Raw genomic sequence first — 119,173 nt, forward strand, 5'->3', positions numbered from 1 at the left:
ATGTGATCCGCTAATGTCCGCTCCTTCCGGAGAACATGAGAGTGAAACCCGTGCTTGTCAAACATCCCATTGAGGTCATACAAGCAGAAGAAACCGTAGAAAAAGGAAAAGTTTATATAAAATAATAAAATTCCTTAGAAAAGTAATTTTTAACCAAAAATTCACATATTTCAACATTATGAGAAGATTTTCTCATTTTATTTACCTTTTGGCACACCATTAAACCACTAGGAAACTTTGCCGATTATCCTTATTTCCACCTATGTGCTGTCATTTGGAGCTTAGTTGGATTTTTATCGATCATAATGTGAAATATTACTCTAAAGATATAATGAATCAACAAAAATAATTATAGCTATACAAACTAGGTTCTAGATCCGCGTTTTTTCGGTTTCTAGTGAGGGATTACTGTGGTTACTGTAGTTATGTAGCAGGATAAAGTCAATAGTCTTTATCCATTTTTATTCGAACTTGTTCACCGTGTGATCTCTTTCGACCTTCGCAGATGTGAGAAGGGGATACCGAGTCATAAAATAGATGAAAAGGGAAGGGAATTTTTCTTTGGTCTGCTTTATTTTTTCAAATGAATCTCAGATGAGGAGGTTGAAATCCAGACATACATAAAAGGATAAAGGATAAAGTTTCTGGCATTAATCAATCCGCTTGGGATGCGTCCCCACGTTCACTTCAATTCAGAATCGTTTGAGGTTCACGAACGTGTAACTGGCCTATATAATGACTTGCGTGAGCTAGCCGATGTGTCAAGTCAGTGCTTCTATCCTCCCAGACAAGTCTGGTACCAATTTATCGACCCCAGAGGGATGAAAGGCTTGGTGAGCGCTAGGGAGGAATTGAACCTCCAATCGATCGTGCAGGAAGCGGAACCTCTAACCGCTACACCACACCCGCCCGAAGAAGAATGATTAATTGTGGAGAATTTTATGCCTAATATTATATTTCCTTGGTACAGTACATTTCTTGAATGAATGATGGACTCTTGGTCCTGTACATGTGGTGAATCTCCAGACAATTACAGTAGCATTTTAGAGGGTAAAAAGCTAAATTAAGCCGTTTTTTTAAAATTAAAACTAATGTTGTGTACAACATTGCAAAACGTCATACATACATATTTATTCACTGGAAATAAAAATCCACTTAAATCACGAGATTTTGCGACAGCCCTAAAAAAATAAATAATCAGAATTTCATCGAGTCTTAATTCTCAGGTAAATTTCTTATTATTTAAGGCCACATGTTCAATATCATTCCCATCAGATGCCTCTTTAAAGACTTCCTTCAATAAATTATTTATTTGTTTACGTTAAAGTTTAAAACAGTTGTTATTGCTGTTTTTCCAGTTCTTCACATTTTCAAGGATCACTCTGAATCTCAGAGCTTAGTTATTCTAAAAACAGCAATTAATGTTCAATTAATCCCCTCTGTGGAAATTACACCTATATGTTTGTTTACTTACCTACACACACTTTTTTTCTTTGCTCTCCAATTGAAAAATATAGAAATTATAAAAGTAAAACTATAAGAAAAAAAAACAGAAACCTATAAATAGACAGTAAATAAAAGCAAAAATAAAGCAAAATCCGGACAAAATCCGGCAAAAAACTGTTACAATTCTGGATGTTAGTCTATTATATCTACAGGTGCAGATGAAATGGTGACAGAGAAACGCAATAACTCAATATTTTTTACTACCTTTAAAATTACTATAATATATTTAAAGATCCCAGAAATTCTGGCCGATGTGGCGGCGGGTCTAATAATGAATAATATGGATCACCTTGTCCCTTTAAAATCCGCTACCGCCTCTCTCGTACCTCAAGGAAACTCGGCGTCTTTCAGGACCAGGAAGGCATCTTCATTCCTAGGAAATGAACACCTTTCAATGATGCTTATCTTATCATTAAATCCACACATCAACGCTAAGGATACGGGAAATGGTGCATTACGCCATTCCGCTCCGGATCATCGGATGCAATCGTGCGCGCCGTCGTCGTCGTCGCGCATTCGCACTCGCGAACCAATTGCACTAATCGGCCGCATACATACACCAACAGATCGACACATACCTGATGATTTTATCCACGAATTCACGAAGCGTTGTAGTGACGGACATACATATTTATTTATTTATTTATTTGTTTATTTATTATCGATTCAAGGTGTCTTAAAACCCTGGAAAAAGACAGAAAAAAGAAAGAAAGCTCGAAGAAAAAATAAAGGAATAGAAACGGATAGAGAAGATAAAAGAAAAGATAAAAAAGACGCAAGAAGGATAAAAAGAATGGAAATAGGTAGAAAAATAAAAGAAAAAAATGAAAACGAATAGAAGAGATAAAAGAAAAGATAAACGAATAGAAAAAAATAGAAAAGATAAAAGGAATAACACGGAATAAAACATAGAAGTGTTTTGAAGTTAGTTAGTACCAGTTAAAAACTATAAATAAGAAAAGTATTTGTATTAACGTCTTTATGATAGGCGCGAAAATTCGGATGGAAATCAGGCTTTTCGCTCCAATTTCAAAACTTCACACAAAGGGAGCATTAAAATTTTTATTCCATGATATGCTCTTAACAACCATGTATAAGCAACACTTCACCAACGTCCACGTAGAGAGTGGAGGCGCTCCTCGTGGAACTGACCCAGGACTGCGAGTGAAAGAAGTTGCACGGTCAAATGCACACCTCAACAGAGTTGTAGAAGTTTTTCTCTGCTCGATTGACTCGAACAATTAACATGTCCTCTTTTCAGTTTTAGAACGGTTCAATAATAAATTAATTTTTCAGTGTACATTCTATTCGAAAAAGAAATTCAATGTGTAGGACGTCTAATAAAAACCGATTCTCTTGGAATACCTCATGAGTTCAAGAACGTTATGAGGTTTTTCAGGTTTTTCTTTTCTTTTTTCAAAAACTCAAAAAAATAATTCCTCATAAGAAGGAAAAGGTAAGAAACTCCGAGCAAGAAGATATTCTTGTGTTATTCAAGAACCTCCATTATGCGGAGTCATTCCTTAAAAATGCACACGTTCAGGAGAAAAAAGACGGATGGTAAATTCCGAAACAATGGTACATTGGATAAGTATTAGAAGAAGCAATGGACGTTGTAAACAGTTGGAGAAACTGTACTTCTGGCTGAAAAAGGGCGCCCATTAAATTTTCGAAAAAATAATGCGAGTATAGCATAAGGCGCATTATTTATGGGTTTGACCAATATTTTGTTCTCTTGAACGTCCGTACATATTCGTGAATCTTTGCCTGCTTGAAATTTTTGAACTCTTACAAAAATAGGAGAGTTTTACACTATACTCTCAAGAATTTCTAGATAATTGTCAACTTTTATCTTTCAAATTTAATTAATCAAATTATTTTTTTAATTAATTTTTGCACTGTTTAATCGTGTTTAACACTGTCCAGAGGTGCTATAAAAGTTCAGAAGAGGGTAAAGATAAATAAGTTTTCATTTTTTTACCTATAAAATAAAAAAAAAATCCGAAAAAAAAATCACTTCACATGTCTTACAGTGTGTTCATAAAGGGATCTTTCTTGGATTTTCTTGGATTCTGACAATCCTTTAATGCACCAGAAACGCAGAATAAAAACGACCCTCGAGTTGTTGGTAGCGGGTAGATTGTAATCGAATTTTCCGGAATACGAGCATTATCCGGCTTTTCTGCCATAGGCAAATACATACGCACATAACAGTCGTAAAGTGGAGAATCTGTATGAAAAGCTTGGACGCAGCAGCTCAGTTCCTGGATATAATTGTAAAAGATTTTTTTCCTGGAAAGGTAAAACGGTGAATTTTCCCGCAAATGCTTTTTCAAACGATTAGAGAGGATCTTTTTTGAAACCACAAAGATTTTTTCCCGGATTTTTTCTTGTATATTTTACTTATTTTCATTTTAATGAAACCTTTCCAGCCTTATAGTTAACGTGTTGACTTCAAATTTTATTCTAAAAATATACAAACTCCATCGATCTGCAAAGAGAAATCAATTTTTGTTGCCAGGTGTCTATTATTATTATTATTATTATTATTATTATTATTATTATTATTATTATTATATTTTTTTTTTTTTTTTTTTTTTTTTTTTATTTTATTATTATTATTATTATTATTATTATATTTTATTACTATGGTAATGCTAGGTTATTTTGTAGCAAAATCAGTTTCCTGGATGGATTGTGATCAGATGAAGAACAAATTAAAAATTAATAAGATAAAGAAATTTAAGAAGAAATAAAAAAGTTAAAAATAATGTGAAATACAAATAATAGATAGGGTATATATATGCAATAATATAATTTAAAATGTAAGTAATAAAAACAGTGCAGAATTACTAAAGTGAAGCTAGTCTACATAAATCCACCAGGTCAAAAGGTCACTTCTGCCCTTTTCCTGGGTGCAGAACATTCGGATAATGATGGCAACTTATTGCAAATTATTATTATTGTAAATTATTATTAATCATAACTTATTACATATCCTACGTGAGTATCCTATCCGCGGAAAAAAAGCTCACAGGTCCGTTGAGTGAAATTCTGAGCCCGTATCCAATAAATTTCTTTCGGTTGGATAAACACGCTCTAGTGAAAAAATATGCGCTGGGTGGGAATACGATGGTATCCAGAAAAATTCGTCCACGAAAAAACGCAACGTACGCAGTGGAAATACGTTTCGTCTCGTTTTAGCATTGGAAATGTTTTTGCGAAAGGTCCCGCCACGAAGTGACGTTGTTCCCAGTTTGCGTCACCAAATAATATAGGATAACACAATTGGGAAAAGAAGATGTCGATGTGGTTTTGGTTCGGATGGTTTTTCGTATTTATCCTCCCAGGGACATTGGATACCGGGTCTGGATGCAATCACCACGACGGTGACGATGACAAATCCAAGGACTCTGCCCTCGCTTCGTTACCTCCTCATCGTTCTTCTCTCCCCCCGTATCACTGAGATCATGTGCTGTGTAGGTTTCGTTCCCCGTGATGAGAGGAAGGGAGGGAAGGATCCGAATGAACCTCGTCCGCCGGCGGTTACGGTATCGTCCGGGCGTGCTTGCTGCGTTTGCTATGTGTGTGTGTATGTGTGTATGTATGTATGTACGTGTGCGACGATGGGCGCCGAAAAGCAAACGCCCCGGTCCGAGCGACGACGCTAATATCCGTAATTGAAATGCCGGCTCACGTGTCGCTGCAATTCTATCTGACATCTACCTACCGTATCCCGGCCCGTGGTGGCGTTAGCGATGACGGTGATGATGGCTTGCTTCACGCTCGTACCCACGCCAAACGTTAGTGTGCATTTAGGCTCTAGGATATCTGCAAAAATGTGAACATCAACATAATGTGAATTTTACCTCCGTGCTATCGTATTGCACGTGCACTAATTCGGCTGTTTCCACTGTTTCAAAATGTATACAGCAGGGAAAACAACAAAAAAAACAACAAGGCGAATAGAGAGAATACGCATAGGGTCCCGACTGGATTTGTTGTCGGTTTTAGGTGGCTAAATAGGCCGAAGAACGGTGGTCTCATTGTGCGTGAAGTATATACATGTTCTTAGTTACTAATCGTACGTGTACACACTCTTTAGAGATAGCGATGAGGACTTATCCGCTACGCACACAACAACCATACCATACAACCACCTGATCATCGTCGTGTGGTTTCGATACTTTTCGCTAACGATGATATTTTGTGGGTCTTACGTGGAAGAGAATCCCCGGACGATGAGCACTGATCTATTTACATATCTTAGACGACGACGACAACGACGACCAGAAACAAAGCCTTGGAGAAGAAGTTTTTTTTTTCGTGGTGATTTTGAGAGGATAATAGAGGTGGAACAGCAATTTGAAGTGGGCTGCGCTCCTGAAATGATCTGGATCGTTCAAGTGTCGCTAAGCGACTCTCTGAAATTAGAAGGAATCCTGATCCTGAAGGTTATCAGGATTCCTATTGTGAGGATCCTAGCGGTGGCGAACCTAAAGGTTACGAGGATTTCTTCGGAGGACTGAGACGATCTGTTTTAATAGAAGTTGATTATAGGGGAGATGCTGGAATCTAAGAAAACAAAAGTCAACATTCTGGAGGATTCTTTCCAGGGCCATGAGAAGATGCTGCACTAAAGTAAGTTTGAAAATATAAAATAGAATAATAAAAAGTATAAAAATAAGTTCACACCATAGTGAAAGAATTGCTGAAGAGAGGACGAAAGCAAAATTTCCGGAAAAAAATGATCTATTATCTATTATGATCTATCGAAGACTGTGAGAGATCCAGAAAATGTTGTAAATGTATAAAGCGAAGTACGGATTTAACAAAGAAAAATGTAAACTCCATCCGCGTACCTCCGCGGAGTACTGTAGACATTTATTATCTCAATTATTTATCAATAAATAACTAAGAATTAAACGAGCAGAGCCAGCAGATCTTTATCCCAGGTTCCCAGCATAGCGTTTGAAAGACTTCGACGCAGTATTTTTTTTCTAATACAATAATACTTTCTTTTTTTTGTCAGAAGATAGAGCAACAGTGAAGGTTCATTACATATTTTATTTTTTTATTTTGTATCTTTCTAGTTCTCGATTGATTGCGAACCCATTCGAATCGATTCTATTGATTTTAGGCGGTAGAAAGATAAGCCGGATTGTGGTATCTTCATCGGGATATCTCTGATATCTTCAAGGGATTGTTTCAAATTTTAAGAAAACAAAATCTTTTTCTTTTTCTTTGAATGAGGAAAATGTTTTTTTTTTCAGGAAGGTTTTTCAGGAATAAGTGGATGGTGCTGGTGCTACAAATCAGTTCCAATTTATCTTTCAACACAACAAGAAAAAAAATCGTTTGGCATAGCACACAATATTGTATATACTTAGAAGAAAAAAAAAGAACTTATCATCATACAAATCTGTACATGGATCACAATCGAGCACGTGGAATTTCTGTGTATTATTTGGTTTATACCTAACATATATACTGAACCTGGATCATCACACACGACAGTAAACAACACATAAATTACTGTAGAATAAGCTTCACTAGGCAACTAATTGCGGTGGTTCTGCATTCGGAGCAGGAGCCGCTTCTCGTGTAGGAAGCGAAGGAGGAGGAGGAGGTTTCACTTCAGGTGAGGCGGACATCTCCTTATTGGAGCTGGACGATGTTGGTGACAAGGAATGAGGTGATGTACATTGTCTAACATCTGGTTTAAGGTCAAGAATCTCATCTATAGAGAGTTTGTTACGTTTTTGTGGCGGATGCGATGGCGGTGGTGTCGTTGGGGAACGATTCACCGGCAGAGGTAAATTGGAGAATTGTGAGGCGGCCAACTGCTGTTGCATCTGAAGAAATGCTGGATTGAAGAGGAATAGCGCCGGATTCATGGGGAACGGCGGCGGTTCCAGAAGACGATCCGTGTTGAACGACGGTCGTAGCGACAAGTCCTTCGGTTCGTCAATTGGCGACGGTGAATCGGTCATACTATCATCGAACTCATTTTCATCCTCACTATCCGATCCGTCCGATCCACAGGTCTTTTTCAGTTCGACACCGATCACATTTTGTCTGAAAATGAGATGGATAAAAACAGTATGGATACTTACTAAATAGAAAAAATTTGATTTTAAAAATATTTTCTTTCAGATCCTAAACACGGTTATTTGGGTCATTATCGATTAGGGAAATAATAATTTTTCATAATACCACCAAATTTTTCAGGCTGGTAGAACTGCTACCTACACAAAATTTTGTGTATTTAAAATATGTTCAAAATTACTCTGCAAAATCTCATTTTCTATCTTCCTTCGGTCTGTCCAAGAATTTGTAGAAAAATTTGTGCGAATTGCTTGAAATTGCTCCAAATTCTTGACTACAGTAGACAAAGAACTTAGAAAATTAAAAAATAGTGATTGAGATTTCCTCAAATTTATTTCCTTACAAAGAATCTTTAATGAAAATATATTAGTGATAGCTAAATGAAATAGACAGAACGTTACCAAGGGGTAACGAAAATTTTTGTATTGAAATAATGTAAAAATTTCAGCAAAATTTGAAATGTTCCTGTTGCTCGATGTGTCTCGATGCATCAGAAATAAAAACAGGACTGATTCGAGTCATTGCTCGTTTCATAATTTTCACTAACGTACAGTAATTTAACAAATTCTTCAAAACTCCCAAAATCTTAGTATCACACAGTTTCTACCTGGTCACGAAATCCTTTCGGTGCGCTTTTTAACGCATACATAGAGACAAAGAAACGGGGAAATTTCTTGAAAGTTCTTTTTTCTCTCGTTACTTTCTTAGAACGGTATCAGAGTAAGAATAAGTTAGTAACGAAAGCTCGGGAAATACACAGAATCAAAATTTTACAAGTTATCTGAGACGTAGGAGAAGCTCTGGTAGACTCTCAAAACGTTAATACTCCCCCATCCTACAGTAATCCATCTAGAATCTGCCTAAACGATTTATTTAGGTGAGTTGAAATCTTAAAGGCAATGGAGAGGTCTAGAACTGGTCACTAAAAACTAAATCAAATACCTCTGGATTTAAATTTGGAAAAGTTCTAGAAGAATAATCTAGTAATAACAATATTATTATTATTATTATTTTTATTTTTATTATTGCTATTATTATCATTATTATTATTATACAGTAGGAGTATTAGTGTTTTAGAGGAGGGGGAAGCAATAGAAAGGGGAGAGGTGAGGGTGGGATAAGTACTGCATAAAAATTGTATACTTTATAAGCAAAGACGGGCAAAGAGAGAGAAGAAATATTTAAACCTTTTTTTCAAACTGTATTCTTGAACAAATAAGGTCCCATCCTGCAGTAACAATTCCTACGAATGGATTTTCTATATTTTTCTAAATAGAAATTTGCTTCTACGATGGAAAAATTCTTATTACACTCCATTTTGAAGAACTTAAGGCTGCTCTCTTCTTATAAAAATTGCTCAAAATTCAAAAAAAATATAATGTCGGTCTTCTATATAACGTATATGTGTAGTCATCCCGTTGTTGGCCTATGATTGAATGTCAGTGAGACGTCGGCTCTCCGACGACGACGACACTCGGTGTTGTTTTGCTTTGATTTCGTCCGCTGACATGTTTCAATAACAAATTTCAAAGCGCGATTCATAGCCGTCCCGTTTCCGTTTCGTCGTTTTTTTTGCCGTCGTCGCCGCCTCCGTCGTCGTTGTCACCGATTCGGAAGTGACTATATTTTGTCTACGGATACACACTAGTCAAGAAGCATTTTCTTCTCTTTTTGAAGCGCGAAGCAAAACAAAAAAAACGATACACGAAAACTATTAGAGTCAAGAAAATGGAGGTATAAGCGAATACACGCGATGATATAATTTGAGGAGAAGAATGTGAAATTCCCTCAATTGCGAAAAGAATGCGAACGAGTATCATTGTGCAGCAATTTGTATGTATCACACAACTCGTCTCGACCCCTTACTAAGTCGAAAATAATAGGGTAGTAGGGACGAGAAATGCACGCAAAGTCAAGGACGTTGTTTCACTTTTGAGGAAATCACAACATTCCAGTAGAGGAAAAATCGAGAACTGGAAAATGTATTCGTTATTCTTCCTAGCACCATTAGGAAATCAGTGAGGAGAAAAAGATTGCCGAAAATTTTTTTCTTTTATTTTCAAAACTTAAAATTATTACGAAGAAGCAGATAGGGCGATTTGGGTCCTAGAAGCCCTGAAAACGTTATCAATTGAATTATTAAATAAAACAAATTCACGTCATTCGAAATTCTACAAAAAATCACCGTTCAAAGACTGAGAGGGGATATGGTAGTTGAAATTAGCACCAACCGTGAACTCCAGACTCCGTACTATACGTTACGGTTCCAGGTGCATTTAGGCGGAAGAATAAAGGGGTTGGGGATTTCCTTCTCCCTTACAAAATTCCCCATACGTGTCCAGAAAAGCTTTCCGACATATCCTTTCTTTATTTTCCACTCTATCAGCTCATTTCACGGTGAAATGAGCAGAGCACATGGAATTAATACTTAGGATATCGGCTAATGTCCCTTCTGGATGGGAGAACACTCTTAGAGCAACATCGGTAGCATAACCCTTTTGATTACAACTGAGAGCAACCCCGAAGAAAAAAAAAAGAAAAATTCAATTGAATAAATGAATGTTACGGGTATTTTGTAAAATTTGCTATCACATTTTCGCAAGAGGAAACATTCTACCGTATTTTCAAGTCACTTTTTAAATTTTTCGATATTCACTTTTATTTCATTTTATTTCTAATTATTTTGTCCTTTTTGAATGAGTAGTTTTTCAATTAATTTGGTCATTTTTTAAATTTCACTTTTATTTGTATTCACAAGTTGCTGGATTTGGAAAATGAGATTTTTAGAAGGATTAGAAACATTTAGTGTAAAATCTGAGTTATAAACCTAAATTCAAAACACTGCAGTATTTGAAAGGTAAAAAAAAATTAGGAAGTGTTTTATAAGAAGATTAGATAAAAATAAAATGGCTTAGTAGTTCAGGAAAAAAAATAGGTAGAATATGTAAGTTAAACTTTAGAAACAGATCAAAATCGTTAGAAATCCCCTAATATTTGTATGTGGAAGTTTCCGAGAAAGAGATCCTAAGATCGCTTAAGTAAACTGTGGATTTACCAGAAACATTCAAACGTTAGCACTCACTTGTTCTTCGCCGCTGCCGCACGATCTCTCTGCCGACGATTTTTGAACCAGTTTCCAACTTGCATAGCGGTTAGACCAGTGGCATTGGCTAGTTCCTTCTTTTTACTCGGATTCGGATACGGATCCTTGAGATACCACTCTCTTAACAGTGATCTGGTTCGTTCCTTAAGCACAAAAAAGAATTTAATTCCTTCATATCATTCAGATTCAGTTTCCAGTTATTCCAGTATTTATTTGTTCTGGTATTCAAATTTCGTACAGTAATGTTGCTCACCTTAAAACAATGCGTTTTCTGTTCACCGTCCCATATCGTTCTTGGCATCGGATACTTCTTACGAACACGGTATTTATCCACTGGACCAAGAGGTCTAAAACCCATAGAGTCTAATCGTAGCCATTTTTCACGGAAAACAACAGCAGTGATTCGGTGTTTGACCGAATGCCATATGTTTCTATCGATGACTTTGTGCGTGTAGGTCTTAACGCAAATTAGTAGAATCCATTAATTACAAGGTAACCGCATACGAGCTGCTAGGCGGCACCCTACACGGCCGTTACGAACACCAGACGGCATGCTGTACCCGAATTGTTGTACCCCGTAATTACCGCATATTAACTCCTTGCACTATGGCTAGCTACATAGAGCTAAGAGACATTTGTCTCGGACCGCACCCCACATCCGCGCATAGTCTCCGGTAGAAATTTGATCCAGAAAGAGAGCTAAAGAGCTGCTGCTGACCTGCCGCGTTGCTTCTCCGCTTCACGATAATGAGCTTCTTGCCACATATATTGCATTTTTTGATGACTTCCTTGAGTGAATTTATGATTCTCCAGGATACTGTACAGTTGTCGAAAATCGCCCATATGGAAACAGACCAAAGCACGAGCCTTTAGTACAACCTCATTAGAGACGACCTAAAAACATCGCTTTTTCGAACACGCCAATCTTTCCCTAAATATCCTATCCGCTACAGTTCTGGATAATCCCATACCTCTTGTGCTAAACTGGGAGGTAAACTGTACAGGAATCTTGCCAAACGATCCACATCGTCAGCTTTTTCCAATTGATCGCAGGTTTGGATAATCTGGAAATAAACAACTCATCTTCTCCAGTTATACATAGGCTACGAATGATTATTAGTATTGTTATAGAGCCTAGTTAGCCGCATCGCCGCCGTATCGCCTTCGTGTCGGCGGAGTTATCCAGAAAATCAAGACACTCAGTCTAATATAGATGCTCTAGCTCGTCTGGATAAATGTCTAGCTACATTTCTGGCTGGGATTCGTTTCAACGAGAGTGTGGACGAGATTTCCGGCTATCATTGACGAGAGCAGTGTATCCTAATCAAGTCTGCCGTGCTGACAAAGAGCTGCCGTGTAAATTTCATTTTAACGTCTTTGAAGAAGGCAGAGAGAAGGGTGTGTTGTGTTCGTGAGGAGGATATGAGACGAGTCAACGATCTAGAAATTGTCTTCATCGAGAGAATTTTGTGATTTTCAAAACCTGAAAAAGTATCCAGAAACGAAATTGCGTTCGCCACACAACTTCTGCAATCGCCTATTCAACGACTCTATGAATTGCTCTTGCACATTCACACATTTTTGTTGGTGAAATGGAGCTGTAACAATAAGCCGGCCTAACAATTGAGATTTGCAAAAATTTACGGAGAAAAAAGATAGATTAGAAGAAATTAGAGGAGAGAATTAGAAGAAAAAGAAAAAAAAGTATAGCTATGGAATAGATTGACATTTAAAGACAGCCTCTAACGCAATGTATTGAGTGGTGTGTGTTGAATGGTGGAATGGGATGAAGATGGCCTCGGAAAGGTTGCGCCAACTGACTCAGAAAGAAACGACATTCAAATACTAAAAGCATGGTCGGATCCGAGCGGAAATGAATCATTCAACGCTTGATATGGGGCATCCGTTAAGAAATTATGAATGAAGATTGGAACAATAGCGATGAAACACCTACACACATATCATCTATCAAAAATTAAACAAAAGAATTCGAATTCCATGAAGTTCTCACCTGCTCAGCAGTAAGATTTGATGTGGTAGGTGAACTAGGATTTAGTACAGGAATAGCGGCTGTGGGAATTTGTGGAAATAATCCCGGTGCTGCACTTGTAGCAGCGGCTTGTAGCGCTTGTAAACCGGCTAAATTGGCGCCCATCCCTTGTAACGCCAATTGCATCCATACTTTTTGAAGTTGTTCCGGTGTGAACATTCGAGCACAACGAAGAACGACGACGGCACGATGATGATGTCGTTGCTGATGATGTCGACGACGACGACGACGTGGGGCACAACACAGCAGCAGCGACAACCGTACCAACACAATGATCCGCCAGCTTGCTTAATGATATGGGCGGAGTGGCGGGCGCTGATTGGCCGGACACGCCCCCACACGGCGGTGATGATGGGAATAGCGGGCCCTCGGCGGCGGCGGCGGCGACGATGGCGACGATGACGACGGCGACCTCCGCGCGAAATACCTTAGCCGGCTGGAGTTAGTCAGTGAGTGAGCGCCGAGGAGTGAGTGATAGGAGGTGGAGGGTATCGCATTAAGTACGATTAACCACTGGAATTTATCTGGAAGCTAAGCCTCTCCCTACATGAGCCGGAAATCTGAGTGCTTAAAGGGTATTTCCGGTGTAATTCCCAGGGAATCGACTTCCACGGATCATCATTTCCGCTACAATTCACGATCGTAGAGATGTATGGGAAGCTCAACCGGGCTTCTCCCTGAAATTCCCCTCAGTGTGAAGGATGAAAATTTTCAAAAACGGTGAAAAGCACATTGGCTAGAGCTTTACCTGCAGCGATTGTTTGTCCGCTGCTGCTGCTGTTTCGGCTGCGGTCGTTCAGCGGCGGCGGTGGTGGTGCATTTCGGCGCCATCATCGCTCTCGGTTGCTAAAGCGCTTGTTCAGCATTCGTTCAACTTTTCTACATTCATCTTGTTATTTTTTCATCGGAATTTTTTCCGGAACACTTTGTTATCACTTTCCGGAACACTTTGTTATCTCAATATTTATTAATTTTAGCAATTTTCTTCTTCGTTGGCACTCAATTCATTTAAAAAGCTATGAATTCACTTCTTTGAGGGGTAGAAATGTTAGAAATGAGTTCCTAATCGATTTTTCTGTTTTTTTTTTGCTAACCTCGGGAGTTCCCACAGGAGTTCTTCAATGCTTTCAAACTGCTGTAGTCGTTGCTCGGGTTAAGGCCCTAGATTATACACAAGATCGATTATCTTTATTTATCGAATCCATTATCGATTTTGGACATTATTCAAGCTGAGACAACGATTTCCGCACATTTCTTTGGCAGCAATTAATACTAGTAACTTGGGTACATTAAAGGGTTGTTTGTTAAAATTTTAAACAGATGACTCATCCTGAAAAAGTGATCTCTTCTGAAGTATCATTAGATATCTAGCTTTACTGATGTAATAGAGATTTTTTTCCACGGATCTACACATCTTTAACTGTTTTCAGCACCGGAAATTCTGCAAAAAAGTTAAGTTTAACATCGAATTTGTGCCGAATTGTACAAAAATTACGTCTGACATCACATTTGGCTGAAAATTCTGTGGATTTTAAATAGAATTCGCCAATGATCACTTCAACTCCCCAGATGATTTGAATTGATTTTCTCAAAGATTTCTATAAGCGACCATATGCGAAACAATTCAAACTTCTTGACCTTTCGAGGTTTTCCAACGATTCCTAGCCCCTGTCATCAAGTTGCATCCGAATAAATGTGACATTACTTTGTTGGAGGCCGATGAGTGGAAACCTGTCCGTGTGACGGCGATCATTTATTGAACATAAGTAGTCGAGAGTGTTTTTCTACCACGGCGCCATCTATTCTCATCTCTCTGTGTGTGTGTATGTATGTATGTGTGTGTGTGTTCTCAACAACAAGTTAAGAGGGTAAAGACACTCTTCGTGGACCATTAGAACAGACAACGCTCAACGCTCGTTATTACGGTAAGTCCCCGTTCGTTGCTGATCACCTCCGGTGCTAACATCCACAAAAATCTCGAGCGGTTACATCAGATAGTGGTGTGAATAGCCGATTCTCCCCGCGGCAAAATAATCGTGTAAGTTGTTCGCACCAACCTATGCCAAAAGCATTATCCACGAGCATTTTTTAACACCAATATCCGGCTACAAATACAATATCCCTTCGGGTAATGTGATGCTGCATCCATCCAAATCCATGCCTTAATGTGCCCTTCTCTGCCGCGTTATCAATTCCTCGACGACGTCTGCAACGACGAATCGCCCCGATTTCCCCACGGAGCGCAAATTGCCATCAAGAAGAATTTGTGTATGGCGATTGTGTGCTGGTGGTGGTGCTGGTGGTGGCGATGGCGTCGGGCGATGGTGGTGCTGGTGTCTTCTCGTCATGTCGCGCTAATGGCCTGTAATGCGCTCCTCACAACGCGCTGAACACGCGCATCTTTTGCGTTACATCTCTGCGTCTCCACATTTTCAAACGCTATTTCCTCTCGTTTTCCGTACATCTACAAACGAAATGAGTGCATTCTTCCTTAAAACGTTAACCTTTTCACACCTACATCCTCATAAAAAAACACTAGGAAAATAACAATTTCCCATTACCTGCTTAATAATGAGTAATTTTTCCCGGAAAATTTCAAAAAAATTCCCCGAAAACTTTCCAAGAGGAACTCTGATGAAGAACTTAATATCCGATCCGATCGCATCATGCAATCTTACGGGGCAACTTCAGCGATCTGCCGCCGTTTTTCACACCGTAATCCTATTGCGATCATACCCGACGCCGTAGCGTCTCAATTTCTTACGAACCGTCAGCAGTTCCAGCAGTCAATCGACGGAATTCGATGTGATACCGTAACCTGTCTCTGGACTGTATAGACATATACAAAAACTACGAACACGAACTTCTCTTATCAAGGTCTCCCTTCTAGAAGACTAATGTCGAGTTAACAAAGAGAAATGATACGTGACATACGGTACGTGGTGTCTGGTGACACTGGGAGAAGTGAAGATTCTCGAAAGAATTACCCGACCGGAATTCATGCAATTTTCTTTTTGGAAAGAAATTGTTTATTTAAAAACATTGCCTAACGATATAATAGTGGAGACAGCTACATATTACACGTGTTAGTCACAAAGAAATTCCAAAAAAAAATAGAAGAATTCCAAGAAAAATAAAGAAGATTAAACGTCGAAGGTGAATTCAAAAAAAGGAGCTCACTAACGTCTTTTTTTTTGCTTCCTCAAATAAGGATGCGTTGAACCCAACTTACTCCCTTCCAACCTCCATTTTCTTGGAATTTTTCTTCTTTTTTTCAAAGTAGTTTGTGACTAACACTGCTATGTGAAGAAACAGAAAATCAATTTGGTAGTCCACGATTTTCGGAACGCTACTTTTCCCAAGTTTTAGTGACGGAGAGTCGAGAATGTTTTGTGGTAGATTCGACTACAAAATATTTCCTTGGCCTCTCAAAGCCTCTTTGTTTCCAGACTACGTTTTCTGATATCGGATCGTCGTGGGAGTCCGGTCCGAAATAAATTCACCAGCGGAAATTTTTTTCTAAATCAATGAGTGTATGGAATCGAAGTATATACACGACTTAGGAAGAAAAACTTTAGAAACACCGCTCAAGCAATTGCAAAAAAAAATGAAATTAGGAGAAATTTTCTTTCCTCAGTTATTCTGGATACGTGCAGCCATCTTATCCAGCAAAATAGGGTCATAGATGTGTGAAAAAAGAACTAGGAAGACAAAAGGTAAGAGTACAAGTAAAAAAGAAGAAAAAAGAAAAAGAAAAAAGATTGTAATTGTTTTGTAAATGCGAATAGTTTGTGAAAGAAGCTGTTTTTACCTGGACAATTCAGTTTCCGATGAAAAGGTTCGAGGGAAAGAGGAGAGTTACGAATTTTGGACTCGTTATATGTGGAGTTTAGTTCGGCATCAAGTGACCCGAGTCTTTTTTTTTCAAGACAGTATCACCAGAATTTCATTGATCTTTCGCGACGAAAAATCAATCAATCGAACTACGACAATCAAAATTTTTATGGTGAACCTTGCCTCTTACGGGGACCCAAATAAGCTTTTCTACGTACGTCCTCTTACGGTATCTGTGCAGGTAGAGGCACAGATTGTAAAGTGGTTGCATGGACAAAAATCCGCTGCTTGACCGCCACCGTTCGCCACTCATTGCTGCTGCTGCTGCTGCTGCTGCTACTGTTGGCTGCCGTTCGTCAAGATGGTTATTCTGACAATGTTTGCACTACTGGCACTCAGCGTGTAATCCGTAGAACGATTAGACGACACGCACACGCAATTAGGATAGTGTCAAGCGCGTTGCGTCATCGACGTTAGCGAATCCTCAGCCTGCTGACCACACAGATGCGCCCGAACAACCATGAAACTACACAACATACACACTAATCATTGTTGATTAGTCATTCATCGCGTTCGCATAACCGGGAAGGGGTGGCGGGGAATCATTTAGCTGGATTGATTCTCACCAACGGTGTCTATTTACTGCCGCATGTCGATAACTGTGTATGTAATCGAAGAATTTCCTGTGTCCTTAACTAATCGATGCGAGGATTACGTTCTAGGATGATGAGTGTGCGCAATCCACGGATAGGATCACGAGGATTTCTCAGATGAGGATAGCGATTCCAGTTCACTCTACTCTCTTTTACGAATGATACGATGCATTCGTCGTCGACGTCTTCGTCGTCGTAATAGGATCGGGGGGAACTTTCGGAAATATCGATCTTTTGGGGAGGAAATCGAACGTTAATGGGTGTGTGCGATCAGATTCAGGTTGAATTCGGACGAAATAGTGAGAGATATCTGCTCTGATCTTAGAAAAAAAACTTTTTTTCACAGTTACCGCATCCATTTTGGAGCATTTGTATCATTTAGGTCCGGATTAGTCTCTCGAAAGGCATAATTTTGTGTTTATTAGCAGCTAACTCACATTTTTTCCTAACATTTCTATTGGTTTTTTTCCAGAATTTTTTTGCTAGAACTAGAGATTTTTATAGGGTTCCCTCAACAGAGCTTTCATAGAAATATCGTGAGAAAAATCGCAACATTTTCCATTCATGTCCTCAACATTTCCTACCGCTGTCCTTGATAATAATCGCGTAAGCCGCTTTCAAACAGCTTAAACATCGTCACATTCGCACCCTTCGCAAATAATTGGACTAAACGCCAGCTGCTAAAAGTCGTTAGCTGAACAGGCTCTTCGTTTCGTTTCGTTTCGTTTCATGAGCTTCTCGGTGGCGCAACATTAGTCCTACGGTAGTTACAATATCCACTCATCTCCTCATGTTTGTTTATCGGATCCCCTTCTCCACTGCAGCTCAGCTCGCTCAACGCGACATGTTCCTCCTCCTCTCATTTCACGTAATCCACTCCGATGCTCAGTTTGCGTGGATAAGAGCGCCGGCAAGTAGCGTATACTGTAGGCATGTGTCTGTCTGCGCATGTATGTTGTCGTCGGGGACCCGTATCACATTACAGTACTCCTCGCCACTCGTCTTGACTCCGCCCAATTCGAAGAAGAGTCCGCGAATCAGCCGCTGTAAGAGGAGGAGGACGGAACGAGAGCAGCGTCCACGTCGTTTCCCATGGATGTGATCGGAGCTGGTGATAGGCATCGTATGTCGTCTAAGTCGTTGCTGTCAAGGACTTCGGTGCTGATCGGATTGTGGTGCGATGCGTGAGCGTAGTGAATGCGGAGTGGGGTGTGTGTGCGAACCTTGACCATACAGTAATCCTGTTAGAGCGTTTCCGACACACTGCCAATGATACGCAGCTTACGCGACTCAAGCGAGCGCTCATACAACTATTCGCGCTCATTTCAAAGACTACACCACACAAAAACCCTTGAGGAGAGGAGGAGGAGGAATGACGGAGAAGATGGGGGGGGGGAGTGTGAGTGTGAGAGAGGGAAGAAAACCGCCGCTTGTCGACAACGATGACAACGAAGCCCAAACAACCGTTGCGCGCTCTATTACAACCGGGCACGAAAGTAGCAGCAGCAGCAGCAGCACGGTATTACGTCAACATCGAGTTAATCGAGTCGACTGCCGGGGTTCTTTACGAGGCGAACAGCATTATGGATCGCATAATTAGGTGTCCTTAAGTACATTTGGAAGCCTGGCGGGATTTTCTTGCACTATAACGTGTGGAAGATCGAACGATAATGATGTGATCAAAACTGAAGAAAAATTAGTAGCACACGAGAAGAATAACAGGAAATTTCCCTTCGAAATCCCTACAATTTTGTCACGCGTTTAGGATTTGAATTATTTTCAGATTTAAACAATACTAACTAGTATTTTTTCCTTGATATTTAGAGCTGCTTTTATTCGACGAATCTCAGAACTCGAGAGGGAAAATGAAAATTCCAACCAGATTCCGTGTAGACACACCAAATGAAAGGGTTAAATCACAGTATTGAACATTTCCGTGTGTTTTTTCCCCGTAGTCTTACGGTAGAATCCACGGAAGAATCCAGGATCCAGGTAAAAAGAGACGGAAAACCGCTAGATTTTTGAAACCCTAAAAAAATTGAATAACTTTTTTCATTGCGCTCATTTTTTTTTACAAATGCATATTTGATGTACATAATTCGAAGCCCTTTAGCCCATAGTACATAAGTTTCCGAATATATTTTCTATATTTAAGGGAATTTTCCAGATTAGCTGCTGGTTTTCATATCAGCTAACCTCACTTCATTGCACCACGAATCACCCAGACACTTGTGAAGTGCTCTTCAAAGTACAAGTGCAGCATGTAAAACGTGTATTGATGCTGGAACATTTCAAACCATTAAAATCTAGTCGAATACGAACAATGCTCCGCTTCTCTTCTTTTTTTTTCGTCGGTCTCAGTGTTTTCCTCTTGTTCTACGAAGTGACGAATAGCGATGTATTGAACAGCGATATGTTAACGGTGGAAGTTGGATTCGTTCGCCTCCCCCCGTCACGGCCACACATTCATTGCTCGGAGTGGTTTCCGTTTTTTTTCTGGGAAAGGAGCATTTCCACAAGGATTTTTTTTCAAGGAACGCCGTGTGGAAATTAAATCTCGGTAAAAATAAAAAAGTTTTCTGTATAAATGAAGATAAAATACATACAGGAGAAGGGTTAGCTCAATCTAAACAAATTAATCTCTAAAATAAGGATTATTAGAAAAAATGTAGCAGTTTGTTGAAGTGTATTGAACAACGAATAGGATATTTACGTGTGGTGACACTTTGCACTTTTCATCTCTCCACTTTAATTGCTTGGACATGAATTTCAGAAAAAAACAGCCAAAAATTCAAGCTGAAAGGTGACTATTGAAATTTGTGAGGTTATTTTTGGTCTTGAAAGAACTTTAATTTTAAATCTAAGTTGTTAAGACATTTGATTCCATTTCTCATGCTAACCTTTTGTTCTCCTTCTGGATGTTGTGTTTCCCATTTTCAGCTGCGTTTTCCTTAAGAAGGCTGCTACGGCCACGCCATTTATTTCCGGTGATCTGCTCAAAATTTTGTTTGGGTGGGTACATTCCGTTAAATTAGAACTACTTTCCCGATTTTCAATTCTGTCAATTTTTAATTTAAAAAAAAACATCTAAGGTTCACCACAACTACGTTATATTTATGTATCCTTGCAAATTTGTAGTGGTTTTCTTTCGAAATGTCCAACAAAACAGCATAAATTTCTCAGAAAAGGTTTGCGTCATACGGTAAGATCCAATTAATTATTTTTTTTTTATTTTTCGACATTGCCTTAAATTTTTGATTATGCGGATCATAAGATTCTAATTTTCACCACAATATACAATGGTATATCGCTAATTGGATATCATTGGGACCCTCATGTGACTTCTCGTCGCTCTAATGAGACGTTTTGTTTGAGTCTATATTTCTCCGTTGGTCGCCTAAAAACCTCAATCAATGATGTCTAATGGATCCGTAAATGAAAGTACGGTAGTCGGAAACGTGGTCACATTCATCTAAACATACATAGCTGCTCGCGTATTTCGATACGATAGCGTAGCGTTGAGTGGAAACGAGCGCGAGAAGAGCAGCTCATCGTCGTCGCGGTGGTCGTCGTCGTGCGATGTGAGAGCCGCATAAGAAGCGGTGCATTTGTGTATGCGGCGTGTGTGTTTCGATTTGCTTCGTCGACACTTCTTTGTTTGCGTCCATTCAACGGACTAATGAGAGTCGAACTAGCACACCACCACCACCGCCACCACCACTAGCGCTTATTCGCCCTCCTCAACAATCACGAATGAGGAATGACGAGAATGAGTAACGGAGAGGATCATAAATGAGTGAGAATGAATGACTGAATGAATGAGTGCTCGAATTACTGAACTGCTACCACCACCGCCTTATCGTCTCCGGATTGCAGAATCGTATCCGAATCGGTGAGATGAACGAGCAGATGGTGGTGCAACCTGTCGCGACCTGGTGCTAGTGGCGGTGGATGCCCTTCTCGCCGTCGTCGATCCGTGTACTTTGTGAAAAGAAGCAATCACCACAACGGCGACAACGAAAAGAATTCCATTGCATTGCAGTAAAAGCACTTCCGGTAGAGTTTGTTACCATCCACTGAGACTGATTTGTCATTTTAGGACGTCTACTTTTTCATAAAACATCCGCGCTAGAAACGTTTCCGTTGTCAGAAAAACCTCCGGAACACTATTCGCGAACTCTCATTAGTCTTTGGGAATTTTCCGGAAATTTTCAAAATTAACGAAATAAACACTGTTTCAATGAGTTTATTTCAGTTAGATGAAAGGGGCGGTGGTGTTCCGCGATTCGGTCGGACTGGTGTGGTTTCGGCTCGTACGATGGGTCCACTAGGAGTGGTGCGCACGGCTACTGGTAAATGCATTTTTGCTCGATCGAAGAAAATTTCGTGGATTCACCTTCCGTATTTGTCCTCAAAGCATTTCATTATTGTATCACGTTCCCATGCGAACAAAGAAGAATGAAAAAACCACGCCGTCTCGATGACGAGCGGTAATTTCGCGATACAGTATGCGATTGGGTTGTTTGATTGGTGATTTTTAGAAAACTTTGACTTTTAATCAGTCCCTGACACAAAAGTTTGGAAGATTTAATTTTTTAAGGAGATTTGTTGACGATAAGTAGTAAGCACGATCAGAAAGCCAATCTAGGGACGAGTTTTCGTCACCGCTTGAGGTGATAATGTATTCATTTATTCACTTATTTTATTTCGTATCTTATTTTTCACTTTTACCTTGAAAAAATGTTTCGATGCACTACCTTAGATGTTCTTTCTTTGAAGAAATATATAACAGGAAACGAACAACAGAAAGTTGACAACAGTTACGGTTGAGTTTAAAAAGTTTCTGAATTAAAAAAAACAGCTCAGGCCTTTCTTAACCAGACATCGCCAGTTTTTAAAACATTCACCCGTTGAGTTCAAAATAAATATGGGTTGAAAAGAGAACAATTTATAAATCACTGATTTCATGCCCCAGCATGTCGTCTTTTTTTTTCCTTTCTGAAAAAACCAAGGGATTGCTTAGAGAAAGTAGATTAGAAGATGTCTGAAAATGACGATTGTTTAATAGAATACTATTCTTAGCTTCGAACGCAAATCGAAACTAAACAAGAACAAAAAATGCTGTTCTAAAAAAAATCAAGTACGGTGATAAAAAAAACTATCGGAATCAATGACATTGTCGTTTTCCAGAGTACGCGAAAAAAAAAATAGTACCAAGAAGTCACTATCGTTTGTTTTTCTTTCTCCGCATCTGAAGTTCTGTTCATTCTCTGACTGCTTTATTTTTATTTTAGCTTTGTTTTTTTATTCTTTTATTCAAGAAAATATGGCCGAAATTAGAGCTGTCTCTAGCAAACAACATTAACTTCCTTTAAGGACCTCGTCAACAAAATGCTTAAGGAATTTCCTTACTTTATCTACTATATATAAATGCCTTCGTGTCAGTACCATATGAGAGAATGTTAAAATTTTCTCTTGAAAAATAAATCCTGAAAGGTACCGGGATACATCAAGCGGTTAATGATCCATTGGTGGAATAATATAGTAGATATTAGGTATTCCGGGTAACACTCTTCCTTGAAGGAAATTTCTAGCAACCTATTCTCCTAGGAAACCGATTAAATGACGAATATTTCCATTCTAAGAAAAGCAGCGCTAGTCTTAAATATAGAGAATTTTTTTATTCTTTCAAATCTCCCGGAATCCGTACCGCTACTATTATTATTGAGAGTTTTACTACTGTTACTACTACTCAGTGATATTTTTCTGAATGAGCGAAGAATTTTCTCAGTCTTTTCCTCCTATTTTCTCTGTTTCTTTTCCTTTTCTTTTCAAACAACTACAACTAGCCGTCAATTCTTCAATCGTTATACAATGTGAACGATGAACGATGTGTGTGTGGGTGTGTGTGTGCTGTAAGTGGTAGTGATTTGTGGTGCTGGTGTTGGTGGTGGTGATGACGATGGTTTTGACTGGTGTCAAGGTGGTCTTCAATTACGTAGAGGAGACGCATGAGGCGAGGTTTGTATGTGCTCGATTAGCTGCACTTAATAGTCGGCTATTGTGCGTACGTGTACGTGTGTGCGTGTATGTGTGTGTAAACGCGTAGGTTACAGTATGTATGTGTAAATGACTGAATGACTCGGCTACCGGGGGCCCCATCATGACCACCCTCTTATATGGTGAGTGTAATTGCGTCCGAAACATGCTAAACGCCAGCGGGGGTTATTGAGATGGAGACATTTAGGACTATGCGTCTATTCATTGTTGAATAGACCACCTGCCGTGTGAAACACCTTCATCGATATATAGCCAGAGACCAAGTTTTGCAAAAGGAGTGAGAGTGATTTGAGGAAATAGTCGAGTATAGTATAGTGAGTGACCTTGAGGGAGCAACTCATTGCTCTCTCTCTCTCTCTGTAGAACACCACTGGATTTTTCTGGAAGAAAATTATCACAATATGGCCACTAATTTTTATAGCCTATCTGTACTTTCTTATTTTCCAAGAGTTTTAATTCCCACCCTGTCGAGTTTATGTGCTTTTTGAAATTACTAAATCGTCCCTTGCTTTACTGTTCGCGTGACTTATCCCTGCTTATTCTCATTCTACTCTTTTCTCGTTGCTGGATTTTCTATTGTTTTTTTTGTATTCATTCCTTGTCTCTTATTCTGGGCACGCCTTTGAGCGTGATAAATATATAAATAAATAAATATTTTCTATAAAAATGGGATCTATGCTTTTCTGCAGGGGGAATCTGAAGTTTTTCTTGTTTTTATCTTATTTATCTATCTTCTTCTTTACATTTGCTCGTTTTTACTATAATAATTGGTGATAAATTAGGTTTCTTCAATGATTCCCTACTTTTTCCTTTGATTTTCCTTGTAAAGACTCAAAATCCCCGGAAAAAGAAAATTTGTGGTTCTTTTAAGCCACAAGTTGCTTAGTTTTCAAAGCAAAGCTAAGGAAATTCTACGAAACCAAGATTATTAGCCACATTTTTCTTTTTCTATCAAGTCTTTTAAAGCATCAACGAACGCAAAGCGTCGCACTACCTGGAAATATCCGAGAATCCGTGTACAAGCATCGACGACAAATTTTCCCCTGAAATTTGTCGTCGATGCTAATTTTTTGTCGTCGATGCCTGGCCAGAATTTATGACCGTCTAGCAGGAATTTCTCGGTCAGGAAAGTCCTTTCTCAGTCCCAGATCAGTTTCTCTTAATAAACCAAACATTTCGAGAAAAAAAAACTAACAGAAAAAACAGATGGGACCTCAGGTAGCTCAGCAGTTCTTTTTCTTAGCTTAGTTAATTGACAAGTTAGTTTAATCGACTTTATTAGATTCCAAACTACGTAAACCTTTCATCTGGCTGAACATAGCACGCAATGTCTTGCGCAATGCGTAGATTGCGGTGCGTTTTCGGCGTTCTACATTTTTGACTCTATTGTTTTTTTTAAAATCACTCCTTATATTTTTTGGTTCTACGAAGACCAATTAGATACAGTAAGCAAGTTGTAGATGACAAGAGATAGGTTCAGTGAGTGCGTCCATACCATCTAGAACCAACAATTGCTGGAACCTCAACTCTGGGAAAAAAGTGGATGAGAAAGAAAAATTTGCAGGAAATTGCAGGAACGAATCATCGGGATTCTTGGTTTACAGCCCTAAGTTATGTAGTTTCGCTTTGGATGCTCATTTATTGGTTATTTCAATCGAAATCGAAAAAAATGATAATCAAAAGGACCGAGAAAAAAGTATAAAAAAAACGAGGTGAATCCTTTCTCCTCGATTTCTCTGAAAATTTCAAAAGTCCCTGTCAGGAAAAATATTTAATTATTTATTGCTAGAAAAATGGGTATTCGATAGAAAATTCCAGAAATGTCATCAACAACGATCTTCAATGTTTAGCATTGTTGGGTGTCCACCGCAAACCACCGTATCTTTTCCACCCATTGCACTTTGTATAATCAAAAGAGACGTATTTGCCGCCGTGTCGAGTGTTAAATTTCACACCGTTGCATCGAGACCTCAAACCCTCATTCGAATGTGTACTTTAGCGTGGTTTGAAAGTAGCAAATGAATGTTCGACGAGTTTTGATCTTTTGAACTCGGTCGCTTCAAATTTTCCTCTGCTGTTTTTCATAGAAAATACTAAATTCACATTAATTGCATTTTGATCTGATTTGTTTAGGTAAAAAAAGACAAGAATCGATAGGAGTTGGTGGCTCAAGCTGATGTAGTTGATGCACATGGATCAATAATCGATTGTCAAGACTTATTTGAATCAAGGATCGAGAGTGGGGCACATATTGTTTGCATGTAATACTATGCAACAGATGCAGATTAACAAGGTGTAGATGTTTGAAGAGATTAGCCACCATAATATGTCGATGTCGATGTCAATGACTCAAATGACCATATTTTTTCTGGAGAATGTTTGCTGAGATTTCAAACACTCCCCGGAAACAAGGAAAATTAAACCAAAAATAATAATTGGTGATAAATTAAGTTGGTGATAAGGGGAAACTTCAAATCTACAGTACGATAATGAAATTTTATCAAAGAGAATTAGTAGAAAGAATTATCTCTTCTCTTAATTGCTCTTTTCGCTCAAAGGAATCGTATATGTATGGATTACAGTACAACTACAAAAATCAATAAAAGAGTGGAAGTGAAATGAAACAAGAAAAAAAATCATGTGAAAACTTGAAAATATGTACCTCTGATAGAAGAAAAATGATCTATAAAAAATGAAATTATTTGAGAATAACATATAGAGCAAAAAATTAACTTTAGCCCGTTAGATCATAACTTTATTCGATCGATTCGATTCGATATTATTCGATTTTGTCTTATACGAACGAATAATATTCAGTGAGACAGCTTTTTTGAACAAAATTTCTCGGAATTTCCATCATTTTTCACCATCACATTTTTGTTTTTTCAATGAAACTCCCGAAATTTCAATGCACAGCAAACTTTTAAATTTTTAATGGAAAACTCCTTGAAAGCTGTACTAACACAAAGAACAAATAATACCATGTATTACTAGTGTCAATCAATATCTGATATGATATACACAGTTCTGTACAAAATCTCAAAGAATAAAATGAGGCGAAATAATCAGAACGAGTGAGAAAAAAAAGAAAAAGAAAGGAAAGTTTAGCGACTAAAAACACCAGATATAAAAAGGAAGATTACCGTGATGAGCTCATCCAGAAATCTAAAGTTTTACCAAGGACATGTTTACAAAACCACTTTACCTTAGCTTTAGCGAACAAAAATGAACAAAATTAACAGTAAATACAAAATATTTTCCTAAAATAAAGCCTAAAAAATCGGAATGTCAATCCTGAAAAAAAACAACAATCTTAGCTAGGGATTTATTGTTGGCCCTGATTTAAACGTTCTCCACTACCGCTCTGTCTCAAACATGTAATCGATGATTGTAGGTCACAAGTAGATCAAGGATAGCTCCATTTGTCCAACCGAAACCATCCTGGAATAAAGGATAATTGATGGAACAGCTCTGAGACCAGTTTCATTTTAATCGTAAATGTTTTAGTCCGCTCTAACAATGCTTTTTTGCTACGGATAAAAATGATTAAATAAGTATCAAAGAGAGATTCGTACGCATTTTTTCAGGCTGGAAAAATCTGATTAAAAAAATTGGAAAATGAATGAAATGTTCTATTCTTCAAATATTTTGAAACGGTCTGGATAATAAACAGAATTTATGAATTAATCAGGTAGAGAAGGAATAAATAAATAAAGTATTAAGTAAATAAATGGATAAATAAACAAATAAAAAATGATTTAAATAAATAAAAAGTCCAACATGCTTCAAAGTCCAAATAGGGTAATTTTGAAATTTAAAAACACTTTCACAGACGGGAAAATGTAAAGAATTCTTTCTTTTGTAGCATTACTCGATAGAAATCTTCTAATAAATCATTCGCTCGTACCTGAACATCGTATTCTCCACCTGAACCCGGGCGTGGATAGTCGCCAATTACGTTGTACTGAAAAATGACAGATAAACTCATCGAAGGCGGAAAACTCGTCCAGGAACATGTTTTTGTGCTTATTTAATTTCTTACGAATGACTTTTTCTGATGTTTACAGAATAAAAATATGGAAAGACGAGCTGAGATCACGTTTCACTGAATATTGTCTTTTCACGGTCGCTCCACATCTCTCTACTTTATCCCTTTCACTCTAAATTCACCAGCTGAAGAGGCCTGCGCCAAGCGCGGCTACGTGGGCGCGGCTGCTTGTTATTAATAATAGAGACATTAGCCGCGAGTCCTTCTGTCGTTGTGATTTATGCTAATTTCATTCGTTTTTAATGCATCGTTTACACGGCCAGCTAATTGGTAATTGAGGGCCTGCGGCTCAACGCCAAAGTGGGAACAAGTGATGGTGACGGCTGGTCCTGGGTCGAGCCACTTATGCGCGAAAAGCCCATACATAGTCATGAAGCTTATCCACAAATTACGGATGGGTGAGCTAAAGTCAGGTGAGGGACAGGAAAAGAAAAACGGGAAAGAAGGAGATTTTTTGTGGGCAACTTTTAAATTCGCGGTAAATCTCAAATATAGAAATGAAAAAAAAGAAAATGAAAATGAAAAGAAAATGAAATAGAAAACAAATGTAAGAGTGGTGGCTCCATGAAATAAAGCTTTTTCATCCAAAAATGTTTCAAATTTTCGGGGAGGATGCATCTTCATCCCTTTGGTTTTTTTAAGGAAATATTTTTTTTGAAATATGCAAGAAACAAGACAATAATGAAAGAAATAAAATAAATAAATTGAATATAGTGGCTTGCTAATAGCTCAAAAATGCATGTATGTAGCTGAAAAATAAGAATCCCACATTTCGATTATTTTGGGAACTTCAGCTTTTTTCGGAGGTACTCTGAAGCGCAAAAATCAGATAATATTAAAAACTTTCGGCAGTTTTTTAGACTGCTTCAGACTCTTCAATCTCAGCATCTTCGGAAATGGTGATGGATTTTATGTTACTGTTCAAAATTTGTTTCTTTTAATTTTCGTATGCGTGAGAATTCTTCTGTCCGTCTGAGGAAAATTTCGACGAGGTACTTATCTTTCACTGATTTAGGGTCGTTCAAAGTTCAAAAAAGCTTCTTTTCTCTGGAATTTTCCTGGGGTAAAGAAGATATCACGAGAACTACACGTTATTGACGTAAATCTCTTGAGATTCCTCGTGTGTTATGACCGTCGATCCGTGTCCTTAAAGCAGCTGTGGGTGTCTTTGTGTGTGTGAACGGTTGTAATAAATAGCGCAATCGTCCTTAACATGTCGATGTCCTTAGAAATTGTTCTTATCGACACACGCCGGCGCGCTCGCCTCTATTCATAGCGTGAATTCCTTTGCATGGGCCTCAAGTGGATGGCAGTCACTATGTGACGCTTTGCGGACGTATCAACCGGCGGTTACCTTGATACATTTTCCACATAAGTATCAAGTACCGTCATTGGACGACGACAACAATCCGTTCTCAACGGTCGAGTACGACGGAGAGCGGCGGCACGAGTGCCGTGTTGAATCACTTCCTCGCTCTCTATTCCACCCACCCGTCATCAACCCTCTCATCATCATCAAAAACCGCGAACCCGCACTTTTTGTTACCCGACGATGGATCACCTCACTTGACTTGACTTTGCCGACTCTTCAATACACTTACACCATACCGTATACGTAGAAGGTGGCACCAGGGGAAGGGGAAATTTTCAATTTCAACCCCGGGGAAGGGTAAACAGGTGGGACTGGCGTCCTTCAGTATGCAACTACTACCCATTTAATAATTATGGATCATTGGATCGACGAGCTCGCGGTGGAGTCATTTATCAGAAAAATTGTTACAGTACGACTGCTGCTCATTACGGGGATTCCGATTGTCATTACAATTTAGAATGTCTTATGTATATTATTGTATTATATTTATATTATTTTTTTCTATGTACTATGGGATTAACTTAACACAAACTATAATGTGTTGAGTTGAGAACGAAGATTTGGAAAGAAATCGCCACAATTCCCACGGAATTGCTTCAATGTGCCATGCAAAATCTCATTATTCGCTTTTGGAAATTTCCAGGAATACACACGTTCGAATTAGCATCATTTTTTTCTTTTTAAAAAGAAAGAAAATTTTCTTTTTAAAAATTGAATTTTTTTTCCTAAAACTTGCTGTTTTTTTTGTTGTTGAATTGCGTGCATTTTACTTTTTCTTAGCAGCAATAAAACTTGTGAATTTTCACGTCAAAAGAGTATCGTCGTCGAATCGAATTTTTTCGATTAATTCGAATACGACACGAATAATCGAGGATGTGCAGAGTAAGGAACAACGAACTGCAGTTAATTATTTAAGATATGATCTGAATTAACGAAATAAATCCGGGCTATTAGGCGAACACCACCGCAAGATAATATACCGTTGTGTTGTTGGCGTTGTATTAGACACGATGAACACCTGTTACCGTAGCCGATGACGTAATAAATTATTCGAGTGCATTGCAATTAGAGACATAATGCCGGCGTGTCCGTCGAACAAGGGCATTCTAACACCTATTCAAAATTATGATACACCTACGGCAGTTCTAGACTTACTAGGGGAACTAGAAGAACTTCTACAACTCCCTGTTCGTGGATTTTTTTCTGCATGGAAAATTTAGCACAGTCGTTTAGAGGCTCCGCTTCCTGCACGATCGATCGGAGGTTCGAATCCGCCCTAGTGCTCACCAAGCCTTCCATCCCTCTGCGGTCGATAAATTGGTACCAGACTTGTCTGGGAGGATAAAAACACTCACCTGACACATCGGCCAGCCCCCGCAAGTCATTGTATAGGCCAGTTACACGTTCGTAAACCTCAAACGATTCTGAATTGAAGTGAACGTGGGGTCGCATCCCAAGCGGATTCATTAACGCCACACACTTTATCCTTTACTAGTCCAATGTGCGTTATACGTATGGTCGGATCAAAACCACGTAGGTCTGAAGTCTGCAGTTGCGTAAATGGCTGTTATCGAGATGGGACACTCGTTGGCTGCGTGTAAAGAGGGTCCCTGCGGTGCTGCATTCCAAGCGGATTGATTAATACCAGGCACTTCACCCTCTATGATTTACGTAATATTTACGGAAGTTAAGACCATATAAGTTTCTTTTAAGTCTTTCCAATGAATTTAAATCATTAACAACATGATGCGAATCGTGCCTATCCACACCAGTTGTAATCAGAATCGGTCAAAAAGAATTTTTGAAAAAATATTTAACAGATCTAAAAGAAAATATGGATTTTGATTTAAATTCATCAGGAAATATATAATATCTAAATCCTGAATCGAATCGAGAATTTGAAAAGGATCGAAAAAGAAACGAGTGAAGATGTATGTATGTGGTTGAGATTTGTCGCTAAAAGGACTATCCAATAAATTCGTAGCTCACGAAAAATCCAATTGGTGTTTTTCCGATGAAAAGTTGTAAAGAATATTTTCTACACCGTTTTCCATACATACATGGCAAGCTAAAAGTGAAAGAAAAAAGCAACTCCCAGGACCAAGTGGAAATCCCCGACGGCAAAATGTCACCGAGTGTTACGTGCATGCAGCTCAAATATAAAGTATTCAGTGAAACACTAAAAATTTGAAAAAAAAACTAAAAATTAAAAATTAATTGGATCGAGAATTTGGATACCACTGCTGTGGGTGGTCCCTCAAACTACTTTAAAATTGTTTTAAAACCCGAAATATTATGTCTTGGTTGAAAAAAATTAAACTATACAGTGTTTTTGCACTGTAGTGACCATAGAATGAAGGAGCTACTATAAAATTTTCTAAAAGTACAACTGAATCCAGCTAAGCGTGGATATTCAACAGCAGCCTCCAATACGAAATTTCAATATCATTAAGGTACCCCATTTCTTCATATTTTCTTCAGTCTACGCGAACGCACCACGAAAAAACAGCGAAGTAAAGGACCAATAAAAATTTGCTAATCAGTAAATATATAATAAAGAAGAAATTGAGGAAAAATATTTATTCCACAAAAAAACTAATAAAAGTTGTGTTTAAGTACATAGTTGAGAGATGCGTTAAAAAATTAGAGGACCTCAAAAAATTGGGATTTTCTTCAAAATTTCCGAAAAATTCTGCGTTTCAACGCAGCAAAAATTTCATAAAATGTTTCAAAAATTTGTGGAAAAATTGCACTTTGGTGCAGCAAAAAAACAACAAACAAACCATTTCTAGCTACTATGATTCACTTTTCTGCATTGTTAATCACTATGTAGTCATTTCGATGAAACCCCTTGATTTTTTTAAAAGAAAAACTAGCAGAAATTTCAAAAGGATTGGAATAAAAATTCAGAGGGAAGAAAAAATTTATTTCATCTAATTCATTTCTACAATTTTTTTTCTATTTCTACTTCAAGTTATTTAATTATAATTTTTAATGTTTTAATATTTTATTTTATTTTATTATTCGTATATATTTATATGTATATTTTAATATTTAATGTTTGTTTGTTTTCTTGTAATACGATAATTCAGTAATAATAATGATTTGTAGTATTTAGTATTTTTTTTTAAAATGATTTCGCTAATATTTTGAATCTTTGTGGTTTTCGTTTCGTGTTCTAACCTCGTAAAAGCTCAACTATTTTTTCTATGGCTGCACATAGAGCGGGCATTGAAGCTGCTTCGAAGACCGAAAATCATTTTTTCGCGAGTCCTTGTCGAAATTCGGCTTCGGATGTTAAGCGATTATCATCGGCGATTTTCAGCGAAATCGAACAAACAGCACCGCATTAAACGGACGGCGGCGCGTCGAAGACAAATTTTGCCGCATTCACCTTCGTGTCGTCATCGGCGGCAACGCGTAAATCCACTTTACGCATTGTCTCAGTGTGAATGATGATGTTTTGTGATGACTACCGTTTCCCCCATCAGCACCAGCACCGCCAAATCGGTGACCGCTCGCTCGTCTAATTGGGTGCGAATCCATTATACGAAGCGTCCTTGACAGATCATACACATACACACACACACACGCCCCGTGTACTCCACATCACCAACACTCCCACCCCATCTTACTAAATACTAACACGACAACGACAGAGATTACCCGATCACAATAGGAATACACATTTGTTCGTTGATGAGAAACCTTCACGGGGGATCCAAAGGAAAATTACTTTCAGTTAATGTAAACTAGTTATCGAGGTCAGATTGTGTGATGATGTGCTAATGGTCTTATACGGTAAATCGAAAAAGAATAGCCAGGAAATTTCAAATAACCAAGTTTTCTTGGGAACATGCCGCTAGCTCCAATGCTAAAATCTGCTCCAATGCTAACTTGTGCCCCAATGCAAGTCGAAACGTCACTGACACAGAAAAAACTCTTTTAGTGACGTTTCGACTTGCATTGGGGCACATGAAAAAAAAAACTAAAGTTGAATTCGTGCGCAAGCAATAAAATAGGAGTGCATTTCATGGATTTTCTGTGGGATCGTTCCAGGACTGGGATTAGTAATGATCTAACCATCCTCCGACATCAACCGTGTCGGTTGGAACGAGATTTGGCGAGTAGAAGTAGACGGGGGTGATTTTTTTCGCAATTTTTTCATTACACTTATAATTCGTAGTTATAAATCAGGGAAATGGTACTGCACTAATGTAATGTAAGTTTGTATGACAACAGAGTATTGTATTGCTACCGTATCGGGATGTTTCTACTTCTTAATACCGTTTTCAGCGGATATCATTCCAGAAAAACGTTCTCAAGAAGTCTCATCCTCTTCCTTTATTGATTGCGAGCCCAGAAATGCAGTAGTGAACGACGAGTGGGAACAAACATGCGCACATCCTAGCTGTCATGGCTGGATGTCGGCGGCATACGGTAGCGGAGGATGAGGATAGTGTGGCGAAATTGAATTGATACCGTAATCAATCGTAGCGTGCTTCTCATGCAAAGAGGCTTCTTCCGTGCTCATTCAAATCGCCTGCTCGACTAGGAATTTATGATGCGCGATTATTCTAATGTGCTGAGAGCGGAGCGACGAGAGAGCGGATGTGAAGAGGGTTCTGCTACTTGAACGCCGTGGGGCATGAAACCGAATAAACGCCGAAAGCTTCGTCGAGGGAGCGAATTCGCGCACTTCTTAGCGAGAAAACAACTTTTTTTTAAATGATGGAGAGTTCTAGAGAAGACAACAACATAGAAGTGGTTTCTTTTCAATTTTTGTTTTGATTTTGAGCAGAGCCAACGTTGAGAAGAGATTCGCCATTCGGAGAATAACATATCAAAAATTTTCTCAACAAATGGCCGAGTCGTTTTTTTCCGACTCAAAATCTTCAAACTTTGACATCGCACTCGTTAAAAGAAATCTGGATAAGGAAAACACTGCTAAAATCCAAATTTGATGTTTTAGGAAATAGCGAGGAAGGCAAACACAGAAATCTTGAGAATTCATGCCAGTCATGTGGCACCACTACGCGGATGTTGACGTTTCACAAAAATTTCTACACCACACCTCTTCAGAAGAATTTAAACAACAGCGAAACTATGTCCAGAGAAACTTCGGACGCATTAGAAAGCGGCAAAGGCTTATCAACCACCTTATTTCCAGTATTTTTTTTTCACAGATATTCTGCTGCACAATCTTAGACATATCCATGAAACTACATATTTGACGTCTAAAAAAAACTTCAACGTTAATTTTTAGCAACTTAAAATTCAAGCTAACTAAATTCCTATCTTTTTTGGCGGAATCGAAGTACTGTAGTGTAATTCTAGTCTCATTCTATGAAAACCTAATTGATGCTTTTCACCCTCCATCCTGAAGCCCAAATGTATGTAATCAGAAAAAATCGATAACACCCATTTCATGCACGAAACACTTTCAGAAACTCAGTGAACTCCGTATTCTTGGCATCTCTAAAGAACACTGCTCTCTCACATCACTCTTCCTCCCTGCCCAAGAGGCTTTTTCCTCAGAAAGAATACAGTTTTTGAAACGCGTCCATAATTCTATCTATACACAGGAATTCTACTAGTAAAAAGTAGTTCGGTCAAACCGTCAACCTTGAAAATGTAAAACAGTTGCTTCAACGCTCAAATAATTAACAGAAATGCCTAGCGAATGTCTAAGAAACTGCCGGCGGGGACCAGTTCTCGCCTGTGTTACATATAATTGTGTGATACCACAACACATTTGTTCCCATGGTTTATCGTTGTTTAGATTTGCTCGAATTCTCTTTTTATTATCTCGAATTATGGTGATACCTTTTGCCCTCTTTTTATCATTCTTTTCATCCTGCATGACGACATCCTGACATTGTCCTATAAGCTAAAGTTCGAAAACAAACAAAAAAAAAAAACAAACAAACAAACCTTCTCCCACATATGATTCGTCTCCTTCCACACCTTAAAGTTGCCCATTATCCATTTCTTCGCTAATTGATATCCCTGAAAAAATTAAAAATGCTGGTGGAAAAAAACGAATGATTTAGAAAAAGTGAGAGTGGAAAGTTCCAGAAAATTCTCGAAAGTTTGCTGCCTGCAGCTCCACGAACTATGTAAGTGTTCTTTTATATCCCGTTCCTAAATATCCCAGCATCCTGGCTTTCACATGACACAAAGGCGGTGGTCACGTGCTACACATGAAACATCTGTGACAGAAAAAATCAATGAATGGGCTTTGCACTTTTCACTCGCGAAGAAAACGCATTTGTTCAAATTATATTAATTATTTAATCCTCCACAACAGATTAGAGATAATTTTTTATATTATTTTCGTTTGTTTGTTTATTTTATTTGTTATTATTAATTATTATAATATTATTATAATGTTATTATCAATTTCTTAATTTTAGCTTATGTTGCCATTTGTTTGCATAAGAGTAAAAAAAACTGATTCCAAAAAAAAACAACATACCGATGATCCTCGCGAAAAAAAAAGAATAAAAAAGCAAAAAAAAAAACGAAGAAGAGAACTAACAGCGTCTTGCATTTGAGCATTTTGACTCTTCCTTAATCCTTCAACGACCATATGATTCAGGGGGCTGAATCCATTCGGGAAATCCCATTGTTCCTCACTATCACTGATCATTGATGTTGGGATACCGCCCGGATAATCGAAGACGCCGATGCTCTGAGATCGAAGAAAAAACATTCGTGTGCATTCTTTTCTCACAATCACTATAATAAATGTAGTAAGATAAAAATAAGTGACTATGAAGTAATGAATAAACAATAAATGATAAATAATAAAATAAAAAAATAAATAAATACAAGATAATAATAAACAAAATTTACCTTTTCATTACTTCCCCTATGTTTTTAGGGTGCTTACAACTACTATTTACTACTCACCAGTTATTTATTTATTATTGCTTACTCACTACTTATTAATCACTATTTTATTTACTACTCGGATTAATTATGTTGCCTGTCTTTTTAGGTAAAAACAATATTAAAGTAGTCAGGCAACATTGAATAATTAATCATTTTGACTGACTCAATTTTTAATTTTTAATTACTCCAACTGAACCTAGCAAGAAAATCTGGATTCCCTAAGGATGCTCGAAATTTGTGTGAAACTTTGTTCAGATTAATAAAGTGAGTTACAATGAAGCAAAAATTCTTCATGTTTTCCAGTCAATTTATCGATTTCTTGAGAATAAAGTTTAAACCAAAATAAATCAAATACTAGATAAACTACATAAACTTAAAAATGAGGAAATAAATAATACTATAATAATAATAATAGCAATAATAGTAATATTTCCAGTTTCTAATGAAAGCACCGACTGAATTATTTGATGGAAATTAGCTATACGAATCAGTTACCTTCATGAGTGTGAATAACCGCTCAGATTTTCCCTGATTCAATGAATTGTAGCATCCGGTAAATAACGGAACAGTTATCGAAGGGTAGAAAGCTGTATTATGCGAAGCAGTACGAAGATTATAATCAAACCTAGAATAGGACAACTGTCACAAAATTCACCATTTCCGTAAACGATAACCGTACCATGAACCAGCGGTTCGATTATAGAAGACCTTGTGAACGGTGTGACGGAACTTTGCACGAGTTTCACGATAAAATTCGGATTTTACTTGATCGTCTGGAACCAAGGTTACTTTATTTGTTAAAAGAAAAAGAGATTTTTCAAAAATTTCAGGAAATCAACAATGTAACAACATCTTTTGCATATGAAATAGGTTTTTTGATGATTTTTTTCGTGCAGATCTATATGCCTATATGATATATATGATCTATATGTCGCTCTGGAAAAAGTTTTCACCAATCAAGTTTTTTGAAAGAAAAAATCGCTCTAGTTATTTTGAAGAACATAATTAATCTCCACATTTTTTTCCAACTTGTGGGGCGACTTTTGAAATCTAAAATATAAACAAATAGACACAAATTACCTATTCTCTCGAACAAATACTCCAGAATATCCAAATTCCAGCAAATAAAAGCGTTCAGATCCACGGGTAACACCTGAAAACCCGACCAAGATTATAGTTTTTCAAGGAGCAATTAATTTAAATTGAGAGCGAAATTTTGAAACTTGGAAAAATTTTATTTTATACGTATTGAAGGACCTCATCGAAAACACTGTGATTTTCTGGTAACATTTTGAATTATCTTAGAACTTCATTTTTGATTTTTTTTAAAATTTTCATCATCAAATAAGGAGCTAATTATTTTCTAAATCTACTTATTGGGTTCATTTTCGCTAATATCTTCTTAAGATTTTAGGGTGTGAACAAAATAAATAGTAACAGAGGAAAAATTTTAGAAATTTCACCAATTTACGTAAATTCTTCTAAAATAATTTTATATTCTGTCACATCTAGTAGAGAAGATTCGTTCGTCACACATCTGGCAAGAAAACATAAGCAAAGAGGATGAGCAAACGGCGGAAAACGAGTGAGTGAAGATTGGTGAGGAGGCACAGGCGATGATTGGAACACGAGAAAGTGTGTGATGACTAGAGAACACTATTCTCACATGTAGAAATGTGTCAGGAAAAAAAGCAGAAATTGCCCAGAAAAAGCGAAATGTTGAAAAAAAAGAAAAGAGAAAATCTTCATAGAAATTATCCAAGCATTATTCCAGGAAGATGCAGAAAGATTTAAAAGATTTCAAATTTAAGTTCTCTCCTAAAACTGCACTAACTCTCCTTCCTGAAAACACTCACCTAGCTGACCTGCGGGTGACATAATATTACATACAATAAAAATCTAAAATATTTAACATTATTTGTTGAATTATTATTCTTTTATTATTTTATTTAATTATATAATACTTAACATAAAATTTTTCAGATTATTAGTTCGTGTGAAAGTATTGGTTATTGAACAAATAGAATTTTGTAACTCTCAGGAACAAATATCTGGGATCTGAGTAATTTTGCCCATTTCATCTTGTTACCATTTTTTTCTGTCAGGATTTTTTTTTCACGATGAATTGCTTCAATCACTTGGACTCTTTTCAGTGTAACACTCACATTTTTTGTCTCCACTGTGTAAATCGTTTTATGATCGCTGAACCATCTTGTCGAAAAATCCCATCCAGATTCGGCAGCGCTGGCGATATCCTGGAATTGTTCCAAATACACAATAGAAAATAATTTCCTTTAAAAAAAATGAGTAAAAATGAAGAAATAAATAATAAAGCAAACAAATAAATAAATAAACAAAAATTAAACAAACAGAAAGATGGTAACCTGCCAGAACTGTGCTTTGTCCTGCACAGTTTGTGCTTTCTTTATATCCTGAGCGTAGGATTCCGGACGCGGCATATTACTCCTGGTGTTGTATCGATATACCAGGTAATCCGTACCTTTTATGGATACTGTTGTCTGGAATATCATTAGAATCACGGAAAATTTTATCTCCGATCAAAAACACCTCCGCACATTCTTACCATACGATTGTTGTTCCAGAAAGAAAGCTCTTTCTCTAGGATCGGTAGCATTTTCTGGACGAAATCCTTATCCTTTGTGACCTCGTAGTATTCGTAGAGCATTCCAGCAAGTAATGGTGGTTGGGATCGTTGTAGATAGTATACACGACCACCGTTAGGCACAAAACCGAATCTACAACCACATACCTATATTTCGCCCGGCATTTAGTGGATACTGTAGGAACAATGATGGTGCAGTTGCACAAAAAACATTCACGTACCGTTCAACAAGTGACCCGAGATTTTCTATCATTGCCTTAGTGGTGTTGTACATTTCACATGTGATAAGACCCTAAAAATAAAACGTTCTTCCAGGATTCTGGATATTTTTAGGTGTCTGGAATGCTCATGTAGATCAGAAAATTAAAAAAAATGCTTGCATATGTGCCAATTTCATGGAAAATAACCGCATTAAAGGCAGCATCTTATGGAAATGACGCTCGTAGTGAGGTCCCAATGAGTAGATGTGGCGCGTACTGAGGTGCCTAGTAGGGAAATTTGATCGTTCGGGGTTGTTTCCCACGCATTGTTTCCATGAAAGTAAAGGGGATTGCGTGTGATTGAGCTCACATTCATGAACCACATCCTTTTTTCGTTGAAGGACCCCAACATTGTTTTGCAGCATGCTTACTTCACAGAATTTCTAATAGCTCAATACTTTCATTGCTCATTACAATCTGTTCGGATTCCGCTGCAGTTCTTCACTTACGTTTCCATCTTTGTGTTCTGGAAGATTTTCCCATGCTTCTAGTAATTTCTTACTATATTTTTCCACATTTATTGATCGAAAACCCATGTAAAAGTCACCTTTATAATCCAATAAGCATCCCAGTAGTAGAATTCCCTAAATCTTCCTCCAGGCATAATAAAATTATGTGGCAGATAGATCAGCGAGTAACGAGAACTGCTGTTTTCAATGGCGGGATCGATCTAAATCGCAAATGTTGTGTTTTCCAGAATATTCCTGACAAATATGCTGCACATGGAGCAAACAACATTCATTTTCAGTAATTTTTCCTCAATGTTCTTTCTAAAAATCGATTCAAAAGAAAGAAAATCAGTTGTTCATTGGTGGATATTCACACAAGGCGGTGGATTTTCACGTGAATCAACAACGAGAACAGGCGAGAAACGAACTTTGACCGATTCTTTTTCTTTTTCTTAGCTGCACAAGGACAACAACCAGAGAATATTCTAACTTAGTGATCTGAGGTGAATACAAGAAATTTACTGACTTTTTTACAGAGACTCCTCCATATTGCGTTTAATTTCAACGCCCATTCCCTCAATTGTGGATCCACTATAGACATTAATTTAGCCGGTTGTGGATTCCAATCCTCAGGTGTACACGGTAACATTTCACTACCAGGAGGGCTAAAAAAAGAAAACTGGCCAACATATGTAGAAGAATGATCAAAAATTTTATTTCATTCTTTATATTTAATTTTTATTTTTGTAATTTACTATTACTAATTTTTTATTCAACATTTATCTTTAATTCTTGAAAACAGAAAAAAAAAGAAAATACCTAAAATAGGTATCCACGAATTGCTGAAGTTTTGTTCGGTTGATAGCCTCAACAGAGATATTTGAAAATTCTTCGTTGAACTTTTCCAACACATAATCTGCAAATAGGAATATGGAGTATTTTGCGATTAATTTTTCCAGAAAAAGTCTCTTTAAAGAAACTTTTTTTTTTACAAAAAAAAATTTTTAAGATTTTAAAACCTGCTCAGCACTTTTTTTTTGATAATTATCAACCTCACTATCTAAGATTGCAAATTATTCTTTTTTTATTTCGTTTCTCTCTTTATTTTCTTTCATATTTTACTTTTTTTTCCAACAATTTCTCCAGAATGAAACAAATATGTAGCCAGGAGAAAAACAGTTCAACCTCTAAAATCTTAGTTTCAAACTGAATAATTAACTGCGTGCAAAGTAGTAGTGCTTCTTTCTGCTGCTTAATTTTTCTCTCTACTATTCTTTTAGTGCCCTACTTTTCTGTATATATATATATATATACTCTTTTAAAAATTTACAATAAATTCGAGAAAAAAATTAGACTCATGGAAATTTCTTCAGGTTCTTGCACACGTTAGCTTAGCTTTCAAATTGTAATTGTCACTGTTTGTGAGACAACGTGCCCTCGAATCCTACTCCCTCAAATTAACAATTGCTAAAGTGTTTGTGTAAAGTCCGTCATCACTTTGTTCACTGTTCTTTTCACTTTACGTCTCAGTTCACTTTTCACTTTTTTTTTCGAACATTTCACTGATTCTTTTTTTTGCTGATGAAAACCTAATTTTCTAATATGAAAAATTCATGAGATTATTGTTTGCGTAAACACTGTTGTATTAACAACATCAATAATTAATCAACAAACCTGGATCGTTCTTCATCGGCATATCGACGAATGTTTTTGAATCGTTATAGAGTTCATGATAGTTAACGGCCATCAACAGAGTGCTGTTGCAGTAAATATGACTAAAAAAAACTTAGATTGGCCTTGAATGTGTAATCTTAAACTCCTAGTTTTCCTCTTCCCTCTCTTCTTCACGGTCGTTTTCCTCAAAGTTTCAAAATTTCGAATTCAAACTCACGAATTATTAGAGTTACTCCTATCACAGACGGGTACCGGTTCGTCAATTCGATGAACTTGATCGAGGAGTGAAGCTGAGGAGTGAGGAGTGAGGAGTATGAGAAGAAAGAGAGAAAAAACCATTTTTCTGAAAAGAAACACTTATATGAGAATTTCAGTAAAGTTTGTGAGGAGAGGATTTTAGAAAAAAAAAGAAACGGTGGAAACCAGAAAATGATTTATTTAAATGCTTGAAGCTAAGTTTGAACTGATCCTACAGCCGTCGAGTGCCACCGCACGTGAAGACAACGTTCACGGAACTCTGAGGCAGGGATCAATGTGTTTCTCGGATCAGCTGTCTTCTCGTGACGAGACAAAGATGATGAATTGACACCGAGCACGTCATACTGATCCATGTGGAGTCAGGCGCAACCTCGAAGCCACTTCCTCAACAAAATCCCGAGATCACAACAAAGCATGTGATCACGACCGGATCCTTTGAACCTCGAACTTTGTGCTATAGAAATTTCCAGCAAAATCTTTCAAATCATCGGTTTTGAGTCACAAACTTCTGGAAGAAAGCTGTCCTTTCAAAATACAAAATAAACAATTTCCAACATACACATCTTTCCATTGCTTTCTGGCTCATATTCTAGTGGGAAAAATTATGTTGAAAATCTGAGAAACAGAGGAATTTGACTTAAGATATCAGCTTAACACTCGACAACGTTCATATAATACCTGGACTGGATTTTGTCAACCCGAAACTTTGTACTATTGAACCTTCTGACAAACTTTCACAAATCATGAACCTTAAATCATAATTTTTTTGCTTAATTCATGTATTGACATTCCCGAAACGGTTTTTGACAATTATGTAGCACAGGCTAGGAGACCCGTCTGTATATTCTTGAAGATCAGGAGCTCATGTGATCAATGAGGTCCGAAAGGAACTGAGCATTTTATAAAATGGAAGGCGACAACACTTGGGATAGAGAAAACATGGAAATATAACATTAACAATAGAAAGCGAAGTTCAGAACAACCATGAAACGTGCGGGTTTTTTTAAGCAAGCAAGAAATTTTTCTTCTCTTTTTTTCGAGCAAGAAAACCAAGGAATAATGGAGGATTCTAACAGCTTTTAGAATTTTCTTTTGAATTTTCGATTTAGAAATAAGTATTTTAGTTGTTATTCAACTTTCATTTACAACAAATTTTAAACTAAATTCCTAAATTCTTTTCTCATATTAGTGATGTAAGGTAAAAACTAACACAAAGATAAGGAGGATTCTGTTTTTTAAGATTGCTAATCACCTACTTCGCTGTTAAATTCGTTTTCGTTGTCTGTTTCCCCTTTGTTGTTTACACAACTCTTTATGGTGGATATCACATCTTTGTTCTTCATTTTCTCTTCTATTTTTTCTTCAACATCCTAAACTCTTCTGGATCAGCATTTCAGAGAATTTCTTTCATTTCTTCTTTTGTTTCTTATCATTTCCTTTCTAATTTTTCTTTATTTGGTTATGAGGGATCATCTCATTTTATCTATTACTATCTACGCTATGGAGCGGGTGTAGCGCAGTCAGTAAGAGGTTCCGCTGTGGCTACAATCGATCGGTGGTTCGAATCCGCGCTAGCGCTGACTATGCCCTTCATCCCTCAGGGGTGGATAAATTGGTACCAGACTCCTCTGGGAGGATAAAAGCAGTGACTTGACACATGGGATAGCCCCCGCAAGACATTGTATGGTCCAGTTGCACGCTCGTGAACCTCAAACAATTCTGAATTGAAGTGAACGTGGTGGTGGGTCCCAAGCGGATTGATTAACGTCAAAAACTTTATCCTCTATGATTTACGTAAAATTTACGGAAGTTGAGACCATATAAGTTTCTTTTAAGTCTTTCCAATGAATTTAATTCACTAGCAGCCTAAGGCAAATCCTGCGTATACACACCAGTTCTAATCAGAATCGGTCAAAAAAAATTAAGTTAAAAGAAAAAGATTTGATTTAGACATCAAAAAAACATAGAATTGAGAATTCGAAACCATCGAAAAAATTTTTATTTTAAGATTGCGCTAGAAGGACTATTCAATAAATTCGTAGCTCACGAAAAATCCAATTGGTGTCTTTTCGATGAAAAGTTGTAAAGAATATTTTCTACACCATTTTCCATACGTACATTGCAAGCCAAAATTGCATTTTTGAAGATCTTTGAGATTTTACTAACTTCTGGACTAGCAATGCGTTCAGTGTACTTATTCAAGTCATTATATAGATTATGATACGATGTTGAACACAGTAAATCCAGAAGGAGCGACTTTTTGTCACCAATTTGGCACCTCATCTGAGTTGTTATTGTTCGTTACTTGTCATTATTATTGCTATTCATTCTATTATCCATCGTTATTGTTACTATGCATATTATTTGCTCAAAATGTCTCTCTGTTCTTTTTTTTGGCCGACGATCATCTGTACACTACGAGGACGAGGGTAGTGATTGCCAATAAATGGTGCTAAGCAGACTTTATAGCTTAATTAATTCATAAAATCATTTTTTATTGTATTTTAGTATCAAGTCATACTAAACTCTTTCAAATTATACTAAATTAAATTATCATGGATTTACTTAGGAGTAAAAATATTAACTTGTGTTGTTGGTAAATTTATTAAAACCTTTTTTTGTTAAAGAAATTTTTTCGTGTTGTTCCTCTCAACTCTATGAGTTCTCTTAGAAATTTTTAATTCAGCAAGAAACGTGTTATCGATTTACAAATTACCAGTATACAAAATTACGTAAATCATAGTACAAGAACTACTAGTAGATTTCATGCAGTCGTTCCCGTTCCAACATTTCTTGCTCTCTTGCTCGTTGATACTGAAACAAAAGCAATCTTTATGAGTGTTTCATTAATCCATGAATTTTTTTTTTGGTTTTGGAGTCAAATTTCTGCTGTTCACAAAATCCATACCTTGCTGAGGAAATTAAATTCAGATTGAGCATAATAGTTAATGTCATGATGTGCTGTATCTGGATCATCAATTTGATTGAGAATCCGGATTTGAAGTATTAGTCCTGGAAGAAATTTTCCTGTAGATGTAAACACATACTTTATGGTCTAATATACATGATTTTCAGGAACTTTTAGGAAAATAGTAGTGTATAATTCTTGAAAAGCCTATTCTAGTAGAATTTACATGGATTCTCTTGCACAAGTACAGAAATTCTAAAAATCAAAACAATCTCTATGTGTACTGTTCTGATTGTGAACCTAAGCGTTCCAAGGAAGAAAAAAAAAAAGATTCTAGTGAACACAATGAGGAAATCGAAGAAGAGAATCTTTAGTTTTCCGGAGAATTCAAAAAAAAGAAGAAAATTTTGGAATAAGCATTTATTTATCACTACTCGATCAAAAATCAAAAAAAAATTTAAAAACAACACTGAAGTAAACTTTCAGCGGATCTATGCATCCCTACGAACAGATACAGAGTTTTTTGAGGACTCTGTTTCTCTAACTCTAGCCCTTATAGCAATCATGTCTACATTTCTTACAGTTCCACCCAGGTACCTGTTAGTAATCCACCAAAAATTGCCATCACCAAAGCGGTGCCCATTCCGGCCAACTGATACAGTGCCTGCGTCTCTCGATTCCGATCTCCTTTCATAGGACCACCCTCGAAGTACGGATAAATGTGATAAAGGCTGGAAAAGCGTCAATTCCTACTATAGTTTTCCTTTTTTAAGGAAAAAAATATTCTCCTAGGCACATACGTCTTTCCATAGCTTTCCGGCTCATATCCTAGCGCGAAAATTATGCTGAAAATCTGAAAAATAGAGGAGTTTGACTAAAAACAACCAAGAAGAGGATAAGATTTTCCAAGAAAAAGCCAAGAAATTATCAATGATTCCATAAAAGAATGAAACGATGTTCTCACTCCAGCCAGTATTCCAGGAATACCATGAAGGTTATGCACTCCACATGTATCAAAAAGTTTGAACCGTTTCTCCAGTTTGGGCTGAAATTTGAGGTTTTTCCGGAAAATTCCCCCTACAAAGTTTTGAGCTTTTACACTTAGCCACGCGTGCCCAATCACTGAAATGAAACTGGCACAAATCCCGACGGCCACAGCATGCGAAGGATAGAGCACAGCGTTCGCTGCAGATCCTGGAAAGAAACTGTTCAGGGATAACTGTCAGAAAAAATCCTCAGGAAGTAGCAAGAAAAGCGGCTCATAGAAAATTAGAAAAATTTTAACTAAAAAGGGACTTGATACCAGTTTTAACATAAAGGCATCACCCCGCGAATCAGAAGCGGTACGGATTTCAGGTGGAGTCTTCGTAACGGGGTCGTAGATTATGGGAAGGAGGGTGATTCCTTCCATCCCTTCCTGATTGCCGTAAAAAAAACTGCCCGGAAAATACGACTTCGAGCGCTCCGGCGCGCTATTTTCTATAACGAATTGGATTTGAGCGCGCCAGCCGTGTGCACGCGCCGCATCTTCCGGGCCGTTTTTCACGGGAATTAGAAAGAAATGGACGGGACCACCCCCTTCTCCATAATATACTATCCCGTATACGAATACTCCACCTGAAATGAGAAATGAGATGAAATGATGAGGAAAAGCTGAAACATTTTTCCCTTGTTATTAACCTTCTCTATAATGTTACATGGTTGCAAAGTAGTCCTTATTCTCTATTTTTCTGTTTTTAAACATTTTCCTCAAACAGATATTCCAGTTTCTCGTCATTCTCCCTTTTTTCTCTTTATCTATATAGCATGTTTTGCATTCAAAAAATGGTGACAATCTTCATTCGATCCCCATCTATTCTGCAGCAAATTTTGCCAATTCCTTCGCACAATCCTTGAAGACAGTATCCCTCAAAACTGACAAAGTTGGTATCTCTTCACGAAAAGGTAGGCCTAGAGATGTAGATTGAAGTGAACATTCAGCTGATCTATGTATCCCTACAAACAGACACAGAGTTTTCTGAGGGCTCTGTTCCTCTAACTCTGGCCCTTATAGCAATCACGTCTACATTTCTTACAGTTCCACCCATGTACCTCAAAATCCACCACTCACTACCACACTCAAGTCACCTTAGTTAACCTAAAAAACGGCTGTGAAAAGCGGCACAGTCAATATTCTCCCTTTTTTCTATATCTATATAGCATGTTTTGCATTCGAAAAATATTCCTACGATTCACCTAACAACGTGTCGCGCATGCGAGTGCAGGCATACGTGCCGCATCCACGGACAATAATTGGGCAGGGTTCCGAGGTCTGCGGATGCTGTCTTTTCCGCAGTCTTAACATCGTCAATGCTTTTGCTTGACATGCTGCCTTTAAAGTTTCTCAACCATATTCATGACAGAACTCTTTTTGCATATAGCACTTTTGTTTACACCCACGTGTTTGTCTGAAATTCTCGATGTGTGAGTGAGTTACGATTGATTACCTATTGATTTAGATAATCGATCGCTTGTCAAGCATAAGTAATTGTTATTTACTTAGACTGTCTTCACAAAAGTGTTGGCCCCAGCATTTTTTCCAGTCATTCTGTGCCCCGCCATTGTCATCCAAGATGTTCTCAATTTTCGACGGCTTTGTCGAGGTCCTTGAGCCGTATCCAGCTGAGCTCTCAGCTGATCCATCCGTGCAGCGAATACGTCACCCCGTCTCGTTGGTGGTCTCCCCCGAGGGCGTTTAGCATCTCACTATCTCACTCTAACGTTCTTTTAATCCATCTATCGTCGATCCTTCTCATAGTGTGACCGGCCCATCTATGTTTTGCTTTCGTTATATATTCGGCTTGGTCGCGAAGACGGGACATTGCTCTTAAGTCGAAGATGCGAAGATCGGCCGGGTGTTGTGTACGCCAGTTAGATTTCAGAAGAGTTCTCTCAAAGGGTTTGTGGGTGGTGAGAAGCTTCCTAGACGTGGGAGCGGTGTCACCCGTCTAATGGTTTGGTTATGGAAACAAAAGGAGTGTCTGCACATATTTCTTTAGTACCAGTCCGCATGCACCAACAAAGAGGACGAAGAGGCACTCGCAAAAGAAATAAACCTTCACTGCTAAATTTGCAGCTTTCTTTCAATCGAGTGCTCTTCGTTAAAGCTTGAGCACAGAGTTTCGCCGCCAACTTTATGAATGATTTTTCAAATAGTCTTATTTTACAAGCAAAATTTCTCACTATGACATACTGTTCCAAATACTATCACAAAAATCCTTCACATAGACTTGTTCGGAATTTTGAATCTCCGTTTTGATCTAATGGGTTGAGTTTAAAAAAAAATTAATCTCACCAATCGCAACTCCACCGGAAAGAGTTGAACTCTGGATGTGGATCATATTGAATCGTCCTAAATTATCCACGAAAGAACTAACGATGAACGTTGTGACTGTTCCGCTTGCCATTGCAAGGTAAGTGTTCATGATGGCTCGATGACGAGCATCCTCTGCAATGGTAACAGCATCAAAATAGGAACGATTAGAGAACAAACTATTGTTGTTGATTATTTGCAGTTATGTTCTAATTTTCCGGAAAACTCGACTATTGAAAGAAAATAAAATTCTGCTTCTCTCTTTAAGAAAATGCTGTTAGAATGACAATAACTGGTGAAATTGATTGACAACGCGAGCACACGTGACGCAGGTGAAGCAAAACATGGAAAAATGTGGAAGGATCGTGAAGGAAAACTGAGAGATATGAAAGAATGTAGAGTGTGGAGGACACTGAAGAACCATGGAAGATTTTTATGAAGGAGTAATGAAATGTCTGGGGAGACGTGAGGAGTATAGTAGAAAATGAAGAAGTTTCAAGGAGTAGTATTGAGAAGAAGGGGGGAGTATGGAAGAGGTTTCACATTCTTGGCAACCATTTTCACAAACGAACTTAAAAATTATGCGACGGAACGAAAAATTGAAATTGTGATGCACACAAAATGATTTTTCCACCTCCCCCCGACTTCATCACTGCACAAAAATTCTTTTAAATACCTAAGCTTCTGTATTTTCATCAGATTCTATGTAGCTTAACTATACCTGGTTCTTGAACTGCAGCGTTGAATGAAGGAAAAAACACCCAGAGTAGCAACGTCCCTAAAAAAAAGGGGGGATACAGATTTTTTTAAATTTATGAGGCATTCCTCTAGCCGTATTTTCAACTCTCCATGTTCAATTTTTGTAACATTTTAAATTTTGTAACCAACAAATTGTAAATGAAGAACTTGCAAAAAACTTGAGGAGGAAATACCCTGACTAGAAACAATTAGAAAGTATGGATACTTCACACCAAATTTTTTCATGCACTAGTTTGAGGAGTGCGACTTTACAGGCGTCAATCCAAAAAAGTTATGGCGCCATTTCAGAGAAATTTTCCAAACTTATCAAAGTATTTGAGGTGATGGAATATGACACAATTGTCGGTTTCTTTTTACAAATTCTACAAAAACTCTTCTGAATTCCTAATTCTAATTAAAGTACACAAGAAGTTTGAAGAAGTTCGGCGAACGATAACGGAGACGTGCAACGAAAGTAAAGTAAATAACAAGGTTCAAGAAATCGTGGATATCTCGCATTATTCATTTAAAATTACAAATTTATTTTGGAGAGTAAAGCGATTTTTCGTAAGCACTATAAATAAAATAAAATGAAATAAAGAAAGGAGAAAAAAGGTGAAAGTGAAATAAAAGAAATTTATTGAATAATTGAAGTACCGATCATTGAAAAAAGATCCGAGTGGTGGATGGATCCTTGCTCGTCCATTTCCATCACATTCTTCTTCTTCCCGACGAGTGCTGCTGCTAATCCGAAATATGCACCAAAAGCGTGAACAACCAGCGATCGACCTCCGTCATTCACCTGGATGTTGCAGGTGAATTTATGCCTTCGGGCAACGATTGGGGGAAATCAAAGCTATAGAAAATTTTTCCTTTTTTTTTTTTAAATTTCGCTCGACACAGGTCACATCACACAACTCTATTAAATTTCAGAAAAAAATTAAACTTTATTTAGATAAAACAACTTCTTCTTTCAGAAGGTAAAAAAGGTATAAAAAAGATAAAAAGATAGAGGAAAAATTTCCTTTGGATATCAGAAAAAAGCCTAAAATAAATTTCCTAATAATCAATTATAATTCGTACAAACTTTCCCTACATTGCCATGAAATAATTTTGAGTAAAAAATGTTGGAAAAAAAAGAAAAACCTACATTTTTTTGCATCAACCTAAACTAAAATCCAATCAAAACATATTTTAGATATTTTCCATCAATTCTAACTTTTTTCTTCAGTCGTCGCTTTCGTCGTCGCCACATAAATCACATTAGATGAGTATTTCACTCACGTGCAAAATATTGACGACAATATGATCGACGAGCACTGAGATGCTGGTCTCAAAAAACGCGAGCAACAGGAATTGAACCGGCGTCAATCGACCCAACAACACACCCATAGTGATGAGAACAACAGCACATGAAGCGTCGGCAGACATCATCCTAAAGCAGTCACTGTTGTATTTTCTGGATGGGACCCTTCGGGAACTCCCCATGAACTCTGAAATCCTCACTCTGGAACCCCCAGCGTAAAAGTTCCAGTGTCATGAAATTGTTTGGAGAGGAATCCACGTAGTAGCATTGCCCATTGGATAACAAAAGCGGATAGTAGGAGATTTACGGAGACGGCAGAGAAACCATATCTCTAAATAAATAGGTCTGGTCTCATAGAACCAATAATGATAATTTAAAAAAAAAGAAATCTAAATTAGTAGCTCCTAGAAAACTGTGAACAAATTAAATTTGATAACAAGTTGGATAAACAGTGGAAAAGTTCAAATCATTTGAAGAGGAATTTCTTAAATGGGAAAAAAAACTAAACTTTGAACTTCAGATAAGTTGGGATAAGTTTTAAATTGATCTCGCTCTAATTCTATAGTTTTGCTGTGAATTTAATTTGTTCTTAAAAATTTTGATTTCGTAATTTACAATAATTAGTATGAAATAAAATGATCTAACAGAAATATTGTTCCGGTAGAAATTCTTTTTGATTTCATTCTTTCTTGCAAACACCCACCATAGTTACTTTCGCATATCTTACATCGTTAAAACACAGAAAGTTATGAATAAACACAATAAACAGATAGTAAACAATAATAACAAAATAATGTATAAGGGTGTGTTTGAGTACTAAATCATCTTTGTGCCGGAATCGTACGCTGAACAGATCCCTGGTCGTTGTATTCTTTTTTTACTAAGTATTTACTGTATTTGCTTGTATTCGTTTGCTTGCTCGATTTTTTCTTAGATTTGATGTTTTGATTGATTTCCCCTGGTCGATAATTACAGTATCGACTCGATCAAAGAGATAAAATCAGAAAGTCTATGGGGAACTAAGTCCAATGATTGTTTGAAAAACGATCATTGAAGTAATCGATTGACTCGTTACCGAATCGAAAGATCACAAGAGACTTATCTGTGCGATATCGATTTGGTCCAAGAGGAATGACGAGTGGAGTGGATGAAGTGTGTACAAATTATTTATGGATATTTGTATCACTTTTCAATAATAGGACATATTACATACATATTATACCTATTATAGAGAAATATTGACAAATATTATACATATTAAAGACAAATATTTTTGGTGCTAGCGTAAAATTTTTTCTTTTTTTGGTTTTCATTTGATTAGCTAAGCTTCTAATCGATCTACTACACGTTTATGTTCTGTTACAAAAAAAATGATGGAGTCCAAGAATCTCCTTTTAATATCAGTAGTATTAATATGTAGTAATGTAATACATATTTACTAACTTAACTAACTAACTACTATTTATAGAAAAAAAACAAAAAAACTTAAATCTTTTAGTCTAATACGCTATAGAAAAAAACTTTTAAATGAGGTGACAAAATGACTGTGAGGATTGAATCGCAGCAATGATTTTGCTTTTGATAAACCCTAAAAAAATTTTCCTCTCTAAATTTTTTGATTGTTTTCCTAAATTAAAACAGAGGAGGATTCTGATGATTAATTCTGGTTTTTTTTTTCGTTTATAAAGAATCATTCGAATTCCCGAAAAGTTTTGAATATTTCAGATGGAAAATGGAAATTAGTTGCTCAGAAGCTTTTTCATCCAGTAATGAAAAATTCCACCGTGATCGCTTTTTTAATGGCTTAGATCGAACATGTAATCAGAATGTAAGCACATTCTAAGCCAAATAAAAAGATTTTATCGCTAGAGAGCTGTCTTACACAGTGATAATGCCGCTCACAGTTTTTCTCCAGAAATTTGAACGATTCGGCTGCAAATTTGAAGAAATACAATATAAATGGTGAACCACAACTTACATACACGAATGATTATCTACAGTATCTTCAAAAAACAGCAACAAAAAAAGGGATTTTTCCATATCAAAATACAGTAAAAGTACAAAATGATCAGGATTCGAACTATATTCCCTTATAATGTATGAAAAGAAGCAAAAGATTGATTTCCAGAAAATGACAAAACGAAAAGAAAAGAAAAATGCCTCTGATTCAGAAATTTCCGGGCCGCAAAAATGACCAGATCACACACAATTACAATGCGACTGATGAACGAAAAAAAACTAACCACCCACCTTTAAAAACGCCATCAAAAATCCGAATCCAACAAAAATCATCAAATGTACGTCCTGGAACACTAAATAGTTTCATTTCTTTTCATTTTACATATAATCCATGGTTGAAATCTTACATGGATAATCCGTTCCACTGTAGATCCTTTTACTATCGTCTAATGGATCAATATAGCGACAGAATAGCGAAAATAATACCAGGAATATCATTTGAAAAAATAGTGCGAATAATGAGAATTGACGTCGATGCCAGACACTTTCAGTGGCCGGCATTCTCGTGGGCATCTTGGCGAATTTTCGCGGATAATCGAAAAGTATGGAAATGGTGATTGAAGCGGTGATATGCTGAATGTTAAAAGGGAACTTGTGGATTTTTCGAAGAAAATTAAAAAAATAACACAATTCGAAGAATTTTCTCCTATAGGGAATGCAAAAGCACAGAAGATTGATTTCCAGGGATTAGTAGAACGAGATGAAAGAAAACTGTAGCGGATCTAGAAATTTCCTGAAGTGCACGGCTAGATCATCGTTATATTGTATATTATATCATTATATTATACGAAATAACAGAACTATAACGGTAACAAGGATAAATGAAAGGGAAAAAAGACAATAAATTTTTCAGGAAAAGAATAATACTATAGAAAACTGCGTAAACAACCACGATGTCTATATTGTAACTTGTAAAAAGGTGAAGAATCGATGTGTGTGTGTGTGTGTGTGTGTGTGTGTGCGAGTGTGTGGGCGTATGATGTAAGGGGATGGATGAGACGGTCGGCGGCGACGACGCAATCGACGATAGGTTGACGTTCACGGACGATCACCGTCGCTGCCCCGTATCACAACCGCACTCACAACCTGCCAACAACTTACGCCCCCCCTCCCCCTTCCCCTACCACCTGCACTTACTGATCATATCAGTATGCGTGCGCGATGATCGCTGACGATCAACGATCGCTATTAGCCGAACATCGAAATCTGACCGACTGAAGAATCGGAATAAAAAATCCAAAAATCCTCGTCGAAGATCATATGATCTAATGATCATGTCAATATAAGGCGTGATCAATTCCAGTTACCACACATCAACCATCACCTACATCAACGATCGCTATTAGCCGAGCGATACATCTATATTCTGTACTATACATACTATACTATACTTATATTCACTTTTCTATCTTTCCACTCTTATGTATTTACTATATTTGTGCTCTATTTTTTCTTTCCCCAGCCTTTTACGCACGCCATTGAGGCGAATAAACAAATTAATAAATATGCCGAAAAAATTCTGAACATTATCGAAATGACTGTTTCAGCGATTTTTGTTCTCCTTGATTTCATTCGGAGATTTATTCACAGGTTGGATACGGTATATTTTTATAATATATAATTTTTATAATTTTTTATAATATAATATAATATTTTACAATATTTTATAATTTAAGAAGAGGCGATTCGTCTCCAACTTTCCAGGGTCTGGATGTAAACCGTAACGAAATAGAACACCGTCACCAAAATTAGTTCCCTGTTCTATTCAATAGCCGGAACCTCGATTAACGATCTCTATATAACTTCCAAGATGGTTTTGATCTACCCATAATATTTTATTTGATAATTATTATTTTCTATGCTATTTTCAGTCATGGAAAATCCTACCAGTTAGTTATCCTACCTGTTTCTTGCAGTTGAAGAACATTTATGAAAGTGAATCCTTTGATATTTATTCTAAAAGAACATTTTGATCATTTATGGGATTAAAATGGGTATATTTCTGAGCCGGTATATTTCTGAGACATTACTTAAAAATGCTTTGTAGTCTGGTTCCAAATCTCATCTTATAATTGGGTGGTACTTGAATGAAATTCAAATAAATGGCTGTCTACCGTTTTTCTTCAGCTAACAATAATATTATTTAAATTCACTTTTTCGCAAAGAATTCTGGTATTTCCACGAGTGCTGAGAAACGAGTGATCCCGTATTGAAAAAAGACTTAAAACAACGTTGTGGATTCCGGGACGATTTGATTTGAAGATTCCCCGACCAGATAGAGAAGTCCAAGAAGACTGAATAATGTCGATTTAAAAAGTAGAACTTTAAGAAAATAATAAAGCATAGATAACGCAAAAAATATTGCGGCCTGAACGGAGTAGTGAATTCAGACTAATTGAAGATATCATTCCAATGGTAGGCAGGTAAGAGGACTTGTGAGCTATAAAAACATTAATGTGATAAAGCCAGCCTTTTTTGCATCGTCTTCTAATAGAAATTTGTAAGATAACAGTGAAAGAAACTATAATTCCTGGTAACTTTAATGACTACACTTCCCAGCAATTCAATACATCATTCCTTTCATTGACGAAGAATTGAGACATTCTTATTGAACTATATATCAGGAGAATAGTGTATTACGTAGTGCATAGGAATGACTGATAACTCAACTACCGCTGTGTTTCATATGTCGTAAAATGAACATAGAAAAACTCTCAAACCGATATCAAACTGTGATATGAAAGTCATGAAACCATCGAAGAAATGCCCGTATCAATCCATAAACGGATGGACTTTAAAATGATGGGAAAACATCCAAATGTATCTAACAGCGTTTACGAAAGCGAAATAGAATTTTGGAATGATAGAAACTTATGTAATTTTTTGGAAAAGGTGCTCTTCCAGTACAGAGACCGTAGGAAGGTTGATTGTGCATCTTTTCTTGACATCAAACTCTTTGCTTGCCCAAATGTTTGAAAAAAAAAACAAGCTACAATTGTATAGCTTCAAAATTTATATAGAAATTTCACAGGATTAAGTGAGATGCAGTGCATAATAACAAAAATAAACACATGACAACAGACGAAGAAACGAAAATGAAGAAATGAGAGTGAAAATTGCAAGGACAGACCGTGACATTGATACATTTTAATCAAAATAGCATGCTACAAAAAATGGTGGAATAACAAAACTAAGAGCAAAATAACACCCGAACAGAACAAAAGTTAGGTTTCAGACTGGCAGACCATTTTTATAGTTTGAAGTTGTTCTCGAGAAAGATTCAAAGAACTGAAAACAAAAATCATACTCTAACGGAATTCGAATACAAATAAAAATAACTAACGATACCAAAATTGAAGGATATAATACCTTACCTAAGATGAGCTCCAAACTTCCAATTAATACGTAGCAATCCAGCTTGCAGCGCAGCGTCTATCTGTCGCAATGTTCCATCAGAAGAGGTCACAACTGTTTGGTTCTGGACATTAAAGACGTATTTGTTGAACAGAAAATTATTAATCGCACAATTAAAACGAAAAGGTGACGTATAGGAAAAACAGAATCTCCTCACCGCTCGCAATCGGAAGAATTTGTCAATAACTTGGATCAATTGAACAAACACTCCAATGATAGTTGGCAGATCCTTCAGAACAATCCCGTAGCGATCTTCTTCGTAAGATTCCACGACGAACATATACAAACCTAGAAAAATAGCACATCTCTCCAGAAATGTTCCGCGGATCATTTTAAAACATACTTTCGATTGCAAGGACAGCGATATGCGCTTCGAATCTTGGTATTACGAACGGTTGATCACTCCACAATAAATAGACCTTTTTGAACCTTAAAAATCCAAAATATTACTTATACATTCTATGTTCTATCTTTGCAAAAACTTCAAAGGAGAAATATACAAGCTACTTACAAAGTGAACTGCTGCTTGCCGTTGAGATCAGGACGACGAGTAACAGGTCTCATGGCGATACGATGACGTTGTCTGACAGCCGAAGAATACACTGAAACACATTTCAAAGCTATTCCTCAATAATAACGATAAAAAGAAGTCATGAAGAATGTAGAATTACATTGCTTCCTCGATTTCTGCGGCATCATCAACATTTCTCGATCCACTTCCACTAATTCTTCTTCAGTCATATCGCTCAAGTCTCCATGGGGTCCAACCAGGAGACGGGAAGAAGCCATCTGAACGATAATGAATACAAATACAGCGAAATGGAACACCAACTTCTTCCAGAAAGACTGCTACTATTGTTATGAGTACTGAATAAGACAAAAAAAGATGTTTCAATCTAAATGAAGGGTGTAACTCCTTCTAAAGATCGCAGTTTTAAACTTCCTTCAAAGAACCAAAAATGTCTGAAGCAATAATTACCTCTACATCGCTACGAATACGTTCTAGCACATTAATACATGTCGTAGAAATACATGTCCAGTTGCGAGGATGTCCGCCTGTAAGAAGAAGAGGAAAACTTGGTTTTCTTTTCTTTACTCACATGTGAATCAAAAACTTCAAAAACAAAAAAAAAACTTCGCAACTAAAATGTTTCACGAACATAATAAAATGTATTCTTCAAAGGAATAAACCGGGCGCATTTTCTTTGTAGATAACTCATAACAAGAACTAAAAAAGAACTGCTGACGGCAATATTTAACTTCTAACCTACCTGGTTGACTAAGTGAAAACACTTCTAGGCGACGAGTGCGATCCATCCACGCTATTCGACGTAGGTCGGTGAAAGCGAACAACTAAAAATAAACTATGTGTATCCACAATGACTGCTTTAGCATGGATTATTCAGAATGAGAATTTTTATCAAACCTTCAATAGACCATCTTGGCTGTCGAGGACGTTTGTGAGTGTCCGTGTTTGCTCAGGAGTTGGAGTATGCACAACAAATGGTGGAGGTAAAATGAAAGAGATTGGCTGTAACACAGAGAAGTGAATAAATAAATTTATTTATTTGTCTAATAAAAGAAACGTAATAAGGCACGTAGCTCGTGCTGAATGTGTTCGAACGGGCGAGCGTGTGCTGCATGCTGTCTTACTGTTTGACGTAAACTCGCTTTTTCCCTTGGCTTGTCTCAGTCTAAGGCAAAACGCCTATACCCGGTCGAACACATTCACCGCTGATCGTATATAGTTAGGTAGTTCAAAGAAAGTTTTAAAAAGGCTTACCTTCATTACAATTTGGCGACACATTTTCAGTAAAATTTTCGTAGCGAAGAGCTGTCCAAAAACGATGACCAAACAATAAAGATGGGAAGAAATGTAGAAAATAAATAATAATGAAGACAGTCCGTTCGTGAATAATCCTAAATTTGAAGAATCACCTCATTTTATCAGAGAAAATTTAAACCACTTTCAAAATGTTCCATTTAGGAAGTAAAATAAAGAAAATCACTCTTATTTCTTCTGCAGAATTAATGAGAATAATCTAATTTGAGAAATTCTAACCTACAAAACATCCACACAAAACCGTTAGAGAAACAACTCGTGCCGCTTCACGAAATGTAGAAGTCATCACGGATTCGCGTCCAATTGAGAACATTCCACAGATAGAGTGGAATATTCCTAGCTAAAGCAAAGGGTCTCTGGTAAATATGAAAACAAATATACACATTAAATATACAAACAAATATACAAATTAACATAACAGCTGAACCTACCTGCGCAGCGCTACCCGAAAAGGAGAGTTGGAAGTCGTTGTGGAAAATCGAGTAAAATGATGAAATTATAGTTGAGAGCATTATTGATCCCAATAGAAATCTAAAACAGCACTTTAACGCTTGGTTTCGTGATCGAAAAGGAACACGAAAGCAAAACTTACGTATCTGCATCAGGAAAGTATGACATTTTTAAAATGATACCACCATAAACGATGTTATATATCAAGACGATGCAGAAACCAAGCCAGGTCTCCGAGTTCTTCCACGATAACCTCTGCTGCTGCTCAGCTGTAATCGTATGTTTCAAAAATTCGCTATGAGAAAGTAATAAATGAGTAACAAATAGATTTCGTGTAGATGTACCTTTCAGCAACATATTCAGCACAGTCCAACTCATAGCAAAGGAGAGAATCCCAACCGTCAAAGCAGATAACCACGTCGAAGCAGCAAAAATTGTACCAAATGCATCTGGACAAAAAAAACCACGTAAAGTTGATCGAATGATCGGAACAGCAGAAACTCACCACCAAAGAACCGAAAAATTGACCGAATTGAAAACTGAAGAGCTATCAAAGAGAAGAAAAATACACAAGCACTTATAAGCCCGACAAAAATCGAGGTTCTCAGTAGACGGAGTGAAATCTGAAATCTATCCACTTTCGTGTACTATAGAATTTTCCGAACCAGTACATAGAAGACAAGAAACTTACAATTCCTCGGAACCAATCTAAAATCTTATCATGTATGGTAGGGAGTGAAACCGGTTGAGGGCTAAGCATTGGACGACTCGTGCGAGTTTCAGATTTTGATGGTTTCGACGGTGAGAAGAATGCATCGTCATCGAAAGTGGATCTAAACGTAGCATATATGTACTCGGAACAAATCTACAACGAAATTTATGAATTTATTTCGAACCACTTACCTCCTGCTGTTGTTCAAAGGCGATGATGCTGCCTCATTATGTGCGAGGCTTTGAGGAGTAAAATCCCCAATCATGAACTCGGAACTGAAAGAGACGGAATATTAAGTCCGCTATTACTGCACTCATATAAATCCCAGTAATCATAAGAACTTAAGAATCATAAGAAGCATAAAATGGTCTGGAAAGACATTGCAGGAGATTACACTAGCCGATATGGCTGCACATAAAAAGAAATGGGCCCATTCGGGAAGCTTCGGAAGAATATGGCTGAAACACTACAAAGGGAAGAAAAAAGGGAAAAGAAGAGGAGAGGAGGAGATCAAAGAGGTTCAAATATGTCACCTAGTCAGCTTAAACACGCCATCAGAGGAAAAAAAAAGAAAAGAACTCGTCTGAACGAGAAACCGAATAAATCCCCAGAGAAATTAAAGGTTCCAATGGACCACAATGCAATCCAACTCAAATCACGGATGAAAACATAAGTAGAGAGTAGTAATTCCAATTTGTTTCAGCAAATCCTCTAAGAATAAAAGCGAACTTGACATGAAAACGCAATGTCACACTGAACGTGACGAGCACGGGCAAATTCGAAAATAAACGAATACACTCGAATTGTTAGCAACACCATAGCGGCGATACAGTAACCCAATAATGGTGCTTACTCTCAATTTGGTTCGGGTAAAACGCGGAAATCAAGGGAACCGTACTTATTATCGACTGTTTATACTTGTCATTTAAGTCATAAGCATGTTTGACGCTTATTCTTGTGGTCTGTTATCGGTTACTAGTCGGTTACTCCTTTGTTAACGTTCCTTGTTTCACTAGACATACTGTATGCTTCGCTTATTCGTTTTTATTCATTATTCACTAATTCCAGTGAAGCAATTGATTATTCAGAAAGTGAACAACATAAGAACGAGCTTTCAGTATGCGAAAAAGTCAGACAGGTTTTGGATCATCAATTTTTTTTTGCACTGTCTGGGGTTTCAGTTACATTTTCGTACATCTAGTTAGTAGTTTTAGAAGTTTTCAGTTTAAAGTAGTTTTTAGGGTAAAATTTAGTTGGGACCACTCAACACTGCTCTAACCAGACAAAAATCGTTCTTAGAGCGCAAATACCTTTCCTTAGTGTTAACTGCAGGCTCCGGGGAAGCCATCACCTACGCCATTTTTGGTTCTTTTTTTTTTGTTATTGAAAGTACTCTATAGTATGACTTGGCTATTCATTTCCAGTATGTCTATTTGGAGAGTTTCTCGAAGTTAAAACATTAGTAGTTCCGATTCCATCTTACTTTTTTTCTCTTTGTACCTTTAGCCTACATGTCATGGATGCTCAAAGACGAAGGGCTTAGGTTTTAGGGCCCTATTTGACTCAGCTATTCACTTCTAATGAAAAACTGTCGATTGATGAACTATCAACTTCTCAAATTGAAAAATCATTTGACAATTAATAACGGGTTTTATGGCGAAAGGAAGATTTATGCACGCTCTAAAGTACAGTTCGATTAGAGCAATGTTGAGTGCCTCCACCTACTTTCTCGACGGAGGATAACATCAGAGTTCTACGTGTTGAGCTCAAATCGACACCCAGGTCGTTCAGCAAGAGTAGGTATCTTATTAAAGAGTAAAGACCTCAATGCTAACTGAATATCATCAGTTGTTTATGGAACTCGTATCTGTCAACGATTACTCAGGAAGTATAGTCGGGTTAAAGGCATCACCCCACGAATCTGGAGTGGTACGGATGTCAGGTGGAGTATTCGTACACGGGATAGTAGATTATGGAGAGGGTGTGATTCCGTCCACTTCTTCCTAATTGCCGTAAAAAACGGTCCGAAAGATACGGCTTCGGGGGTTCCGGCGCGCAACTTTCTACAACGAGTTCGATTGGAGCGCGCCAGCCTTGTGCACGCGCCGCATCTTCCTGACCGTTTTTTTACGGCCATTAGGAAGAAATGGGCAGAATCACCCTTCTCTCCATAATCTACGATCCCGTACTTCTCCGCACCACTCCAGATTCGTGGGGTGATGCCTTTAAAACGATATGAATCACGAGCGGTAGTTTCGGTGCATTTGCGTACCCACTCGAAACGGCGCAGTGGAGGCAGCAGTTGGGACCGAGTTGGGACCGTCGCAAACTGCAGCGATCGGTGGTGCCACCAATGGTTTCACCACGCTCCTAGCCGCTACGCTCCACAGACGCGCTTCGAGAGAAGCCGAGTACGCAATTGCGTAAGTGCTTCATGTCGTTTCGACCCTACAAATGGTGCACGTATTTGGAACTCTAAAGATGTCAGTGGGATGCGTACCCAGACGGCACATGTGCTATTCTTGGACGATTCTCGTGAAGTTACTGGTGCCATTCCTGGGGAGTATTTAATCAGAGCCCCTATACAATATATATGTCCTTGGGAGTATAATTATGACGGAAAGTAACCATCGGGCATTTCTTTTCCCCACTATGCTATCCAGTATTATTTGCTCTCGGTGCAACGGTACTTCGCTTCGGGACCTCGCCGTTTGTTGCAGAAACACTCCCGGAGCTGGAACGAGTTCCGTGACGTGATGCGCCTGTACGCTACAGATTTTTACTGGATAGTAATATATCCAACCAAAACATATTTTTCTGCTTGAGCCCATTCATAAAACTGGAAGAATTGTATTGGATACGGGCTCGGCATCGAATGTGATCAGATGGGTGAGTTTCAGATTTTGTGCGGTGGAATGCGTTAGAATTTGAGGAGCCGGGTCAGTTGGATATTTTCAACCTCGAAACCCTCGTTTGAGAAAGTTCATGAATTTAAAATTTGGATCGAGGATTAATCAAAACACCAGCACATCGAGGTATGTGTTCTGAGGGCTGAGATAGTTCGTTCTTGTTTTTAGAACTTTTTTCCCTGCAACTCTTCCCATCACACACAAATGATTCCTCAGCTAAATTTTTTAAAAATACTTTAAGATCTTGAGAACTTTTATTAGAAAGCCATACTTAACAACTATCGACAACATTGTGTTTGATTCATTTTTGTTGTACTGAAGCGATTCCCATTTTCGAGTCACAAAGTAGCGTTCAGCAATTGATTCCTGAACGGAAAACAAACACTGGTGAAACGTATCAATAGGCGCCAACTCTGTCTTCATATCTCATGTAGCTTCGACGTGGTGCTTTCGCATCTCCGGGAGCTACGCAGTCCGCAAATCGAAGCTTGTGGAATTGCGTCGCGTACGTGGGTGGATCCCTGGAATTGGGCGATACGAGACGCAAAAATGCACCAATTCTCAGTTAATTATCGGGTCACTTCATTTTTCGAAATCAAAACAAATGAAACTTTTTTTCAGGAACCAAGCGTAATTTCCTTAATTTTCTGCATTCTTCTTCTATTTTTCTCGTACAATTCCAGTATCCTTCTTCCAAAATTCACTTCTCCGAAAAATACTCTTGAAAAAAAAAACCGAACCCTTAATCCGCAATGATCCGATATTATTGGGTTCTGAGGGAAAGCCATAAAGGTGTTAGAATAACCTACTTATAGTGCAGGATCCATTTATTAAAGATCCCCTCAAAACATGTCTCAGTATCCGAGTTCAGTAGAAGTACCTGAAAAAAACGAAGAAGAAATTTTTTGTTTCGTTGAAATTATAACATTGTTTGTCCTCCGTAACAAACCTTAGCCTATTAAAAAGAAATTTTAGAATAGGAACAGAGATAAACCTTTCTATGGACGTTTCATCTCAAAATATTGTACAAAGGGTAACTATGTGTTGTTATAATTATGATGTCTCTAATGAATACTTCGCAAATGTGCATAGTCATTGCCATTTTCGTTGTCTCTTCAGCTGCCGCAACGCGACCGCGCCGCGTCTCGATCACCTGCCGATCTCGCTGGTAGCGGGCAGTATCGATCGGCGCAGAATTATCAGTGACTCGATACTTTTCTGAGACAATAAACGGGGCAGAGACTGCGCATCGCTCTCGTGGGAAAAGTTTTTATAATATATAATGATAAATAATGATAGTAATAATAAATAATAATAATAATAATAATAATGCTAATAATAATGTTGTAGTGTATAAATAGCCCTAGGTGGATAAATGGATAGGATATCATGATTTGCCGGAATTCTAAACTTGTTCTTCGTCGTCCAAATATCGACGAACCTGTTCTCTTCTGAATTCGGAAATCCGAAGCAGTATCTAAGATTTCTTCTGAAGAAAGAAAATAAAAACATCACTAACTTAATGTCTTACCCATTTTGCACACCACGACTGACTGAACGTAAATCCTGGCCACCAAAAGAGACCTATATTTATGATGTCACCTTGTTTGAAGAATAGTTTAAAGTGATCTCTTGCTCCTCTCTCGAAGTCATCCCTAAATAATTTTTTTTCTTTAAATGAGATTGTAATGTGCAGTTCAATAGTGACAACAACCTTCCTGGGTTGTCCAAGTTGAAAGTTTCGTAGTCATGTGCAGACTCATAGTATATCTGAATAAGAAAAATAAACAAATAAGATAAAAATGAAAGAAACGAAACCAATGCTCATGGATCTTCTTGTACTGTTGTGTAGTCGGCGCTGAATATGTTCAGCTACGTGGACGCGACGCGTCTGCCGCAACGTACACTGTTCCTCTGCCTAAGGGCAACGTATCACAAAACTGATCGATGTTGGGGTTTCTGCGGAGTTCGTGGTGTATGTAGACTACGACTATGAGCGTGGCCCCGCAAAATCCTTCTTAACCGTTCTGAAAAATGGCGTGGGAATGGCGTCCTTGTGCGCGCACCGCATCCACGGGCGAGCGGTCGAAAATCAATAAAGTTTCCTTCCCAGTCTATTGAAGCCAAACCAATGCACGGGCTGCTGAGCGGTGTACAGGGTAGCGCGTTTTAACGTTTCTCGTAGAAACTAAAGCGATTCCCACGCCTTTTTCCAGAGCAAACAAGGAGAACTAAGCGAACCCTCGCTTATACCTGTAGTCTACATCCGAACTCTATATTCGCCCACAGCGAGCCCAACATCGTCAGTCTCGTGATACGCTGCGTCTAACTCTGCTCACTCTATTCCCCTTGCGTTGCTTTAGCGGAAATCGCATCCTACTCGGATTCTTGAACATATTTGACATCGATAATTCCCAATAATATTCAATATATTCATTTTTTAATGCATAGACACAAAAAACTTTAGAAAACAATGTTTCTCCTCTTCTCAGACTCCTACAATAACCATCGATTTGTTGTAAATTTGATTCCAGAAATAAACCTTCAATTTTTAGGTGCATTTGAAAAGCGAATACAGTTTTTTTTCCGACGACAGTATTTCCCAGGGAGAAGTACATATAAGGCTGAAATCAAGGAAGTCGAGGATTATTTGGACGCTTAGTTGCATATAATATAAATAAACAACTACGTACAAACGTAGTTAAACACAGTTAAACATGGCAGACGTCGTATAAATTAAAGTGCAAAACACTTAACTCACTAATAAGCAATAAACAATAATAATAGTTAATAACTAGTAACTAATTCTAATTACTGGTGGTTAAATATTATTTATTATCCTTTTGTGCCCACCGAAAATTCTTCCTTCGCAAAAAATGCTTAGACTTGCTCACCTTCAAGTAGACGGATGCATCGGTGCCAGCGCCAGGCTCATCGCATGTGGCAATAACAACATCCCACACTCGGCCGTCTTCTGCAAAATGATGAATGGAATTTCCAGAAAAGCAAACGCAAGTCCTATGAGCGATGTCGTCGAAACTTCTAGACGTTTCCGTAGGACGTGTATAGTTTAAGAGTGATTGAAGAATAATTTTTTTAAATAATCAATCTATATGAACTTTAATTATATCTCCTCAGTTCCGGAAAATTTTAGAAGGGAGTAAATTTGAATTAATTTGCGGTTAAACACAATTTTTAGGGTTTTAATGCTTTTGAGGACAGAATGCTAATTTTTGTGCTAATTTTCCAGCGCATAGGTGAATTTTTGTTCGAAAAAATCTTTTTTTTTCACGGAAATGGTTGTCGTAAATCCCTTTTTCCAGTTACTTCCCGGATCTACAGTGGTCTAGTTCGATTGAGATGCCAAGACAGAAAAAGAAATGAATCTCTTGATCCCTCAAATGTAGAATTTTAGAAGGAAGTTGGGTTTGTATGGCAGTGTTGGGAGGTGTCTTCGTTTTTAGCTCCGCTCTTTTTTTGGTGTCTACGTAAGTGCGACGGTCGCTTCAAATCTTATTTACTCATATTGATTAGTACTATTTGTCAATACTTACTGCGTATTTTAGTCATAATATTTTATATATTCTATTGCATTTATTATTCTTTCTTCATTCCATCCGTTGTTTACTTCATTTATTTTAATCGTGGCATTTCCTTAATTTTCATGGTTTTTAGTCTCCAAAACTTTGCAGTGCATGCATTTATTTACTTGTTTATTTATTTATTTATTTATTGTTAATCCTACGAAAAGCTGTGGCACTCAATCTCCTTATATTATTATTTTTAAGGAAAAAAAAATCAAACTCACGTTTATTTGTAGTGTTAGTTTCTTGCTCAATTGCTAGTTCAGCAAATGAATACTGGAGAAAAAAGAAATGAAGCAAAATAATATTTATCCACTTGCGCATTGTAAATATTAATCTTTCAGGAACACACGATGGAATACGAATGACGAGGAGTCGGCGAAGCAGAATAATCCTCTCGTCCACATATCAATAAGAATGCGCAAAGCTCTCCAAAGGACACGAACGATTTTTGCGGAAAAAGTGCTGTTCGCGTTCGAAATGACATCTAAAAATGATTCTCTCGAAGTAGCGCTATGTTCCTTTTTTCACTCAAAATTGATCCAAATCCAGAAGATATGTGAGGAAGATATCGAGCTCGATCAGATCCATCTACCATCAACAATCAATCATCTTTTACTTCTTTTTTGTTCAGTATTGAAAAACTTTAATCATGAGAAGCCTTAATTTCTAATTTTCAACATAGATTTTGACATAAATTATGATTTTTAATCATCATTTAGTGATAGACATAGATTTTTTTAAACAAAAATTCACCTATGCCCAAGAAACGTAGCATTTTGTCCTCAAAAGCACTAAAACCCCAAAAATTGTGTTAAGCATTTTTTTATCTTCGCTACAATTCGTTGAAACAAATTAAAGGCATCACTCCACGAATCTGAGGTGGTACGGATTTCAGGTGGAGTATTCGTATAGATCATGAGAGGAGGGTGAATCCGTCCATTTCTTCCTAATTGCGGTAAAAAACGGCCCGGAATCTGCGGCGTGTGCACACGGCTGGCGCGCTCCAATCGAACTCCTTGTAGAAAATAGTGCGCCCGAACGTCCGAAGCCGTATCTTCCGGGCCGTTTTCTACGACAATTAGGAAGAAATGGACGGGATCACCCCCTCTCTCCATAATTTACAATCCCGTATACGAATACTCCACCGGAAATCCGTACCACTCCAGATTCCTGGGGTGATGCATTTAACGATATTCAACTTTGCACGGCTCATTTCCTTACATACTAGAGCGCAAACATTAAAAGCATGCAAAAAGTCTTCATGCTGCGCTTCAGAGAACAGTATGATTTTATTTGTTATTTGATTTTTTTGATGATATTTCATATGTGTTTTTTTAGCCTCAAAAGGCCCGGTGGGGCCTCCAATCGAACCCTTTACAATTTCGGCAATAAAAACCATCTGTTTCAAATTTGAGCATATTTTTAAAATTGGAAACAGTGTATTGACTTCTTTTCACTGTCTCTGTGTCCCTTTTGCACAAAAATCAGTAGAAATAATTCAGACCCTTACTGCTCTCTTGTGCAGGTGTAGCGCAGTCGCTAAGAATTTTGGCTGTGATCACGTGGTTGAGGGTTCGAAACCACCCTAGTACAAACCAAGCCTTTCATCCCTCCGGTGTCGATAAATTGGTATCAGACCCGTCTGGGGGGATAAAAACACTGACTTGATCATCGTCTAGCCCACGCAAGTCATTGTATAGAAAAACACGCGTTCCGAAACCTCAACGATTACAAATTCCAGGAAAACACGTTTGCGGATCCCAACTGGATACGCCAATGGCTTTATATTTCTTTGACTTTTGAAGCCGTTCCTGAGCTTTCTTATATTCTCTGCTCGAAATTGTTTCTCTAATGTCAAAACCCTTTCTGCACTCAAGCACTGTGACAACAAAGAGAATATTAGCAGTAGAGTCAACACAATCGAGATTACATCAAACTTGAACCTGTTCTGGATTCTGGAGGTGAAAAAACTCTGGAATCGCCTTTATGCTGTATGGTGAAAATCGCAATCGCAACGCTTCCGATGTTTCGTAGTTTTTATCAGTTGACGCCGATTTTACGACCTTTTTGCAAATGTGACTGTTCGTGCCAGGAATCAGCGATCACACACGTATAAGGTGATTATGGATAGATTTACATACGTGTCGTTGGGTTGTGTAGTTATTGGCAAAAGTACGCGTCCAGTTCGGACCGACGATGAGTAGTCAGGATTTTGGAACATGTACTTTTTGTAATAAATTTTACAATAATTTGAATTTCACTATAAAAAATAAAATTCTAGAGCAAAGCTAATTTAATTTCAGACCTCACAAATACAAATATAATAAATAATAGAATTTCGGTAGTTCATTACATGCTACTCTTTTAGTTATCCTGATTATTCGGGAGTTTTAGAGAATGTATTTGTTATTAGGAAGATGTAAATAAGGCGAATCTAAAAAAAAACATTTTATGGCACGGACCATTTATTGTCCTTGTAAAATCTGACTGAATCCAACATACAATGATGAATTATAACTACAGAATGAAGAGAAAAATATTTTCAATTCTTTTAAACCAGGAAATAAGGGGATTCTCAGTGTTTCAACTTAATTATGGAGCAGAATGAAAGCAATTGAAGAAAAAAATCTGCAACTTCAATGACAATTATTATAACAATAATAGGAGAACTTAAAGAAAAACAATACTGTGTTATAAATATGACGATTTGGGGATAAATGTTGGAAAGAATAACCATAAATCTGATTGAGGGGGTTAATTGATTGGTTTTTTAACATTTGTCTCAACAGATCCGGAGAATAATTAGAAATATATGTATACAAATATATAGTTCAAGTGGTTTTTTTTTTCCAGCAAACATCCAAGTTGCAGTTTAGCCTCTATGCATATGAAGAAAACTATTCAAAAATCTAGCCGAAATTCTTTTCGAGTGCCTGATATTCCGACAGAATTCGGAACTTTAGCAAAATATCTCTGATTCTATGCCGAATAATAGGTGCTCAGAGCATTTCTCTCTTCATAAAGTCCAGGATAATATCGCGTAGATCCATTAGTATCGAAAATAACGATGTGTGCAATCAAGGTGGATGGGTTTTACAAAGAAAAAAAACTTCTAATTTGATTACATTTCTGATTTAAGGGAAGTTGCAGACGCATGTGAAAGTAGAAGCAGGTGCATATTTATAGTTTGTGAGCAAATTTTGTACCGTATACTCCCGTGCTATAATCCTGTTCATGTAATATTTGCTTGTTTTGTCTTTTTGTTATTTTTAATCTACATATATATATATTTATTTATTATTTTTTAAATATATATTTTAGCCCATATTTTCATTTATTTTATTTTTTACACCTACTTATTTTTTCTATCCTTATGTTTTCGTCCTCATTTTATTTATCATATCAATTACGCTAACTCGTCCACTCGGCTCAAAATGTGTGTACCCTATCCTACTTTAAAAGGGAATATCTGGTTTTTTTTCAGGAGATCAGCGGCTGATATCTGACATATGTACACCTGTAGCTGTAGCTTAGAGTTGGGGAATTTCTCAGAAGTAAAATCCGAGATGAAGTTGAAACTTTGTGTTATTTTCACAACGGAGGTGTTATTCCAAGATTTTGACAGCGAACTGACATTCCGATCGTTTCGCCGTTATCAGCGGTTTTCGAATGAACTTCACGAGGAATTACTTCGTGAAGAGTTGATAAATCCATCTTTGATTAGAAAAATGGTATATTCTTAGACAGTAAAATGGTACATTTTTATTGTAAAAATGTATATTTTTACGGGAAAATGGTATATTTTTTCATATATGCAAGTTCGTGCACTATTTCCGTGTGGACTGCAAAAGCATCACAATATAACAGTAAACAAAAGTGAATAACTTCGTCATATCCAGAAGAAGGAGAAGAAAAAGGAGAGAAAAAGCTATAGGATAACAAGTGAACAAACAGAAAGTGCATTAGCGATAAGAATGATTTTATTATTTTCCAGGATTTTTTCCGCTTACTACGCGGACGTACTCACTAGCGCAGAATTGTAATGATAAGAATATTATTGTGGCGTTGAGTGGTCCGTAAAAATTCAAACTGATTAATTTAATTTGTGATAATTTACCTTTATGAAAAATTGGAAAAAAATAGAACCAACGTTAGATATTACTAAGAAAAATGATTTGATTTTGAAAAAAATTTGAAATTTGAAAAAAATGAGAGATTAATAAGAAGGAACAGGAAATAAAATACTTCAGAGAAAAAAAAGAAAAAAAACAGCTTTAAGGAGAATTAAAGAAAAAAGTCTATGGAAGAAGATGAAAAATTTTGTTTCTCTACTTCGTGCTTTAATAAGCTTTTAATAAAAATTTTACGGTAACCTCTTGACCCTTCAGTGATATCTGAATGTGAAATCCAAGGTTGTCCCCAAAATTAGGGAAGAATGGTGTGAAACCCCATTTAGGATAGAACATATGCACATTGAGCAGTTTTTTCTTCTGAAAAAAAAAATAAACAGCTCAAAACACCTTTGGGTTTTCTAAGAGAATTGAAAAAAGATTAGATTTGTGGAAATCATACATGTATTTTTAGAATAAGGAAATGATCAGTTTTCTTCTCGAAGTATGACTCATCCATCCATGGAAGCCCTATTTTTTGATTTTCCTCGAATGGATGTGCTTAAAAATCGACATTATCGGGTTGAGATCGTTAGGAAACCCCTATCCAACCCATAAATTAACAAATTTCAAGGACTATGTAAACAACGACGGTGATAAGAACGAGAAAATCGTTTGTGAATAAAGTGGCCCGGCTAAGGTACGTTAGTCCTGCCTGAGTCATTGATAGGCGTTGATGGCATTCACTGCCTTTGCTGTCACGTTGTTGACTGTTCGCAGCGCTTCATCGGCGTTTTAGTGGATTTTTTTTTCGTAGGTAAAATCTTTTCTACTCTTATTTCTAATCAAAAATCCACTCGTTTATCTGTTTATTTGCCGGAAAAGTGCTTAATTTCATCATCAGGAAGAAATCACCATTTTATTGTCATATTCTAAGCTGCTGCTGTAATTTTGTCACAACTTAATGTCTGGATTAGAGAGGAGCCAATCGTATGAGGTTCGAGAACACTATGAAACCAGGAATGGTCCATGTCCGTCGTTTTCAGGTGCGAGACAGTTTCCTTTTGGACCTTTTTTTCTGCAAAGATTACTTTTTTTTTGTTTTTCTTTTGTTCATTTCTTTTTCGTGCGTTCAGCTTCTGCAGTTCAATAACTTCTTCACTATTATAACTTTTATAACTACTGAAATCTACCACAATGCACGAAATCGAACCGTTAATCCGCTTCTACGTTGCCGAATTTTTCTCGCACACTCACTGATAACCGACAGTTTTACGTTGAATTGCAAATCGACCATCACCGTAGCCGAACTGTACTCCGTGTCCGCCTACAATGCTTGTTGAACGGCTTATGTTCAACCACCACCACCACCACCACCTCCTCCTCCTCCTCCTACTCCTCCTCCACACCGCCACTGCCGCCACCGCCCCTCGAATAATCACAGTTCCACCTCGATGTTTAGCTACCGGCTAACGCAGTGAATTGCGTTAGTGGCGCCGGATCGGTCCTCGCTCACCCTGGCACTCGATTCGATTTTTTCCCACTCTTTTTCCGCTCATTTCGCAATGTTTGCTCACACTATCAATGAAATTTGTAGGGTCTATACACTAAAAAGTGCAGATTCATTTATTTTTTCTAATGGAAATTCCACATTCACAACTTGATAGGGTTCCAGAAGCGTAAAAGTTCGGCATTCCTTGGATTCCTAGCATAATTACCACCTACAGCTTTTCGATAGTATAATAAATGTGACAACTTAAGGATAAATGTTATAGAAAAGTTTTCCATTTCAGTAAAACAATTTCACACAGTTTAGTCGTTAGCAGATTTCTTGGGTAGAAAATTTTTTAAAATTACCTATTACTAAAAAATTGTCTATTAAAAACTATTTTCTCACCATAGGTGGTGAACGGATAACATTACGGGAATTATCGATTACTTTTAAGAAAAAATTACTCGCGAAAACAATTGAAATAATCGATAAAAGCCCACGATCCAATTTTGAGATCGTGTTTTTTCTTCTCCGTTCTCCACTTGATTTTTCTGGCCTAATGACGTTAAACGGCAGCAAAATTGCTTAATGGATGCTGAGAGAAGAGTATCGTTATAATTTCTGGATTAAGTTTATTTTCAACCTATCACAATCCGTTTGAAATAAATTCGAATTGCGCTTAAAGCTTCGCGTCTAACAAAAAAAAATCGCTAACCTACGATGAATTTCACTCTTATCACATCAAAGAGTCCATCGGTATTTTTTGCGATCGTTTGATCAATCAATAAACTTCAAGGAATCTGGAGGAGTTTTCTCTTTTTTGAAAATAATGCATACAAATAGAAAATAATAAAATAATAAATAAAAAAGAAAAACAATGGAAGAAATTTCTGCTTTACTCGCCTCGTCATTTCCACTGACTGAAAAAGTTGAATCAAATTCCTTTTCTAGAGCAATTTTTGTGACAATGCTGGTGGACCAGTTTTTTTTTTGTTTTCATTGTTGTTTGTGAAAAAAGAACTGATCATCCGAACTTTTTTGACAAGTTTCTGCTAAAGGCTACGTAGTTTTTCAATGATATGTTGATTTTATTTAATATCCCTGTAAACAGCACCAGCAACAGCATTATATAAACGCAACAAGCAATTCTGAAGCGCTTATTCACAGCTGGGACCTACGGGACAATAGCGGCCATTCGGATATGGATGCATATTTCCCGACACTACTAAACACTCCACTGAATCTACTATTCTGCTCAGTTTTCGTGGTAACGAACTATAGAGGGATCCTTTTTTTCCAAAGTAGATCAACCTTTAGGGAAAAGTTAAGGATAAATATTGTTTTTTTAAGGGTTTTCTTAAATATTTTTTAAAGATTATTTTTGTTTACGTAGGGCACAATCGGACTAAGCAACATTCCTGTTTAAGATGAAATTTCTGGGTGTTTTTTGTTTGCTTCTCGATCCTGATCACCTTTCGGATTGAGGAAAATTTCAGAAATGGACCGTCGTTTCCGCCTACCACCGTTCTCACCGCTGAACTTCCATAGCCGATTCTTCGACGATTTCGACTTTGACCGTGCGTTCAGCAGACCATATTGGCATGATCAATCGATGCTCACGGGCCATAAGATTGGCGAGGGTGTAGATGTCAGCAGCTGCTGCTATTCTCCCCTTAGTTTTCTTTTTTGAATATTATGTTGTTCAGGTTGTCGACAACGACAAGGAGTACGCGGTTTCTGTTGACGTGTCGCAATTTGAACCTGAGGAATTGACGGTGAGCGTGAAATGAACTACTTTATTTCCTGGAATGGAATGGAATGGGAATTTTGATTTTAATAACCAAAATTTTCTCGAATTTTTCAGGAAAGGCTGCGCTAAACTTTTGCAGGAAATGTTCCGCAGAAAGAAAATGTTTTTTTCAAGACGACTTACATTTTCCAGGTGAACATCGTGGACAACACACTTATCATCGAGGGAAAACATGCGGAAAAATCGGATAGGTTTGGAAAGGTGAGTGATAGAAATAATTTTTCTGTCTCTGGGAGAAACGTTGATAATAATACGTAAATATAATAATAATATAATAAATGTAATAATAAATAATAAATAATATAATAATAAATATGCGGCAATGTGCATTACGGCCATGCGGAACTAAAGTAATTTATGATTGATTCCTTCTCTTTTCCTAATCCTTCTAAATTTTTTGCTTTTTTACTTTTATACTTGTTACTATACCTTAGAAATTAATAGAGCAGGAGATGTTTCTGAGGAGAACATTTTGTAAACAAATAAACAAATAGCAAAAAATAAACAACATTTAGTGAAGTACCCGCTTAATTCGTTTATTGCGGAACTTTTGAATGGAAAGACTTTAGTAGATCTATATGGCTGAAAAGAAAAAAAAGAGACAAAATCAGCGTATACAACTTGAAAAATTACAATATTTATTTTTTTCCCGATAAAGGGGAAGATTGTTCACTGGAAATTAGAACCTAATTAATACAGGATCTGTGACATTGGATATATATGTATAGCCTAGATGGCGCACATCATTATTAAAGTAAAAAAATAGTTTTTCACTACTTTTTTGTTTGTAATTTCTTATTTATACTCTACCTTTTTTTACGATTTTATATAGTATTTATTATTTCTTTTTTGGTGTCTTCTGCTACCGTGTATATTTTGCTATCTTTTTACTTTACCTTTACTACCAAATCACATATTAATTTTAAAATTTTTCTAAATAGGAATGCGTGTTGTACGGAATCCCCAATTAAATTCGAGTAAGAATAATTGAGAATATTTTTTTTTGTAGGTGGAACGACACTTTGTACGAAAATACGATCTTCCGATGTCGGTGAAAGGTGATGAGGTGAAGAGCGAACTTAGCAAAGAGGGAATTCTTACGGTGAAATACGATCGTCATCCTGAACAACAACCAAAAGTGATTCCAATTTCAATTAAACCTAAGTAAGAAAATTTTTCCCACGATTTGCATCGGACACATATTCGCCTACTTGGGAACCTATTGTCAATACATAGCATTAATAAAGTGTCATTGTCTATTTTTAGTGAACTATAAAATATTATTTGTATAATAGACGTGTCATTCGATTGAATAAAGTACTACATAATAAATAAGATATCACATGTATGCTCATAACATTTCTAAGGAAAAAAATCTAAAGAAAAAATCCACGGAAAGAAATGGGTAACTATTGATTCTGAAGATTAGAACGTTTCTCTTAGACAAGATTCTTCTCTTCTCCCAGAATTTCTTTATGTCTTCAAAACATCCACCACCACCTATCTAAATTAAATACAATTTTTAGAAAAAAAAATTCAAGAATATCATTTAAGATGCTAGGAAATGACATAAAACACATAGGAAGAAGGCTATATGATTATTATTCATTCACCTTTTTAAATTTCTTGGTTCTTGGTTTTGCATTTTCACTTTTTTGTAGACATTTAAAGCATACCAAATATCTGAAAGAAAGAAATCGAAGTAATGGCAAAATTAAGAGCGGGAAATTTTAAGGAGTGTTTAAAACGATATACAGTATAGTGGTCCTTGATAGTTCCATTACACCATTGTTTTACATTACCGTTCTAGTATGTATCTACACTATTGATAGGTGGTAAGTAGTCATAGTGGTTTAAAGACATCACCCCACGAATTTGAGGTGGTGCAGATTTCAGGTGGGGTATTCTTGTGAGGGATAGTAGATTATGAAGAGGAGGGTGATTCCGTCCATTTCTTCCTAATTTCCGTAAAAAACGGCCCGGAAGATGCCGTGCCGCACAAGGCTGGCATGCTCCAGTCGAACTCCTTGTAGAAGAAAGTGCGCCAGAACGCCCCAAGCCGTACCTTCCGGGCTGTTTTTACGGTAATTAGGAAGAAATGGACGGAATCACTCCTCTCCATAATCTACTATGCCGTATACGAATACTCCTCCTGAAATCCGTACCACCTCAGATTCGTGGAGTGATGCCTTTAAGGACTTATGGAGTATTCAACTTAACGAGAGGGATCCATTCTTAGACATAATCATCTTTTCCGCTATTACGGTATGTAGCTGAGAACTTAAAAGATTTTTTTAAAGAAGAGAATTTCCCGATACTTATTATTTCCTTGGTATTTTTCCTCTTACCTTTTCTAATAATGAATAATTTCTAATAAGAATGAATAATGAAATGGAAAAATGTAATGAAACAGAATAGAAAAGGGAATGGAAAATTTTTGAAAAATCAATAGAATAAGGCTTTCTTTTGCTTTTCCTTCTTCCACCTTACTTTGAAAGGTAGGAGGACCGCAATTCAGATTCCGACCAGGATGGCTCCGGCAATAATCCCATGATTTCAATCCTATGTAATTCCATGATGCTCACTTTCTATGCTTCCAAGTGCAGTCAAGGTAATCCTAATTTGAGAACGAAAAAACATGAACTGCCGTCCCGTGGCAGTTTCGATACGTCTCATTGACCCTTAGATTCAAAACATTGCATGACCAAAAAAAATATCTATTTATTGGAATTTTTCAGAAATATGATAATATTAATATTTATTCCATGCAAATATTGTTCACAATCAATGTCTCAATTTCATTCTTTGATTTCATTTTTTGTTCTCTCATTCAAATCCCACATTCTCATCGTTGATCAATCTCCAGGACTGAAAAAATGAACTATTATAAAGTAAATAATATCTACTTAGCATATAATCGTTGGTTAACTAAATCCATAGTGAAAACGATGGCGAATAGTTAGTTTGTATAGATAGATTCAAATAGATAGTTTTCCTAAACACCTGGAATTTTCCGCAATTTCCCATCAAATGCATCAAAATGTGAGCAAAATGCACTTTTGTTGCTAAGTGCTCGGAGCTAAAACAGTAGTCAAAAGATTGCAAGCGGTGGATTAACGCTGAATGTAAACACGAATCGGAGATTTGTCATCTTTGCTTGCGGATCTGATGCTATCGATGTGAGTTCTGTTTGCGAAACGTGCTCCTCCGAGTTTTGTTAAGTACTTACCGTGCAAAATATCGGATGAGCTACCGAATTTCTCAAAATAATTGCATTGCACAAAAATATGAGTTCCTCGGGAACTCTTCTATTATATGAGGGGATCCTCTTGTTGGAAAATTCTCGTTTATAGACATCACCCCACGAACCTGGAGTGGTACGGATTTCCGATGGAGTATTCGTATACAGGATCGTAGATTATTAATAGAAGGGTGATTCTGTCCATTTCTTCCTAATTGCCGTAGAAAATGGCCCGAAAGATGCGGTTTCGAGCGCTGCGGCCACCATTTTCTACAAGGAGTTCGATTGGAGCGCGCCAGCCCTGTGCATGCGCGCATCTTCCAGGCCGTTTTTTACGGCAATTAGGAAGAAATGGACGGAATCACATCCCTCTCCATAATCTACTATCTCGTGTACAAACACTCCACCTGAAATCCACACCACCTCAGATTCGTGGTATACTGCCTTTAAAATCCGTGTATAAGCGACCAATCGATAATTCTACAGCTGTTCTGCGAGTAATCGATAATTCTGCAGCAGCTAAGACTCAGCATTTATCGAACCCTAAGGTGCAAAGATAACACCAACATGAAAGATTGGAATATACATAGTCGGTTGCACTTATGTTCACCCGTAGGGACGCGACATCTGTTCGATTTGAGCATGGCAAAGGACATACGGAATACTCTTCCGGGAAAGGAGAAATCCCGGTTAAGCGACGTGGGTAGCAACATCGACGTTTTTCGAGCATACCTTAAGCGAAGACGAAGGCTCTCGTTCTGCACGGTTTCCTGGAGTCTTAGGACGTTCATTCGGTGGTGGTGGTGGATTCTGAAAGCAATTCTTCTTTCAGCACACAAGAACACCTAGCAATTCTTGAAATTATTCATGTATATTCCACACAGTGGCTATTGCACGAAAAACCTTAGATATTTGGTGAAAATATATTGAAAATAAACTTTCTCGAGAAAATCTTGCAACTCTGAATAAAAAAAATTGATTGCACTAACAAAAAATTGTAATCACATATTGAGTTGGGAACTATTTCTAAATTACAATATTTGAACACTAGTGGTTACCATCACAAAAGGAAGATTATTGATCGGTTTGGGATTTTTAGCCCTTCCATCATTATTTATAATTTGTAAATCTAAATCTAAATTCGATGCATCTATCTACAGATAATTTTTATCATGCGGGTGAGTTCTTGAGTGATTTTTTTTTGAAAAAATCTAATGAATTTCAAATTTAATCCTACATCCTTTTTTGTTGCAAAAAATATTTCAGATTAAATATCTGAACTCCACTTGCATATGATCAAACTCCACTGAAAATTCCTTTAAATCAAGAATGCACTGGCAAAAAAAAGTGCTATTAAGGGAAAACTACGCCTTTCCGTAGATTACTGTAACAAGATTTCAAAGAGGAAGAGTGCCTACCCTTCGACGAACATCTCCTTCCGGAGTTTTAGCTGGTTCCGGTTGATTTTTATTTGCTTCTTGATTTTTACTTGTCTCTTGATTTTTAGCTGTTTCTTGATTTTTAGCTGTTTCTTGATTTTTAGTTGTTTCTTCACCATCCTAAACAACGAACAAACAATAGTTCCGAAGCAAGCCTGTGAAGGTATCTCTGTCTGTATCCGGGGATGAACTTTTACATATTGCTTGCGCCTAGTCGAAGCCGAAAAAAAAGAAGAAAAAGAAGAGAAAAAAGAAATAAAGGCCGAAGAAAGGCCGAAATTCTAGTCACATTCGAATGACCGCAGCACATATGCATTCGTTTGAGTTCGGCCAGATGCGTTGCGGTCAACCGGCTGCAAAACATTGTGAGCATAGAGCAAGTGATACTATTTTGATGCATAAGCCTCCCACGTCGACTCATTTGTAAAAACCTTGAAAACGAATGGGTCTGGAGATCAAAAAGTGTCCATTATCCTTGTCAACATTTCGGGAGTTTGTCGATTTCCCCGTCTTAGGAGGACAGGGGGCTGCGATTTGAAAATGTCGTCGAATTTAGAAATATGTGACGCGAAACTTATACATTAACCTAACACGTGAAAATTTTACAGCTTCTCCATCTCCGCCTCAACTTTTTTTTTGTGAGAAAAATGCAATCGATCGATGGCGGATGTATCAAAACGTTGCATATTTCCTTACAAACCAATTAGAATCATCCATAGAGGTGCATTTCGCCAAAAAAAAAAATCCAGTAAAGAGAAATTACATTTTTCGACGCAAAACTGGTGGCAGGAGTTTTCTCATCTTTCATTTTTGCTCCACCTTTTTGTTTTATCGATGGTTTTGGAGTTGGATTTGGTTGTGGTGTTGTTGCGCCGGATTCGCAACGATCTTTTCGTGGCATCTCTTGATCGTTCTCTAAAAAATCAGAGTTTCGGCTTCTTAATATTACATCTCCTGCCGTGGAGCGATTGAGCCAGCGATTAACTGTCCAACGGGAAGCAGCGACACGCCCTCTTAAAGGCACTACCCCACGAATCTGGAGTGATATGGATTTCCGATGGCCAAAGACCGTACTTGGTCGTAGATTGCAGAAACGGGTGGGATCCCGCTCATTCCTTCCTAATCGCAGTAAAAAAAACGACCCGGAAGATGCGGCTTCGATCGTTCCGGAGCGCTATTTTCTACAACGAGTTCGATTAGGGCGCGCCACCCTTGTGCACGCTCTGCATCTTCCGGGTCGTTTTTTACGGCAATTAGGAAGAAATGGACGACATCACCCTTTTTCCAACAATCTACGACTCCGTATAGTCTTTGGCCATCGGAAATCCATATCACCTCAAACTCTTCTGGTGATGCTTTCAAAGGCAGGATACCACGAATCTGACGTGGTGAAGGAATCCGCGGGGAAATCTAGAGATGGGATCCGACGTGGTTCCGCTCATCTCCCTCGATTCCGGAAGGATAACGTCGTGAAAGACGTCGTTTCTTCCACGACGATTGCGGTTGCAACGCGCCACTCTTGTGCACGAGAAGCGTTCACTTGAGAGCGGTCGGAAGTCAGTGGTGCCTTCTGGACAGCCTACTCAAGTAAAACCAATGAATAGGCTGGTGATGGGACCGGACCGCGTGGACAGAGGTGCGTTCTGACGTACCTCATAGGAACTAATGCGGCTTCCACGTCGTTCTTTTAGGACAATCAAGGAGAAATGAGCGCAACCACCACGCATTTCGCAATCTGCAATCCCACCTCTATTTTTCCCCACGGGTTCTCTCACCATATTCTCGTACTTGTGGTATGCTGCCTCCAACGTTTTGTTGACGTTTATGGTAGCTCTGTTTGCGTAGGGTTGCTGACGCCAATCGCTGTAAATGATCGCTCGAGGTCGTAGCTTACATGTGATGTTTTGGAAACTAACAAAATTTTTACAGAAAAAAAAATTTCATAATGTTCTCGCTTCTACGAAAAAAAAAACATTCTACAACATTCCTGCTAGAGTATTCGGTTTATAGCTGGAAAATCCTGAATTTTTTGAATTTCTGGAGCAAGCTTTTCCGAACAGTTTACTACTGGTAAACAATCAAAACAATCAACAAAATGATTAATGTGGTCTGACTCACCCTTAGTTCTTCGTTTAACACAAATAGCAAATAACATAATAGTGATCATCATAACTGTGACGGGAACGCAAAGCACTTTTCGGATATCATACATTTGCCATGGAGAACCGCTCTGAGGTAATGCAGCTGAGGTTGTGACCCCCTATCCCCATGTCTCCTTCTAAATGTTTTGATCGCGCTATCATCATACGTGGACTAGGCGGACAACAATGAATGGAAGTACACAGCGTATTCCTCTGCATATCTTGACTTATTCCTGACTTGGAGCAGTGCAAGTCGCAGTCTGTAAGAGGTTCCGCTGTTTCTGCAAAATCGATCGGAGGTTCAAATCCGCCTTAGTGCCAGCCAAACCCTTCATCTTATCGGGGATTGGTAGCAGGCTTGTCCGAGAGGATAAGAACATTGACTCGACACAATGGCTCGCCGCCGCAATTCACTATAAGGCTGCATGCGCGTTCATAAATCGCAAACGAACACTAAATTGAAGTCGAACGCGTGGGCGCATCTCCATAAGGAATTGATCAACGCCGTGCACTTTATCCTTTATTTTTGACCAATTCTACTAGATTAGTCTGTTTGATCTCTAGCAGCTATAATTTGACGTAACCTCATAGCTATTCGATCCCTCCTCGCTACTTATTAAGGCTAAATGTAGCAAGTTCTTCCAAACCACTGATATTGTCCCACCGTTCCTCGTAACTGAAGAACCTCGGGAGTAACTGACTTCCTCTTGATTTTTTATATTTGAGATATTTGCTATCAACCTCTTCTTCTGCCTGAGGGTAGAACCATATCGAAGATCTCTTAAATTTTAACTCCCTTACTCAATATGTTTTATACAAGCATTTTCGAATCGGCGGGCTTGTTTTATCACCTTAGGCGATTGCTTCGCAAAGGCGTATCGTCCTTGAACACAGCTCCAGCTCAACCCTTTAATAACTTTCTCGATCTACAAAGAGTTCGCGTGGAATCTCCACCTGTTCATCAGTGTACCCATAGCCTGTGGGACTTGACGTCACGCGTGAACTTCTTATTGATGCCGAGTGACCCGAGTACCACAGGTCGACAGTGTCCGGCAACGGGACAAAGTGTTCTTACTAAAGATTCAATGCTCCCTCCATGTATTCAATCTATTTGGGTTGGGCTTTGACGGAGAGCTGGAAGACAACACTTTTTTTTGCGATATCTGGCTAACTTCCGCCATGTGACTGTGGAAGTAGTACAGCTTGCATCTGCCCTGAGCGTATACTCAAACGCCTGATTGCATTTGAGTGGAAGTAGGGTCACAACGATCAGGTTGCAGTCAAACTCGTATGGGCGGCCCCATTTTTCAATGTATTGTCATGCTATATAGTAACGCGCTTAGTCCGTGTGTGTATGTGTGTGTGTTTGTCTGCGTGCCACGAAAATACTCCATAATGATGCTAAACTCTGCACCAGTGGTGTGCCGAACTATCACCATGCACTTAATAGGCAAGCACTCTACCTTTCCACCATTGTCCGAAGATATTTTTACGATGGGCTTGATACGCCAAGTTAGTTTCTGTCATTTGATAATCAAGATAAATCAACTTTTATGTAAATGTACACTTCCAAATTTGCAAACTATCATGCTATATAATAACTGGCTCATTCTGTCACGTGTGTGCATCTGAGTGTGTCTCAGTCACGAAATTCGAAAAAGAGAGGGAGACGGGCACCACGGCATCAGATTGGTGCGCCAATGTCAGAAAGCCATAGAGTGAGGTGAGACGGGTCCTACTGCGTCGGAGTGGTGCGCGGGAGCCCCAACGGTAGAATAGGTTTCTATGACCCGTTCGTGTATCTATTTCCAAGCATATTTCTCTGATGCTGCTAACATCCTTTCTATAAAATGTTTCACATACAAACGGCTACTTAGATACAATACTAGTCAACACACGTTCACGCAGTAGACGTAGAGTTTTATCTTCATCACTACGATGATAATATTCACATCATTCTCTAAGCACTTCGAGCGTTCGGCTAAAGCCGGACTTCAGACTTTCTGTGGTGTTTGCTTCGCTTGCCTTCACTAATCAGCAAAAATTAATATAAGTGTTATTAGTTCTATGAAATTGGACTTCTTTATCTCCAACAATCTTTCTTCCTTTTTATATTATAACTAAAAGCGAAAGATTTCATAGTCTTCTATCTAAACGCGCCAGTTCTACGTTTGGAGAACATTCGAACTTCAGCTTCAAACACTCCTTTTCAATATATTGTAGACAAAATTTAAAAGTATTAACTATGGGTTTTCCTCCTGTTTTCTATAAACAGTTATCAGAAAATGATGTTTTGGCATAAAATGATGTGAAAGACAGCATCCTATTGATAAAGATAACGTTCCACGTCAGATCACATAAACATCTTGCTACTATTTAAGCAGCCGTTTGCATGCGTGTTTCCACTTTCTGAGAACGGCATGTTTCCACTTTCTGAGAACTGCAATCCGACGCCACGGGACCCGTATTACCCATATTGTCGCACCCCACATTACAGCTATCTGGCGCCGGCGCACGAATCCGACGCGTGCACCCCCTTCTGTAGGATGGCACCAATCCGATGCCGATGGACCCGTCGCAACCCCTTCTGCAGGTATCTGGCGCCGGCGCACCAATCCGATGCCGGTGGACTCGTCGCACCCCCCATATCTCCCGCGCCCCAGCCGACGCCGGTGGACCGTCGCACCTTCTGTAGGTATCTGGCGCCGCGCACAATCCGACGCCGGTGGACCGTCGCCCCTTCTGTATCGGCGCCGGCCAAATCGACGCCGGGTGGACCGTACCCTTTTTAGAATTTCGTGACACACAGACAAACACACACATACACACACGGACTAAGCTCGTTATTATATGTCATGATAATAGTTGAGAGCGGAGGAAGCTCAAACTTCGAATAATGCATCCAAATTGTGAAGGTTTCAGAGCAACATAGATGTAAAATCAAGTTTGATTGTTCTGACGTACTGACGTGTGTGGGAAGAAAATCATGAAATCTTTCATCTATGCCTAAGCTTTTGAGGAAAAAATTGAAGAAAGCGTTGACAGAAAAAAATTACAATCATAATTTTACAAAAGGGGCGGATGTGGTGCAGTTGGTTAGAGGTCCGTTGTAGCCACACGGTCGAGAATTCGAAACCGCCCTAGTGCAAAGCAAGCCTTTCATGCCTCCGGGGTCGATAAATTGGTACCTGACTTGCCTGGGAGGATAAAAACACTGACTTGATCATCGGCTGGCCCCGCAAGTCATTGTATAGGCCAACACGCGTTCCAAAACCTCAACGATTACGAATTCCAGTAAAACGCGTAGGCGCATCCCAAGTGGATTGATACGCCAGTGACTTTATCCTTTATCCCTTTTAATTTTACAAAAAAAAGTCAGTACTTTTATTTCTTATTCATCGGTAAAGGCGAGCAAAGTAAACACTACAAAAAGTCTGAGGTACGGCTTTAGCGGGACGTTCAGACTGGTAGAAGATAATTAACAATAAAGTTATGAGTGGTAGTAATATAGAAGTAATATAGGATAAGTAAGTAATAAAGAGTTCAATCTACATGAGCAACGGTCCAAAATGTAGGTGAAAAATTTCTTTCCAACCTCCAACCTTCAAACCACAAAATCGTAAATTCGATTAGATTGATTCCCAAAACCAGTGGATGAAAAGATCCTCGAAAAATTCTGTGCCTCGAATCTTTAATGGACGTTCTCTTGTCGTTCCTGCAATATTGACATACCAAGAAATCCTTCAGCGTCACCAAATTTACTTCAATAGCAACGTGCTAGGAAATTTTTATGAGAAAATTTTGCATTTTCAGAATTGCGTGACGTTTTTCTTTTGAAGAGCCACTTGGAGGTGAATACATAGTTTCTATTATTAGCGTAGGAAATTCATCATTAAGATTTTCGACTATGGCTCTATTTTTGCCTACCAAAAACCATATATTAACGTATATTGGATGGTGGTGGAATTACGTCATGAACATTTCATTCATGTTTTTGAACACTTTTTGAATCTCCAGAAGGCTTACTGGAATATTCCATGCTGTACGAATCGTGAAAACAATATATTAAGTATACTGAAATAGCTTTCCGCTATGTTCGAACCATGGGAAATGAAATAAAATTTTTTAAAACTGACAGTGCAGTATCCTTAAGCACTGATATCTGGATAGTGTTAGGGAACTGCATGTGAGACAATCCGTAAGAGCGCGGTGGTTCACCAGCCCCGGTTAGTCAGTGAGATTGGTCAGTTTTCTTCCTGGAATCTTGCCTAATATAATTTGTTATTAGAACGATATCAAGGATTGGGAAAGAGAGAGGAGGAGGATGTATGCATATGAATAGCATCCAAGACCTCAAACCATTTTTAGGCCTTTGATGAAGGCGAGGTTTTCGAAACGGTTAGGCCATAAATAAAGCCTCACCTAATTTCACGAGAAACCTCTTTGGCTAAACAAGAAAACATAAAAGAACAACGATAAGTCTATGATATAGTGTACGTTCAGTCCAACACACCTTTGACATCGTTGAGTGAGCTTCAAGATTCCTCGTTGACGGGTGATCAAACGTATGTGTGGTCTCGCGTTATCGTAATGGAATACAACTATTCGAACTCGAAAATTCCTAGAGCTTGGGTGCAGCGTGTCACCACCCCCAAAATACTCGCCTGATCATACGCTATCAGATTTGAACTTGTTTCATTCTCTTCAAAACTCCGTGCGTGGTATAACATCTATTGAAAGGCACCATCCCACGAATGTGAATGTGCACCACCCCACGAATTTAGATGCAGATTTCAGGTGGGTTATGCCTATGCGGAGCTGTAGATTATGGAGAGAAGGGTGGTTCCGTCCATTTCTTCCTAATTGCCGTAGAAAACGACCAGGAAGATATAGCTTCGAGCGTTCCGGCGCGCTATTTTCTACAAGTTCGATTGGAGCGCGCCAGTCTTGTACACGCGCAGCATCTTCTGGGCTGTTTTTTTACGGCAGTTAGGAAGAAATCGACGGAATCACCCTTCTCTCCGTAATCCACGATTCCGTATAGGAACCCTCCACCTGAAAGCCGTACCACCCCAGATTCGTGGGGTGGTAGAGCTTTCAAGTGATGCCTTTAAAAACAGCATACCACGAATCCGACCTGGTAAAGGAAAATCTAGAGTTAGGGTTGTAGATGGCGGGATCAGGGGTGGTTTCCCCCATCTCTCTTTCTGATCGTCGTAAGAAACGGCGTAGAAACTACGTTTTCTGGGATGGTTTCAGTTGCAACGCGGTTCCTTTGTGTACGCGCCGCGTCCACGTGCGAGCGGTCGAAGATCAATGGTGTCTTTCATCCGCCTATTCAAGTAAAACCAACGAATATGCTATTGAGGAGACCGGAACGGAACTACCTTGGGATCCTGCAATCTACAACCCTATCTATAGGTTTTCCCGCGTATTCCCTCACCACGACAGATTCGTAGCAAGCTGCTTTAAGATGAGGTTGTGAATCAGCACTTTACTCAGTTTTTCGCCGATAAGGTGCGTACTGCAAAAAGTAGGAAAAGACAGACTTGAGTTGTTGAGGTTTGCAAAACTCATACAGGACTGACCTGGCTTAATAGGTGGTGTAGTATTATAGCTTTAGACGGTTGCCCGCAACTTCGCCGAGGTGTGTTGTTCTTACATCCAACTTTATCTAATCTTCTTGATCTACAGTAAGAGCTCACACAGAATCCATCCACTCGTCACTGTCCGGTCGCCTGAGGTCGACAATGTCAGCCAGTTCAGTACAGCGAAAAGGAGTGCTGTTATCAAAGATCCAGTAAATATTTGACCTACTTGGGTTGGGCTTTGGCAGTGTATTGTGAACAAAACCTTTTTACAATGCATTAGATTGAGTCGTAAGTAATTTCCGCTCAAGTACATGGTACTTACTGTTATTGTTTGTACCTGCATATTGTTAATGTATTTCCCCCTAGATCTTGATTTATTTTCGGCATGTAGCGGTGTAGGCCCCATCGGTCAGAGGTCCGCTGTGACTGCATGGTCGATGGTTCGAAAGCGTCCTAGTGCAAACCAGGACACCTTCTTCCTTCCGGGGTCGATAAATTGGTACCAGGCTTGTCTGAGAGGATAGGAACACTAACTTGACACATCGGCTGGCCGCCGCAAGTCATTGTATAGGGCAACACGCGTTTCAAAACCTCAACGATTATGAATTGGTGTAAAAACGAGTTGGTGCATTTCAAGTGGATTGATACGCCAGTGACTTTATATTTTTACCTTACCCTCTTAAAGGCATCACACCACGAATCTGAGTTGGTGCGGATTTCAGGTGGAGTATTCGTATACGGGATGGGATACTATGGGGAGCGGGGTGATTCCGTCCATTTCTTCCTAATTGCCGTAAAAAACGGCCCGGAAGATACGACTTCAGGCGTACTGGCGCACTATTTTCGACAGGGAGTTCGACTGGAGCGCGCCAGCCTTGTGCGGCGCCGCATCTTCCGGACCGTTTTTTACGGCAATTAGGAAGAAATGGACGGAATCACCTCCCTCTCCATAGTCTCCCATCCCGTATACGAATACTCCACTTGAAATCCGTACCACCCCAGACTCGTGGAGTGATGCCTTTAACTGTGCAAATTATACAGATCGTGATACAGAGCGTGCCCAGAGCTTATACTCAAATGTCTGGTTTCGCTTGATACAAGCAGGGCCACCGGGAGCAAGTAGCAATCGAACTCGTATGCACGACCCCACTTAGGCCGTTATCATTCTGAACTTTTTCAGGTCGAATTCCGCACATTTCATGTGTTACCAGATATTTCAACAAGAAAATCATCAATAAACGCGATAGTCTCTACAATAATACTCAAGATAATACTTAGAGATACTGAAAATACTAACTACTAAAAATAGAAAACAAAATGTACTAAGGAAACAATAAGGACTCATTTTTTCAATTCCTTTTATTCTTATTTACTTCATTTGATCATTTTCTTTTTTTTCTGTACTGTTATTTATTTGATTTTGCGTTTACTAATAAATTCCTTTAGGATTAGTCTCAATTCCCTACTGAGGAGCCTCAAGGGGGGTTAATCTAAAGTGGATCATCTAGGTGGAGCCAAAAAGATTCATCTTTTGAATTTCAGGCTCTATTCTTTTCTTTGTGATGTTTCAAAGTGACACATACTTGCACTTTTTACATTCGACCATCTTATCGTCATTGTGCCTCATTTCACGCGAGATGTCACCTCTCTCGTGTGAAATTCTTTTGTAGTAGTTTCCTTTATACATACTTATAGTATATTTATTGAAATTTGGTGCAAAACATATGCAAAAATAGTATGTGTGATGGATTCCAGTCTTCTCGAAGTGAACTATTCCTGAATAGAACTTGGGAAGGTTGTCTTTATATATATGTATTTACATATATATCTTAAAAAAATTTTATATTCTTAATCTTATGATCTTATTTTATATAAATCCTATGAAAATTTTCGATTTCCCTGCTCTTGGAGGTTTACTAAAGTTGGAAGTCGAACAAAATCCGGAGTTAATTCCATTTCAATTCAGTGTATACCTTAATACGCTCCTATTTCTAACTAATTTTGCATCTTTCATGGAGTTGAAGAGCCTTTGAGAACAATGCTTCAATAGACAACAGAAAAAGAAGGGAAAAAACAGAAAAAAACACTTTTTCCCTTTTTTTTTGGTTCCTTTTTTTCTGGGTTGATTCAGTCAATTTTATATAACAAAATACAATATTTATGTCATTTAAATCATCATTCGAGCTTAAAAAGAGTTTCTTCTGCTTTCTCTAAACCTTTCAAGACCTGGTTACTTTACAAAGGTCCCAAAGCATCCCGGATACAAATCACGTCTTAATTTTTCTGCTTTTCCATAATTCTCAAGTTTTTTGGATGTTAAGGCTATTTGTGGAGTGGTATATGACTTCAATGTGAATTCTTCGAGTGAATACATTAGTCCACGATGGAGTCAAGAGGTGGACAGTTTCCCTCCTTCGGTCAACCTCCAGCTCCTCGTCCACATCTGATTTGTGCACTTCTAACGTCTGCTGCGGGAATTTTCTGTAATATTTCCGCAACTATTTTTAAAGCTTTTTTTAAAAATTTTTATTTTATTTTTTTATCCAGTAATGGAGGAAGTATTGGTACCTTTCTAAAAAAAAGTATTTCCCCATCGTTTTTTCTGTTACAGTATCCTTTTCCGAGTTCACTCACAAATAAAGCATTACTGTAACTTATTGTCTGGTTGTTTTGTCTTTTTTGTGGATTTAGCGTCGTGCAATTAGACTACCTAAACTCTTGGAAGCATTGCTATCGGGCTTTTTCGCATTCTCGAACGTTATTAGCCCATTAAAGCTTATGACATGCCATTGCTGCCGTGTATTACTAGTATACTGTGCCCTTATGTGAAGTGAGAGGCCGTAGATATGGGTGATTGTTCGTCAAATGACAGCAATAGTATCTTTTTCCTAGCAATTTTTTTTTACTAGGTTGTACTTTTTATACTTTTTGAATTTTTCTGGATGAACTGTGACACTATTGGGACTTTTTGGGCATTGAAATGCGCTTATATGGTGAGCATAGCTGTGTGAGCAAGGATTATCCAAAAAAAAAAACAGAATCACCAAGGAAAACCTGTTTGTACTTTAGAAATATATGTTTTTTCGCAACAAGAATCTCATGTTTAATTATCCTTTTTCCCCACCAAGAGAAAAATATCGGAGTTTTCATTAGCAGAATTTTTTCGAATATTTCAACTGTATCATCTCGTCCAGCGTTTAAAAAAGCGGTTCAGGATCCACCAATATCTGTTCAGCCGCGGAAAAGTCTTTGTAGATCTAGCAGAGACATCTTGGATAAGACAATTTTCACTGCAGAGATCATATTTTGGATTTCTGGAATACAGAAATATTTGATCAATTTATAAATTTCACAAAAGGAGACTTGATAAAGTTACAGCAGATATATTTGATGTGTAGGTATACATTGACGATTATTTTGGAATTTACAACGCTAAAATGTTAGGCAGTTCCAAAAATAATGCAGTTCTAGGAGAAATTTCTGGAAAAGAGCATTGAAAGTCTTGGAGAGAAATCGAGGAGAATTACAGATATTGAAAAAGAAAGTTTTTCGCTAGTTTTTTCATAAGAAATGTTCCTTGTCCTAGTTTTGAAATAAAGAGCAAGCAATGTCGTAGCGTATTTCATATAAGCGATGAACCAATACAAGTAGGATGCATTTGGTTGCTAACATGATTTTTTCACAAAATCCTTGAATAAATCAGATTAGAGAGATAATTAGATTAAAGTAGGAAAAGAAGTAGTTATAGGAAAATAAAGGATTTTTTTTTCACCTCTATCTGTCAATGTTTTTTTGGGCGAAAACCCGAACACCAACAAAGCAAAAATTCGCGCAGATTTTGCTGATCAACTCCTTAACAGAATTTCCTATGTGCTCTCATATGAGATTACTGTACAAAATGGATAAAGTATTCATGTCCTGCATCTTAATAACTGTTTCATTCGGGGTAACGTGAACCGTAATTTTCAAATAATTCAATTATTCTGGAATCGTTCAAGTTACTGTTTCATAGTAGTGTACCTTAATGTCACACCTACATCAATCCTTTTGCGCCGTACAATCCTGAAAGCCTTTCAATATACAGCGGTGCTTGAAAGCCTCTGTTGCAATCAATTCTTCATTCATTGATGGTTTTTAAAATCACCAAGCACGACCTGGAGACCACGGGAACAAATTCGGACCTTCTGTGTTGCTCAGGACATTTGCCAATCGAAAATACCTAAGGTCCCATATCGTATCCTCGTTCATAGTTTGGAAAATTCAAAATATCTCAAATCTCAGTCGGTCTGGATCCATTTCGATGACCTACGCAGGATATTATCTACTGGCGGATTTCGGACAAACGCTAAAATTAGAAATCATTTTTCATTCTCGCCTATAGGGGCGAATAATTGACGGATATTTGTCAGAAATGACATTTAGTAGGGAAACTTGAGTCGTAAGTTGTCTAGAACAGCTGTTTAGGAGCACGTTCTCGGATTTCTAGCATATTTTCGCAAACAAAGTATCCTAATTTTCCTGGAGAACATATGCTGTTGAGGATAACGTGCTTTTTTGAGAATTTCGGAAGCATCCGCAGCGTTGAAAGGGGCAGAATGTTAAAATGTGCACTTCGGCTAAGCGTGAGAGTGAAAAGTTCTCGGTTGAGTCATGTCATGATGTTAGAAAAAAGCTTTTTTTTTCTTCAAAGCGTTATAGTAAAATAAATCATTTTGTTCAAATTTTATTTATCTACTTATTCACATGTATGAAATGTATACGAAACAAAGGGAACGAAAATAACTGAAGAAACAAACAACCACGGAACAATTGAACTGAACTGATGCAACTTTGTTTTTAGAACTCAGAAAAATGCTTCTGGTTTATTTATTCGAGCCTTTTTTCTCTTGCAGAGTACAAAATTTTAATGCAAAATATTTTAGAATTGTAAATTAAATAAAGTTCTAGAGGGTCACATGGAAAACTTAAAAAAGGAGGAGCAAGACCACTGCAGTTAGCCTTCTGCATGGGTTCTTTAGTAGGAATATTTAGTAGTACCGTGGGATTGTAAGGTAAGTTTGCTAGAAAAGTAAAATAAGATTAAGAAGATTATTTTGAGTAAATTTCTACGCTTATCTTACCATTCGAACAATAAATCCAAAAAAAGAAAACTTTGCATTAAGAGATTCCGGTAAAAAAAGAGTTGGAAAATTTCGTAAATTTTCGCAAAAAAAAATCATCTTAGAGTATTCTTTTGTGTTGCGAAGTTTACAGTGGAAAAAAACTAACGAAAACATTTTTTTTCACATTCCTTTAGAGAATTTCTCTGGTTCTGAGTTAAGATTTTAGAAAAGCTTCAAAAATACGTTGCTTTCTTCCGAGTTCTTTTCTGAAAAATACTAAATATCGACTAAAGGAAATTTTTCAGATTTTCAAAAAATATTCTAAAAAATTCGAAGAATTTACTTTAGTTTTATTTGCGAAAAAAATGTTGCAATGCTACTCGTCGTAGAGTAGTAATTTTAGGTTGATGGTTCTAGGAAAAAAAAAACCGAGAAAAAAAAGAAAATTTTTGTAAATTTTACTGTTTCATCGTCCTATATGTATTGTTGCCGGACGGCGCGGCACTTGTCCTTCAAAGCGTTAAGCGGCCAGGAGTTGATGCTGCGAAATGGATCCTTGGGATATCTCCTCAGGATGTTTGGCTACTTGGTTTTTTTTCTTTCGTGTTTCTTCCCATTTTCTATTTTCTTTCCTTTCCTTTCCTTTCTTGCCATTTTCCAATCACATCTGCTTAAATCCGATAGCACAGTCGCTAGCGCCAAGCTAAACAACTTCTTTACAAATTCTCTGTTCTGAGTTCTCCGATTCTTGTTCCACACAATCCTCAGCGAGAAAAAAGGAGCGCACCTTTCGTGTGCTAAGCACTTTCGTCCCTCCGGCTGAATAGAAAATGAGGTTTTTTCCCAGAAAACTCCATCACGAGTTATGTGTTGTGGCCTATCTTCCTTCGTAACTCCTTCAGTTCTTCCCATATTGGTAACACTTATGAATTTTGTTAGGATTTAATCTTTTTTTTTCTTAGTATTTTTCTTTTCGTTCATTCTTCTCATTTAAACTTCTAAAACACCCACAAACTACTTTTCTTTTTCGGAATATTTCACTGATTTATCTGTCATGAATTTCTCATAGAAAATATTCTCGTAAAGAATGCAAATATTTTTTTCTAATCAGTTTTCTTACATAAATTATTGCCGACAGTCGTTAGCAGAAACGAAATTTAATTAAAAAGCTTCGGTGTGGTCTACCATACCTTTTCCCATATATACGATATTGCCTGGAAGATGGATGTGGAAAATGTACGTCATTTCCCGGAATATCTCGCCTTCATTGCGTAAAATTCCCCTATTCGCTCATTTTTTCGGCACTGGAACAACCAAATAACATCATTGACTCGTCAGTTTCCCTCTTCCTATTTGCTAGGTGAAATATGAAAAGGAAAACAACCACGCCCATTCTCATTTTCCGAGCTTTTTTTTCCCCACATTCATTGCTGTTCTACTGTACATACATATTTCTCACCTATATTTAGCAAAAAAAAATTCCTACTTCCCTACTCACTACTAATTCTCTTATATCGCAGCTTCTTGGCTGCTTTTATTTATTTATTTATTTATTTATTTGTTTACATGAAAACATCTACAGATGTGCCATAAAACAAAAAAAAACAACATAAGCAGAACTCACTGGAATTTCACCAAATTTTTACACAGCAAGGATTTTTTTAAAAATTGATCTACCGAGTCAATCAGGCTGTAGGTCAACGATAAGCAAAAAGAAAAATTTCTCTCTACTAAAAACTTATTCTCACTAGAAACATATTCTAGTGAGTATCGATTTATTCTTCTCTTTCTTTCCATTTATCAGAGAAAATTTCTTATTAACTGACGGTTAGACGTTGGTTAGGTAAAGGTTTTTTATGGAGGTTTTTTTATTGAAAGAAATATTATCAAAAATAGTATTTTTTTTTATTCCAAACGTTTTAACAGAGAAGAAGGTGCACTCCGTTGATCTACCAACCTGAGAATACGCAAATGAGTCCACATCAATTCGAAATCATATGGAATTTATAGGTCCCTGTTCACTTTTACAACAATTTCTGAAATCAAATCGGTGTTTTTCTGCTCTGAGACAAGTCTGGTACCAATTTATCTCGGAGGGATAGAAGCCCTGGTTAGAACCAGGACGGTTTCGACCCATCGATCGTTCATTTGATCATCTTACCGACTACGCTAGACTCTCTACTTAAATTACTTGTCGAAAAAAGTAGTTGTTTGAAAAAATTCAGAGTTTTTATTCTCCAAAGATAACTATGTTAAATTGTTATTAATTAATGTTATCAAATTGTCTTTAATTATTAATTACTAAACTGTTATACTAAATACAATTTAAAAAATAGTATGAGCAATACTATAAGCAATAATACAACCAGGAACATTGAAAGCTCATGACGGAATCCTGAAAACGTCTGTGATTTTGGGATAAATTTCTTTTTTGGACTTCTCTCAGTCTTTAGTCAGTGATGTAACGTGAGATGTTAATTTGATTTCTACCGAATCCAAGGTGTACGTATGTCTGCGGTGTTAGTGAGACGTAGGATTAGAAGAGCACTGCTCAAATCCCTTTATAGAAAGCTATTTTTGCCATTTCCACAAAAAATTGACTAAAATAGCAAATAATTGCATAGTGAATGAATAATATGCATAGTGAGACCCATGTAAGTAATTTCCTTGGACACGATTTACCAGAAATTAATGAGAAGGAAAAAAGTTGACGTATAAAAAAAAGATGATTTGAACACAATTTTTTTTGATCTCAATTATCGGCGATGCGTTTGTTGTCCGGCTAATTTTGACCGATCGATTACTCCACTTCGTGGGGCTAAGCTTAGTTTTTTTTCCTCTTTTTTTTCTTTTTCTTTTTCCAACTAGGATGCAGCTGATCGTTGATCTTCAAACAAATATAAATTATGTTTTTCGTGTACTAACTGGAATTGTTCTTTTTTCTTTTGTTCCTTTTTTTCTCTTTTTTTTTCCTATTACACTTTTCTGCTTACGATAGGCGGTATTGCAAAAGATGATGTTTTCGATGAGTCATTTCTCGAGTGCTTATTTTAAGGGATTTGTCCAAAAACTATCTGCGCCTTCGCTTCTAAATACTCCTTAAAGTTGTCTTTCATTTAAATCTACTATTTGTTAATTTTTGTACTTATTTTCTTTTTTTCATTAATTTACTTCTCAAAAATCTACACTTATGAAGGCAAGTATAAACAGTTTTGGTAATTTTCCATGTTGGTTTCTTCAAATGATAGTACGGTGTACGGTACTCAGTGAATTAACCCGTTTTCACTTATAAATTACAGTACAGAATAAGGTCACTAAGCCCTTTCAATTCCTACCCGCACGGACCTAATTAAAGGCATCACCCCACAAATCCGAGGTGGTGCGGATTTCAGGTGGAGTATTCGTATACGGGGTCGTAGATTATGGAGACCGTGGTGGTTCCGCTCATCTCTCCCTCAATCATTGCAAGTAGCCAGCCTTTGAATGCTGTTTTGTACGATGCCTTCTATTGCAGCGCGCCACCCTTGCACGCATAGCGTCCCTTACTGCCTATCGGGGCAATCCGAATTGATTTTGGACGAATCGCAGGGCGGAGGCGGCGCAAGGGGTGGAGCGTTGCAATAGATGGCGTCGTACAAAACAGCATAATGGAGGCGGCTGTTTGCAGTGATGCAGGGAGAGATGAGCGGAACCACCCCCCCCCCCCCACTCCATTATCCACGACTAAGTATACGAATACTCCACCTGAAATCCGCACCAGAACAGATTCGTGGGGTGATGCCTTTAAAGGAAACAGGAGGAAGTCTAATAACTTGAGAAAGGGAGGATATGGGCTGTGATGTGGTATGGTCGTTTCGTACAAGTTCTTAATGGTACTGTAGCCGTAGAATTCAAAATTATTCTGACTCAGATGGAATTTCGCTCCTTTAACATTTAATGAGGATCGTTGTAGGACCGCCTTCCCTCCACAGCCGCTAGCGATCACTAAGCAACTTGAACATCTCATCAGTATCTAGACCATATGAAAAATCATTTTAAAGAAAATTTTTTTTTCGTAGTAAACATCTGTGAACGGTATTTGACTGGGAATCCGTGTGAGTGTGGAAGAAATATTTTAGTGACTGTTTTAATATGAATAAAATTACAATAGTATTAGTGACGATGATGTGAAAATTTTATTCATATCACTCTGACGCCACCGAATTCATTCTATCATAAGGACACGTGGTTGCTCATATATGATTTTGTGTTGAATATTAATATGGGAACGTTGTCCAGAAATAAAAAAAAAATCATTCGAAATTCCCAGCACTTCCGTTGTTCATAACGATGATGCGGACAATTTTGTTACAGTGTCATCCACCGTTCGACTCACACATCCAGCATGGAGAGAGAGCGGCTTCTGGGCGAGTGGTCTTAGCCTCGTCATGATAAACTCGGAACGGACGAACGTCTCCCTTTTCATTCCATTGTAGGTTATTGATCTCGATGTGAAGAGATCTCTAGATGTTTTTTTGGGGCAGATTTTGGCGCTGAACTCACCAACAAAGACCTTTCAGATAGCATAGTGTTCTCTGTGAACTTCTCTATGTCAATTTGGATGAATTCTTCAACTTCGCCTTAAAGGCATCACCCCACGAATCTGAGGTGGTGCAGGTTTTAGGTGGATAGTTCCTATACGGAGTCGTAGATTATGGAGAGCAGGGTGATTCCGTCCATTTCTTCCTAATTGCCGTAAAAAACGGGCCGGAAGATGCGGCGCCGCACAAGACTGGCGCGCTCCAGTCGAACTCCCTGTAGAAAATAGTGCGCCAGAACGCCTGAAGCAGTGTTTTCCGGGCCGTTTTTTAAGGCAATTAGTAAGAAATGGACGGAATCACCTTCCTCTCCATAATCTACTATCCCTTATAAGAATACTCTACCTGAAATCCGTACAGCCTCAGATTGGTGGAGTGAGGCCTTTAATGGTTAAGTTAATGGTTGGAGCGTAAGCGACGAAGATATTAAAGGCTGGTGCTGATCCATATCTTCTACTCTGTAAACATCCGTTAAAAAGAGGTCGGTATTCATTGTCATAATTAGGCGACGAACACACCGACCACACAAACACCTCCAGTGTCGGATGTTTCTAGGAACAGTTCTTTCGTGGTGTCATACGCAGCGTTCAGCGAGTCGTCTCGTCTCGGTCAATCGGATGACGTCTGATACTGAGTCATCCTGGCTTTCCATCATCAGATCTTCAATGCCCACATCTGATGCGAACGGACGTGCGTTGTATGTACAGATCGTCGCCCTAGTCCTTTTCCGTTACGGTAGCCTTGATGACTGCTGCAACTCCTTCCTCCTTGTTGCTACAGTACCAGACATTTCTCTGAAGTCAGGGAACTCTTTCCTATCACCATGTCGTGCGTTTAATTCTAGTCACAGATCTGTCGAGGGAATCGCAGATCTCTAGTTCTAGTGATTTTGTGGGAAAGCGTGAGATCCTTGCGGCATGGAAAGATGGAACTCATTTGTTGGAAAGGACTCCGAACCGTCTCCATTGCACCTCCCATCCTCTTAATTGTAGGGATTCGGGCGGGCCGACGCGAGGGATACAGGGATACAGCAATTCAGTCTTGGTACAGCAGAATCAGGGAGTTTGTCCCTTGAATCCGTCCGAACGCCCTTCTAGTGAAGCGATCTGTGGTCCCTCGGCCTATATTTTTGACTTTTTGTTTTTTTCCTGTACTAATCATCGTTTGAAAAGTGAGCGATAATTGTATACCAAGCTATAGCCACTAATAAATATTAAGATAATAATATTATTATTATTAATATCAAGATACAGTGCAAATGCACTTCTACATCGAATAAATAATTAGATTTTGCAATACGCTTCAACTACATTTTTTTTCTACTTTTGCATATTGAACTACCAATCAGACCGCAAATACTAAGCTAGAAAAACACTTTTCTTTTGACTACAAATGATACAGGTGTTATTTATAATAATTATAGATGTTAGTTTATTTTTCTTTCTCTTTGCACTAATCCAGGTAAAATTTATTCGGGATTAACGGCTAAACATCGATCAGTTATTCGTTGAGGAAATTTTTTTTCATTCATAGAAATATTACTAATCATAGTTCTTTTGTGTTTGTTATGTTGTAAAGGATTAAAAAAGTCTACGACGTTCATCAATAGCTTTAGGAATAAGCAGATATGTACAAATCAATTCAGATTCGTTTGAAATCTGAAGCAAGAATATGCTTGTTTCTAACAAAACAGAATAAAATTTACCCCTTTGTAACCTTCAAATTCGGGAAAAAATTTAAATTCTTAACAAAATTCCAATATAACTTGTTCTAATATGTGGGCAAGGGCAGGTGTAGCGCAGTCGATGAGAAGTTCCCTGAACGACCGATCGGAGGTTCGAATCTGTAAACCTCAAACGATTCTGAGTTGAAGTGAACGTTGGGGCACATCCCAAGTGGATTGATTAACGCCAGAAACTTTATCCTTTGTCCTTTGTAGAATTTTTTTGCGAAAGCAAACCTATGTATCAGGTTAGTGTTTTTATCTCTCGGGGCGAATTTGGCAGTGCCAATTTATCGACCTCGCAGAGATGTAGGGGTTGGTTGGCTCTAGAGTGGTTCCGAACCATTGACAATGCAGTCACAACCGATCCAATTAACGACTAAGCTACATCCTTATATCCTTTGCGTTGTAGCAGAGTAAATTTGTATAGAAAAAGAAAAAAAATTAAAAAAGAATTCAAGAAATGATTTCTGGCTTGAAGTAACACTGTTGCGCTTACATTATTATTTTATGCAGAATGTTTCGATGTACTTATAAATACATAAAAGTCTTTGGCGTATCAATCCACTAGGGATGCGCCAACTCGTTTCTTACTGGACTTCGTAATCGTTGAGTTTTTGGAACGCGTGTTGGCCTATAAATAAATGTAAAAATAAAATAAATAACCATAAATGACTTGATCCGATGATCAAGTCAGTGTTTTTATCCTCTCAGACAAGTATGGTACCAATTTATCTACCCCGGAGGGTATCTAGGTCTTGGTTGGCACCAGGGCGGTTTCGAACCATCGACTGTGTGACCATAGTGAACCTGTAACCGACTGCGCTACAGTAGCTAACTTAAATAAAGTATTGATTTTTATTATATTATTAATATAAGTATTTGTACTGATAGTTTTCGAAAGGTTAATTTCTACGAATGTGTCATAAATAGTTTGGTTTCATATTATTCACATTTATTTATTACTATTATTATTATTATTATTATTATTATTATTATTATTATTATTATTATTATTATTATTATTATTCGAGGTGCGACCACATCATGGATTTATACAGTTTTTTTTTCTAGTAGAGGCGCAAATGCTGCATATATATTTAGACCAAAAAGAATTTATTTTATATTATTATTATTATTATTATTATTATTATTCGAGGAACGACCATAATATGGATTTGTATAGTTTTTTTTCTAGTAGAGGCGCAAATGTTGCATATATATTTAGACCAGAAAGAATCCATCACGAAACATTTTAATCCCAGATATTAACCAAGTTTCCCATTTTATCTTTTATGTAAGAATGGAAAGATTTAGTAAGCTGTGAAATGTGGAAACCACATCACAATGCATCATCGAATGTGTGCTAAAAACCACAAAATGAGCGATTATGAGGAGCGTACATTGTCACGCAACATATGTTGCGAATAATAAGTGAAAAAACTAGCACCTGTTACTTCACGAGGATTTGCTTACTGGCACAGAAAATTAGAAACGATTCACACGGATGTGTATATCTAAACCACACAGAAATTTGGAAGATAAAAATGAGGAGAATACGGTACGTGTGTTTGTTATTCTGGTAAGAAAAAAAAACAAGAAAAAAAAAACAAGAGTACACGAATTCTGTAGTGAAGAATTTCGACAGAAATATCCCAAACAGCTGTCAGCATCCGCTTTTTTCACTTCTCATTTGCACATCTGATCCACTCCACGTCCGTCCGAACATATTGCTTTTCTGTTAGCGCTACCGGAACAGAAAGGAGTGTTCCTCATTTTCTTACTCTCACACATATGTCGAAAATAAAAAAAAATATTTTGAAAACAATTATTTGACCTTCTTCTTGGCTCTGTTCACTAGAACAATCCTCGTTTTCTTAGTCTCACATATATGTCGATCATTCATGTATTCATTCAGTCGAATATTCGAATACTTATTCATACAACTTCTGCCAACTTAATAACATCCTTCACCATTTAAGCGGGGAATAGACATGAAACTACCTGCTTTCAAAAAAAAAAGATTTTTCTTTAACACGAATATGCGACTTCTTTAAAGATTTTTAAGGTTTTTCTTTCTAATTTTTCGGTTCATAAATTTTTTATTCCTATTATTTACCTTATTTTCTTTTCTTTCCTTTTTCTTCTTTTCTTTTCGATGCTCTAACTAATAGAAAAGAAAGTAACATCCTGAGAAATATTGGCTAATAAGCACTGATGCGGTAAATTACTAAGATCCTATCTATCTGTTTATTCATTGGTGACCGGAACAAAACCTTTAGTGTCTTTGATTGAATTCTTGTCTATCCCCTAGAGCCGTTTTAGAGGTTTTTTTTTTTGAAAATAATTATTTGACCTTCTTCTTGGATCTGTTCACCAGAACAATTTTTCTTTCTACTATAACATTTTCACTTTCGATGAGCTAATATTCATTGCACCTTGCCATCACCTATTAAAATCCTAGTTTTTTTTTTAATTTTGTGCTTTTTTTTCTGTTTTTTTTTAAATAGATAATATCCTTAGAAAATTGGCTGGAAAGAGCTATCCATATGTTTTATATTTTTTTTTTAAATTTTACTATTTCTGCTACAAAGATGGAATCGAAAAAACTCTTGCCATGGAGCAGTATTAAATTGCAGATGCTCTGCTTTACATTAGTTATACTTGTTGGTACGTATGTTTATAATGATTACCGCGACGCGCCTGCAACGCAGCCTGCGTACTTTCACCACCTAACGCTCATTGCCGACTTTATTTTGGTTATTATCCGGAAACAAGACAAGTACCGTAGTAATTGCGGCAGATTACATGGGAATCAACAATCACAGCGTGACGCTTTTCTCCTTTTGATGGTCCTAAGGAGAATTATTCTCGGCCTGACCGATTTAGTTGATAAAAACTCCCATTCCTCGATTATCTTTTTCCATCCAACGATTTGCTTCGCATGGACTGTGGTGAAATTTTTGACGGGTGAAATTGTAGGACAACTTTTTTTTTGCGTCACCCACATTTTCCTTCGGGGTTACTCTCTCGAAAATACTCAAATTTAAATGAATAAATTTCAATTTTTAACTTATAACAAAAAATTATTGTTACTTTGAAAATCATCATCAACTGTTCCCACTTTTTCATCATGGATTAGCCGATAAACAGATATCGGAGCAATGTTTCTTTCCGAGCATCGGTGGAACTCGTCCGTCCACACACGTCATTACGAAGGCATCTGGCTATTAATCAATGAACGACGACTGCTGTAGCCATCCGATACGATCCGCACACACACCACACACACACACGTACGAACTTCAGCCGATACTCATTCGACAAATGTTTTTCGTACATCAAATGGACGATAATCTTCTGTTAAGCGTTGAATTGTTGACCATTGGCGTATTTTTCAATCACAGTTGCATTGATCCAGGCGAAAATTCCCGGGGAAAAAGTGCTTGTTGTTTCTAGAGAAACTTTCCCAGCATCCCAGCAGAGGATCATCAGATGTTGCATATTCTCGAGTAATTTTCCACTTTTTTGTCCAACCAATACTTTTTCGGCGTTTTCTGGAAAAATAAGAAGAAAAAGAAGATAATGGTAGATGCTCAGGATTTCATCTATGGTATTCTCGGATGGTTTCCTGGCTTAATATGCAAAATGGTTACGGGGTTTTCTGGAAAAATGCGGAGCGGATAAATTTTGCTTCGAGTTTCTGAAGCTTCTCGTAGAGAAGCTAATGAGAAACGACGTATTCTTGAAGAAGAACTGGACTTTTGTGTGACGGTGATTCCTACGACAACATTTTTACATTGATTGAGCGAATTTTCGTTACACGACGCGGTAACCTATTGAAATCCCTAGTTATTTTAATTCTAGAGATTTTTTTAGATTCTAGAGACTATTCTATCAAAAAACTGCACGCAAAAAATTTGAAACAAAAAACTCAAATTTGCATAAATTTTACCTTATTTTTTTTTGTTTGTTTGGCTAAAAAGTAGGTGATATCCGGGGAAAACTGGCCGGGAAGAGCTACGCACACGTATATTTTCAGCGACGAATGAAAAGTGCGAAGAGGACATCGCTGAGGGTGTGTATGTGGTTCGACGCCTCTGCTCGGACTCAGCCTGGGTCTCGGCGAGACTCCGCCCTGGTTGTGGTGGTGGTGGTGGCGGTGGCGGCGGTGATGATCGTGATGGTGGTGTGCCTTCATCGCCGCTTTGTTCAACGCAATCGCTTCGGACCACCACACAGCTGCTTCCTCTGCTTTCCGTTTCCTTCGCCTTTATTCGGCTACTTTGAACGGTTGAATAGACTTCAAATAGTCGCGCTTGGAGGAATTTTCAAACATTTTCAGTCATCAGTGAAAATAAACTTGTACAATATTTGAAAATAATTCATCTGACTAGAAAATAATTCATTAAACTTTCATTTTTTGTCTAAAATACTAAATACTATAATGTATCCCTTTCCAAAAACTCCCTTACTAAATTTTCTTCCTTCCACTCTGCACTTTTTTATCTCTCCAAATATCCTAAGCGAAAATCCAATGTGATAATGTTTCAGAGAAAAAAATTCTATGATTTTTTTTATCATCGAGTGTATTTGTAAGGAAAACTTTGAAGAAAATAAAAAAACATCTTTTCAGGGAAAAAAAAAACGAAAAAAAAATCCTTAAACAATCGAAGCGTTTATCTACATATGTAGGTTTCTGATTCCCTAAAATCAACGAAGCTGAAATAATTCCCATGGAATAACAAAGAGCTATGTGCGCATTATAAACGTTCCAAAATTCTTCTATGGGAAAATTCATTCTATTGGTTAAGATTTTTCTGCTATTTTTAGGTCATTCGATTTTTTATTGAAAGAAGTTTACCAGCTTTTTTTGAAATTTTTCACAGTCTCCTGATTAATGATTAAATCTATCAATTTATGTATTTTCAATTGTCTGCTTACGTTCTCGTATCAAAAAACTGGTTTAGAACTTTGCATGAATTTTACCTTAATTTCTAACTTTAACTTTTTTATTTTCTTTATTAATGAGCATTTTTTCTTGCTCTATACGATACTTGTGCGATACGATATTCGTGAATCGAATTCTATTCCCTCTATTTATATGATTTCTATTAAAATACTTTGGAATTCGCATTTTCTCAGCAACATTTCTATTCCTGAGCGGAATCCATGTCATGTGTGCATATCCAAAGAATCATTCAAAATTTCAACAAAGGTATCGACAGCTGTCTTCCTGGAAATCCAGTTTTCCGCTGTAGAATTTTCTATGTTTTCTTCTCCAGTACAGTTTCACATACACTACCTTCACATGTGCTGCTTTTCACTTTAAAATAGAAAATAAATAAATGATCCTTAAGTTCGCGGATCTAAAAGATCTAGGAAAGAAACACAAATCCAAAAAAAAAGGGTTAGTGAGTGGAAAGTTTATTAAATCAAAGTGGAATCGTCAGAGAAAAAAAATGTACAGACATACGTGGAATTTGATAATATTCTGAACCATTCACACTACGCAAATATTCATTACACTATTCAAATAGAAGAATCAATACATTTTTCACTCCGTCCTAACTTCATGCTAGAATGTTCCTGGAAAAAACACCGTTTTCTGCATTGAAATCCGAAAAATACTCTATTTCTTCTCCGTTTAAGAATAAGTTTCAACTTTTCGGCACTTTCTTCTATCGAACCACGGTTAAATTGCTCTGTTTTTTTTTTGTTAGCTCAAACTTCTACAAATCTTCTTTCTCGAAATCCTAAAGAATTCAATTTTTCCTATTTTAAATTTAATTTTAAATTGTCATCACGTTCTCCTACTGAATCGCTAGTGATTTTATCCGCTTTTTGTGAGCTCAAATTTTTACACAAATTCTCTTTGTTGAGATGTGAAAGGATTTTCAATTCCCAGCGTTTTGGATTTAATCTCAAATTTTCTCTACTCTCTCCTAACAAAGGACTAATGATTTTATCTGCTTTTTGTGAATTCCTCTTTTTTTTATGAAAGCTATCCATTTTTTAGCAGCTCTTTCAGAAATATAACACATTTTCTAACTGAATCACGTCGAAGTGAAGCTGTCCGAGTTCTTTGTAGGTTCAAAAAAAACTTTTGGCTTGTTAAGATTCCGAAGAAAGAAGAATGATAGGAATGAATGAGAATGATTATGATATAATAGAATGATAAGAAATGATTCTGAAGTTCGCGGATTTTACCTGAAGAAAACGTAAATCCACAAAAAAGGTAGTGATTGGAAACTAAAATAAACAGAAAACGCAAAGAAAAAACAAATACTTCTAGGAAATCAGTTCCTTTCCTGAGATATCTTTTCAAAAATCACGTAGTTTCAAAGAAAAATTCAGTCCTCCAGAAAAGAATTTCTCTTTTCAGGTATCTTTCACCATTGTCTTTGTGTGTCCTTTGCAATTTTTAATTTATATTCTTAAAGCTGAGATTAAAACCATACAGTATCAGAGTTTAGTTAGTTCTAATTATTTTTATCTTGTTTCAAAAAAAAATAATTTCCCAGAATCCTATTAGATCCGAAATTCCCATAAAGAAAGTTTGGATGGTAGAAGTGGATCACTTGTAATAATATCCAGAACTTGGCCACTCATTCCATGGGAATTATCTGCTCGTGTTTTTTTTTCTCTCTCTCTTTAAACACATTTAAGTGTTTACCTTTGAAAGAACAATACTCCGCCATAGCGTACTTTCTTTTATCCATATGTCCGTGATGCACTTTTCAATATGTCTAACGTTTCCAGAATTCTTTTATCCTAGTTAAGCTTGCAAGTTGCACTTAGCTATGTAACCACGTAAAAGCTGCCAAATTTCAGACAATTTTCTCACAAATTCTCCTTCTTCAATTCGATTCAATTATATTCGTACGAAACGGATGTTTTTGGGGAAAATCATGTACGCAGCTGCATTTTCATGTGTTCCACGTCCACGCTTTGCGCCTGTGTTGTTTTTCCGTTTTAGAGAAGCTGAAAAATCCATGTTTTTTTTCACGACACCTTCGTTTGCAGGAATGAGCGCATTCCTCACCGCTAAATGCCGAGAAATATCCAACAGGATCATGCTGCTAACGTTTTTTTTTTTCATTTTCAACTTCTTTAATTTTTTTCGTCGTCGTTCCGTATGGTTCCGTAGAGATCCACAACACCGGGCGGGCTCTGATAGCCGTGTAGTCGTCGAGAGCCGTCGGGGGTCTCAACGTCCCAATTGCTCTGCTGCTGGCACCGCATCCAGCCGCCATCACCATGCCAAACGCTTTGTTTTTAAGCTTCTCGTCGTTGGTTTGTTAGCGTCGATCAAAATAAGAGTAGTATTCGATGTGAACGTAGTTTATGACGAATTTTTCTTCACTTTCTTTGTTTTTTGGAACTTTAACACCTCTAATTTTCAGCAGTTCCAGCGCATTGTGGCGCATTTCATACGTTATGGATTGTTTCTGCGTGTGATTTCGTTCATTTACGTCCGAATGGTTCGTTTCTTCCGAACTTTTATTATTATATTTTTTTCTGTTTTTAGTATTTTATTGTATACCCGTACTACATGCCTTACTAATCCATGAATCCTTTTTTTTCCCCCTCCTTAATTTCCTTATAGTTGCTCGAAAACTCAAAAATTTCCTACAGAAAGTTTCAAAATACAGTATTTAGTGCTTATTTGCTTTACTTTCTAGGCTTTTTAATTCTTTTCTCGCTTTTTGTTCCGGTAAAACGCTCTTTCCCTGTCACATTTCGTGGAAATATGAATTTCTTAGAACTTTCTCCTCTCTATTACCTCGAACTCTTGAGGAGAAATGTTTAAAAAGCAGGAATGCGCGCCGAAGGACAGCTGCTACAATTTGTGATTTAAAGTGTCCTTCCTGCGAAAAAAAAAAACAAATCACTTTTTCAACGCTTTAACCTCGCAAAAACCTATGTTCAAAGATCTACGTGTTTCTTTTCCTGATTTTCAGGGATTTTATTCGGTAATTATGGAATATTTGGTTATAAATCTGATTCGTTTACGTCTAGAAACATTGGCATTCGATATTTGGAGAAGAAAAAAGTTAGAGCTTGTCATTTGTTGAGGTCAAGGTTAAAAGTCAACATTTTCCTGAATGAAAACCTGTTAGGATGGCTTGGCTTGTTTTTAGAGAAAATTTCTCTTATTTTTTTCTCTTTTGTGATTCTGGAGCTTAGAATCTATTTTTAAATCATACTTTCAAGAAAATCATAATTTAAAAGAATTTTTCTCTACATATTATGTTATACTGTTAGTCTTTTCGTCCTTCATTGTCTTTTGAAAGTAGATGATTCTGCGAAACGTTTTAGAAAATCTCTATTTCTCTTATTTTTTTCTCTTATTTTTTAATTTTATTCCTTTTTTCTTGAAATTTTATTTCTATCTACTGAAGGATCGAAGATTTGCTACTGTCATAAACTTAGAAACTGTGAATGCCGCTATTCCTACATAAGAAACCATTTTTAGGGTTTCGATTTCAGTTTCTAAAAGTAGGTGAAAATTTTTTGGCGTTATAGAAAGTTTCACAAGGATTTCCAATGCTACAGAAATTTTTCTGTCAAGCAAAAATACTTTTCTTAATCCATTTCACAAAAATTTGTCTCATCTTGTGCGTTTGCTAATGATTCCGCCTCAATTTATTAATAATTGAAATTTTTCAAAATTAAAAAGTAATAACCCTCATTTTGCTTCTATTATTATATTATCATTTATTATTTATTTTATTATTTATTAATTTATTATTATTATATTATTCTATTATATTATTATCTATTTTATGGTTTTATGTTCTGTCGTTTTTTCAGGTATATTTTGTTATTCATATGATATTAATTACACTGAAAAGGTTTAGATCGATGTGAATTTCCACTTGTTATATATTCAATAATTTTATTTACGTTATATTTATATTCATGTATTTTTCACAAGTGTCTGATTTTCTGTCCTTTTCGAATCATGAATTTTTCATATCTCTCATAGAAAAAATTTGTCGTCTGGCACGTGAAGATGCATTTCTGGTGGTTACAAATAGTAACATCACACGTGCGATTCTATTGAATCGGTCGCGATGTACTGTTTACTTGCTCGGGAGTATTTCTGGATCTGAATCTCTTTGAAAAAAGAATCCACTATTCTTTTTTTTGTTGAACTAGCACTTGAGCGTTTGATTCACATTCTTTCACTGATCGACCATGTTGTCATTGCTGTGTCTGAGTCCTCTCCGAAGAAGAAAAAAACTCATAAAAAATCAAAAAATCAAACTATAAATAATCAGAAAAATTGAGGAAGACAGTAAAAAAGTGAGAAGAGAAGAAGAAAAAATAAAAACTGTCCAATTATTATTATTCTTTACTTTATTTTTTTCGCTTTATTTTTCCTATATGACCCAAAATCGCGATAGATGGCTGTAATATATGCGGAAAAGAACAAGTGAAATTACCAGAAAGGATTTTTTTTTCGAAATTTTACTTTTTATTATACAAATGATCTTCAGAAATACCTATGCATAGTTGCCCTTTTTTAAATCTTCTGGTTTTTTCCTACATTTTTCGCTTTCTACTTTTTCTTTATTTTTTTTCCTTCATTATCAAATTTCTTAAAACGGCCAGGTAACAATTTGACAAAAATATTTTCAAACAAGAATCCTTTAATACCATTTCAATCACAATTTTTTCCCTATTCTGTATTTCATATTTTTTTCTATTATTTTTGGTTGTATTTACAAAGGGTGGCTTCATTTCTTTCGCAGTTTCCTTTTTGTTATTTCTTCTGTAATTTTGCATTTTGAAACTAGTTCAACAATTTCAATTTTCGTCTTTTTTCTCTCTTTATTGGACAAAGTTCTATTTGTTCATCTTTGTTATTCAAATTTTTTTTGTCCTTTTATTTACATTTGAAATGCAACGGTTTTCATTTTCCATAACTCACCGTAGAGAACGTATTTATTGCCACGAAACTTTTCTATCCATTATGAACCTCAAACTTTTTTTTAGCTTTCTAATAAGTCTCTCGTCCCTATGGATAATTTCAACAAATGTATTTTTTTAATCGGCAGCTGTAATATTAAAGGAAAAAAAAACATTTATTGCCAATATTCAAATAAAGTCCGCCAATATGAAGAGGAAATTTCTGCAGGGAGCAGACAAATCTTCAACATTCGACATTTTCTCGTTTTTTTCCAAACTTTTTTCCGAATAATATGAGTCCCACCTATTGGAGTTAGAACACAATCTGCCACGAACTTTAATCCAGAAATGCTAGGAATTTTCCAGGGTAGTTTTTCTTTTGGCAATAAATTTCTTTTCCTTTCATATTGCAGCTGCTAAGAACACACATTACGCTGTTGAAAGTATCAATCAGGATGAGAGATTTATTAAAGTTGAAAAAAAAGTTTGAAGGATGGTAATAAACAGAAAATTTCTTTCGCCTTGATGGAACCCAAAAGTTTGGAGATTTTTCTGGAATTTTTAACCAAATAAAGTACTAGGAAGATATTTCTGGAATTTTCAACTGAATCAAGTACTACCTTCTAAAATTTATCGAGCGCGTAATTTTCGTTTCCTTCAAATGATTTTTTCTCGTTCACTAAATAGTGCATTGCGAATGGCTTGACAGTAGGAATTTTCAAAATATATCTGGTAATCCATGAACCTTTCACGGATAAGACCACACTACCCGTCGACGTCAAACCCAAACGCGCCACGGCGGACGGATAGCGTCGGATAGCGCTAGAATTTTATCGCTGTTTGTTTGGTCCTAAGATCAATTAGTCCCGAGGGTCGCGTTATCCTCCGCGGATTCCTATTGAGTCGTCCGCGCCTTCCGCTAATCTTCGCCGTCAGATTCACAAATACAAATAGCCTCCACTCCACTTTCATCCAGGGCGGCCAAATTTTTAATGGTCGAGTCCAAAAAAGCGGCGATTTTCCCTATTTCGTCGAGAAGTTTTTCCAGTTCCATTCAGTTATTGGACGTTTCCACGGGGCTTCCACGAACTCAACCGGGTCCTACGACGAAAATCATTGCTCTCATGTTCAAACTGACATCAAGTTTGTTCAACAGCATCATGTTTTGTGGGCGTAATCGATGCAGCAGTGTTATCTATTGGCCTGTCCATGCAACAACTGCTGCTTCACTCACTCGCACACACTCACACACACACCCGCACACACCTCCGTGGCAGCCAGGCAGGCAAACAACTCGTGGGCCCTTGAGCCTGAGATTCCGGCCAATGATCCACCATTGCTCAATAAATATGCTGAAAGGTCCCCTCTGTTCCGACGTCGTCCACGGGACCGATAGCTGCCCTCGCTTCACCGCGAACACACAAAGAATTCCCGAATAAAAAGTTTTAAAATTCTCCCCAAACGTCGATGTTAAACGAATTTTTCTGCTGAGAATCGACGCCCTCAATTCCTACAAGCGAAGCAAACACGAAAAATAACACATCTGATGAGAGTTCGCTCCTGTCCATCAGAGCCCATCATATCCTGGCCTGACATCTGGAATAATCCACGAAAAAACCGATAATTAAGCAGCTGGGAAACAATATGTTGGCATAAGTGAACCACTAAACACACTGATTCAAAGAATCACACAGGATTACTGTAGGGAACGACTAAAAATTGGGAAAAATAATGCGAAAAAAAAACAATGTGAGAAGAATTAAAAGTATTGTGAACGTATAAAAATGAGGCAATTATTAGTGGATAACGGGAAAATTCCTCGATTTTTTCGAATGGATCTGTGAATTATGCGAATATTTTCACAAATACAACCATTTTTCAAACTTGATTTTTTCTGGTCGGAAGAAAAAACCAATTTGATCAAACCTTAGATCTTTTTGCAATCTTTTTTCTCTCTTAAATCTTTTTTTCTAATTTCAGTGAGTCGAACTTCGATTCCAAGATCCATACTGTTTCCTACACTGTACCGTACTTCTTTGTTAGGCAGACACCGAATAGAACAGAAAGTAAATCTTTCGGGAAAGTTGTCGAGAATTTTCGTAATTTAAATATCGGTGGAATATCATTTAAATCACTTAATTACTATTATTTAGAATTGATATATTAAGATTTCTTCTTGTAAGTTTATTCTCTTTGAAAAAGTTTCTAAATCAGTTAACAAATTTCTTATTTGTTTTACCAAATTTTTTCCTCTAGGGGACCTGCAGGGGATTTTTGTTAACGATTTTTAACCGAACAATTCTCTAATTTTGTAGTGTGTCTTTAAAATTTACTGTATTTACAAACAATTTCTTTAGGAGACACGATAATATTTATCATATGACAAATTCCAAGGATACTTAGAAATACACATAGAAATGAAACAAGCTTTTAAAAATCTGTAAATCTGGCTCTATTTGCTCTTATCACTGCAAAAGTTACACAAATCTGATTTTATTATTTGACAAAAGGAATGAGGAGGAAGTCATCCAAAATCCTCGGAATCCTAGAACACAAAAATATCAACATCAATCTTTCATTTGAAAAAAAAACACTTCTCCGAAAAAAAAAACTCGCACACCTTACACCGTTCACTCACACAAATTTTTGCGCATTACACACGCTGATGTTTGCTCACTGATTCCGTCTGGATACAAGCGAAGAAATCCATAGGATACGCGACGGATCCACAATGAAAAAATCCGATCTGACATCTCGTCCGCGCACGTTTGTCGTTTGTATGTAGCTGACATATTATGACATCAGTTGATATGTGCACACTACATGTTGCTCTGCTGACGGGTCGCACCTGTGTGCGGCGACGCTTCTGGAAGTGTGGTGGACGAGTTTTCCGTGTTGTTGTTCCTATCTTGAATCGAAATTACTAACTCTTTATTGTTAATCAACCTACATTTGATTTCACGAAAAATCTATGGAGAAAAATTAGAACCAAGAAACAAAAGTGGTGGATTTTTTTTTGAAAAGTTTATTTTTTCCAATTTATTCGCCATATGCCATTTTTAAGGCTCGTCTTCTGCCTAGAGGTTGGGGGCTAGGGAAAGAAGGAAAATGAGATATGCAATAAATGTTACAGTAACCTCGGGATCATATCAATCACGTTTGAAAATAAACTCTTAAATTCTTCGTTCTAACAGTTAACGCTAGTTTATTCCCAATATTCAGATCCATCACCTTACTTCGATTGTTATTTGCAGAATTATTAAATTACTATTAATTTTTAAGCACTCTGTTCTGTTCTAAGCACTTTGTTTTCTTCTGAATAACTCTAAAGTCTAAAAAAAATCTTACTCTTCCTTTAGTATTCCATAAAATTGAAGAGTTTGATCCATAGAGTATTGTTCAAATGGTTTAAGGAATATTTTCTCGACAAAAAATCTCCCTATGTATGTATGGATGGGGTGGAGCACAGGTTTCATAATTTATACCGAAAATGATCTTTTTAACATTTTTCAGAAGAAGAACGATCTTAAAGGACAAAAAAATCGAAAGAAATTTTAATTTTTTTCGGCGAATTCCGATGGGAATATTTTCCCACAGATTCGTAGACTTTTTTGTGAGAGCCTTTCCAAAAAAAAAAACTTCGACTGATACGTTGAATGGCTTGAGCTGATTCGGCTGAGAATCCCTCAATTTGATTAGTTAATTTTTTATTTTTTCCATACTAGTTTTCTACTTTTGTGCAAATCGCAAGTGCTTACGTAGATTTTGTTCTTATATTTATTTTCATATTTTTATTATTCATGTGTCTACATTTTTATATTTATTATTTATTTATTCTGTAATTTTCTATTATTTATTTGGTTTGTCATAAGCTTTCGCCTCGCTTGGGAATATGTGAGTTATATAAGAAAAAAATCATTAGAAAATTTAAGATAAAGATTATTAAGATTATTGAGGTCCTAGGGTCCCGTTACGAGTTTCTAGCACCACTGTGTTCCCAATTTCGGTTCTGTAGTATATAATAAGTGTAGTTGTTCTAACCTTACCGTCATCAGATATAGAAAATATCTTAAAAACAGTTCAGCAAAATTAATATCAAGAAATAAACAACTCTTTCTTAGCATGACATCTCCTTCCTGCCCTTTTTAAATAACTAAAAATAGGAATACGATAGAAAGCCGACTCATCACTCGACTAGATGCGCTTTGTACAAATTCGATCCCCCCTTTGTTTACTTGAAATCCATTTTTTCTACAACAGCATCGAAAGCAATCAAGACTCCATACGTCTTTTTTTAAGGTGATTTTTGTCCTGGAACCTTGCAACACCACTTTCCAGAGAGCGATTATTTTCCTCTAGTTTCCGAAATTTTTCTAGTTTCCAAAAAAACGTTTCAACATTTCTTTCAAACGCAGTTGCAGCAACTTAACAATGAGGAGCCACTACAGTTTTTTGAAGAGGAAACGTTTTCCAGATCACAAAAAAAGTTGCATTCTCTTCAATTCTCTTCAGTTCAAATAGCACACTTTAGTTTACATTTGGCATTGTTTACACATTTTCTGCACGTTGCTTAAAATGATATTTTCAAAAATCAGATGAGAAACTAGATTTTTTACAACACGTACCATGTTCTAAATGAATTATCAGAATTAGAAAAATGTTTTAAAAAAATGTCAGAAAAAAATATGAAAAACATCCAGAAGCACCAAAGCCACAGCGAAATTATCAGATTTCCGAATCATTCCCTTTTCAAAGGAAGTTCTTTTTTTCTGAAATGTTCTGAAAAATGATCATCATGATCAACATGATCATGATCGTGGTCAACGTTTAGAAACCGAAATCGGGAACTGAATCTTCATCAATCAGGGAAAACTATCAGGTAAACCGCTGCGTAAAACTGTGGAAAGATTGTTTCTTGTGGAAAATCCACTCAACTTTTTTTCTTTACTTTTTTTTCGAACGTTTTCTGCGCTTGTCGAATGTAAATCTTGCTGATCCATGCGTTATCGTGCACATTTAACACATAAACGTTTTACGAGGTCTGCTTTTATCGCCTATGCATTCTCTATGTTCGCTGCTGAAGAGCCGTCTTTCGGTTGTGCTCTGGAGCAAGTAATCTATTTCTAAATATTTTTATTTTCCTTTCGGTAGCGATTTTTTTGACTCTGCACCATTAATACCACCATTACAACAATAACAAAAAATCCAAGCTACCTTTTCAGACTTTCTAAGAGATTTTAACAGAAATAGAGGAGTTTTCTAGGGGAAAAAGTCTCTGAGACTCGAGAGAGGGGAGAGGAATGTTCTGTTAAGGGACTTCCGGGAAAAAAATGTGAAAAATATTTTTCTAAGAATATTTGTGCAATTAAATGTTTGTGAAAAATAAAGAAATGAAAAAATAGAAAAATATTAAAAAAATATAAAAATAAAGAAAAAATGTTTGTGAAAAACGTTCTAGAAAAATAAGAATTAAAAAACTGTTGTCTAAAAAGACCGACCTATACTGAATTTTTATTTTTACTCCTTTATTTTATTCCGGATTTGTTATGTGTTATAGGAATTTTTTTTTACTTTTGTAAAAAAAATATTGTTGTTTTAGATAAGCAACAGTAAAGCAAACAGCTCAGTTGTCGAGTTCAATACCGTTTAAAATTCGATCGTTTAAAATTTTCAATAATATAATAAATGATTTTATTACTACAAGAATAAAGTAAGAAGCTCAGTAGGAATTCAGCAATATTTAAAATTTGAGATAATATCACTTATATTTTTAACATTATTAACATTTTATTAATACCTCATCGAACCGTCTTACGGCAGTCAAGCAAAAAATATAAGGAATACTCGCATGGAAATTCCGTGGATTCTTTGGTTATATATCCCATATGCAATAAGTGATCTAACCAGTGCTTCTCACACCTTTTTGCTTATAAAATCTGCTCCAATTTTTTTTTGAATTTTCTGAAAAAAATAAACAAGTAATTCAGTTTAATTTTATCAGAATCAATAACTCCAATTTTCGGCCAAATCTCCATAAATTTTGCACATTGCTTAGTGGATATCACTTCCATATGTTTCCCTTTCTGTTACCTCGTCCTCAACTTTACTTTCTGGGTAATTTTTCATATTAGTTATTCGGTTGTATAACGGATATAGTAGGTGTGTTCCTTTAAAATAATTTCGTTCCCTCTCTTTTTTTTCGGAAATTTTCAACAGTCCAATTTGTTTTTCACCATTTCGATTTCCCCACGTCCAAAGGAAAAATGTGATTTTTTTTGTGTTATTCTTCTATAAAGGTACAATTTTTACCAACCAACAAATCAACAACGGGTCCGAAAGATTTCTGCTCGTTAGTCATTGAATACGACCATGGAATGGAATGTTTATTTATTTTTCCGTATCTGATGGCTTAGTAGGGCTTAGTTGAGGCGGTTGGATCGTGAAATTCGCGCCGCGTCTCCTATAAACTATCCGGGAAAAACTTTAAAACAATTTTTTTCGGATGTAGAATTACGAAATATATGTTGAAATTACTCTTTCATGGCATTCATGGAGAAATCTCGATAAACCCAAAATGGAAGTGGGATTTTCTTCGCTCCGGCTGCCTTCGTCCAATTCTTTGATTTGTATAACACATAAAGTTGAAATGACAGCTAAGTTGTCTGGGCGACGCTCAACTGACAAATTGTCAATTATGTTCCTTTTTGTCTGTCACTTCTAATCGCTGACATAGCGTCCGTCACATAAATCAAGGGGATTTGGAAGCGTTGTTGAAGCGCATTGCACAGAGCTGCTAAACGTTTTTTTTCCGCTTTTCGCTCAAGCAGCTCCTAAAATCCTCCAAGTGTTCTTCCCACGGCGGAATAATACCATCGACTTGGAGACGAACTTTTTTTCGGCTTATCTCATTAGACTGACATACTTTTGGACTTTTTTCTGGAGCTAATTTACTGAAAATATCCTAGAAGATCTAGTAGGTGAAGGGGAAAATTCGGTCTCTTTTTTTGCATTTCTTTCCAAAATTATCTGCACATGTTGTATCTAGGATACTGTAGGTGGTTGCAGCAGAGATGTATTCGCAGCATTTTTATATTATATTATATTATATTTTTATATTATATCATACTTTTTTATATCAGTGTATTTTTTCCATTTTTTTTTCAAAATTATCTACACATGTTGTATGTAGGATACTGTGAATGGTGCAGTGTAGATGTATATGTGGAATAGAATAAGGATCCCCTTCATATTTATTCGTTTCCCGTCCGGGATATGAAATTCTCAGCTTCTAGGATCTATGAACTTGCAGGAGGTTCATAGGATAGCATAAATTATCTACTTGAGCATTTCTCTTTTTTTTTTGCAGAAGAGGTGAACTCTGGGGAATTCTTGGGATGCTGCTCCTTATGAGATGACTTTACATATCCAGAAAGTTACGAATCCTTATACTTGCTAAGTTTGCCGATCGATTATGGATTATGTTAGAACGTAAGAAGAGGTTTTTTTTTATATTCACAGCCTTTTTCTATACAGCTGTTTATAAACTCTGTTGCTTCCAAAAAAAAAAAAACTGGCTACCATAATAAATTTCTGGAATCAAAGCGAACAAAATCGTGCATGAATCTAAGCTTTTCTTATGGTTTTTTTTAATTTCAATAGTAGCTTCTCCTTGACAAAATCTCTCTTCGACAAATTTAAAATTTACTGTGTAAAAACAGAGAAATTTGCTAACGTTGGTTTGTTAAATTGTTAATTATTTTGTTTATTTTGTTGAAGTTTATTAACCGTAAGATTAATTTCTTCACTGATTATGTTCTAATGATTCTAAAGTTTTTTTTTCGATCATTTTTTTACATAGTTACATATCAACTCTACTGCTTCCAAGAAAATTGCTATTAAAATAAGTTGTGGAACTTGAAATGAGAGAAAAAAGCTGCAAAGTTTGTGATAATAGTTGTTTCGCCTCCGCGAAATACCGTTTCGACGAATTCATCGAAAAATTTACTGTTAAATAAATAAACTAGTTTATTTTATGAGTTTTTTTTGTCCTACATTCTTTAATCAATTCACGATATCGCGCATTCTGCGCAACCGATTCGATACAGTTTTTGTTTTACTGGTTCATGTTGTGTGTGTAGTTTAGTTCAAATATAGTAAAAAAAATCAAAAATAAACTTTTTCCTTTGAAAAACTAGAAAATCATTGAAAAATAACTTTGGAGAATTGTGCGGCACGGCTGTGAACTGGTGAAAAGCGTAAAATTGAATTAAAACTAATTGCTAACTAATGAAAAATCAATTACTAAAATCTTAAAATGCATGGCTAATTTTATCAAAAAAAAGTAGGAGGAATGACCAAAAATAGTCTTCAAAAGTTGTTCTAATGTTTTTCCTTCCGTGTATTTGCCAAAAAATAACTTTAAAAAAAATAACCAAAAAATGGATGGAGCTTATCCTGGATTTTCCATCCGTATATGTTTATGACTTCTTTCTGATTCCCAAAAATTCCACAAAAGTTTTCGTTACTTCGATTTTCGAAAACTCTTCTATTTTTTTCAACCAGTAGAACCAGCGGAAACCAGAAAAAATTAAACAAAAAAAAAATAAAATAAAATCGGAATAAAAAATTGCTGTAAAACGATCATTTTCTATATTAATTATTTAATTATATGGAAATATGGGGGTGTTCCTCTAAATTGATGTTTTTTTTTTGTTTTTCTGGCATTTTCCAACAGTTAAGAGTTGTTTCCTTGAGTTATAATGTTGATGTATTGGCAAAATGTAATTTTTCTGTAAAGGATAAGAACGATCACATTCACAACGGACATAAAATCTTAATATGTACAAAAAGATCCTTTTTCCGATTCTGCCTCATATACAATGAAAGATATCGCTGCTCTAATGGGCCTCCTACCCATAACTTTGGCTGGAACGGCTCCCATTCGTGGGGGCGAATTTTCAAATCCAGCCTTTCTTGAAGTTCTCAGTGTTTGTATCCTTCATAGACAATAGTTTCGAGTGTAGATTACAAATATGAGCGTGACCAGGCACAATTACTCCTAATCATTTTCAAAAGGCGTGTGAAGGAATCATCGAGTTCGAAATTCCCTACGACGCAACAGAGAACACGCCGTTCTTCTACACAGTTCCGTCACCAGCCTATTCATTGGTTTTACTTCAGTAGGCTATTGAGGAGACCTCATTCATTTCCAACCGCTCAGTTGTGGATGCGGCGCGTGTGCAACGGTGGCGCGTTCTAGTGTATCTCGTAGGAACTAAAACTGTTTCCCACGCTGTTCTTTAAAGGAAATTGGGGGAAATTGAGCGATTCCGTACACTTATCCTCAAACATTATACCTCAAGAAATATTTTGTGCATGGGAGATCCGAACATCGAAATTTTTATGATACCTTGAATTTGAAGGCGGTGCGGGGCCTGAAAATTACACTCCAGAACGGAATTTGTTTTAATGGTCTTCAACAGGAGAAAAACTTCAAATATTAGCAGTTGGCCATTACTTTTTAGCTTATAATATTTTTTTTGAAAGACTCACTTGTAAAAAGGATTTCCGTAGAAAAATAGGGAAAAAATAATAATGAAAATAGTGATTTTTCTGTCGAAAACTGGTCCTTGCCTTGTCGGACAAAATTTTTCTGCCTATAAAAACTCTTGCAACTCCAAATTTCAATTATTTTAGTGAATAGTTTCACAGTTTTACTTTTCTGGAAAATCTTGAAAGGTTTTGGAACTAGGAATTGTTAAAACAGTGAACTCCTCACACTGTAAGACCTATCAAATAGGGAGTAGTTCTCCCTTTTTTCATGTGTTCTCTTTTCATTTCTATTTTTTTTCGTATTTTGTTCCGTGTATCTCCGATGATTTTCCGGTAAAATTTTGCGAAAGAATGCTCTTTAGAACAGGTTTGACAGTTTTTTTTTTGATGCCATTTATCGCGATTTTCCTCTCCTCAGTAATAGTCGGACGATTAAACGGGTAGCCATTGTTCACCGGAAACTCCGTTCACTCTTTTTTTCCTCACTTTCTCAATCCTCAATGGAGTTTTGTAATAGAATTTCGTCATGTCAATGTTTTTCTTCGAAAGTTTGACCTGTCTGTAAAATTGGAAGCGATCCAAAAAACAAGTAAAATGTTTGAAAATTACCGAAATTTTAGTGAATGTGGCGGATGAATGGAATTTGTGAAATTTAATAAGGGCGAATTTTTCGTGGAAAAAATTCAACACCTATTCTGCCCCTTTTCTTTCATATTAGTCAGCTACTGTATTTGATTTTGATGAAAAGACCATAAAATTTTTCGTTTCCAGTTTTTCGCCTAAGTCTCTACTTTTACAACGCTAAATATAATAATTTCAAATAAAATAATAATAATAACAAATTCATAATAATAAAATAAATAAAATAATAAATAATATAATAAATTCAAATTAAATAACGTTCTCTTAGCTAAAATAGCAGATTTCACAGCATTCCAGGTTTTCAAATAATTTACTGTTGCTCTATCCTACGAAAAATATGCACACTCACACATATTTGCACATAAATTTACATGATTACAAATTTGAAAAATTACATTTTAATTAATTTCTACTTTTCACGTCACTTTCTTATGTTACAAATTTGCAGAAACACTTTTTTTTTGCAGTACAATATTCCAGGGATATAAACGGCTCGGCCAAATCCAGTGCTTGATCGGGATCGCTTAGAGTAAACCTGTTAGATTACCGCTGAAATATGATAGTATATAACGAGTATATAATGAACAACTAGTTCTACTTGTAAAACTATTCAACATAGTTCAAATTCTTACATTTTTTCTCATTTTCCATTCAGGAACGTTAAAAATAGGTGTATTTACATTCAAAAAATCTCTACATAGAATACTTGGGGATCGCTTTTCGTCTGAGAGTTTTTCGACGTTTACTGGATTTGCTCGGATTCCTAGTTAAAAAATTTTCATCTCTTTTCTGGTTGAAGTTTTTTCTTTCTCCTATCATTCAAGACCACTAGAAACGAAGAGCATAGATTAAGGATGGATCTGTCTATCTTAAAAATTCTCTGATAGAAATAACTTGAGGAACATTTTTTGCCTAAGAGTTTTTCGAAGTTTGCCGGGTTCTCTATTCTCGGTTCTTGTATTCCTAATTGAAAGTTTTTCTTTCTACTTCTTTTGGAGTACTAGGATTAGAAAACAAAAATTACGAATACGTTTATCTTTATTTTTTTCTTTTTCTTTTTTATAGGTTCATAAAAAACCTCTGGTTGCAAAATTTGGCGGTCATTTTTCGTTTGAAAGTTGTTTGACATTCATTGAATTTGCTCGAATTCCTAGCTCAAATTTTTTCTTTTCGTTTCACGGGCAGAGGAAGGAAAGGGCAAAGATTAAGGATAAGTGTACTCACCTCAAAAAAATCCCTGGTTAGAAATCTTGTGGATCATCGCTCGCATGAGATTCGTTCCACATCTACTGGATTGGCTCGGATTCCGAGTGTAAAAAAAGCGAGACGACGACGCGATGCATTTATCGGCCCGTTCGTATGATGCGGGGATGTTTAGTGATGACTGGTTCGGTTGAGTGATGGAGGGAATTCATCAAGAGTAGAAAACAAACCCGTAATCATTCTACATACCCGGCTGCACCCACGCTAAAACGTCAAACCAACGCAAAACGTTTTCCGCGTGCACTCCTCTCCCGCCCATGGAGAATTGCCATAGATTCCATAGATATCATTTCGGAAGTAGTGGGTGGAGGTTCTTCCGGAGGCAGAGGGAAAAGAGCCAGAAAATTACTTGTGCTCTAAGATTATCGTCGTCAAAAATGCGATGAGTCACCGCCGCTGCCGCCGCCGCCGTGGCGAGGGGCTACGTGGGTCTGCGCTCCGGCTCCGGCTATATCCAACCCCCGATTATTTGGACCCACGGATAATCCACACGAGATATTTGTAGAGATCGTGCGACGCACACTTCACACACTCACACACACACAGCGTTCAAGTGTCACCATATCACAACTTTATCACCGTCATCGTCAAATTTCCTGGATTCGGCGCATGTTTTCGTTAGTTTTATTGTTCCACAAATTTTGAAAACTTTTGAAATTTTGAAAACGTTCCAAAGGGTTTCTTTCTCAGGATTATTTTGTAAGAATTGATACCAATTTCTGAATCCTGTGAATGATCCACAAAGTTCGAAGTACGAAATTTTATGTGTTCGATTTGCATTGGGAAGATTTTATGGAGTAGAAATTTTAAGCGGGGTAGAGATTTCATGGATCTTACATCTCTTCCCTGATCGTAATCTGTCCAACAATACCAGTTCCTCTGGTTTTACTATCCTAGATGTGTCCGAGCCGCAGGAGAAATCTCTCTCTAATAGATGTCTTCTCTCTTTCTTCTCTTTCCTTGTTCTCTTTTTCTTTTCCATTCCATGATATCGAAAAGTTAAGGATTTTGACATTTTTAATTTATTTTAAAACGATCTCACAATCTATATTTTCGTCATTTTTTTCCCAACTGTTAGAATCGTGTTGTTCGCTTTGAAATTCTTAAAATCGAAATTGTTATTTGAAGATTTTTTTGAGATCAAATTCTACATTTCCAATGCTTTCTTTTTTCTATTTTTTAATTCTATGATTGTGTAAATTTGTTATATTTTTGATGAAAATATCCCTCTTTCCTTTGCGATACAAGTGATGCACTAAAGTGCATCTCTAATACTAGTAGAATACGCCTCTCAACAACCGCCTCATGGAAAAAATGTTGAAAAAAAATCCAAGGAGTTTTTTTTTCTCAAGGTTATTTTAGAAGAATTAATACCAATTTCTGAATAGATGAGAAAATTCTCTATTCTATGCCTAAAATGATAATGATCTGCCTATAAGCTGTTTATTCTTTTCTGTTCTTTTTTTATAGTTTCCAAAATTCTTCCCATAGTTTTTCATGTTTTTCCATATTTTTTTCATAGTTTGAAAAGAGGTATATGAGTAGAGGACAAAAAGAGAATAAAGTGCACCGTGGGGCTAGTTAGGAATTCCTCGTCGGCATATATTGCCGCCACGTCTGGAACCAATTTGTCGACCCCAGTGGAATGAATGGCTTGGTTGGCACTTGAGCGGATTCGAACCACCGACCACCGCGCAGTCACAGCCGATCCATTCATTTACCGACTATCGCCACAAGTTCCACAAGTTTCTTACAGAATAAAAGAATACCTTACTTTACGTGAATCCAACCTTTTAGGAAGTAGTTCTGAAAGTGTATTTTTTGGCCAAACAATTTTCAATTTCTCAGTTTCCCCTTCTAAAATGCAACGGAAAGTGTCCTAGTATTCCTACGAGTCGCCAAAGCCTCGTAATCCCTGTCGATTTAGTATGTCTGGAAGTAGCGGGAGCGGTCAGCGTCCTCGGGGATGGGGGGAGGGGACTGATCACTCTCTATTCTACTCACAGTTTTTTTCCTCACTTCTTTTCTTGCTTATTTGTTTACTCACTTATTTACCGAAAATAGAAATGAACAAAGCGATTATAATTCTGCAGCTACATATTTGTATGTAGTTGGTTTGTGTGTGTGTGTTTTTTTTGTTTCATGAACTTTTTTCTTCGATATCTTTTCATCGTCTTTCATCTTTAATCTTCTGCACTGTTATATTTCTTTTGTTTTCTAGTGAGTAGTTAATTAGAAAAATAATTACAAATTAATCTAGCCTGAGAGTGAATAATGATCGAATGAACTTGACTGAACCAAATTTTAAGAAAAATTTGTAACTTCATAGGTCAGTTTTTAATGTTTTCGAACAAAATAAAGAGATTCTTAAGGACGTGAACCGCAACGTAAAAGCATTATAAGTAGAGGAAATTCACTAATAACTCAACTCCTATAATGT

At 37.1% G+C, this 119,173-nt stretch overlaps 6 protein-coding genes across 11 annotated transcripts; 1 reads left to right on the forward strand and 5 right to left on the reverse strand.

The window, feature by feature from the left end:
• Nucleotides 1-7,058: 7,058 nt before the first annotated feature.
• Nucleotides 7,059-12,926, reverse strand: RB195_013275 (uncharacterized protein; the record flags this gene model as incomplete). Its single annotated transcript, XM_064203010.1, has 6 exons — nucleotides 7,059-7,584; nucleotides 10,697-10,860; nucleotides 10,971-11,064; nucleotides 11,436-11,611; nucleotides 11,689-11,781; nucleotides 12,729-12,926. 6 exons carry the CDS (start codon nucleotides 12,924-12,926, stop codon nucleotides 7,059-7,061), a joined length of 1,251 nt encoding a protein of 416 aa, XP_064058891.1.
• Nucleotides 12,927-26,683: 13,757 nt separating this feature from the next.
• Nucleotides 26,684-41,248, reverse strand: RB195_013276 (uncharacterized protein; the record flags this gene model as incomplete). Of its 2 annotated transcripts, none has more annotated exons than XM_064203012.1 (16): nucleotides 26,684-26,755; nucleotides 27,222-27,278; nucleotides 34,669-34,743; nucleotides 35,276-35,428; nucleotides 36,127-36,256; nucleotides 36,311-36,404; nucleotides 36,712-36,784; nucleotides 37,797-37,886; nucleotides 38,016-38,150; nucleotides 38,216-38,387; nucleotides 38,476-38,546; nucleotides 39,062-39,184; nucleotides 39,490-39,628; nucleotides 39,783-39,879; nucleotides 40,638-40,738; nucleotides 41,127-41,248. In XM_064203012.1, 16 exons carry the CDS (start codon nucleotides 41,246-41,248, stop codon nucleotides 26,684-26,686), a joined length of 1,704 nt encoding a protein of 567 aa, XP_064058892.1. The 2 variants fall into 2 exon arrangements, with proteins under 2 accessions (XP_064058892.1, XP_064058893.1); XM_064203011.1 differs by lacking the exon at nucleotides 41,127-41,248 and adding an exon at nucleotides 40,855-40,976.
• A 2,401-nt stretch (nucleotides 41,249-43,649) lies between these two features.
• RB195_013277 (uncharacterized protein) lies at nucleotides 43,650-53,145 on the reverse strand (the record flags this gene model as incomplete). Of its 3 annotated transcripts, XM_064203015.1 has the most annotated exons (15): nucleotides 43,650-43,709; nucleotides 43,804-43,907; nucleotides 44,401-44,534; nucleotides 44,604-44,656; nucleotides 44,768-44,848; nucleotides 44,903-44,997; nucleotides 47,138-47,290; nucleotides 47,877-47,933; nucleotides 48,551-48,695; nucleotides 49,178-49,328; nucleotides 49,400-49,530; nucleotides 51,450-51,503; nucleotides 51,566-51,604; nucleotides 51,702-51,791; nucleotides 53,122-53,145. In XM_064203015.1, the coding sequence occupies 15 exons, from the start codon at nucleotides 53,143-53,145 to the stop codon at nucleotides 43,650-43,652; spliced, it is 1,371 nt and encodes a 456-aa protein (XP_064058894.1). The 3 variants fall into 3 exon arrangements, with proteins under 3 accessions (XP_064058894.1, XP_064058895.1, XP_064058896.1); XM_064203014.1 differs by having other exon boundaries at nucleotides 51,450-51,511; nucleotides 51,566-51,791; XM_064203013.1 differs by lacking the exon at nucleotides 53,122-53,145 and having other exon boundaries at nucleotides 51,450-51,511; nucleotides 51,566-51,731.
• Nucleotides 53,146-54,442: 1,297 nt separating this feature from the next.
• On the reverse strand, nucleotides 54,443-64,617 carry RB195_013278 (uncharacterized protein; the record flags this gene model as incomplete). 3 transcript variants are annotated; one of them, XM_064203017.1, is made up of 25 exons in its annotated part: nucleotides 54,443-54,506; nucleotides 54,593-54,696; nucleotides 54,790-54,920; nucleotides 54,976-55,061; nucleotides 55,144-55,234; nucleotides 55,304-55,421; nucleotides 55,612-55,688; nucleotides 55,904-55,985; nucleotides 56,059-56,163; nucleotides 56,416-56,552; nucleotides 56,695-56,815; nucleotides 56,907-57,006; nucleotides 57,068-57,194; nucleotides 57,270-57,374; nucleotides 57,431-57,548; nucleotides 57,617-57,758; nucleotides 57,829-57,912; nucleotides 60,818-60,912; nucleotides 60,959-61,067; nucleotides 61,356-61,426; nucleotides 62,078-62,201; nucleotides 62,261-62,316; nucleotides 63,441-63,520; nucleotides 64,355-64,406; nucleotides 64,483-64,617. In XM_064203017.1, the coding sequence occupies 25 exons, from the start codon at nucleotides 64,615-64,617 to the stop codon at nucleotides 54,443-54,445; spliced, it is 2,514 nt and encodes an 837-aa protein (XP_064058897.1). The 3 variants fall into 3 exon arrangements, with proteins under 3 accessions (XP_064058897.1, XP_064058898.1, XP_013291102.2); XM_064203016.1 differs by lacking the exons at nucleotides 60,959-61,067; nucleotides 61,356-61,426; nucleotides 62,078-62,201; ... (2 more) ...; nucleotides 64,355-64,406; nucleotides 64,483-64,617 and having other exon boundaries at nucleotides 60,818-60,837; XM_013435648.2 differs by lacking the exons at nucleotides 54,443-54,506; nucleotides 54,593-54,696; nucleotides 54,790-54,920; ... (14 more) ...; nucleotides 60,818-60,912; nucleotides 64,483-64,617 and having other exon boundaries at nucleotides 60,944-61,067; nucleotides 64,355-64,454.
• Nucleotides 64,618-69,206: 4,589 nt separating this feature from the next.
• Nucleotides 69,207-72,712, forward strand: RB195_013279 (uncharacterized protein; the record flags this gene model as incomplete). Its single annotated transcript, XM_064203018.1, has 5 exons — nucleotides 69,207-69,288; nucleotides 71,231-71,382; nucleotides 71,441-71,509; nucleotides 71,677-71,745; nucleotides 72,554-72,712. 5 exons carry the CDS (start codon nucleotides 69,207-69,209, stop codon nucleotides 72,710-72,712), a joined length of 531 nt encoding a protein of 176 aa, XP_064058899.1.
• Nucleotides 72,713-74,370: 1,658 nt separating this feature from the next.
• Nucleotides 74,371-78,436, reverse strand: RB195_013280 (uncharacterized protein; the record flags this gene model as incomplete). Its single annotated transcript, XM_064203019.1, has 5 exons — nucleotides 74,371-74,412; nucleotides 75,518-75,595; nucleotides 76,204-76,344; nucleotides 76,988-77,139; nucleotides 78,343-78,436. The coding sequence occupies 5 exons, from the start codon at nucleotides 78,434-78,436 to the stop codon at nucleotides 74,371-74,373; spliced, it is 507 nt and encodes a 168-aa protein (XP_064058900.1).
• Nucleotides 78,437-119,173: the final 40,737 nt, after the last annotated feature.

Source organism: Necator americanus, chromosome V (genome assembly GCF_031761385.1).
Source record: "Necator americanus strain Aroian chromosome V, whole genome shotgun sequence".
Lineage (NCBI taxonomy): Eukaryota > Metazoa > Nematoda > Chromadorea > Rhabditida > Ancylostomatidae > Necator > Necator americanus.